The following is a 144,179-nucleotide window of genomic DNA, read 5'->3' as shown; positions in this document are numbered from 1 at the left end:
CTTCCTCCCGTCCATCCAAGAAACTGGACTCAGATTTTATTGATCCCTTCCCTGTGACTGCTCAGATTAATCTAGCAGCCTTTTGTTTATACTTGCCTGCTTCTATGAAAATGCACCTGGTGTTTTATTGCTCTTTCACCTCCCTCTCTCTTATATTCAGAGGCTCTCCTCCTCCTCTATTGTGGTGAATGGGAAAGAGGAATATAAAGTGGAGTGTATTCTGGATTCTAGAAGAGCAGATTGGATTACTAATTCACTGGAAGGGCTATTCTGAGACAGAAAGATCATGATAAGTAACAGCAAAGTACACATCCCCAACGTGTTCACCAGTTTCATCTGAAATTTTCACAGAAGCTTCATCCTTCTGAACTGGCTCCTGACTCAGACATTGAACAGGGGAGGGAAGGGAACATTCCAGTGTCTGTGTATTTTTCCCCCTTCCAGATTTGTCCATTGACCTTGAGGAGATGCACAACCCTTCTTCATGGGCTGGTGGGAGGGGGTTATCCCTTCTGCATTCCATGGAGGGAGAGCAAGTCTTATTTATTTGTTTTTAAACTTTATATAGCTGTCCATTTCATAGGTAGCTCACAACAAAAATATAAAAACTTTTTTTTTTTAAATTACAGTGTAACTATGAGTGTATGCTGGAATATTCACCAAACCCTGTGAACATGGAGGATGGAGCAAGACCATTACAGGAGGGAGTCAAACCATTACAAAAAAATCCTTAATCCAGGGTAGGGGGAAACATAAGGAATAGACTCAGAGTAACCTTGCTAGATATACAGTAAGTTGATCTGAAGAATTGCTTTGGGAGGCTTTCAGGATCCTGTACGTGACCTTGATAGCAATTAAACATCATTCCAGAAATCCAAGTGGTTGTTTTTTCCTGAGTCTGCCAGTCTCAAAGGATCCTTTCAAGAAATGAGGATGAAAGTAATAATGATGGGACATTTTAGAATTATATAAGCAGCTATCTAGGATTCAGGATTCCAAATTAAAGCCTTTGATACAAATGGTTATCTAGTTTCCACCTGAACACATCCAATAAAGGGAAGCCTACCATCTGTGTAATTGATTCTACTGTCCAACAGCTATTGTTAGCAAGCTTGTTCTAATGTTCATTCAAAATCTGCCTTCCTCCAATTTAAATCCATTATTCTGTCCTACCTTCTGGATCAAGAGATAAATGGACCTTTCAGGTATTTGCTCTTATCCTCCCAATTGTCTTTCCTCAAGGCTAAACATACAAAGTTCCTTCAAGTCTCTCTTCATAAGACTTAGTTTCTAGTTCTCAGATCATTCTTGTTGCCCTTCTCTGAGCCTGTTCAACTTCTTTGAAACTTTAAAATGTGGTACCCATGAAGTTAGATCATATGATTATTACAATATTAAATTTGTAACAGTATTTTATTACTGATATAATTTGGGGTTATTAGCATGAGATAAATCCAATAGAACATTTCTACTCATAGAATTGCTCCTATCAGTAGAAAGGTTGTTTTCTTCCTCTTACCGGTACCCTTCTGTCTTGAAATGTGCTTTGGCAGTTCCCCAATCCACCCACCCCAAATAGAATTTGGTAGTGCATGGAGGCTGAAGAAAGAGGTATGATACTTCCTGACTGTAAGCAAAAACAAACTCTTGTAATGGAATATACTAATTTATTTAAACTTATTTCCTGGATTACTTGTTAGATTACATGTTTAAATGCTGAATGTTTAAAAGTAGTTTTAAATAATTCAAGGCCTAACAAAATTGTTGATACAACAACTTTCAATACATTAATCCAACAAACATAAACTAAAAATGATGTACTCTTCATGAACTTTTGGGTAAACAAATAGCAAATCTAAGAAATAATTAGCAGCATTGTCTCTGCAATTATCATTTGTATCAGATCCATGTAGACTATTATTAATATTGCTGTCTAATACTGTTTAATTTTGAAAGCCAAACCCAACTAGGAACTGGAAATATAAACAAATCTTTAAGCAAAACTCAGTGCATTTTTCCACCCAGGTCTTCATAACACATGAGATTTAACTTGACCATTCCCCACTCCCCAGGTGCAGGAGGAAAGTCTTCCTTTTAAATTTTTTCCACCTTTTAATTGTTTAAGACATACAAGTTTGTGTTGTTTTGTTTAAAAAAATCATACACACACACACACACACACAAACATTAGACATTGTGAATCATCTGGAACTTTTATTACATTGATTTGGTTTACAATTCTTGTACTTTGATATTTCCAACAAAAAGGCAGCATTGTGATATACTATTTGTACATACAGAGAAACAGACAGGCTAGGTCATACCAACATACTGACAAGTAAAGGCTGTTCTCAGTGCTCACAGAAAAGTTGTCAGAATTGAATATATATCCACTGTTATTTCTTTCTCTGGGATGAATACCAGTCTCTAACCATTGTTCTTCTGTCCACATGTTCCTTGGTCAATGGGGATTTTAATGGCTTGATGTTGTAGCCATTAACAGATCAGAAAGGATACTTGTATGAGGTTATCTCAAGTGGCATCAGCAGTTGCATTAGAGGTGTTGGGAACAACATCCTTTAGTCCTCAAAACTCAGTGTGTTTGCACCTTTTCTGTCTCACATCTGGACATTCCAGTTGACCGAACTACAGGGGTTACATTAAAATAAGAAATATGCCCATAGCAGCAAGTACAAAATATCCCCCTGAGACACATCTACAACATTACGTATTCACTGTCAACAACCTATTTTTTAATGCTGAGGCAGGCTGGCTTATTGAAAATGTAAAATTATTTATTACTTAAATTACACACCTGACTAGGAGACCTTCTTAGTTGTTCAGAAAAAGGTCCAAACTATAAACCATTCAGACAGGATAAGTGCAGCTCCTCACAATGTGGATGAAATCTGTGACTTAAGGATTTGGAGTTAATCTGATAATTAATATCTGAAAAACCCAGAAAGCAATCTGCTTGCAAAGAGTGAAGAGTACAGACACATTTCGAGTAAATGCAGACCTTGTTTATATCGTATTAAGATTTGAGCTAGGTAAGATTTCAGGCCTGAAAGGGTTTGTGTGTCTATACCTTTACATGATATGGCTGGATGTTTCTTTAAAGGCAATAAACCAAAATGATCCTCTAAATGTTGAGATTACTTAGAGACAATATTACAGTTCTCTTCCATACAGAGTCATTGTGTCAAAATAGCAGATCAGTATTAGTAACAAGAGAAAATTTATTTGGACTTATTCCTGTAATAGGCATATGCACTAACATTCAAGTACTGATTTTTTTCTTATAAAATCTAGATCAATGTTTTACTTACAATCGAAGTATGGCTTTGCACTTCTGTTCAAATTCATACTTGGGTATAGCCTATGACTGAAATTATCTGTCTGAGATGCTCTATTTTTAATAGCAAGACCTACTTCCCAGGACACTTGTTTGCTTATACGTTGGTTTACCCTGAAGACACTAATTACCAACTTAAAAGTATAAAAATCCAATTAGAGAAAATTCAATGTGTCATTCAATAAACACCATTAATACCCATTCTTAATTTCCGCCAACATAGTCCTAACCCTTGAAAACTGGTTTAAGTATATAAAACTTAAACAAGATCCTCAATGTTACAGTATGGTCAATCTTCAGATCAATCTTAATGCAGACACTACAGATTAATATGGTGAAATTATCAACTGCCATATCAGCAATTATCAGCTTGTTATACTGTTACTGTATATGGATGTTCTATCACAACTACAGGAAAACTGTTTAAAGCTATCAAAACTAGCTGACAATTCATATTTTTTCTAGTCATTTTATGATGCCAAAAGACTTTTCAGAAGTCAATATATTCTGATAATGTAGACCAACTGGCCATGTACATTTACCAAGCTAAGAAGAAATACCTGTCAATTACCAATTGGAATAGTGTATGTCTTGTTTTTCCAGAATGTTTAGCTTCTTATTAGCCAAGGTTTGCTAGTAATGTAATTCCTTCTTTACAAGGGATACTTTAACAAAGTAGATAATAGATTTTTGAACTCTGAAAAACAAAGGATAGATAATGCAAGACTTAATGTCATTCTGATAAAAAGCAGATTCTGGGTAAACTGCAAATGGATTTTCTGCATTTATTGAAAAGGACAAAAGAGCCATTTTGTGTGTAACAGCTATTTCAGTCTTAGTTTTTCAAATTAACTGTCATTGATTTGGGAGGTACAAGGGTAAAAAAGTTTTTGCACACATTACATTTTTATGAGGTTTTTTTCCTCCAGTGTACACATGGGCTGATTGCTTCTCTCCCCATAAAATATTAGAGGTAGATTATAACTTTCTTCAGGTATATTCCACTTTCAGAGAGTTGCTCAAAAGTAAGATCCAGATTCAAATTAACAAAAAAAAGGGGCAGTTAGGAAGAAATTCTCAATGTCTCAAAGTGCTGAAAAAGAGGAAAAAATGCCTTGGAAAATTGAGCAGTTTACATAGAGGTAGCTGTGTTAGTTTTTTACAGCAAAAATCCTAAAACTCTTGTAGTATCTTAAAGACTCACTCATTTATCATTTCATAAGCTTGTATTTAATAAATCAGCCAGCCTATAAGGTACACAAGCCTCTTAGCTGCTTTTGAAAACTGGTAGACCAGATGGCTACCACAGGAGAGTACTACTTTGATGTAGTAATGGGGTTCAGTAGCTTCAGCAACCCTAAAACTATTGACTGACTGATTTTATCCCCACCATCTTCAGAGAAATTACTGATGGTTTACAATATCCATCAATACAAAAGTTGTACCAGCAGGACTGTTAACTCTGTTGCTAGTTCAAATGAGATGAAGTCAGTGTTAATCCACAAGGAGGGTGAGGACAGGTGGGGCTCTACAAATGTGAGAGAAGCCAATCTACTTGGAATAAAGAACCTGGAAGAAGATAATAGCAATTCCTTTGTTAGCAAGAAAACTATACAGATGTAGCCAAGTCTGGGGTGCCAGATTATGAACTCAGAAGGTACTGCATCTAGTTACTGGAAAAGGATGTTGAACTTTCATGAATACATCTGGCCAAGTTAAAACTGAAAGGAATTCTGGTGGCCAACTGTGGCAGTATTGAATAAAGGAGACATTAAATCGCAACGTGGAATGCGAGGAGACCAAACCAAAGAAATCTTGAGACTGTCAAAGTAGAAATGAAGCATACCAAATTGGACATTTTAAGAAATAAGTGAACAGAACTGGACCAGAATGCATACATTATGGTTACAAACGTAATATAAATCTGTATACACAATATACTTATTCAAAGCATGAGATCATATGAAGGAGTGCAGTGGCAATGATACTCAAAAATACATTGCTAAATAAGTGTTCAGGTATAATCCAATGAATGACAGGTTCATATCTATCAGAATTAATAAGCACCCCATGAACATCAATGTTATGCAAATGTATGCCCCTATTATAGGTACTATGGTAGAAGGCATTGAAAACTTCCATGATAAATTACAAGAAGCGCCAAATGCAACATCTAGAAAGGACACAGTCCTACTAATGGATGATCAGAATGCAAAAGTTGGAGAATCTGAGCTCCTGGAAGAAAGGCAGGATATAAATCTAACCAATAAATAAATGGAGGAATCTGGAATTACAAAAAGGTTTGGATTGGATAAATGCAATAATGCAGAAGATAATTTGAGGGTTTTTTAAACAGAATTTGTTTATTGCCAGCATGTGTCAAGGAACATAAATGCAGCCCCTACACCTGGACATCACCAAACACATCAGTATCAAACTGAGCAGATAACGTGAAATAGATTATGTGCAATCCAGTCAGCCAGGTTACTTTCAGCTGCAGACTTTGGAATAGACCACAAATTACTGGTGTCAGATATACAGGTTAAATTTAGAAAAATAAAAAGAGTAGGAGTGCCCACAAGTTTTGACCTGCAGGACATGTAACTAGAATTCAAGATCAATGTAAGGAAAAGATTCACTAGCTTTAAAATATATGAATTCCAATTGGAAATGACAGCTGGATAATAATAATCAAAATTGGAGGATGAAACACTATTTGACAACAGTGTTAGCTGAAAGAAAAGATTTTTGGTAAACCATTTTCTTTTCCTGAGCTCAACAACAGCACAAGAGACAATGTGTTGGAGAAGTGAAGATTAATCCTAGGGAGCAAGGCCATGACAAATTTAAGCAAGATCATGAAGGACAAGGATATTGCAATGACAACAGAGATCAGAAGCAATTGTTTTTTGAATTTAGGGTTGTCAAAGCTGGAAACTGAAAAAATTAAAAATAAAAAAAAAAGATATGTTCAATCATGGGTATGGGAAATAAAAAATACTAAGAGTACCCAGGAGTGTTAGAAGAATTAATCAGTTCTGAACCAAGTAAAATCTGAATGCTGTCTTGAGGCAATTATCAGCAAGCATAAACCTGCATACTTTGGGCCTATGATGCGAGTTGATGATGGATTAGAAGCAACTAAGTCTGGCAAGGTTATGGGAAGGGGAAGATATTGGGTAAGACAGATGAACAGGATCAAAATCTGAAGAACTACAGATTATAGATAAAGACAATATAAAGGGCAGCTGTCCAATTGCCAACTCAGTGGCACCGAAGTAGTAGATGTCCTGCAACATTCAGCAATTGGACTAAATGACCTTCAAGCTCATTCCAATTATATTATTTCAAGATGTGCCAACTAAGAGATTATATGTAATAGAGGAACAAGTCCAGACACATTAAGTTATTTTAATTGAATGCTGAATATCATTCAATTAAGTAAGGCTCTACTTAGGAAGCTCTGCACATACCTTATTGTGTCTGCCAGTAGCTTTATTCTGTATTGAATAAAGGCATCTGTTTCCTTTACTGTGCTTCTTTTACATCCAGAAGGCATATAAGAAAAACACAATTCTGCTGTTATGTATTGACCCACCTTTTTGTCTGCAAGAAGGTGACATATAATAACAATCACAGGAAAGTGAAGAAGACAAGTGCCTTGTTATGCTTGCCTGCACACCTACAGGTAGCAAAGCCCTGCCATTCATTTTCACACTAAGAAAATTAAGTAAAGCTGCTTCTGTATTTAAATGATTAGTGAACGCATTAAATGCTAATAAAATGAACCAACACAACTGTTCTTGAATAAGATTTTGCATCTATGTGACATTTTCCTTTCCCCTCAGATCAGATTCTCCTTTTTTTGATTGACTGCTTCTTCTACCAGTACTGCTTTTCTGTCCACAACTCTTCAGAGCCAATTTACCTTTGAATAGTTGTTATATGCATTAGCATGCCTCCTAACTAAGGAGTAAAAAGACCTATGAATCCACCATTGATGGGTTACTATACTATCACTTTGGAAGATGTCCTGCATATTATCAATAACCTCAACGGCAGTTGAATGATAATCATGAAATGATTATCATTCTCAGAAGATGTCCTCTTGCTCTTATTTACTGCTGTTTTTTCATATGAATGACCACTGATTATTTTACATGGCATATGTGTTGCTATGGTTACAATCCCCCAAATCCATCAAGCAGCGATACAGGGAAATGAGAAGCATTGTTTAGCCTTGCAAAGATTGAAGGATAAAGTGTTGTTCTTCAACTACCTGAAGAGGATTTAAGTTACAGGAAGATGTATTCCAACCCAATGTTAGAAAAAGATTCCTACAAGTAGAAACGGTTTGACAGTGGAAAAGATTACTCAGAGTGGTGGGCTCCCTTCCACCAGATATACTGAAGCAGAGGCAAGACAGCTGTCAGGGATGCTTTAACTGGAATTTCTGCACTAACCAAGGGGTTGGACTCAATGTCCCCTTTCAATGCTATGGTTTATGCACGTTCATTCAGTAGTTCTAGTAGGGCTTGCTTACTAATAGTGTACAATCTGCTTCCAGCAAAGGTGGAAGTGGTATATTTATTCCTTTTATATATCCAGGCTATGATATTTTATAATATAGGCCTTTTAAAAAGAATATTGAAGCTGGTTTGATACTACAGATATATTAAGGATCTTCTTGAAAATGTCATGGAACATGAGAGGTTATTATTTCACAAATCAGACAATAATTCAATTCAATGGTTAATGTAATATTATTCCACTATTATTTCCTTAAAGCTTGGCAACCAAAGAAAAATAAATACTTAAATGTTTTTCTGTTGCACATGCAACAAAACTAAAAAGTTTGTATGGGTGTATATCCATATTATTTTATTATATTGAAACAACTAATATATTAGAAGCTCTAACTCACTGGCTTTCCTTGTACAGCAGGTAAGGCAGGAAACAATGAGCATGAGATCAGACATGGCCATTTTGTAAATATAGGCCATGGGCAACCAGGCCAGTATATTACAAAAAGACAAGGGAGAGCAGCTCAGGATTTAAACCTTGTGGCACACACATACAGAGACAGATTCTTACTCTTTGTGGTCACTGTCATAACAGTAGTAAATGTTATCTACTCTAACCAAGTTCTTGCCTTCCCATGAGAGCCTGAGTGTCTGCAGAAAGGGGCAAGTGACCCCCATGTCATGTTATTGCACAAATGATGCAAATTATGTATTGCATGTCACTTGTGTCATGGGTGTGAAGATGGCCTCACACACAATGCCATTTTACATAAAAATGCTAATTCCAGACAAAATGTTACTAAAAGGTCCTGGAGACAGTTGCTAACTCTTGGTTCTTGGGTACCATATTGCCTCATGAATTCCTTTAAGCCATGCTGCAGTTCCACAGAAGCATGTCTGAATGGAAACTTCATTTAACAAAGATTCCCAGCTGGGGACCCCAGGATTCCATGAGGCTCTCAGATGCCTTGGGTAAGGCCCAAGAGACATTCAAAAGTTATGAAATTAGAAATTGAGCATAATAAAAGATGAAAAGTATTGAATACATACATTCCTGTAGAGTGTATAGATATTTAATTTTAATATGTATTTAATTTTAATCAAAATAACATGAAATGGAGTCTAATTTAGCTTTTGTCCTGGTCTCACCCACTCTTTATAATTCAGCACCTAGCATGCCACTCAAAAGCCAAATACATCTCTCATCCCTTAAAAAGGTGATGATCCCTGTCCTTTATGGATAGTAAAATGTGCCAAGTTATAAAACAGAAACAATGCCAAATTGAAATAAAATATGTTAAGCAACTTCTTTTGCATCTTTTCCAAGTGCAAGTGATTTCAAAATTCCTTTGTATGCTGTGTGGACTACCAGATAAACAACACAGGTTGTGAATCTAGTTTTAGCAATAGATCAATGCATCAGAATTGTGTAACATCTTTGTGCCAAGCCTCAAATGCTTAAACTGGCAACTCAATCTACATTTAGAATCTAAGATCCAGCTCTGTAGGCTCAACCTGGATAGCAGTGGTCAAAATAATTTGCTTTTAAGTTCAATGAATCAACTTTCTAAATCAATGGCAAATCTCTCAGCTCCACTGATCAGCTATTGCAGGAATGACTAATATGTGATTAACTGGTGGCCTGTAAGGTACATCTTTCTCTCTCGCAACTGCCATTTCAGAAATATTGTTAGTGGTGCTACTTGAGCCAGAAGCTGAGCATGTAAAGACATTTCTACTCAACTCCAGTATTAGTAGTAGTAGTGTAATCTGCAAGGAAAATACAAGAGTGCCACAAATCTACAGTTCTAAACCTTCTCACCCAGCTAGTTTGTGCTCTATTCAGTAGAAGGTCTCCTTCAACAGTGAAAAGATTTTTCAGGCTAAAATGTCAGGTATTCCCAGTGGAGATCGTTGTGTTGGGGAAGGAGTGATTGGAAGTGACATTATTGATATGGATCTATCTCCTAAGTGAAATCTGCACCAGGCCTGTGCAAATCATTGAATGAGATTCTTCACCTACAGTTCACTGAATCTGTTCCTCAAAGCTGCAAGGCAGCTGCAGTCTCAGATGAGACCTTCTATGCAGAGGACACTTCTGCCATAAAAGCAGAAGCACCTCAAAGAATTTGCAGAGGCCTAATTTGTACCCTCTTCTCTGGATGTTCATGAGTTAGTGTGAACTAGATCAAATGATCCTGACAATTTGATCAAACTCAGTCTCAGCCATGTAGTTCCTTTTCACAAATGCCATTTACAACTGTATACTGCAAGTTTTCAATACTATTGTTGGGAAAGATCTCTAATTTGCACTCCAAGAAAATGTTTGCCAGTCATTGCAGACAAAACTGCACTATATGGATGAATAAGCTGACTTGTTAAAGTCACCTTCTTATAAGGCCCAGTACAGAGATGTAAAAACAAATTTAAAGGGAAAAAATATGGTTTGTTTTTCAAACAAAATTAAATTTAGGGGAAAATAGAAACATTAAATATTTAAACAACTTTACATATACACTTACCTTGTTACTTACGTTATAAAATGCATTATGAAGTTTGCTTTGTTCATAAAAATACATTTGGTACATCATGTTTGAAAAGTATAGTTTATTGCTGGATACTTGCATAAAGGCTCCAATACTCTGTATCAGATCAGAATTTGTGACATATCAAACTCAGTTTTTGTGGGGATGCCCATGATTGCATTTTAATCTTGATCCATAAATTCAGTTGCAGCTCTTTTTTATTTCTTCTCCTGCTCAAGTTTTTAAACACAAATCAGTCCTAAATAGCAACATTCAAATATAATGTATTGGAGCAGAAATAATTCATGCTTTACTTTTTAACTTCTTCATCTATGTAGATACATAAATTGTCTCATTAAACATAATGATGCTAGAGTGTGGAAAGGTGGGATAAAGAATTAGGAACCTATCCCAAATCTAGGAATGGCTAGTTATAGCACCAGTCCTCAGTGTTAAAAGGACACTATGTATGAAGAGAGAAAATAACTTTCAAGCTTTTAAAAAGTATCTGCTCAAAATCCTTGGAAAGCAACAGAAAATTGAAGTGTTTTTTTTTAAAGGAATCTCTCATTAAATTATCTCAGAAAATATTAATATTTACCGCAGTCAAGATATTATACATATATATATATATATGAAGACTGACTTGACAATTATTTTTCTTCCCCAGTCTTTACCATATACAGTATATCACATATGAATCCTTGCCACTCTCCCATGAGTTCAAGGCTGCATGCATGGGGTTATTTTAGTCTAGGTTTTTTAGACTTTGTAGCTGAATAAGAATTCAAAGAATTCAAAAGAATGTATTTTTGTCCCAAGTCACTAATTCATGAACTGGTCTGCAATTGCAGCTTATCAAATTCTTTCTTACAGTGGGCAAAATCACAACATTTGGTTCACTAAGGTGGCTTCTAGTTACCCTCTTTTTCCTTCATCTGACTAATCACCCATCAATTGCATTCATACACACCAAGCCATGGCTTGCTTAACAAATCACAATTGGCTGGGATCACATAATACCCAGCTCAACTCAAACACCATATTCTAGTACAGCATAATATATGAACCAGATCACTGATTGGACCTGTTTGGATTTATAAAAAGCAGTTTTATTTCTAAGTCTTTTCCAATCTCATAGCATTGTGAAGATCAACTTCTCACTTTTCTATGTTTAAAACTGAATGCTAACATATCAAATTAAGAAAATTTGCCTGCTGTCATCCCTCCTGTGACACTCAGAGCTCCCACAGAGCAGATGAGAGATGGGGCAATATATGCTGGCTTGAAAGATAATCTGTAAATTAGAAATCCTAGCTTGTACAGAATAGTGTGTATGCTTGGAGACCCTCTCCAGTCTCAGTGTTGGTTCTCAACAGGGGCATACTCCTCTTGAAGGAGCAGGTCTGTGATTTAAGGCTGTCCTGGACTCATGATTTCTATTTCAGCATTAGGCAGAGGCTGCAGCTTTGGCTCCTGCACCAGTTTCGGCCCTTTCTGATCAGGAGGCAATGGTAACTCATACCCTCATCACCATGTGATTAGACTACTGTAACACACTCTACTTGGTACTGCCTTTGACAATAACTCTGACCACTTAGCAGCATAACATTAGAGCCATGCTTGCTGCATTGGCTGCTGATAGCTTTGGAATCCAGTTCAAAGTGCTTGTCTTAATTGTTCAAGCACTTCATGGCTCAGCTCAACCTTTAGGACCTTCTCTTCCAAACTGACCCAGGGGTGGTAAAAAGTCAGGAACTGGAATGCGAAACTTTCTATTGCTGTACTGATCCTATGGAACACTTTATCCCCCAAGATGAGATAGCCCCCAACTGTACCCCTTTCAGAGAGCCAAGAAAACCACTTTATTTAGGTGGGCATTTGATCACTAACACAAAGACAGTGTACCTATTTGTTGATTTTTATGATGTTTTAGATGTTTATGAATTAAGACTGCTATCTTGTTTAGGGTTGTTAGATGTTGTGATTTTATTTTTTTCTCATTTCATAATAATAAAAAAACTCTGCCTTAAGTCTTTTGAAGTAGGTGGTATGCAAGCAATTTTAATAATTAAATAAATAACAGCTTCAGTGGCATTTTTAACATACTGACTGAAAGTGCCCACACTGACCAGCATTGTCCTTAGCATGAAGAAGGACTACTGCATGTGGTTTAGGTATGACTAAGGCTTTTAACCTGGTTTTCATCATATCTATGTTGCTAAAAAGCATTATGTGAAAGCCATGAATCACCAAAGAAATGATAAGTGAAAGAGATTCATATATATGGGCCCATCTGGTGACAACAGCTTATGGAAGATTATAACTTGGAATTTAAAAGGAGTAAATGATAAAAGGAGTAAGACTCAACCAATGAAATGAAAACATTCCAGTGAATATGGAAAAAATGGAGGTAGGTTCTGAGGAAATTGTGTAATATTCTGAATAAACACAACTGGGGGGGAGGGGGGATTATTCTGCTAGGTGACATAAGGAAACAGGATGTGAAAGCTGCTTGGAACAGTGTGATGAGAATTATTTATTTCACATTTCTATCCTGCTGAAATCAAAAAATTCTTGGCAGCTTAATTACAGAGTGCCACAGAGATGTGTGGAGTTACACTAATGAGAAGTATGAAAAAAGATGCTTGGTGGAATGATGAACTGAAAAGAGGCTGTATATGAGGGAAAAAAATGCATGTAAGAGAATGACTATGAGAAAAATATATGGTGCAATGTATATATTTTAGTCAAAGCAAAGAACAGTTAAGAGGAAAGGAAAATGCAGAGCAATTTTGATGGACATAAAATTGTTCTGAAAGTGGGTAAAGAAGGCTAAACAAGGAGCTTCCAGAAGAGTAAACAGAATTAAAAATAAAAGTGGTAAAATGATTTTGGATGAAACTAAAGTGAGGAAATGCTGGAAGGAGTATTTTAGAGATTCATCTGGAATCAGTGATTTGTCAAAAGTAGAAATGAAATGAAAGCTATATATGTACATGACTAAGAAAAAATTGATGCTAAGGAACCACAAATGCTATAAGAATACTGAAAAATGTAGATGGTGTAAGTGGAGTAATGTTAAAATGTGGATGTGGTTTGCTTACAGAGGGGTTGTGCAACTTGTTTAATGTGCACCTCTATGTGAAGAACATATCAATGATTGTTGTAAGAATGCCAGTATTGTTTCCTTTTACAAAGGAAAAGTAACAAGAATGAATGCAAAAAATATAGAGATATTAGTTGTTAAATATATCTACAAAGATCTTTTATACAATTCTAATCAAAAGGATACAAGAGGTGACAATATCTGAAAATTAATAACTACAGTGCAGCCTTATGCCAGGCAGAGGATGTACAAACCACATTTTTACTTTTCAGCAGGTCACTGAGAAATGTTACATGACTATGAAAATGAATATTGGTTGCTGAATGCAATAAAAGCAACCTATAATGGAAATAAAACATGCACACAAAGAAATGGAATACATAGCAAATGGTTCAACATTGAGCGGGGAGTAAGATAAGAATGTGTGAGGTCTCCTTGGTTGTTAAACGAATTTATAAATAAATGTATACAGAAAGCTAGTTCTAAAGGTAGAGATATGTTTATTGGAGATGTGACTGTACATATACTTTTATATGCAGAAGATGCCTTATTGCTGCCTGAGAACCCAAATAATTTGCAGAGAACGTTAAACTGATTGTATGATGTAACAAGGTTTATGAATCTCATAATTAATGTATCAAAGACCAAGGTTGTTATGTTTGACAGGGAAAATGTATTGAATTATTGCAAGTTATATATAAATAGTGAAAAAAAAACAGTGCAAGTCCTCCAACCCTGATGATACATCTGCTTTCACAGTAGGACCGTGTATATTTCAGAAATAATTTGGAAGAGTGCCTTCAAACTTGAGTACAGTGCCTCTCTGCTTTCATTAATGCAGTCCAGCTTTTTTCAGACTTTTATATGAGCTTGAAAAAATGGTGGTGGTGCTTTAAGAGTTGCATTACCTTTTATTGAGTATATTCTTTAAAGCAGCAGCATCTTTGGGGGGAGACCATGCAGAAGCCTGAAAAGTTGGGATGCTTTAATGAATATTATAAAGTACTGCACTTTATTTCTCTCTCTCATTTAGGATCTCCTAGGACCCCAGGTCATCTCCATCACTCCATGACATGTTTAATATATACATGGTAGTTTCAGTGTCTTACTTTAAATATTGGGGCTTCTTTTGGGTTTGGATTCAACACTGTATTGTATCAAAGTCCAGGTTTTCCTTGGTAATCTTCTTTTCTTTCTCTTACCAGAAAAGTTGGGATGTGTTAATGAATATTATAAAGTACTGTACTTGCATGAGATCCAAAGCACTCTTTCCAAATAATTTTCAAAGTGTACCCTAATGGATATGCTGTTTTGTCTACAATTAGCTTCTAATAGTATAGCATAGCATACCAGTTGTCAAAGAATGACTGAAGTACTAAATTTTGGGGAAGGAGGAGAGAAAACATGGCTAGAAAATTAAGACAAGGTGGTGCACAGTCAAATACAGCCAAAGGAGGAGCAGAGTTAATTGCTCTTCACTTTAGTCAATGAAAGATAAATAATGAGATTAAGATGCAGCTGAAAGAACCCAGGTTAGAAACGAGGAAAACACACTGTCACTATAGGATCAAATCAGGCCAACAGATCTGTTGCCAAAGGAATAATCATTACAGACATAATTTGAAATATGAGCAGTGCTCTATAAAATGGGCTAGATGTGAAGCTGAGTTCTGTTCTTTAAGACACAAAAGCTATAACTTGTACAAACTGTGATATGTAATACTGGCTCTCATAATAAAGCCCTCAAACTCAACATAGTGTGTGTGTGTGTGTGTGTGTGTGTGTGTTTGTGTGTGTAGGTAGGTAGGTAGGTAGGTAGGTAGGTAGGTAGATAGATAGATAGATAGATAGATAGATAGATAGATAGATAGATAGATAGATAGATAGATATCCCTGCAAAATTAGCATAGGATCCTATTCATAATGTCTAGAGTTTTTTTCCTCCTGCCCTCAACTTTGTCACTTAATATCCAGACTGAAAAACAGTTGTAAAGAACCTGAATGTTTACTTATTACTTTGCAACATTTTAATTAGATCTGGGAAAAATTTGACTCCACTATGAATTATGCTCCCTGAAACTTTGATCCTTAGAGAAAATATACTAATGTTTGGATTTTAGACTAGTATCCCAAACTACAACAACAGTTCCAGAATTCCGGCCAACATGGCCATTGGAAGTTCTGGGATTTGTAGCCTGAATGGCACCAACTGGATAGGCTGATCTGTTCTGAGAAAGTGAGTTTTTGCAGAGAAATGTGTTTATTTATTTAGTAAAATACAGAGCAGGTAAGATTAAGACTACAGGTCATTCTGTCCATCTCTCTTCTGTAAGCTTTGTTCCCCAAAGGCAAATCACACACACTAACACTGAAGAAAGATGGCAATGGTGTGGATTTTGACTCCCCAAATTTCCTAGGTATCATGCCCATTATTGAGAACTCTGGTTCTTGGGGTCCTCATGTATGGAGAACATCAAAGTTGAGGGAAACTCAACTCTTAGGTGCCATACTTTGTGGTATCCAAACTGCAATTTGGTTGGTTGCAGTTTGCAGGATCAAAAACAAAAATGGGCATGCTTCTCAAAGAACCTTACTTATCATAATACACATTCATACCCCAAACTCCTGGCTCTGAAAAATCATCAGATTAGATGAAGGGAGAAATCCTGAATATGAAGCTCCATCCTAATATGGCCAAGCCAAACATATATATATCTCCAATAGCCTGGCGATATGTATGTTTGACACTCCATCATGGTACGTGCTTGGGAATGGGTGAAGTGAGGAGGTATAATAGGCTAATGACTGTGCACCCTCTTCACAAAGGAGCAAAAAGCTGTTGGGTCCAACTGTCCAAGTCTCACTCATGTATGGAATAATTACCTCCCTTCATATTCCAAAGAACACCAGGAAGCAGAAACTCAATTTGACTTGGAGTAAAATTTACATGAATATCCTTCAGCCTCACACCAATCAGTTTCTGTATCATTAAAAAACTGCAGCTGAATCTCTTAGATCCTTCCTCATCACCAAATTTCTTACCTGAGTAACTTCATTACCACTAATTTTCTCTCATTTAGGATCTCCTAGGACCCCAGGTCATCTCCATCACTCCATGTCATGTTTAATATATACATGGTAGTTTCAGTGCCTTACTTTAAGTATTGGGGCTTCTTTTGGGTTTGGATTCAACACTGCATTATATTAAAGTCCAGGTTTTCCTTGGTAATTTTCTTTTCTTTCTCTTACCAGAAAAGAGGAGTACTGTGAATATTTTAAACTTTACCTATAAGTTGCTGATTCTCACATGTGAAACATCAGAACTTCTTAAGAACTCATAACCCCCGGAGCTGAGGACAATGTAACAGTCGAGGCATGGTCTAGAAAAAAGGAAGGGCTGACTCGTAGCTTTTCTTTCAGGTTCCTTTGCCTGGAAAATCAGGGCAATTACTTGCCTTGCTTAAGAGGAAAAGCTACACTGCCACGGATTCTTCTGCTGAAATGCAACTCTAAAAAGTGGGCAACAGCTTTCCACCTATGGGTCAGGGACTGTTCCAGCTAGATACTGTCAAGGTGGTCTGGGCAGTTGAAAGTGGAACTGTAAAGAAAGAGCCCTGGTATCTCCTCCCCCCCCCCTTTTTTTTTGCTTGTGGTTGTCAGTCTGTAATTCTGTACCATGGATTTGATGATGGTGTTGCTTGCTCAGATCATATCCAATTCATTACTGGGGGTCAAAAGCTGTTGTATTCTCTACAGGATAATGCAAGAGAGGAATACTTTCTGACTCACAAAGATACATTGATAACAATATTTCTCTGCTAACCTATCTCCTGCCTAACCATCACATCTATGCATTAGGGCACTTTCCTTAAGTGGTTTTCACATCTTTAGAGTGAGGTCTCCACACAGGATCCATTCCGGTGAAGATGACGGTGATCATGGTTGAGACAGCCCTCATTTCGATGTACAATAAGGATGGGGAAATAGAGAGCATCTTGGTAAGGAGGAGGGTCTTCCTCCTCCATGGTGACTTGGCTGGACAGGCGAGTCTGCTCAGTTGGACAGCTCTGCTCATTTAAGCTCCCACTCCGACTTTGCCAAAGGCAGCTGCGCCGTGAGCCATAGAGGCGGCCCAGAGAGAAGCGGCTGCTGCTAAAAGGGATCCTGGGGCTGCCGTTGCAGATACTGAGAGCACTACGGGAAAAGATGGAAGAGCTACTTATAGTCCTGTGACATTGTTCACAGTTTTGCCTATAACTCCCATAATGGCAGGAGGAGTAAGTAGTGCAACCAGACAGGCCTACTAAATCCATAAGGACAGCCTCTGAGTAGCTAGGCACCAACTGCTGGTTGGAGCGGATGTGCCACTCTAACTCTGTGCTATCTACTGTGTTGACTCGAGGCATCCGTCGGCAGAAAGGACGCTCTTCAGCTGGTGTTACTGCCACATAATCAAATCCAAAGAGTTTTTCTACATGGTAGTGGACATAAGAAGTGCGGTACTCATTCAAGACTCGCAAGGGCCAGGACAAAGTCAAGAGAGCAGCCACCCAGAAAACATAGTGAGAGACATACCAAGGTAAATTGTCTGGGTCTGAGAAAGCCACCATGTATTCTTTGAAGTCCACGTTCTTAAGATGCATGCCTTCCCTTGCCTCCATATAGTCATCTAGTCCCTCATTCTCTGTGAAGAAACGAGCCCTCTGGGTCAGATAGGAGTTCTCAGATTCTACATTGGCAAAACTGAAGCACTTGGTGAAGCGAAGCCGAGTAGCTGGGAAATTCTCCAAGTCAGTTAGGTCCTTTGAAATGTCCTTCACCCCACAGTTAGAATAATCAAACTCTGCTTCTGCCACATGGGTGTTGACTCTCTCATGGTACACCTGGGTGGTAGTATAAGCATCCCCGTTGCGGTAGCGGGTGACCTGACGTGTCCTTCTTACATAATGATAGCTGATAGCTTTCCACCAGATGCATGGTGTGGCCTGCTGCATCCTTTGGACACGTTCATGCACACTCTCCACATCCACCTTGTATTGGAGCTCATTGCGAGTATAACAGTGCCAGCACTCCACCAGATAGACCACATAAAGCATCACCAAGAAGGCCAAGGGAATATAGACATAGCCATTGGAGCAAGGGCTATCATGGTACATCATGGACTTTCCCTTATATGCACTATCAAATGTCAACCGGGTCACCTTCGTCACGTGGCACCAAGTCATGGCTCCCATGCAGCCATACATTAAGAAGGAGAGCACCAGGCACTTCCAGTGTGATTCCCTACAGAGCGACTTGCTGAGTGACTGCTTCACTGGCCGCTGCTGCTTCGCATGGTGAGGAGAAATCATGGACATTGTGGAATGGAGGGGGGGAGAGCAGAGAGAAAACAGAAAAAATAATTACTATATGGTGAGAGAAAGGGAAAGCCAGAGATCTGCATTATTGCCTTAATTAGCATTAACTACAGAATGAGTCACAGATAGGCATTCTCAGGGTCATGAATAGTGGCTACTCAGGATAAATCCTCTTAGCTTGCAGGCAACAGGAGCAGGAGAACTGAAGTTATGTGTAATTGTTTCCCAGAACTCATGTTCAAATTACTATAGCATCCTCAAATTACTATAGTAGAAGACTGTGACATTCTTCTCACAAGCTCTCAAGAAATGTGGGCTTAGGGCATTTTGATCTGATCTGCCAGCTCTATCATCACCCTCTTTCAGCCTAAATGGAGAAGTTTTGTACCTGGTTTCATTAAATATCTTATATCTCACAGGAAGATGGAAAAGATTGCCCCATTCTCCCTCTTCCCAGTCCCACTTCTGCCTCTATGGACATTTTCCCTACCATTGGATGTCTAAATATGCTCTGACAACCTGCAATCATTTTTCGCTGTAATTCTGAAGCAATTGACTTTTCTCTTGCCCAGCTATGTTTTGCTCTCATGTTGAAAACTCCTATTCCAGAGTAATCTCAATTATTGATATTTATGAAATCAAATGTTTATGGACCAGACCTAATCAAAGTCTTCTGCCTATGTTTACGTACCCCAGGGGAACAAAGAAACAGTGAAACCCCAGTATGTCAACTACTAGAGGAAAGATAGCAGATTTCAAACCTTCTTAATTTTCTTTGGTAAACAGGCAAGAAATTATAGAGTCCTGTTCTACTAATTCTCTACAGGAGTAACCTGTCCAGAGCCACACTGTATGTCTATAGTGGGTAGGCTGATTTTTTTCTTTCTGACAGCGCCTTTTCTCTTCTGGCATCCCATTTTCTCTCTCTCAGTCTAATGCAGAGATGAATAATCCTAATTCATGGAGTTGCATGCAGCCTATAAACCACTTTTTGTAGTTCTGATGGTGCTACAAAAATCTGGCAGTGAAACACCAAGTACTGAAATTGGGTTTTGTGCAATATTACAGTTTATGTAATGCTCTAGTTTTAGAATTGTAGACAAAACTTGAAAAACTTAGAAAATCACAACCTTATCTCCTTATGTGGTACAGACAGTCACACGTGGCTAGAAAAGCTTGGCCACCCATGAACTGGTGTTTACTGTCCCATTTACAGAAAAAGAAAAAAGACAAAAAATGCTTTTCCTTTGTCTGGCCCAAGTGTCTGGGCCTCCTGATTATAAGCTGAATTTCCAATCCTCATTTGCACCTAAGCAGTAGGTTCAGAGATGAGTGAAAATGGCCATACAGTCAGAAACAAAAAAGCAAGACATGTTTAGAAAATATTTCTATTTCCATGTCTCATTTCCAGGAATGTAGACGGCAAATGCAATATACAAAAAAGGGTTTTGCAGTCTCTGTTTACCTTATAAATCAACAGACACATGTGTTTTAAACAAATGACCTTCATATTGTATAAATAACTCTTCTTTGTTTTATAGGTAAAAATCCTGCCCTACCTATCTAGGATTCAGTATGGGGTAGCAGTGTAAAACACTACGTGGCTTAAAATAACATGTTGTGAACACAGCCCCCTTCTCAGTCTGCCTGCCAGACATTCAAAATAATGCAGATTTCAGACGATCTATGAGATTCCCATTACCACAAGGGAGAGATGCTCTTTGTCATATATGTACAGAGCCAGATACCCCAACTCCTCCCTTTGCTGAAGACAAAAAGTTTTGTCCTTTTAAAACAAAGGGGAGGCTGGACACAAGTAGGGTTTAGATCTCCCCACAGTCTCTGATTAAGGTTTGGAATCCCAGGAAAAAATGAAGTCCAGATAAAAGAAAGCAAAGAAACTCTGCTTCATGAGGATTCAATTTCTGTAGAAACAGGTGAATATATCTAGGCAGGAAACCTGTACTAAGTTTAATTGTTTTCTGCATGGTGTTAAATCTACTTTTCTTTTTGTACAGGCTAGAAAAATATACCAGCCCTGAAACATACCTCAGGCAAGTGCAAGAAGATACAAATTTTCCTTACAACTTCCTTCTGATCAGTAAAATTAATTTGGAATACTCTATCTCATCTCTTTATAGATCAGACCAGCGCCATCTTTTGGTCTGCCCAGACCCTTGTCTCTTCTTTTGAAATGCTTCTTAAATTCCTTTTCAACTGCTATATCCCATGATCAGTTCTTTAAACTATCTCTTCCAATATAGAATGCTTACTTCTTACTATTTAAAGTTTTAAAAATGTTTACATGTCAGCTTTTTAAAAATAATTTTATTTTGTTTATTTCCACCTCAAGGAGGTAGAAAAGCTGAATCCTCTAGTCACATGCCTTTGTCATATTTATTTGTGTGTGTGTGTTTGTATGTATCTGTATGTGTGTATGTGTGTGTGTGTGTGTGTATGTATGTGTGTGTATGTATGTGTGTATGTATGTGTGTGTGTGTATGTGTGTGTGTATGTATGTGTGTGTGTGTATGTATGTATGTGTGTGTATGTGTGTGTGTGTGTGTGTATGTATGTATGTATGTATGTATGTGTGTATGTATGTATGTATGTATGTATGTATGTATGTATATATATATATATATATATATATATATATATATCACATTTATGTAGCCGCCCATCTCACACAAGCGACTCTGGGCGGCGTACAACAATTAATAAAATAACAAGTGAATAAAAACAGGCATATAAAAAGATAAAAAGTTAGTAATAAAATAAAACCATTATCACAATTTTTTTAAAAATTAGGTTTTAAAATATACAAACCCCACAGAGAGAACAGAATATCAATTACAGTGAAGCCATCTAAGAATGTCTCCAGTTCCCAAAGACCCCCAGGCCTGATGACACAACCAGGTCTTGAGGGACTTCCTAAACGATAGCAGGGAAGGGGTGAGCCTCACTTCAGGGGGGAGAACGTTCCACAAGGAGGGAGCCACGGCAGAGAAGGCCCGCCTTCTGAGATCCACCAAATGCAAGTCCCTGGCGAATGCAATGCCTGGCATACCTTCCCTGCCAGATCTAATGGGACAGGCTGATGTGACTGGGGAGAGGCGGTCTCTCAGATAACCCGGCCCTGTGCTATGAGTGGCTTTAAAGGGGTTACATATTATTATTATTTCATTTTTTTGCACTTTTTTTGCATTTTAACTTTTAATTGTAAATATGACAGCACAGGTTGTGAGAGTCCCATCTCTCACAGACACTAGGATTAGGGGTGGATGCTAGGTGAGATGCCCCCTCGAAGATAGGTGGTGGCAATAGGAATTACCAAGGCAGGAGGTGGGAGCAGGGTGTGAAAATCTAGAGGCTTTTGAGAGAGGATATCTGAAACCCCTAGTCTACAGGCTCAGCTGTCCACTATAAAGACATTTCTAGAAACATTTCTATCTATTCCCCTGTCTCATTTCTACTATGGGGTGGCAAATACTATATGAAAAACACAGATTTAGAGGCTTTCTCTATCATATGAACAGATCCATATCCCAACATCTGTCATTTACACTGATGATCTTCTTGATTTATAATGACTCCTCCATATTTAACTGGCCATATTTGTGTTGGATTAATATGCAATATGAATGTACGATAATTAGGAAGTTGCTTAAAAATAAGCAAAATAACAGTCATACTTAGCAGTATGTATGCATTGCTAATAGAATTACAGATGACGAAAGTGGAAATACATTACAAACCACAGTTTTTCTTTGGCTTGGATGGTGCTAGTTCTATTTTTGTATTTCTCACATTTTCTGAGTGTGATTATAGACACGGGAACATTGCTTTATAAATCTGCCACATTACCAGTCTGCAAGATGCAGCATCCTGGTTAAGATGTTATCCATAAAGTTATTAACAAGATTTCTCCACAAGCTATTTGCATTCAATTCTTAAGTGAAAATGTTCAAAGCATAATTTATATATTTGCTTTTATAGCCATCACTTCCCATTAAAAGTGGGAAGAGTCTCTAGACCTTTTAACTGTGATCTTACAAACCAAGCAATGCCACTAACTCTGCCTAAGGTGTTTATATGAAAAAGAATTAAAATAACTCTGAAAACATAAGGTCATATTTGACACTAGGAAGGGAGGAACTAAGGATGAAGACCTCTTTCAAGAGATTATAGCGCTGCAGTACTATAATCAGCTGAATGATAACAACCTGAACACATAAAGTAGAATGAGGAAAATGCACTGAACTTTGTGATGTGCATTTCTATTTCTTGGTTCAAACTGAGGGTTCAAGCATGACATGAACCTTGGAAGACAAGTTGGGGACAAGTGTTTTCAGACTGCATGTAGGACAGAAGATTGCTAATGTAGAGACTGTCCAATAGCTGGGGTCTTCTTCTGAACAGAATAACAGCAAATCTTGTCTTTCCCTAGCTAAAAATAATTTAGATATTTATGAAAGTGAACTAAAAGCAGGTTGCTGTTTTCCAGAGGTACCCAGAACACTAAGGTTTGAGGCTCTGCAGTTCAAAACATCTTAGAGAAGTGTTCTCCTTCTGTTGGTCAAGCAATACTCTATCTAGGTTCAAATTGTGAATCTGTAAGGACATTCAAGTGCTATGAACTTTGAGTAACCCAAGAACATCTCTCTGCTTAGAGAATTGGGGAGTATGCATTACTTTGTAAGAATGGCTTAATGTATTCTCATGTATCATGTACAAATTAGGCTATTATATTGCTAGATATGGATTAGGGAGGCTGGGGTCCCAATCACCACTCAGTGATGAAGCTCACAGGCTTACCTTGGGCCACTACTATTTCTTATCAATATTAGTAGATTATAATAAATGGAACTAAATTTGAAGAGTGATCAGCTATATATGTCACCTTGAAAGAAAGCCAGTAGTCTTGTACATAAAGATAAAAAGGACTTTAAGATGCCACATAGCTTTTGCTGTTTTGACCTGACCCCAGACAATAGTAGATTATTCATAGCTGAGCCATTGCATCACCTTGTTGCCACTAATGAATGGCCTAATATTTGTTATTTCTTTAGAGATCATATATACAAAATGTTTTTATATATATGAGCTGACACCAAATGCAGGACTGCCACCCAAAAACACACCAGACCATCCAACAGAAAGATGAAAACCATGGAAAGAGTCTTGGCTGGACAGAAATATTCCCAGCTCCCTGCTAGCTTCATTACTTCTAGTGTGGAAGGTATCTAGTGCATTTTAACAAGCCAGATTGTCAGGTATCAGAGATATCATTAACCCTTAAAATAATGGCATCTTGGGCTGAGTTAATTATGTCTCTAAGCAACATCATTCTCACAGGAAGCAAGTGGCTAGCTCCATGGCTGATGGAGACTTGCGTCACATCAGAAAGTACACTGAGAATGAAACAGATGGGGAAGGCAACAGAACACTTCACGTGAATGGCTGAACAGATCATTGCTCAGTACTGATGTCCAGCTCAGGCTACCCACAGCAGCACCTCTATCCTTTCTCAAATACACAGAGGCTTGACCCTCTGTCTCTTCTTTCCTTATTATGGGATTCTAAAACAGTGATGCAGACTTCTCTCAACATCATGGGATAGTATCACTTGGCTCTTCTGCTCTTAGTTTTCTTTTCTTGTACTTCTGAGACCATTGCCTACTCTGTAATTTTGGATTCCCAGCTGAATTCCAAGAAAAGCATGAGAGTGTGCAGGTGTGCATAAATTATCGCTAAGATAGGCAGCTGCATATTTCTTAGAACTTTGTTATCAATCCTCCCTGATCCCAGTAACAATCATTATTATCCTTGTTTACCAGCCAGCAATATTTAAGACATTCCCTATATTTTCTTGCATCTTATGCTCGTTTGTTATATAAAATATAATACTGTGCATTGATTATCACATCCTTGCATTTGTATTTCTATTTTTCTTTGATATCAACTTGGTTTAACAAGAAGAACCATCTGTGCAACAGAACCAACTCTAAGTCCAGGTCACTTGTGAACCTCGATATCTAGAAGGTAAAATTTGACAGGGATATTTTGTGCATACAAGTAAACTGCTAGGTTGCAGGGAGAGAAATGTCAATGCATGACTAGTATTTCCTGATGGGTTAGTCTTCAAAAAAATACTTTGATCAAGGTGTCTGGATTCAGAAGTCTGGATTTTTATGCCTTGCATATTTTTCTATCCTAAAATATGTTTTTCTTTATTGCCATCCTCCTCTTCCTGCTTCTTCCTTTCAGCATACATTCTGTGCCAAAGCATTCTATATTCTATAAAAAAAATATAATAAAGCTAATGATGACTATTTTGCTATTATAATATTCTCTGGTTCAATTTTCACTGTACACAAATATTTGTTAGTAGGAGTCACCTATCTCTGTAGAATTGTGCCCTCACTGCATTGGCTTATAATTATGCATCACTTGTATAATTTATTTTGAGTATTTAATATATTTGATCATGTATATACAGCTCTTGAAAGTAAAATTGGAAGCTACCTTTTCATGAACAACAATGACTTATGTTCTGAGAAACAAGTTTAATGCTGCTATGAATAATTAGGAAATATAACCTATCTGTGAAAAGTACTTTTCATATATCTGAACCAAGAGTATTTGTCTACTGTATGACTGGATGTCTATTTTGTCCTAGGGATATACAGGTAAGTATTAAGAATCACACTCATTATCCAATTATTTGATATCATTTAATATAGATTATCTGTTTCTTCTCAGCACCTATTTTAACTTTCTGCGGATTCCATCAAGAGCCCTGAGCAGTAATCTAACAATCTAACCTGGATATAATTAGCAAAATCATGCATTAAAGTCTCCAATGACTGTTTAAATTAAGCAGATCAGTCAAGACTTGGTCTCTTGCTTTCACACATAGCAATAATTTCAGATGGCAATATTACCTTTCTTGCAATTTGAATTTAAGTGTTTTCAGAAATTTCCAATTTTAGAATTCGTTATCTTAGTATCAGAAGTAACTAAAGACTGTGAAAAAAAAGAAAAATTCATTTCCGAACCCTGAAAATTTGAAAATGAAACTAATTAAACACTATTTCATGTAGCAACATGTATATTTTGAAGCTTGATTCCCCCTTCCATTTTTCTTGAAAATCTGTGTTTTCTGTCCAAAATGTATAATATTTTTAAATACAATGTTTAGTTTCTCCCACCCCGTTTTTCCTAAATAAGCAAAAATTAACATGCTCATATTCTTTGGAGTTCAGCAGCTTGTAGCTTCATTTTGCAACCAAAATTTAAATAATTTTAAAAACAGCTATAGTTTATTAAAGTAACTGAATAATAATAATATTGTCTGAATAAATCATAGTTTTAAATTTTATACACAAAATATATTTTCACAAACAAACCAAATTACATATATTTATCAAGTAACAAAGTGATTATCTATAAAAGAGCAATTAAAAATAAATATAGCATTTATTTCTATTTTCCTCCAATTTCCAGGTTTTTTCCTGAATTAAACCCACAGAAAATGTGCATCTCCAACTGGAACAAAATGTGACTGTACTTTAGGTAAGCTACAATTATTGTATGGCATCAAAAGACAAAAAATTATTACTAGGGACAGGAATAACTTGCCTTTCCCCTCCCAGAGAGGTAAAAAATTCCCTGGTAGAGAAATATTACAAATTAAGCTGAAGTATATTCAGAACCCTCTTTACTGATGCTTCAGAAACAACTTAAAGCAGTTCCATTCTAGGGAACCTATCTTGGATTTGTTTTTGCTTTCTGATGATGTTTTAATTATGATGTGGGTTTCTTGTGTGTGTTTTGTTTTTGGGTTTTTTGGGTTTTTTTGGTATTTGTTGTTGTACACCACCCAAAGACCTTCAGAACTGGGGCAGATAATAAATATGATTAAACAAACAAACAAATAAAATGATAAATCTATCTGTCTCATAAGATCTCTTAGCATAGAAACAACACAAAGGAATGAAGAACCCAAATTAAATTAAGATAATGAGATCTACCTAGAGAGAACTATGTCCCAAGAACAGCTTCACTAGGTAAATAGAAAGGAACAGAGCTTAGTGGCAGAACACATGCTTTGCATGCATAAATTCCCCAGGCCAGTGTTCCTCAACCTTGACCACTTGAAGATGTGTGGACTTCAACTCCCAGAATTCCCCAGCCAGCATCTTCAAGTGGTCAAGGTTGAGGACACACTGCCCCAGGGCATTCCCTGGCACTTTTAGATATGGCTAGGAAAGATCTAAAATCTCAGAGAGGCACTACCAGTAAGGGCAAATGAATGGTTCTTGATCTGCACACAGCACCAAAAGCCATGGCTGCAATTCCCAAAGTTTTTACCAAATTGTAATTTTTAACATGACAGCTGATGAAAATTATTAGATACATGACTGAAGACTAATTAACTATACCTAATTTAAATTACATTTAAATGTTAATTTTCAACATAAATCATATCACATTTAAATTCTTGTTCTGCCCCCTCCCCCCAGTTGCTTTTTAAAGTGTACTGTTTAGCATGTCACTGAAAGTTCAACCGTGGGCTTTGGTCCAGAAAAAGTTGGGTACCTTTGATGTAGACAATACTGGGTTAGATGGAGCAAAGTTAGATGGAGCAAATTTAATACATAAAAAATAATTTTTAAAGTGGTGGAGATGCATCCTGACTTATTTTTCAAAAAACTATTTTAATACAAATGTGGTTTCTAGCCTCCACTGCACGTACGGTATTTCTGCCTGTCCCCACTGCCCTGGCTCCCTTTTGAGGGCCCCCATCCAAGGACAATAAGCATGTAAAGAGGTCAAAGCCATTCCCACAACCTTGAGACCCACACCACAAACCCTGATCCAAATTCATCTATAAAACCACCAAGTCCACAGAACCAATGACACCACTGGGTTGAAAAATCAGAAGGCAGGAAGGCATAGAAGTGCCAGATTTCAAGGAATAAAAGGCACACCTGTGAACACACAAAAAATATAAGTATATATGTTAATAAATAATCAAATAATTAAATTTGTTTTCTGGATATATTATATATGTACATAATAAAAACTGCCAAACTTTCTCCAACCATCTTGTGCTAAGACTAGGAGTATTTCTGAACAAACAAATATGTGATAACTAGAAACAAAACACAGGAGTAACTCAGGGAATGTTCTCATTGGCTGCCTTCATGTAAAGAACTGAGTAAGTATCTAAGCTTGTTATCAATTTGCTAATGGAGAATATAACTTTTCGCACTGATAAAGACTATGTGTTGAAATGTTTAATGGAAGGGTGACAAAGAGAGTCTTAAGTCCCTTTACATCATTTATTTCCAACACTTCATTAGATTGGAAAGAGTGACAAGATAGGGAAAGTATGCAGAGCACAGCTTCTGGAATTATTACCACTCCTTGACCAGCAGTGGTCGTAGGAGGTAACTATATTTTCCTCTGTGTAACAAATTAACAAGTTGTTTCTGTGTATTCTTTTTTCCCAAGAACTAATCAGGGTGTGTGCATATGCGTTGCCTATGGGTACATATATCTGTGAATCAGGGTGGGTGCATATGTATTGACAGTTTGTGTGTGTGTCTGCTTTCTCCTGTATTTTTCTGTATTTGTGTGCACTGAGAAGAACAGGGAGGATTGCATTAACTCCAGCCTGAATCATGTGACCAAGAAGGAGGCAGGCTTAGAATGGAGCAGTCAGCAGCATTCTGAACTGCTGCCCAGCTACCTCTCCTTATGGATGCATGGAAATATTTTTTCTGGAATTTTCTTCTTTTCTTGCTGGAGCCAACCCGTTTCCAACCTCAACCTTTCCTTTGGCTGGCTTTTCCCACCAAACCTAATTAGGTCCCGTACTGTTTTGGAGAGTTATCCTGCTGACAGAGAAAGAGACTCCCAATCTCTTTTACATAGTTAATTTCTAATATTCTGTTGAGTTGGAAACACATTTCACTTGCAGTTATTTGTTGGCACTTCAGTATAATGTTCCTGCATTTTTTGAGATGTCAGGGAAGGGAACTTTCTTAGTAATAATTTACACCAGTGTTTCTCCACCTTGGCAACTTTAAGATGTGTGGACTTCAACTCCCAGAATTGTTGAGTTGAAGTCCAACTCCCAGAATTGGGAGTTGAAGTCCACACATCTTAAAGTTGCCAAGGTGGAGAAACACTGGTTTACACAGCAGTAAGCAATTTCTTTTGAATAGCCCTGTTTTGCTCCGTCTAGGCTCAAGTGGAGAAGTCAAACAGAAAAAGCTTCTGCCTGAGTATGATTAAGAACTAGAACAGTATCTATTAGAGTATCTGGGAGTTGGGCAATATAGAAGAAGAAGAAGAAGAAGAAGGAGAAGAAGAAGAAGAAGAAGAAGAAGAAGAAGAAGAAGAAGAAGAAGAAGAAGAAGAAGAAGAAGAAGAAGAAGAAGAAGAAGCAGCAGCAGCAGCAGCAGCAGCAGCAGCAGCAGCAGCAGCAGCAGCAGCAGCAGCAGCACATCTGCCTATCCCAGGTTTTGGGAAGGACTCAGTAGGTGGATAAAAATGCCAAATCCAATCAAAACATCTGGCTGACTGTGACCAACAATAATAATGCTATGCCTTTTTTGATGATTTAAATAAAATTGTATTGAAATACATTTGGCAGGGTAAAAAAGCAAGAATAAAGCTTAAACTACTACAAGACGCAAGAATAAGAGTGGGTTTGCCTTGCCTAACTGGGAATCATATTACCAGGTGACAAATTTGATGTGCGTAAAGGATTGGATAACTTTAAGAAATAATAGACTATTGACGTTAGAGGGACATGACCTGTTGTTGGGCTGGCATGCTTTCCTATGGTATAAGGGAACGAAAACACAGGGCTATTTTAGAAGGCATTATATTTGAGAGGCATTGTTTTTAAACTGGGAGAAGACAAGAAGACAATATTATTTAAAAGTTCCACGATGGATATCCACTATTGAAGCCTTCTCTTATCCAATAACATATAAAAAGGAACAAACAGTTAGATATACTGAGATATTGAATGAAAAGGGTGAACTTAAGCGTTGGAAGAACAAGGTATAAAAATGAATTGGTTTTCATATTTGCAAATACAATCTAGATTTGATAAAGATTTTAAAGCAGAAGGCATTTATGATAAGCTCACTGTTCTAGATAAAATTTTGATGGGTACTGATGAAAAGGTGATTAAAATACTTTATGGACATTTACTAGAATTTAAAATGGAGGAAGAACAGGTCAAAGAAACAATGATTGCATGGGGGAAAAATTTTGGACATGGAATTGATTTAGAGAAGTGGCAAAAACTATGGTCTCAAAACTATAAAATGACAATGTCAACTGCATATAAAGAAAACTTGTATAAGATGTTTTACAGGTGGCATTTACCCCCAGCGAGGATCACAAGAATATGTAAGAACAAGTCCGATAAATGTTGGAAGTGTCATCAGATACCCGGCTTATATTACCATATGTGGTGGACATGTTCAGAAGCCAAAAGATATTGGATTAAAATCCACACATGGTTGGAAAAAATGACAAAACAACACATACCAGAGACATTTTTACTGGGAATTATACCGGAAACATACAGTAAAGAATTGAAATATCTGATTGTAAATGTTTTGACAGCGGCTAGAATTGTATTTGCTAAGAATTGGAAGAATGAAAAAGTACCTATGCAGGAGGAAGTTATTAAGAAAATTATGGAATGTGCTGAGATGAGTAAATTGACATTTGAAATTAGAGAGCAAGAAGACAAACAATTTTATATGATATGGGATTTGTTTTATCAATGGTTGGACGAAAAGATACAGTAATGTAATAGATTAGGAAATTATATAATAGAAACTCGATAAACTGATATAAATTAATATATATATATATATATATATATATATATATATATATAATCAATGGACAAAAATGATACAAATCTTATAATGAAAGCTGGTGTTATAGATAGACTAGTCACAAATGATTAATAATTGATAACTGATAAATATATAAATATACATTGGATAGATAACATGAGAATTTATATAAATGGTGAGTGAAGACTATGAAAGGATGGCACAAATGATTGGTAACTGGCTGACACACGGTTTAAGATGGAAGATGGTTTTTATGTTTTTTATGTTCTTGTTTGTTTATGTATGTTTGTGTTTGCTGTAAAAAATAAAAACTTTAAAAAAAAATAATGCTATGCTTTTGATCCTTGGACTCTGATCCCATTGTTCCCCTCCTAGATAACCAGACCTTGCTGCTTAACCATGCATTATCACTGCTCTCTTTGCTGCTTAACCATGCATTATGTAGAGCTATAAGGTTTTCTGTATGAATTTACTGCCACCTATTGGTCATCCAGATTTCTGCAATCCAGATAAAGTAGCCCAAAATTCTAATGATCATAGTTTTCTCCGCTAGATTTTTATCTGCCTTCTGACTACTCTGTCTGCCTGTCTGTTGTAATATGACTGAAACCCCATTATATGATCCTAGATTGTATTTGACCTCATGTTGCCCAAGAAACGCTGCAAAACAGAACAAAATCATTCATTTTGTATGAAAATAAAGAAATCTGGAGAGAGAGAAATACACACACACACAGAGGACCTTCCCTCTTCCCTAATTACTGGCTAGCTGGCCAATCTTAAAGCCCACTTGTGAATTCCTAAAATAATATACACTTCCCAAATATAAGCATTTTCACAAAGCGAGTAAGAATCCCTCAGAAAGAACTTCTGAGTCAAAAGCACATTCGATTCATGTAAGAAGCATACATGTCAATCATAAGAAATGTCTACTGTTTCCTGAAATGCTAGCAGACTTCTCCAGGAATCTATGTCTATTACACAATATTTCAAAGTGTCACCTTACAAAGAACTGGTAAGATGTTTCCACAAATAAGGCCACAACAGAGCATCTTGGTGGGAAGAAGAAGCAATGAGTTATTCATGAATCAACTGGCAAACATATTCAAGCTGTCCTTCACAGAGTTTTGACCTTAACAGGAATATGCTACAGACCAGAGCAAATCATTTGTTCAGTTAGCACACATATTGTCTACAAAAACTGGTAGTAGCTGTGCAATGGTTCACACCAATGCCTTTCCCAGTCCTACCAGGATGCTCTGTCATTGGGTTATGGCCTTATAAATTTGCTTGCTGAAGCTACAAAAACATTTTGTTCCTCCCTTTCAGGGATAAAATTTCCAACAGAAAAAATAATTGCTTCACCTTTTCCTTCAATCAGTTCTAGGAAAATGTTACATTTTCAGAAAACTTGTAGAGTGGCCTGTCATGTCAGAGGCTAAGGAAATTGCATTACATAACTCGAAGTCCAAAATAGTGTCACTTCACTTACTGCAAAGTTACTAGTGTTTCTAACTGCAGAAGAGATGAGTTTCTAAGCATCTGCTGAGACAATAACATATGCTTCTGCCTCAAAGATTGTCAGTTCTATTTATGGCACAATTTGCAATGGAGAAATTAAAAGTACACCAGGAAAAAGACAATATTGGTAGATTCATTATAGACACAGCATGTGGAACTGTTTTTCTTAAGTGGCATTTGATATTATCCCCATTTTCTTATCTGTAAATGTTGCCAACAAAATATTTGTCCAGGCAGTCGCCAGGAGTCAAGTCTGACTCAAAGACACAAGAAAAGAGGTGTGAGGGAATAATGATAATCTGTTTATCAAAATCATGCAAAAAGTATTAGAATTAAAAATATTATTAAGGGAAACTAGGAAGCTCTATCACAGAATGCATGCAAAGGGTGTAAAAATGTCCAAGTTCAGTCTTTGGCAACTCCAGAATGGCACAGTATATAGATAATACAGAGCCAACTGGACTAATAGCCTGATTTGGTATAGGGTGGTTTCTTAAATTCCAATTTTTAAATCACAACTCATTCTAATTTCCAGGTCTTGGTTTTACCTTGATAAAATCTGAGTACTAGAAAGAATTTTGAAAAAAAAACATACAGCTTAATTTCTTCTTATTAGCCTAAGTGAAGAGTCACAAAAAGGCAAAATCAGTGTTCTCACTATATGAAGATAGTTAGCCACTAGTAAAGGACTAGCGGACTAAGCAATTTGAGATTATTTGTTTTGTTTTGATCTGGTGTGTGCCAATAAAATGATTTAGATTTGCTAGTAGTCCTCTGCAGTGTTTATGTGACACAAGCAGCAACATGGAGATCCCTGAAAAAATCAGTGTCTTTTATAATGATATCGACAATACAAAGCATCTCCCTAGGCAGGCAGAGTGACAGGAGCTTCCTGTCAGCTTCATTTTTCTATTTTCCAATTTCCTTAAGTTACTTTTCATTCTTTTTCTCCTTAGGTTTTGCTCACAAGAGACTCCAAGCCCTAGTTACTATCTACATTGAGTTAAGCAGCTTCTTCTGTAAAGTCTAATGGGAATGAGAACACTTATAAACAGAAGATCAAATTTCTCTTGTATAGTACAGGAACAGTACCAATGATTGTAACAGCAGTAGTAATTTCTCAACTTATTTATTATTCTTCATTTTCTGTGTGCAGTCATGCACTCAATTCAGCTTTCAGTCTGAATATTCTTAACATTCTGCTTATGTGCATGTTACTCTTACATTTATGGGTTTCACAAAAATCTGAGAGGCTTGAGGATTATTGAATTCCAACAATATGGTGGTTTCTACCCCCATGCTCCTCCAACTGGAAGGTAGGCCTAAAGAACACACAGATGTGTTAGCATGACACAGATGAGCTAGTATGCTGCTATGCCTGGATAAATGACTGACTTGGTAAAGCAAGGCAAACAAGCAGCTAAATGTAAAGTTGACCTGGTTACATTAAGAGCAACTATATTCTGATTATATTCCAGTCTCCTTTGCAGAGACTGGCTTTAAGAAATACTGAGGAAAAACACAAAGAGAGACACAAATAACAAAAAAGAGCATTGGCTTTATCTGGGTTAGAGTCACTATAGATGAGTTGGTGGGAAGTTTACCTGTGCATGGAGGGGACAGGGAGGTAGGGTGAGAAGAAGAAAAAAAAGAAAGATGGCCTGCCCACAGAAGCCCTGTTTTTGCAAAGATGGTCTAAATTCTCACCTCTGTGTTCAGCAACCAGAAGGTTAACATCTCATTTATCCATGATCACACAACATGGCTGACTAGAAGAGGACAGTTAGACCCAAAATAGCCCCAGGGCTGTTTGGGGTTAAAAAATGTCCATCTTCTACCCCAATGCTGAGTTGGTTTTTGTGTCTGCACATTAACTCCACCCTTGACCAGTTGTGTTATGTGTGGTAGTAAAGCTCTGACCTTATCCTAATTCCTCCAAGGTTGTAAACATGCATACGAAGATAGATGTCTTCTGTCCTGAAATCCATTCTCAGTATAATGGGACCAATCAGCACTTAAATCATCTTTCCTTGTGTTATCTTACATTTAAGTAAGCCCACATTCATTTTTTCCCCTTTACAGGAACTGACACTGGTGCCTTTGAGAAGCCTAGCTCATTCTCTTAAAATAATTCATTTCTTTTATATCAGCATGACCCAAATTTATATCCACGGTGTCAGCCTATATAGTGTTTTCCACAAGGAAAACATGACAAAACAAAACACTACACTATTTTTTCATTGTCTAACCATGATATCAGTCTGAAACACATTAACTAAGAGTTGTAAACATGCTGTATATTGTCCATAAGCTGCAAATCCAGAGAAGTTGAAATCCAAGACCTCACCAGCCACTGAATTCCTATAGAACTTAAAACTACATTCCACTAGGAATCCATCCATGCATGGTTGGATTTTTTGGTAGTAGAATAAGTCAAAAAGAAGAGAACCAGTTTGGTGTAGTAGTTAAGGCATCACGCTAGAAACCAGGAGATGATGAGTTCTAGTCCCGCATTAGGCTTGAAGCTAGCTGGGTGACCTTGGGCCAGTCACTCTCTCTCAGCCCTAGGAAGCAGGCAGTGGCAAACCACTTCTGAAAAACCTTGCCAAGAAACTTGCAGGGACTCATCCATGCAGTTGCCAGGAGTCAACACTCTCAAAGGCACAAAAACAAAAAAACAAAAAAACCTCAAAATGGGCAATTTTCTCCTTTGAAGACTTGGTAGAGTCACCCATTTTTGGTCAAGATCTTGCTTCAGCCCAGCGTAAGGATTAATCTACCATTACAAAATGATCCAACAATTTAAAATTGGTTTTGGTCTATTTACATTTGTTGGCCAGAATTGATGATCATATACACACAGACACACAGATATGTACCTACATACATACCTACACACACACATACCTACACACACACAAAATGTACTTATTTTTATATCTGTACTTAAATATCAATAATTTGATATAATTTGATGGTGGAGGGGAAGCACTGTTCTTATCTGCAGGGTCCATAACTTCTAACCCAATCCTATGCAAAACACATGGACACATACATTAGTTACAATGGGCTTAGGAATGCCTAAGTACGCATGAAATCATACTGTTAAAATGAAAATGGAAAGGGTAAAAATGAATAATATTCAAATTCTAGTGGCTGCTTCTCACTTTAACCACTGCAACCTTTTTCCTCTATTGTTCCTTTTATCTTGCCTCTATCCAAAATGCCAAACCCATTCATTTCTCTCTACTCAAACCACATAATATTTTTTCTAATTTTCTACACTGGTTTTCTATCTTTCCAAGTGTTTAGCACATTCATCCTTGTTTGGAAAGCCCTTCAGAACCTTATTCCACTTTTTCTCTCTGTTCTCATTTATGTCCTTATGCTCCTGCCATTGACTATTGCTCTCTAATTCTGTCACTGCAGGTAACTCAGTAATCCCTTGCTCTGTCCTTTATTCATCTTTCCTAACTTCCTCTTTGCCTTAAATGGCATTCTAGGACACCTACAAGGTATTCATATGCTTATCTTTTGGATTCTAATTCAAAACTTTTAATTCTTGTGAAGACTACCTGGCTTCACACAATACACTACTGTAAGCTAAAATAGGTATTGCTAATTTGTAGCTCAGAGGTTCTGTTTGTACAACATGCTAAAATGAGTTATGGAAGGTGCTAATCCATCCAAATGACCAGTTTAACTAACCTAGAGAGAAGTTAGCTTCATACTCAAACCCAGTCTTGCTTGGGATTAAACTGACTTCCTCAGTCAACTATCTCCCCAAAGGGAGGGAGTAAAAAATGGGTAGAAATGGATGTGTGTTGGTAAACTCTTCCACCCAAGTCTATCGATAGTAGCACCAATCCTAATCGTGCCATTGCAGTTTTCTCCCGCTCAGGGAGCCTAACAGCCTCCCAGCCTCTTTAGCAGTAGATGGATAGACTTTAAAATTGCCATTATATGACACACCCAGTCACAGTGTTCTGTGTGCCACCTACACACAAAAGGAAGTTTATTTACTGGGGAGTTTGGAAAACCCAGATAGTGGGATTAATGTATGGTTCAGTGTCTTTAGGCACCTAAGGAAACCTTGATTCATTTAGCTATAGGCTAGTTTATTCTGTGAATACAGCCTTAGGTTAAAATGTTTGTCCTTGTCCCTAACTATGATATGCCAATATATTCAACAGCATTAGCCCAAATTTGTATTTTTTCCATTTCTGCTTTTTATCTTTCTCAGTGTTGATATTTTATCTGTCAGCTCTTTGCAGAGCTTACCGCATAAGCCACACTGAAAAACTACACGCTGATGGTGCTGAATAAATAATAACGATTACTACAACAGACAGTCCTAATTAGGAGCAAAGTTTTGTAAGGGGAATTATCTGAATGGAAGATTCTGTTCAGTCCTAGAACTTTGCTCTAAGGGGTGAATTAGGCAGTAAGGAGGGTTAGACTGTTATGCATGAAACAGCAAGCACATACATGTATATTGAGAAATCATTCTAAATGAAAGAACCTTGTATGAGAATTCAAAGAACCAAGAGAAGAATGCGACACAGAAAAAAGCCATAGAGACTGGTGAAGGAGAGATGAGTATAAATCATTAATCTATAATCAGATTCTTTGGGGCTATGGTTCTTAGATCATCCAGCCAATATGGATGAAAAAAAAAGGGTCTATAAACCAATCTTCATCAACCAAATGATTACCCATGTAATCTGGACTTCTATTCCAATTTTTCCTAGGCACTACCCATGCTTGCTGAGAGCTCATGGGAGCTGTATTCCAAAACATCTGGATAGCACACGTTGGGATTAGATGAAAAAATCCTTTGATAATATAAGTTCAAAACTTTCAAAAAGTTGAATATATAAGTAATGACAACCCACTTGCATTCACAGAATTCCCTTGTGCTGTGCCAATGGAACAGAAAAATAGTGTCTGTATTATTTGAGAAGATGCTTCCCAGAGCAATCCCTCAAAATTCTATATTCCTTTTCATTTTTAAAGTGAAGTCTGGATTGGATTAAAATTATTTCCTATTTTACATATCCCTTTTTCCTTCCTTCTTTTGTGCTTTGTTTTTGTCACAAGAGTAGAAAACAATTTACTAATTATTCATAAATGTATAAAGGAAAAACTAGTTAGAGCACTGTAACTAAGACTGCAAGGGGAACATAAGAATGTTTCAGAATGTTGAAAGTCAATGAGAGAATATCACTTTTCTTTACCACCAAAAAATGAGGTGACAGATCATCAGCAAGCTACACAGCACTAACCAGCCACATGTACACATACAAGAGATGCTACAAGATGTGATACGGAAAAAGCCATACCACAAAAATAGCATCTGTATCTGCTTCTTTCCTGCACTTCACTAAAAGAAGGAATGTTGAAATATATGTCTTTTGGAGCTGATCCCTTGCATACGGATTCTGTGACAAGTTTGCCAAGAAGCATCCACTGCCTTCTGCTATTTTATCTGCAACCTATCTTGTTGCAAACCTTATCCTGATGTGTGCTCTGAAAGAAAGAAAAAGTTCACAGCAAAAAATCAGAGAGAAGCTCAGAGCCAGAGCACATGCCTTGCATGTAAAAGGTCCCAGATGCAACCCCAATTGCTCTCAGAAGATGTGATCAGGAAGTCCTTATTACCTTTATCCAAAATGAATGTATGGATCCGTTTAAGACAGCCATCTCCTTTTCTTCCCAGCTACCCATTCATCTTCCTGAGTTTACCTTATCCTCAAGGTTTACTTATACATCAATGTTGTGGTTTCCATTTAGCATTTATATTAACACTGAGGTTTAACTTAAAAAGTATCCCATCTTGCTGAAATATTGCTAAGAGTTGGGCACTGCAGTACTGTAGACATTAACTGAAGTGAGTCACCAATATTTGTGACAAATTAACAGAGCAGGAAAATGGCTTAATTCCACATGTAAATATGAAACTACACCCCTACCTGTGTAAACAACAGTGAAATATGCAAAGAAGCCATTTCCACTGTATGGCTCCCTCACTTTGTTTTGTTGCCATGAAACTCACTATCCTTGAGTGCTTCATTTGTCCTCGGGAAGAAACCGTTACCTCACAGCCCATTTTAGATGTTTATTCCTTCACATATTTCAGCCACCTTTTTTAGACAGAATATGTAACACTGCAACTGCACCGTTTTACTCCAAATTGCATATGCACTGTTTTACCTTAGATGAATTTATCTAGCCTCATTTATTTCCTATGACTTGGTTCAAGATCAATCCAATAAAAATACCCAGTTTCCTCATAGGGATGCATTGTACATATGGAAAGAAAGCTCCCGTTTAGCCCACAAATAGATAACTTAATCGGTGATGCCATTCTTAAAAGACACAAAGGGTCAGGATATTATGGTTAACATCATTAGGCTGGTCTATGGACAAAATGAATATTCTGATCCACAAGTACAGGAACCCAGGGCACAACATTCAAGGCTACTTACACAGAATTTGAGAGAAAGGCGAGAAGAACCACCTCGTTTCTCCCAGGCGCTTTCTGAGTCTACAAGGGAAAACCGGGACGTCCTGCCGCGGTGGCAGGAACGTCCGCTGCAGAGAGGGCGAACGGGGAGGGACGGGGGGCAACAGTGCAAGCGGAAGATTGCGTACCTGTGTATGCAAAACGCACCGGCCCGGATACCGCCAGGGTTGCAAAGCAACCCCCCTGGCGGAGCGGAGGGAACCACAACGCGATGCAGCGAGCGTGCCATGCAAAACCGTCACATGCAGGTGGTTAACAACGTGTTTTGCCACGGGCCGCCCGGCGAGAGCAGCACCTCAGCTCTGTTCTCACCTCCTCTCGGACTCCCTCCGCCTCCTCCTGAGGCACTGAGGTGTTGCTGCCTCTTTCGCTGCTGCTGGCCGCGGCCGCCGAGGCTGGGGGGGACATGGCGCCGACTCGGGGCCTCTTGGATGGGCGACCAGCAGGCACGGCGGCGGCGCATTATCCCGCCACGGCGAGCCGACAAGCGCCACCCGAACGGCTGCGTCGGGGCCGGGAGTCCGGCGGCGAAGACGCGGTAGCCTTCGGCGCCCCCATAAGTCCGGGGCTCTCCGACTGCGGAGAGGGCTGCCCGGTACCACGAGGGAAAGCTAAGCGGCGAGTCAACGCGACCCTCCACGGCGTTTGCTGCGGCTCCACTGCCAGCGACTGCCCCCGCGGACCTGGTGGCTTCGCGCCTGAGGGACTCTCGGCCGAGCCTAAGCAAAGCTCACGCAGCCCGCCGGCGCGCACGCACCGAACGGGGATGGGTCGGGTGGGAAAAGGGGCGGGAAAGGAAGGGGCTGGTGGAGACCGCTCGTATTGCGAGGCTCGGCAGCTGCTCAGGTGACACCGGGGGTCCCAAGATGGGGGAACGGCAGAGGGCGGAGGGAAGGGTGGAGAGGAAGGGGCGCCTGGATGTCCGCGCGCGTCTCTTCCTCTTCTAACCAGGCGTGAGTGACCTTGAGGCTGCGGAGCTCCAGTCAGCCTGCCCCTCTCGCCCCCTTTGTCTGCCCGGCTCTCCGGGTGGTAGGCGAGAAGCAGCAGCAACAGCCAGTCGTTCGCATTCGCTTCTTCAGCTTCCTCCTCCTCCTCGGCCCTCGTACCTCCCTCTCGCCTCAGTCACAGCCTCGGAAGAGTCGAGCCTCCTTCCCAACGCGCGCAAGCACAGAAATGCTCTTCACGCTGGCCGCGGCGCGGGCGGGGCGGGGAGTCCAGATTACCTTGCGAGACCACAAAGCCTCTACGGAAGGGAAACTGGGAGGACAGGCCTGAGTGGGCTCAGCAGATTTTGCGCATCCGTATTTCTTGCTATTCTCCGTCACTGCAACCAAGTTTTAAATCATGTGTATGTTTCCGATTTTAAAAGAGGGCAACCCGATTTCCTGCACCCCACAGATATTCCGGTAAGACTTTCTGAAGGAGTTTTATGGCTAGGTACAAAGCCCCATAACTAATGCATGGCCTGTCTCATAGAATTAGCTCACATGCTAAATCAGCGTATCCAACTCGCTGCAGACCATTACAGTTCTTGTCAAAAGAGATGAAAGGATGAGTCCCAAAGGCTCCATTAGTGGCCAAAATGAATAGCCACCTTGCCAGATGTATGCCTATCCACAGAAGAGAAATCCAGTTCTGAAAATGGTGAATCTCAGACAGCAGAGATTGTGTTTCAGAGATACATGTAGTTGAAGCATGTCATTCTAATGATGAGTCTCACATTTGAACTTTCCTAGAAATCAGAATTTCACAGCAAAGATTCTTATCAGTCCTTTTCCAGGTCAGTCTGTTCTGTTTTGGTTTCTGCAGCTTGACAGTTAAAATGGTCAAGCACTTCCCTTTAATCGAGTACTGCCAAAATGCCTGTAAAATGTTGAGAGTGGAAAATGTGTGGCCTCTTTATGCATATTCTTGAATTTGCTTAGAAAATTAGAGTTTTTATTTGAAAAGTAAGGTTTCTAGCTCTTACAAATCCAGAAATAAGTTTGAAAGTTGTGAGCGGGCAAACTTTTTTGTGCTGAGGTGAATTCAGTTGTATGCAGCATGGCAGGGAAAGCAGAAAGTGCATAGAACATTTTAAAAAAGATAGCAATGCGTATTTAATTAATTAACAACTCATCATATATTCTACCTTCAGTAATGATCAGCCAGTTGCTACTAAATGAGCCATAACAAAAACATAGAAATCTTAGTGGCAAGGACAGCACCCTCCTCCTCCTCCTCCTCCTCCAACAGCATTTATGAACCTTAATATATGATATGTAAGCTTATGATATGTACATCCATATACCTTTAAGTCTGTTCCGTCATATACACTTTCATTTGTTGATTTAACCCTTGAAGCTACCCACAGTTATATACAAGTGGGCAACTGTAGAAATAGAAATTATATTTATCAAATTGTTTTTCTAAATTTTCAGAAAGCATGCCTCCAGTATCAGTGGCAAGTAAAGAGCAACTTGCACAGGTTAGAACTGAAAGATACAGGAACGGTAGCACAATCCATTGAGAAGGATGTTGAAACAAAACATCCAAACAAAAGGGAATCGACTAGGTAGACGTGCAGCAGATCTTTCCAGGCTGAACAGTGGCAGAAGACCTCAGCCAGAAAAAAACACTGAGGGAGCACTAACATACCGAATGCAAAAACAGAACAGCATGTAACATGGTTCTGTTCTATTCAGAAAAAAACCATTGAGTGTAGACTGTGCTTATCCTCTGCTGACAAGAAGACGGAAAGCCAGCACTCTAGGGAACTCCCAGAAATGAGATGATGCAGTTCAGGGCCCATGGGGAAAGGTGCAGAAGAACAGATGGGTCACAGTTCACAGCATGATGTAGACAGAATTTCCCACTCAAATTCAAGATGAGCACCAAGTGGCAAACCCCAGAGCCTGCGTAGCTCCCAGGATATGATGCATTTGCTCCTGGACTCTCTTGCTGGAAGTCTCAGGAAAGGTATTAGCTGTTGTCTCCAAAACGCCTGGTTCTTTGCTAGGTAATTCCTTCAGGAATATCCTATGGGTAGAGCAGTCTTCATCCAGTGTGGCAAGCTCTGGTAGTTGCTGTGGGTAGAGAGCTGCTTGGGGATTTGCTTGTGGCTACTTCGAGGTTGGTCACCAGGCTCTGTGGTATCAGTGCCAGTGTCATTTCCATTTGGGGTGAGGAGGAGGCATAATTTTTCCCCTGAGGGCATTTCTGCACATTGATTTGAATGAAGTTAGAATTAGCTATCTCTGTTTCTTTGTGGGAAGGCTGTATCTAGGAGTTTTTGTGAATTTGAATGCCTCAGGCTCTCCATCCTCAAAATTCCCCATTCAGCCCTCCTGTATTCTAATTCTGAGCATTAGTAATTTCAAGAATGGGGCAATTTCTAAGGTCAGCAGCAGTTTCCTATCACTGTTTTCCCTGAAGCTGTGAAGCTTCATTTCCAGAACAACGCTTTGTGTCTGGAGAGGTCAGAAGTAGTTCAGTCATGTCCCCTGGAATGCAAGAGATGAGTAGACATAAAGTGGAGATACTCTGTTTCAGATCTCCACTCAGCCCTGGAAGTCATTTCAACTCTGGATGACAGTGTGTTTGCTGAGGGCTCTTATTCAATCCTAGGGCATATCTAGATAGCCAGTTTAATATGCTGTCCTCCATGAGGCAGCACAAAGATACCAGCATAAATATGCTGTGTCTACAGAGCCAATCTCAACTCTGCTTTGTTAAGGAGCTGGTGAGTAGTACTGTCTTAATAGCATACTGCAGGGCAAGATAGATTGGTAGATTTTCCTGCCAATAGGAAAAGCACCCACCAATTGCTCTCCCTAATGTGAAGTGGAGCTGGGGTGAGTTCTGACAGATGGCTAGAACTGTGAGTTTAGCCATCTGTCAGCACCTGTTTGGGGGGTGGGGGTGGAATTCAAGTAAAGCATTAGAGGTTCTCCCCTCCTGCTTTTAGAGGGAGGCCCTAACCACCCCCAGATCACCTGCAGCATCTGTCACCCCTGCCCCCCCTTGGAGATCAATCTACACCAGGGACTGGGAGAGCCCAGTCTGACTTCAGTCATACTCTTTCCTCCCAGATTCTCCAAGCAGTGTATTGACACATCATAGCAGCTAAGCCAGCTGAAGCAGAAGATTTTTTCTACAACCGGGGCCACTACCAATACATGTGCCATCAGCATGTGGTAGGGGGTCTGGTCTGGTCAAAATAGGAGGAACCTCAGGTTCACCCACTGCCACCATTGTGCAACATGCTGACACAGCTGCCAGCACACTATGCAGTGGAGAGCAGAAGAGATGGGGCATGCCCATACCATCTTAAAGCAACCAAGAGCAGAAGAGACCCCATAACCTATCATGTCATCAGCTTGTGAGTTGACACCAAAACACAGTGCATCATACAAAGAGCAAGACATTTGTTGAGAGAAAGTGGAAAATGCCATGTTAAGTTCAGTTTAGAAAAATCCAAAGCCAGTTTGGTGTAGTGGTTAAGGCATCGGGCTAGAACTCAGGAGACTGTGAGTTCTAGTCTCGCCTTAGGCACAAAGCCAGCTGGGTGACCTTGGGCCATTTACTCTCTCTCAGCCCTAAGAAGCAGACAGTGGCAAACCACTTCCGAAAAACTTTGCCAAGAAAACTGCAGGGTTGAGTCTAGCGGTCATGAGGAGTCAAAAACTGACTCAAAGGCACAAAAAAAATAAAATAAAATTGGTCTTGACTAGAGTCTGGGGATGCAAGGAAGGCTGCAATTCGTAGAGGTGACTTTAAGAACTGTTGGTCAAGCATCCTCAGGACTAAGTTAGGAGGATGTGTAGGTGTGTGAATAGAGTTGTTGTGTATATAAAATTGAGAGAGAAGGAGGCCACATATGCTATCTGATTTCTTCTTCATACTGACAGTATTTCTCTCTTTGGGACATTATTAAAGCAAAAAATCTTGGTAGTTTGTTCTCCAGACAGTTGCTTCTGTTTGGTTCTGTGGTTGCTCAGATTCTATCTCTATCTATTGGAATAACACCACGGGATTTAGGTGTAGAGATTACTTTGAAATGATCACCATTGTGAAATTCAATTTGATTAGAGTGACTTAGGATGTGAGCATACCTTCCAAGAAAAAAAATGCACTTTTTCTTGAATGTACTGTTCAGCTTGCCCATTTTTCATAAAGGGGGATGCAAAGACTCTAGAGAAACGGGATGAATGGGGATCCTGTATATCTACCTTTTCCCATATGCAATTGATTCTTAAGAGTGCTGAGTTGAAGTTGATGGCTTTGTGTTGCCTGAACATTTCTTCCTGCTAAGTTTTCACACCTCTATAATACAGTATTACTTTCAACAGATAGTGCATCTTTTGATAGTGCAAAGAGAATTGTGGATCACAAGAGTTCCCAGAAAAAGAGCTTTTAGTGCTACTGGTCAAAAAGTATTGTGAAGCTAGCCTAGCTTTCTATCCTCAATGGATTTTCCAAGGTGAATACATACAGAGGGGAGGGAATGAATGGAAAACAACAATGCTTAGCTGTCTTGTAAAATTAAGTGAATGAGATGGGGTGATTTCACAACAGCCTTTTTTAGTTGCCAGTTCCCTCTTCTTTTCATATCTCAAGTCCAACAGCATCAGTCACAAATTAATACATGTTGTTTGTAAGGAGCACTCTGAATTATCATTTCAAGGTTGTCATGAATAGCTGACATCTTCTCCTCCTCCCCCCACCCATCAGTATTTTTATGGAGGCCCAAGAAGGAATTCTGTAATTGTCAAAAGCCAGCTCATTTTATGAGATTTTTAGCAGATTCTAATAAACACATCCCTATTGTTTTTCCTCATTGGCCAACAGGACTGTCGGCATTTTCATTGGAGTCTGCTTTATAAGGAATCTCACCATTAAAAGGAAGGTGGAGCTGGATTTCATCTTTGCCTTCCTAGTGTTTCCATGGGAACGGTGGCAAGCTGGAGAAGCTTGTAGCAAATTTCTCAGTTTGCCACAGCGTCCCTTTCCTTCACCTAGAGAGACACAGCCTGTATCCTCTTAAGGTTGAGAAAGAGGGACAGGTTCTCTCCTTAAATGAAATGCATGCCACCTGAGCCTGAAAAACAAGAACGTGGAAGATTCTTTTGCTAAAAAGGTTCTATAATGCACTTGCCCAGAATAAGCATGTTTTAAATAATACAAATATATAATGAAATAATCTTTATGGAAGTATTTTATTTTGGACAGGACATGGTGCTGATGTCTGAAAGCAAAAGCAAAATACTTTTATAGCTTCCTAATGTGTGAATATTGTTGTAGTGGGAGGAAAGTGCTGTTTCCTTTTCTGCTTCCTGTTGCTGGGCATTCTCTACAATGCAGACATTACAACAGTAGCATTGAACTCATTCTCCCCATGGTGTAGCCCATGGTATTGCTTTGAGCATCAGAACCATAGAAAGAACCCATAGAAAAGCAGCTCCAGCACTGACACAACACCTAAAGGACAAAATAAAATCCCTTCCGGTATTCAAAGTGTCCTTGTTTCTCTTCTAGCACAGGCATGCACTCTGTGAGCCATATGCAGACCACCAGATTCATTTTTGCTGTCCCAGATCTTCCAATAAGACTATATTCCTGAAGTACAAAATGGTAATTTTAATAACTTTTTAAAATTACAATTTAAGCTGCAAAAGAAGTGTGTTCAGCCTCTGGGTAAGTGGGGGGGGGGGGTGGATAAATTCCCTGGTGGCCCCATTTCCATGTTGCCAACCCCTTTTGTAAAGAGTAAATTGCAGAGTTTCCCATACTGTGGCCTGTACTCTCCATATATTTACATTTGCTTTGATCCTTCAGACACAATGTCTTTCTTAGAGGTGGGGCAACAATGATTCTGGCTCCAGTATTATGTAAAAGTTTATTAAGAATGTAGTAAAATGTTGATATTCATGATAAGAAATAGAATCAGATGAAACAGCAATGCCAGTTAGCAAATAAATCTTACTATTGTTTTTATATCTTTGTATGTCTCAAGTTTTATACTAAGATTGTTTCATGGTTTCCTTAGTAACCACCTCATACATGTTATAGAGTTACATGACAGTATGCTTAAGTACCTACTTTAATTGATGCATCTCACCCATTGTTGCTGAACTGAATTTGTCTGTCTGAAGCCATTTGTTAGATCATTGTGCAAACAGGCACTCAAAATATAATTGCAACTTGAGCTTTGTAGATGTGGATCTTTGTTTATTGGCGACAATAATCTTATAATAGCTGGTCAACTCCCTGAGTTGCAGGTTAGGGCATACCCAGCATATAGGAATGTCTGCCTTTCCTAAGTGGTATATGTAATCGAATCTACACAATTAAAACTACAGGGAAATCACATCATTGCTGTTACTGGTGGTTCCAACTAATAATTAATGCTAGCAGGGGAATAACAAAAATGGGGAGCCAAATTACACTACACACCACAAGCACCAAATATTAGAAGGACTGCTCGGTTTCAAATTTGCCATCACTGGTTGTTCCTGACTTCTAATACTGGTACCATAGGCAATGTGCGTCTGTGTCTGTGAGTGAGAGAGACAGAGAGAAACGTGGACCTCCAATTCAGAGATCGAATGTCTGCTCCAGACTTTCCTCAACATTGTGGTAGAGGAGCTCCAAATGGGCTTTCAATTATATTCAGTCCAATTCAGCCCAAGATTTCCTCTATTTGCATCCAAGCTCTGATCCTTCCTGCTGCATTACCTTCATATCATACTTAAACCAGGGGATGACTTGACTCTACAAGGAAGATGAGGGAATTAGGAGTGATAGTTTCTACTTCTTGAGCCATTTTCATATTTGACATAGCTTTCACAATTTATCCAGGCTGCAATAATGTTACCAAGATGGGAGGAAGAAAAATCCCCAAACACTTTATTACAAGCTGGGGAAGGTGGATAATTTATAACTTTTCTGGCGGAATCCTTTTCTTATGGAGTCTCCTGTAAAACTTATGATAGGTTGCTACCTGTCAGTCCCCTAACACATCCTGGCTAGCCTATTACTTTTCTACCAAGGACTTCTTCCTTCAGCCCAGCTGTAAGAAAAATAGAAAAGAAGATCCTTTGGAACGTCTTGCCTCAACCCCAGAAATACAGAACTTAACAAACCTAGTGCCAGTCCTGAAGCAAGAGGAATCTGTGCAATTGTAAAGTTGGGTTAGGGTAAAATAATCTAGCCTCCTGCTTGGATATTGTTAAGCACCCTTTTTGCTCTCCTCTTCTGAACACTCTCCTCAGTTTTATAGAATACAAATAACAATAAAAGCCAGCTTCTTTAGGGAGATCATCTAATCCTTTGCTCAATCAAGCAAAATATTCTATTTATTTATTTTATCTATTATAACATTTATATTCCACCGTCATTCATGAGACTCTAGTTAGCAAATTGAAGAGTTATCTAGTGGCTGAATCCATTTTCCTAATGATCCTTGGATTGATGATAAAGGTATGACTAGCTTCATAAATTATGCCATTATATTAAAATGGATAATGGGAGAAGTTTATTTAGGAATCAGAAGATGAATTTCTTCTATAAGGCTAAGGTTGGCGAGGCTGGAACATGTTATTTAAACATATCTAGCCTCCCAAGTGACCCATTAAGTATCCATTAATTCAGAAAGGCAAGAGAAAGGATCCTAGAGTTTAAGCCCCAGAGCTCAGCTATATAAGTCTCTGGCATGTTGGCACTGTAGTGGGAAATCAACTGTTGTATTTCAGGCTTCATTCTTGTGTACAACAAAGTTTCTACTCTTGCCAAGTTGTATACCGAAGTCTTCAAGAGCACAATTAAGCATATGGAGACCTATAATTTACTGCTTAGCCTGGGTGTGATGTTTGACATTTCTATTCTGGACTTTTAGTATGGTGTTAACTTGGTTCTTTCTGATAACTTATTAAGTTATTGGGTGGATCAGAAATATAGTAAATAAACATAGTGTCATTTGGCATGGACAAACCAAAGTCTATCAATTAAAAGTAAATGCATTTCCAGATAGTATGTAGTCCCAAGGCTTTTGGAGGTCATCAGGTTGGAAAAGACTGTTCTAAAGTCTTGCTTTTTACTTAGAAAATCAACCCAATGCCAAATCCTTCAAGTTTGCTTAATCCAACTCTATGGAAAAGACAGCCTTTTGCAAAGACTCTAAGACTTTTCCAGTTTACAAAAATGTTTTCTGGTTGTTAAGACATACCTGCAGCCTTCCAGAGACAAATAGACAAAATTATTCCACGCAAAGAATGATGTTCCACAGGGCGGGGACCATGGCAGAAAAGGCTTTCCTCCTAGGTCCCACCTGAGACAAAATTCCCTGGCCAATGAGACCCACAACATGCCTCTCCTGCTGGACCTAGTGGGACAGGTTGGGGAGAGGTGGTCCCTCAAATAACCTGGTCCCATCCCATGTAGTAGTTTAAGGGTCATAACCGGCATCTTGAATTTGACCCAGAAGCAAACTGGCAACCAATGCAGCTTGCGAAGCAGAGGTAACAACGTGCAGTTCTTGGAGCACATATAACTGCCTGCGATGCTGCATTTTGCACTGCTGAAGCTTCCACATACTCTTCCAGGGCATCCCTATGTAGAGTACATTACAGTAGTCCATTCGGGAGATGACTAGGGCATGAGCGACTGAGAGTTTGCCATTGCTTTCTTTCTAAGGCTGAGGAGTGACTGACCCAAAGTCACCCAACTGGCTTCATATCTAAGGCAGGACTGGAACTCAGTCTCCTGGTTTCTAGGCCAGGGCCTTTAACCACTACACCAAGCTTACCTGGATGATACTGTGATTTACAGCACTATCTAGGAGGAACATTTGCAGCGGTTAAAGAATGTTATTTCCAGTCTTGAAAAAGCTGGTTTAACTACTAATCCAGCCAAGTATCATCTGGGTTATTCTGAACTGCATTATTTGGATTACATAGATGGTCAACCAGAAGTTAAGACAGAAGAGAAGAAGGTGCAATGATTCAGGAGAAGCAGCTATGAACTACTAAGAAGGAAGTAAGATTGTTCCTGGGAATTGTGGAGTACTATGGACTGTTTATATCTAACTTTTCCTCAAAAGCAAAAGCTTTGAAATAGACAATGGAAAATTTCAAGGTTTATCTTGGAAATCATGAATTTACAGTAATCACAGACCACCAAGCATTATAGTACAGTGGTACCTCGGGTCACGAACGCTTCTGTTCACGACCAATTTGGGTCACGAACAGCTCCATTCGCAAAATTTTGCCTCCGTTCGCGAACGCCGGATCGGGTGATGAACAGGATCCGCGGCCATTTTCCCTCCCGTGACACGTGGTCGTGGCTTCCTGTAGGGAGGGGGACTCTCCCTCCAAGCAATAACCGCCTCCCCACCCGCCTTCCTTCCTCCACACCAGAAGTCGCGTCGAGCAAGGTTAGCGTTCTCTCTCTTCGTACTGTACTTTGTGTCATATTTTTGTGGTTAAAAAAAAAAATACATATGGTTCAGAACGGATTAACCGTAATTACATTGAACCTTATGGAGAAATTTGATTCGGGTCGCGACCAATTCGGATCGCGACCAGAGTCACAGAACGAATTAAGTTCGTGAACTGAGGTACCACTGTAGTTTGGTTGGAAAATATGAAAGACACTAACAAGAGACCTACCCATTAAAAACGTACACTACAGCCATATAAGGTTTCAGTTTTCTGTCTTGACATGGAACAGACCTAAAGACAGTAATCTGAATTAGATATCAATAAGTCCAGTGGAAAGCTTGGGGAACACACTCCAACCTTCACTAAAAGAGAAGGTATGCAACAGGACAGAGAAGGTAAACACTGTCTGCTATCCCATTATGTAATCTAGCAGTCATACAAACTGGTGATAATCTGAATTTGGCAAATAACTTGGAGGAAATCCAGATTAAGTCCCTCATAGAGGAAGTTGAAATGGCATAAGAAATTGACAGGAAGCATTACTGTTGGAATGCAATTCAGAGTGGGAAGAAAATGTCTAGCAAGCAAAGATGGGTTTAGACAATCTCAGACTACTAAAGATATTCAGGTTCCAGGATGATTCATCAACCCATCTTGCTCACCTGCCTTGCCTATGAAGCTGTTCTTAATGTATAAGCTGTCAGGCCTTCCCCAAAGAACTCCTGGAGACCATGCAGGTTCAATCAGCAAGGTTTATTTGCCAGCACCTGTTTACAGAAATCTTCTCAGACTGACCAGCAGTTCCCAGGCACAAGTCTCTACTATCTTCTGGAATGTTTAGGGATGCGCCAGCTTTCTCCGCTTATCTCCAGAGCGTTACTCTGGAGACGAGCGCACCGTTTTCACCCCCCTTCCTCCATTCCAGTCCATCACATAAGCAGACATATGTGGAAGAAGGAAGAAAGTCCTTAAAGTAACTAGGTCTAGCTGTTAACATCACCTGTATGGTACCTGACTGTGCCCTCAAATGTCATTTTTAAAGATTACTTTAATAAAATAAATAAATAGGAAGCTGGCATACTGAAAGTAGGCTCTGACATATTTTCAGGAATGTCTTCGTAATGATTTAACTGGAAGTAGGAGCATCTTTGGAGGCTAGTTCACCTTCTGATAAATGGGTTATTTGTGAGTCATCCTGATCATAATAGCAACCATTTTATAAATAGGCACATTTCCCATACCAGCCATTTTGTGGGTGAGCTTACCACATGCTCTCAAAACACAAAATGTGTCATCAGTCCCATAACATTGCCTACCTCTGGATTAGGACAGCTAGAATAATATTTAGTTACCACAGTCTACTTGCAATCAAATAAAATCAAGTAAGAGTCCTAAAAGATTGCTTCAGTTTACAACAGTATAGAAATGGGAGGAGGGAGATCTGCGGACAGAATCCATTGAAGCATGTGGCCTCCTTCCACTTGCCAATGGGACCAGTCCATAAATATGCCATGATATTGTGGCCAGCAGAGAAGATACAATTTGGAGAATACAAACTGGTGGTTCAGATGGCATCAGCTCCAGGAACTGCTGGTTACCTGGGTAACATAGTCCAACTCATAACTTATGCATGGAGCTTGATGTGAGGTTCAGCTTTAGAGCTTCTGCCCAACCCAATCTCTTCTACACCTCTAGGGAGAGCAGCTTATCATCTTCACAGCTTCTAATTCCATGTCATCTATTATTGCAAGAAGCAGATGTTCTTCTCCCTTTTTTTCTCCGAAATTGTTTCTTGGTCCAGGTCTGAATTTTTTATATTTCCCACACCTTTACTAAAATTCAGAATCAGTACTGAAAACTCCCTATTGGATTCAGTAAAGAAGAAATTATATGAAGCATTTGGGAACAGCAGCTGAAGGTGACTCCTAAAAATGAACTTATCAAGTGGTTAGATCCACAGAGAAACTCATAATGATGTCTTTGCTTTCAGAGAAATGTTGCCAGTATGATGGTAAGCATGGTGCACAGAAAATAAGGTCGAGTGCAGGATCCTCTGTTTTGCGAGCTGCATCAACTGCCAATGTGCTTCTGGGTGTGATTCAAGGTACTAGTAGTGACCTATAAAACCCTTCATGGGATATTTAAGAGACTTCCTCTCCCCAGTTACGTCTACCCATCTCATTAGGTGCAGCAGGAAGGGCATACTCCAGGACTCAACTATTATAGAGTGCCATCTGGCAGGGCCCAAAAAGAGAGCCTTTCTGTCATGGCTCCTCCCCTTTGGAACCTCATTCCCCCAGAGATCAGATTGGCCCTGACCCTGCCAGCCTTCTGCAAGACCTTAAAGACATAGTTTTGCCACCTGTTCTGGGGATCTGGGTGTGTACCTGAACCTGTGCGATGGCTGTGCTGATTTGTGTTGGTGATTTTCTACCACAGCTGAAAATTATGTGTATGTTGTTTTTTTATTGTTTTGTGTTTTTTTATGTTGTTTTAATTATTGTTAGATGCCCAGAGTCATGAATTTGAGATGGGCAGCCATATAAATTGAAATAATAATTAAACAACTCTTCTTCAACTTCACACATCCAGAGCAGCCTTTTGGCTAAGGCAGAAAAAACATGCTTTTCAGATGGTGCACTGCTTTATTGGCAAACTTTGCATGCATGCTGAATGATGTACAGTACTGTGCAAAAGTTTTAGGCAGGTGTGAAAAAATGCTGTAAAGTAGGACCACTTTCAAAAATATATATTGTAATTGTTTATATTTATCAATCTACAAAATGCAAAGGGAGCGATCAGAAGAAAAACCCAAATCAAATCAATATTTGGTGTGACCACCTTTTGCCTTCAAAACAGCATCAATTCTTACACTTGCACACTTTGTACACTTGCACAAAGTCAGGGATCTTGTAGGATTAGAGTCAGGTGTATGATTAACTATTTATACCAAGCAGGTGCTAATGATCATCAGTTTCATATGTAGGTTGAAACACAGTCATTAACCAAAAGGAGTAGGAGGAACTGGGTGTTGTTGTTGTTGTTTTTTAGTCGTTAAGTCGTGTCCGACTCTTCGTGACCCCATGAACCATATTGCGCCAGGCCTTCCTGTCCTTCACTGCTTCCCTGAGTTTGCTCAGTTTCATGCTCATTGCTTCAGTGATGCTATCTAACCATCTCATCCTCTGCCGTCCCCTTCTCCTTTTGCCTTCAATCTTTCCCAGCATCAGGGTCTTCTCCAAAGAGATCTCTCTTCGCATTAGGTGGCCAAAATATCTGAGCTTGAGCTTCATTATCGATCCTTCCAATGAGCAATCAGGGTTGATTTCCTTTAAGATTGACTGGTTTGACCTCCTAGCAGTCCAGGGGACTCTCAAGAGTCTTCTCCAGCACCACAGTTCAAAGGCATCAATTCTTCGGCGCTCGGCCTTTTTTATGGTCCAGCTCTCACAGCCATATATTACTACTGGGAAAACCATAGCTTTGACTATGCGGATCTTTGTCGGCAAGGTGACGTCTCTGCTTTTTAATATGCTATCTAGGCTTGCCATAGCTTTCCTCCCAAGGAGCAAGCATCTTTTAATTTCATGGCTGCAGTCTCCGTCTGCGGTGATCTTGGAGCCCAAATAAATGAAGTCTGTTACTGCTTCCATTTCTACCCCTTCTATTTGCCAGGAATTGATGGGTCCAGATGCCATGATCTTAGTTTTTTTAATGTTGAGTTTCAAGCCAGCTTTTGCACTCTCCTCTTTCACCCTCATCAAGAGGCTCTTTAGTTCTTCTTCACTTTCTGCCATTAGGGTGGTATCGTCCGCATATCTGAGGTTGTTGATGATTCTCCCTGCAATCTTAATTCCAGCTTGTGATTCTTCCAGCCTGGCATTTCTCATGATGTACTCTGCATATAGGTTAAATAAGCAGGGTGACAGTATACAGCCTTGTCGTACACCTTTCCCTATTTTGAACCAATCAGTTGTTCCATGACCGGTTCTAACTGTTGCTTCTTGGCCCGCATACAGATTTCTCAGGAGACAGGTAAGGTGGTCTGGTACTCCCATCTCTTTAAGAACTTGCCACAGTTTGTTGTGATCCACACAATCAAAGGCTTTTGCATAGTCAATGAAGCAGAAGTAGATATTTTTCTGGAACTCTCGTGCTTTCTCCATGATCCAGCGAATGTTGGCGATTTGATCTCTAGTTCCTCTGCCTCTTTGAAACCCAGCTTGTACATCCGGTAGTTCTCGGTTCATGTATTGCTGAAGCCTAGCTTGTAGGATTTTGAGCATAACCTTGCTAGCATGTGAAATGAGTGCAATTGTGCGATAGTTTGAGCATTCTTTGGCGTTGCCCTTCTTTGGAATTGGAACATAAACTGACCTTTTCCAATCCCGTGGCCACTGTTGCGTTTTCCAAACTTGCTGGCATATTGAGTGCAGCACTTTAACACCATCATCTTTTAGTATTTTAAATAACTCAGCTGGAATACTGTCATCTCCACTAGCTTTGTTGTTAGCAATGCTTCCTAAGGCCCACTTGACTTCACTCTCTAGGATGTCCGGCTCAAGGTCAGTGATCACACCAGCATGGACATCAGGGACATTAAGATCTTTCTTGTATAGTTCTTCTGTGTATTCTTGCCACCTCTTCTTAATCTCTTCTGCTTCTGTTAGGTCCCTGCCTTTTTTGTCCTTTATCATGCCCATCTTTGCACTAAACGTTCCTTTCATATCTCCAATTTTCTTGTAGAGATCTCTAGTCTTCCCCATTCTATTGTTTTCCTCAATTTCTTTGCATTGTTCATTTAAGAAGGCCTTCTTATCTCTCCTTGCTATTCTCTGGAAATCTGCATTCAGTTGCTTATATCTTTCCCTTTCACCCTTGCTTTTCGCATTCCTTCTTTCCACAGCTATTTGTAAAGCCTCATCAGACAGCCATTTTGCTTTCTTGCATTTCTTTTTCCTTGGGATGGTTTTAGTTGCTGCCTCCTGTACAATGTTACGGACCTCCGTCCATAGTTCTTCAGGCACTCTGTCTACCAAATCTAATCCTCTAAATCTATTCATCACCTTCACTGTGTACTCACAAGGAATATGATCTAAGTCATACCTGAGTGGTCTAGTGGTTTTCCCTACATTCTTCAATTTAAGCCTAAATTTTGCAATAAGAAGCTCATGATCTGAGCCACAGTCAGCTCCTGGTCTTGTTTTTGCTGTCTGTATAGAGCTTCTCCATCTTTGGCTGCAAAGTATATAATCAATCTGGTTTCGGTATTGACCATCTGGTGATGTCCACGTGTAGAGTCGTCTCTTGTGTTGTTGGAAAAGAGTGTTTGCTATGACTAGCTTGTTCTCTTGACAGAACTCCAAATTAGCCTTTGCCCTGCTTCATTTTGTACTCCAAGGCCAAACTTGCCTGTTATTCCGATTACTCCTTGACTTCCTACTTTAGCATTCCAATCCCCTATGATGAAAAGGACATCTTTTTTTGGTGCTAGTTCTAGAAGGTGTTGTAAGTCTTCATAGAAGCGGTCAACTTCAGCTTCTTCAGCATCAGTGGTTGGGGCATAGACTTGGATGACTCTGATACTGAATGGTTTGCCTTGGATACGCACTGAGATCATTCTGTCGTTTTTGAGGTTGTACCCCATTACTGCCTTTCCCACTCTCTTATTGACTATGAGTGCAACTCCATTTCTTCTAAGGGTTTCTTGCCCACAGTAGTAGATATAATGGTCACCCGAATTAAATTCACCCATTCCCGTCCATTTCAGTTCGCTGATTCCCAAGATGTCGATGTTCAATCTTGTCATCTCATATTTGACCACATCCAGCTTGCCTTGGTTCATAGATCTTACATTCCAGGTACCTATACAATATTGTTCTTTACAGCATCGGACCTTCTTTTCGCTTCCAGATACATCCACAGCTGAACGTCCTTTCGGCTTTGGCCCAGCCGCTTCACTCTTTCTGGAGCTACTTGGAATTGCCCTCCGCTCTTCCCCAGTAGCATATTGGACACCTTCCGACCTGAGGGGCTCATCTTCCGGCGTCATATCTTTTAGCCTTTTAACATTGTCCATGGGGTTTTCTTGGCAAGGATACTGGAGTGGGTTGCCATTTCCTTCTCCAGTGGACCACATTTTGTCAGAACTCTCTGTCATGACCTGTCCGTCTTGGGTGGCCCTGCACGGTATATCTCATGGCTTCACTGAGTTACGCAAGCCCCTTCGCCACAACAAGGCAGTGATCCATGAAGGGGTACAGGTCATACACCATGGCAAGACTGAGCACAGTAACAAGACACAAGGTAGTTATACTGCATCAGCAAGGTCTCTCCCAAGCAAAAATGTCAAAGCAGACTAGGGTTTCAAGATGTGCTGTTCAAGCTCTTTTGAAGAAGCACAGAGAAATGGGCAATGTTGAGGACCGTAGATGCAGTGGTCAGCCAAGGAAACTTAGTGCAACAGATGGAAGACACATCATGCTCACTTCCCTTCGACATCGGAAGATGTCCAGCAGTGCTATCAGCACAGAACTGGCGGAAACCAGTGGGACCCTGGTACACCCATCTACTGTCTGGAGAAGTCTGGCCAGAAGTGGTCTTCATGGAAGAATTGTGGCCAAAAAGCCATACCTCCAATGTGGAAACAAAGCTAAGCAACTCAACTATGCACGAAAACATAGGAACTGGGGTGCAGAAAAATGGCAGCAGGTGCTCTGGACTGATGAGTCAACATTTGAAATATTTGGCTGTAGCAGGAGGCAGTTTGTTCTCCAAAGGGCTGGAGAACAAGAATGAGTGTCTGCAGGCAACAGTGAAGCATGGTAGAGATTCCTTGCAAGTTTGGGGCTGCATTTCTGCAACAGAGTTGGAGATTTGGTCAGGATCAGTGGTGTCCTCAATGCTGAGAAATACAGGCAGATACTTATCCATCATGCCATACCATCAGGGAGGCATGTCATTGGCCCCAAATTTATTCTGCAGCAGGACAACAACCCCAAACATATAGCCAATGTCATTAAGAACTATCTTCAGTGTAAAGAAGAACAAGGAGTCCTGGAAGTGATGGTTTGGCCCCCACAGAGCCCTGATCTCAACATCATCAAGTCTGTCAAGGATTACATGAAGAGACAGAAGGATCTGAGGCAGCCTACATCCACAGGAGATCTGTGGTTAGTTCTCCAAGATGTTTGGAACAACCTACCTGCCGAGTTCCTTCAAAAACTCTGTGCAAGGGTACCTAGAAGAATTGATGCTGTTTTGAAGGCAAAGGATGGTCACACCAAATATTGATTTGATTTGGATTTTTCTTCTGTTCGCTCACTTTGCATTTTGTAAATTGATAAACATAAACAATTACAATATATATTTTTGAAAGCATTCTCACTTTACAGCATTTTTTCACACCTGCCTAAAACTTTTGCACAGTACTGTATCTCTGCATACTCTGTGACATCACCAAGAAATTGGAACCACTTCTTTTGACTGACATATGTCATTTACTTCCTTCAACTCCTAAAGGAAATTCAAAATCCACAGCCAGCCAGGTAATACTTTTACAATGTTATCATCCTGGAAAGTGATTGCCCTGACAGTGTAATGTGAAGTAATTCAAAACTATCAGGTTCTAAGCTAAAAGTAAAATACTGGCAATCCCATTATGCTTAAGGCATATCTTGCTGCTAACCTTATTCACACAATGAGATCCAAGTCAGTTGAAGTTAATGAACTGCACCAAGCTGCAGGGCTATCATGCCAGTTCGTGTTACTTTAGCTGTACAGATATGTACTGAGACAGCTGTGGACTAAATGAAACATCATGGCCCAATTTTTTATGAGATTAGGAATGCAGAAGGAGCATGTCTGATTGGTGGAATCAGAATTCTTCATATGTTGTCCAGTAGTTACAAAGGGAAAGGTAAAAACACTTTGGCCAAAGAAACCAATACCAATACCAATACTTTAATGGCCAAGTATAAAACATACACAAGGAATTTATCTTCGGTGATAACAGCAAAATCAACGGTGCGTTTGGATAAGAGCAAAAAAAAGATCACATGGTATTCAGCAAAGCAATGGCACGAGGGAAAAAACTATTCTGATGTCTGGATGTTTTAACATAAGGAGCTCTATGGCGCCGTCCTGAAGGAAGAAGTTGGAACAGATTGTACCCAGGATGAGAAGAGTCTGCAGATATCCTCTCTGCCCTCCTTTTGACCCTCACAGTATATAGTTCTTCTACAGAAGGCAGATGGATTGCAATGATCCTTTCTGCAGACTTAACTATTCGTTGGAGTCTGAGTCTGTCCTGTTTGGTTGCAGAACCAAACCAGACAGTTATAGAGGAGCAGATAACAGACTCAATGATTCCCCTATAAAACTGCACCAAGAGCTCCTGGGATAATTTAAACTTCCTAAGTTGCCGCAGGAAAAACATCCTTTGCTGTGCCTTTTTAATAATGGCTGTAATGTTATACGTCCATTTCAGGTCTTGGGAAAGTATAGAGCCCAGGAACCTGAAGGACTCTACCACTGATACTAGACTGTTAAGTATAGTAAGGGGAGGAATAGGAGAAGGATTCTTCCTAAAGTCCACAATCATCTCCACGGTCTTAAGTGTATTCAGTTTTAGGTTATTACTACCACACCACAAGACCAGCTGTTGAACCTCCCGTCTATATGCTGACTCATTTCCATTTTGAATTAAACCAATGACAGTTGTATCATCTGCATATTTCAAAATTTTAACAGAAGAGTCCTTTGAAATGCAGTCATTGGTATAAAGGGAAAAAAGCAGTGGAGAAAGCACACATCCCTGAGGGGCACCAGTACTGATTAACCGAGTACTGGAAATAATTTTGCCTAACCTCACATGTTGTTTTCTGCCTGTTAGAAAACTAATAATCCACCTACAAGTATGCACAGGCACAGTAAGCTGGATCAGTTTGTTGTACAGAATTTCTGGTACAATAGTGTTAAATGCTGAACTGAAGTCCACAAAAAGAACTCGTGCATAAGACCCCGAAAGTTCAAGATGTTGCAGAATATAGTGAAGGGCCATATTAACAGCATCATCCACTGACCTGTTCCCCCGATAGGCAAACTGCAGTGGATCTAACAGGGGATCCGTGATGGCTTTCAAGTGAGCCAACATGAGCCTCTCAAAGGTCTTCATGACCACAGATGTCAATGCAACCGGTCTGTAGTCATTCAGCTCACTAATGGGGGATTTCTTAGGAGCTGGGATGATTGTAGAACTCTTAAAACAAGAAGGAACATAGCCCGTCTTCAGTGATTTGTTAAAAATATGCGTGAAAACGGGGGCCAGTTGTTCTGCACAGACTTTCAGACACGAGGTAGTCACACCGTCTGGACCTGGAGCTTTTCCAATCTTTTGCTTTTGAAGCAAACCTCGCACTTCTTTTTCCAGGATCACCAGAGGTAAGGGACCCGGGGGATTGGGGAGAGATAAAGAAAAATCGAGTACTGATGATGTATCCGAGATACAATTGGCAGCCGCAGATATCAATTGATCATTCTCAAACCTGCAATAAAACCTGTTGAGATCGTCTGCCAGTTGATGACTCTCTTCAATCAGGAGAGGTGGGTGGTTGTAGCCGATGATGTTCTTCAGGCTCTTCCACACAGTTGCAGGATCATTTGCTGAGAACTGACTTTTCAGCTTTGCTGAATAGTTCCTCTTTGCCGCCTTAATCTCCCTCGTGAGTACATTTCTAGTCCGATTATACCTAATCCTGTCCCCACTCCTATGGGCCTCCTCCTTGTCCCAACGCAGCTGTTTGAGCTTTGCTGTGAACCACGGTTTGTTGTTGTTATAAATAAGTATGTTTTTAGTGGGCACACACATGCCCTCACAAAAGCTAATGTATGAAGTCACAGCATCAGTATACTCATCCAGATCTGCAGAGGCAGCTTCAAAAACATTCCAATCTGTACACTCTACTGGGATATTTCATCCCATCCATTTCTCCCAGGAAGAACAACAGCAAGGAGAATATCTGGCAGATCCCAGGTATTGAATAGAGCAAGAATGATGAACTGTGAAAACTGAAGTTATCCTAGGACAGGTCATCGATCAGTTGGAAACAGCTTGATTCCCTCCTTGGTTTCCACAAAGAAAGATGATCACTACTAGAATATGCTACAATTGCTGCACAGAAGTTTAGTGGTAGACAAGTGGTAGAATGTTAGTAAGTAAGTAAGTGTGTGTGTGTGTGTGTAGAGAGAGAGAGAGAGAGGGAGATCTCCAAATCACCCCACTACAAGATAAAAGCTTCTTTTTTGAAAGTTATGGACTGTAATCTCCCATGCTGATCCAGTTTTTTGTCTTCCCATTTAAGGCTGACAGAGAGGGATTAGCCCAAAATCATCCAACTGCTTTCTGTGCCTAAGAGAGAATTAGAACCTGAGTCTTCCCACTCCTAATCCAGCACCTTAATCACTACACCACACTGTCTCTCATACCATATATATGTGTGTGTACATGTACACACACAGACACCATATATGGTATATTAATATATGTGTATGTGTGAAATATAAAGGCCAAAGTGGTCCCAGTGGTGGTAGGAGCACTTGGGGCTGTGACTCCTAAGCTGGGAGAGAGCCTCCAACAGATCCCAGGAGCAACATCAGAGCTCTGTGCAGAAGAGTGCAGTGCTAGGAACAGCTAAGATACTGTGCAGAACCCTCAAACTCCCAGGCCTCTGGTAGAGGACCCGAGATTGAGAAAGACACAAACCACCCAGAGGGATGAGAAGGGAATTTTATTCTTACTGTCAATGGCATATGAAGACCACATGATCTTTCAATGGCATTTCTATTTACCATATCTTTACTGAAGTCAAAGACCAGTATAAAATAAAACTCAATATTACAAAAACAGGGTACATATAAAAAAGAACAAGTTGTAAATTAACTGGACATATCAATTAGCCAGCTGCACATTTGGCATATGATGTAGCATAATTTAACTACACTTAGGTAACAGAGTCATGGATAACTGAGAGTAAAAACTGTAAATAAAATTGATTGGAATGACCAGGACATTTGCTGAAATACAGGAATATCAACTCTGACCATGTACCAGCATAAAACAGACAATATAATAAAATGATTTTAACAGTTTCAATAACCCCTTCACCACATGGGGTACTACATTTATATATAATATTCACTAAGCTAGTAATATAGACAGACACAAACTTGCATGCAACAGTAATGCCCACACAAACAATATTTCATGCAAATTGACTCATCTATACAGAACTAGATGGTTTCTTCACATAAAAGTTATTTATGACAGGTTTTTCCTGCGTTCCTGCCCTAGTGTGGGTTGCCATCTGCTGGTAGGCCATAGCATTTAATTGCTAGCACAAAATCTATTATAGTTTTTATTCAAAGAAACAATCGTAGTATCACAGAATTACGGAATTTGGATGGACCACAGGAATCCTATAATTCAACCTTCTGCAATGTGCAAGAAAGCTACTTTGAACCATCTTTGAGTTGTGGTTTGTCCAGCCTCTTCTGAAAAATCCTCTAGAGATAGAGAAACTACCACCCCTGTAGCTGGACTGTGCCACATATTACACCGTCGGGATGTTTTTTCCTTATATTTAAATGAAGTCTAGATAGTTGCAATTTATACCTGTTATTTCTGATCCTAGTTTCTGTGGCAACAGAAAAAAGTTCCTGACCATTTTCCCTATGGCACCTTTTTATGTTCCTGAATACTATATCACATCTCTCCTTTTCTCCAAACTAATGTCCCCAGTTCCTTCAGCCTGCCTTTATAGGGTGTGCTTTCAAGTTCCCATATCATCTTTATGGTCCTCTTCTGAACCTATACTAACTTGTCAATATCCTCCTGGAAATGTGCCCAGAATTGTATACCATACTCTAGGTATGGCCCACTAGTGCAATTAGAGTGGAAGGCTAACTCAAGTAGAAAACACAGTACACGTTTTACATTATCACTTGTTTTTGTTTGTATTTGGATATGTTTTATATCTGTTTTAAGTTCTTTTTCTGGTTTTATTACTAAAACGTGTTTTTCATCTTTAAGAATTTTTTTTCAAAAAAGGAACTTATGCTTACAGCAGTTTCTCAACCGTGGGAACTTTAAGACGTGTGGACTTCAACTCCCAGAATTCCCCAGCCAGCCATGCTGGCTGCGGAATTCTGGGAGTTCAAGTCCACACGTCTTAAAGTTCCCACGGTTGAGAAACCCTGGCTTACATCAGTGCAGACCTATTTCATAATGTTTCCACTGGTAAACCAGTGAGAAACTTAGTAGTTGGAAAAGTGGGTCAGAGCTCAGTCAGCAGGTATATCCTAGCCACAGGATATAAATAATAGAATCATAGAGCTGGGAGGGGCCATTTAGGCTCTCAAGTCCAACTCTGTACTGAGATGGACAGGACATTAGAGAAGTGAATATCCTGTCAACATAGAGAAGAAAGAGTCTTGGATGCTCCAAGCATTCAACGAGATGTGCTTGGTTCAACTGGAAAGCCATTTGCCTCAGCCTTACAAGCCCTGCCAGCTATAATGAAAGTGGAAGTCTTAGGGGATATTCTGAAGATCCAACGGAAAATATTTTCCTGCTGGGGATCATCTTTTCTTGAAAACGGATATAATTACAGAAGTTATATACATTCCATCACTTCCCCAGTAGGGATTCTGGGGCCCTTTGCCATGGGATGGGGGTGGGGGGCTGTGTGCACATGTCATAGGGAGGCTTCCATGGAGCTTGGGAAAAATGTGAAGATGATTTGAGGTATGCTCTGTGCAGCTGTGCGGTGGGTAGTTTCCCATTAGCAATAATTCCCACCTTGTCCTACCTCCTGGCTCTTGGGATTTCCTCCTTTGCACAGGGGGGCAAGGCACCATGGCACTTTATCATCACAGGGGTACCAAGGAGCTGTTTTGCTGCTTTCCTGGCATAGTGGCTGGTTGGGGGGGTTATTTCTTTTTTTTATAGCCACAAAAAATTCACAAAAGGAAGAATGGGGGCTGAGTGCTAGCTAGGTAAGGGGTTTTCCCCCCCTCCCCAATCCAAGGGGCAGCTAGAGGGAACATGGCTGGCAGAATTGGAAAGTATCCATAATGGGGTGCAGCTACTCAAAATAAGGAGTGGTCAAACTACGGAGGGGGCTCTACAAGTTATCTGGAAAGAGCAATCTGTGCTTTCTCTAGCAGCTTGCTGAGTGGGGGGTTGGGGGAGAGGGATAGGGATAGGAAGAGAAAAAAAGGATACCAGAAAGGAAGTGGAGATAGTGGCCCCAGGTCTCCTCAGCTCTGGCAGTGTGGCCTCTCAAAACCAGATTGTCTTTAGGGAATGTAGCTCCCTATAGAAAATACTACCCGAAAGAGAAGGGGAAGGAAGATAAAATACCTCAAGTCATCAGCAGGAAAATCTATGACTCAGAATCACCCGAGTTGTGTTCTTTGTGCCAATCAGCATTTCACACTCTCTCTTTCTGCATCTGGTGATGCCAGAGAGGCTCTTGAAAGGCTGGAATGGTTTGATGTTAACACTTCCCCACCCCTATGATGTAAGACTTCAAAATATGTAGGCGAATATCTGCAGCTTATCCCCTCAGTCTCACTCTGATATTGGCCGGTTTTAGTATATAATTCTCTACCTGTCATGTCACACTGATGCCTAGTATAATGACTATGTGAACCAACTGTACTCTCCCCCCCCCACACACACACACACATTGTCCACTGCAAAAGTTGCTGGTTTCAGTGCAAGCTACACCAGACAAGTCCTTAAAGCAACCTCCAGGAGCTGAACTGGAGAGACACCGGGATGCCTAGCAGAAGTCATCCTCTCCTTGGAGCAGCTTCACATCTCCTGTTTTTGGCATTTTATTTGCTTATTTCATATATCTAAATGTATATCATTCATTATATTTATAACCTCTTTCCTCTGGGAGATCAAGACAGCATACAAGAGAGCTGATCTGATTGTTTTCCCCACAGCAATAACCCTATAAAGTAGGCTGCACTGGGAGAGAATGACTCATCCAAACTCAGGGACCTGAGTCTATCAGGACTTGAACCTGGCTCTCCTAGACTTCAGTGTAACACAGTGTTTCTCAGCCTTGTGAACTGGTTGGCTGGTTGGGGAATTCTGGGAGTTGAAGTCCACACATCTTAAAGTTCCCAAGGTTGAGAAACACTGGTCTAATGTCTTACCACTACATCACATTTGCTCTGCAGTAGAGACAAGCCAAGAAGGAACATCAAGTTCTACAGTTTCCACTTTAAGATTTAAGTTAAGATTTCCACTGTGAAGGATGTGAAGGACTGTTGTCCTGAGTAGAACTGCTTGTTCAATATGTGCCATCTGGGAGGGCATGTTGCAGATTCCCCTCTTCTCCCCTGAAGAAGCAGTCTTTATCCCCATCCTGAGGTGAGGATGGTTCTCTTCCTGCTAACATTCAGGAAGGTTGTCAAGATAGTCCTTTTCCATCAAGCTTTTGAAGAAGAAAGTGCAATATAACTGGGATAGCTGTCTATGTGGTATCTGGTTTTAATGTGGTTAAAGACTGAGATGTAGTTTTAAATATTTTCCTGATGTTATTTATGAACACTGTTTCTTTCTCCCTTTTTTACTGTATTGTTTTATTGGTTATATAAATGTAAGCTGCTTTAAATCTTTGATGAAATGTAATAAATAAATGTAACCCAGAAACCTGCAATATAGTTGGGAAATGGATAATTTTGGTGCAAACTGGTAGAGGTTTTTTGAGAAGTTAGGAAATTAACATGGGCTTTAGGAATCTTTGTGCCTAGGGTGATAATTGGAAAGAGTCAGAAGTAGAAGAAACAGGATCTCCTTGGATATTAAAGGTAAATAGGAGGAAATAAAATTAAATAGATCACGGGAAAGAGATAAGAGGCTTTTTAGCAGACAATGTGGAGCCTGTAAAGATATCAGAATTGGGGGCTTCCCAAAGGGTGGGGAGATTGCCCCCAAAGAATTGAGAGAAACAACACTTAGAATTTGGGAAAGGGTATAAAACCTGTGAAGCTATGCATAGAAGGTACCTCCACCAGATACTGACAGACCTGCCTGAGGAGGAAGGAGAGGAGCAGAAGTTAGCCTGGAAACAATGGGTAGGAAAAGGAGAACGGGAGTGATTAGCCCAGAAGAAGCAGCAGCAATCTGAGAAGATAAAGTGGGGATACAGCTTTAAAAATAGGAGACAGGTTTACTCAAGAGTAAGGGAGATAAGTGGCAAAGCTGTCAAGTTATGAGAGAGACAGAAAGCTTACTTGTGAGTAAGAGTGTGAGTAAGAGGTAGACTAAGAAGATAAAGGAAGATAAAGGGCAAGAGAGAAAGATTACATGTAACTAAAAGGTAAAAGAGAGAAGGCACATAGCTTTGGTAGCTTGGCCAAAGTGAAACTTCAGGAGCAGAAGTTTTCATCTGTGAACTTTTCATCTGTTGGCTGATGGAAGATCAAGGAAGAGAAGTGCCCACAGTATGTCAGCTGGGGGTGGATCATGGCTGACAGAACTGAAGAAGAAGAAAGCCAACAGAATTGGATGAGCCATCGAGGAGGATGCTCAGGAGTGTGACTATGAGCATATTTGCCAAGGGAAGAGTTGAACTGTTTGAGTATATACAGTGTGTTTGAAATGTGCAGCCTCTTTAAGGAGCCCTTCCCAGCTGTTGGGAGCCTGCTGGATCGATTCAGCACAATGCCATTCTCACAGCTACCAACCAGATGGCAATAGGAGTTCATAAATACTGTATGTACAAGTGTGGCTGTCATAGCACAGATTAGAATAAAGATATTATAATATTTCCTAGAGGTTCCCAATGTGGAATTTGTTTTTTTTTTCACTCACACTTTTTAAATTGTTTTCATTGTGCTTCCTACCATCATGAAAAAATAATTAGGGGTTAGAAGAAACGACTTCTAAAGTCTCTTCCAACCTTATGATTCTATGATCCTTATTCTATTCAATCATTGCTAGCTCAGAATCCAATCATTCTCTGCTTTTCACTTGTGTACAGATAAATAAAAAATGCTTTAATGCAGTTCAGGATAACAAATTCCATCATTCCCTTCCAGAACCCATTTTAATTGACTAACATGATTAATGAGCCTGTGAGAACAACTCTAGTCCTGAACTCCTTCTGATTTGTGTGCTAATTAAAGAAATCTTAATTAATCAAGTTATCTGAAGCTATATTTCCTATTTGGGAAATTTCTACAGTACACACAGCATAATGGTTACTAACAGCCCTGAGAACGGTCAAGAAAGAACCAATGATCTATAAATATTATGTTAGCTATCTATTGTTGTCTGCTTGACTTTAGCTTGGCATGTTATATGAACAAAGCTAGTGCAGTTTAAAACTGTGATCTATGGCTTAACATACAGTGTGATTCCAGAAAATTCAAAAGCCATGCTTAAATAAACCATAATGTACTGCAATATGTGAACCCAAATCTTTTTGTGATTAAAAAAAAATCACATATTCTTCTCCTGCTTACCTATGCCTTATTTTTCCCCATTCTCCTGGAAACTACACGTAGACAGCACCATAAGTAGAGCATGTGCCAGTAATCTAAAAGACCAGACTGGCACACACAGACATAAATACAGGCCTACGGGGCTTCATTGTTCAATGTCATTTCCTTGAATTTGTATTAGAAACAAGCAGTCAGAATAAATTGTGTGTACTACAGCTTTGACTTTGCTTGTCACTCAGTAACTGACTAGCAGCATTCTGCAGCAATGGATGCTCGTAAACAATTTTAAGGCTTCAAGGGCATTATAGCAATAGAAGTGAATATGTGTACCTCAGGGTTGAACTGTGGAGTCCTTGGGGTTCTCTGAGCTTGGTTCTTTTCTTGCAAACGTTTCATTACCCGGCTAGGTAACATCTTCAGTGCTAAAATGGGATGGGGTTTGCTCTCTATTTATGTGCTGTGGCCTGTGAACAGGAAATTAGAAACTCAGGTTCATCGGAAGACAACCCACACCAATCAAGTACTCCATTACCAAAGTAACAACCCAACCTCCCACCAGAGGAGCAGTGTAAGAACATTATTCAAACAAGCATAAGTTCATTGCAGCAATCCAGAACAGCAGAAAAAGGAAACAGACCGCCTATACGACATCTTCCAACAAAATGGATAGCCGCACAACTTTATCAAAAACTGCCTGACCACTCACCCTATTACAACACAACCAACACAAGCTATGAAAAGGATAACACTGCCATACATCAGAAACGTCTCAGAAACCACCAACAGACTATTACAACCATATGGCATTTCTGTAGCACATAAACCAACAAAATAACTCCAAAATACCCTAAGCAAACCAAAAGACCCAGTAGCCCAAGAAGAAAAAGCAGGAGTCATCTACAACATACAGTGTAAGGACTGTAACAAACGCTACGTAGGACAGACAGGCAGAAGACTAGCATAGCGCATCTGCGAGCACCAACTAGCAGTCAGAAGACATGATGAAAATTCCTTAATCTCACAACACATGGACAGACTTAACCATAGTTTTAACTAGGAAACTGTCAGCATTTTAGACCAAGCTAAATCCAAATATATAAGAGAATTCTTGGAAGCCTGGTATTCAGACAAGGCAGCAATTAACAGACACATAGAGATTAACAGCATCTACATACTATTCAAAAGAGACAAAAGACCAGAAGATCTCCTCACCAGCAATCATCACCCAGATGAGCAAAGGTTACCACCAGGCACACAATCAAGCAGCTAATCAAGGAATTACCAGAGGAGCAAAACAAACCCCCCACCAGCACTGGCAAGGCAGGCCACAGCACGTAAATAGAGAGCAAACCCCATCCCATTCTAGCACTGAAGATGTTACCTAGCCGGGTAATGAAACGTTTGCAGGAAAAGAACCAAGCTCAGAGAACCCCGAGGACTCCACAGCATTATAGCAATTCAGACAGGAAATCACCAAGATAAGTTAGTCCAGGATAATCTAACAGAAGAGCCAGCTGGAGATACAAGTAGGCACTCTTGGTCACTGTGGCTACCTGTGCCTCCAGTGAAAAAGCTAAATATGCGAGTCCCCTTCCCTTGAGCTACATCTTTGCTTCTTCCAGATAATGAAACCCCATCCAAAACAAACCATCTTCCCACTTTCTGGATACAGAAACGACTCACGGTCAGTTTCTTTGTCTTTTCAAGATTCAGTCTCACTACGCTGGTCTTCGTCAGCTGTATCACTCACTCCAGCCAAGCCCAGTTACCTGCCTAATCTCATTTGGTTCAGCTGAGATGGATGGAGAGGTGATGCTGGGTCTCATCTGCATCAAGCTTTACAAGGAGGCATTGTAATCTAGAGCTGGGTCTTGGCGTGGATGTCAAAGTTCCCCATGGATTTCATGGGAACATGAATCTCTTGTCTTACTAAGTCAAACTAGTTAAACCCTAGATTCTATTGCCAATATCTGACTGAAATAATTTATTTAAGTAGTCAAATCGATGTACCTTCAAGATATAGGAATTAAACCCAAGACCTTCTGCACTCTGTGCCATTCAGATACAGTCTTCTTCCTACAGATAAATGTTATCATTTCAGGAGAGAGACCGTTACACGGTGGATACGCCAACAAAAAGTTTGTACTTACTGTGTGTGTGTGTGTTTGCAGCTCAGCACAACTGTAGCAACAAGGACAGAGGGTAAAAACTGGAGCCACTGTACCCTTTAAAAGCAGGTGTTAAGGCTCCAATCTGTTAAACAACAAGGTCAAGCAATTTGTACTAGTTTTATTATTCACATTATTGCTTTGGTAGCATGAACTTTTTCTTGCATTAGTTTGTAATATTATGATGGCTTTGATCACACAGACACTGATGTCACCCTTCCTCATGGTTAACTGAATCATGATTACTCAATTCACATAATTTCCTGGATTTATGTAACACAGTGAAAATGCCGTATGGATCAGGTTCATTCTACACATGAACTTAAAATATGGTTGTTTAGTTTAGTTTAGTTTAGTTTAGTATAGTTGGCTCCTGACAAGTCTTGGAGCAGTAGTGATTTCTCCTTTGGTTCCAGAGGCAATGCAAAGATTCTGGTTGCAAGTTATTTTTCTTAGCTGTAGGAGTCGCTGGGCTTTCTGTTAAAAATAATATGAAAAGAAAGGTGAAGAATTCATCTAGTTTTCATACAAGTTACATGACTCTGTACTGCCTTAAAATAATTATATGGAAGAGAGCATATCTGAGCAGAATTCATGGCACTGGTGTTAATCTTACTATGACTAAAATACAATAAAAATCTACAACTATTAATATATAATCCAATACCTCCTTCACACTAAACCTGTCCAAATGCATATACTGTATGTGCACAACATGTATACAATTAGCAGATTAAAAAAGAGTTTTGATAAACTCTTGTCTGCAAATTTGTCATAGTGACTTCAGTCCTATTCTGGTGTTTGGGAGTTCTGCATCTTGCACACGTGAAGGGGGTCGAAGGAGAAAGTGTGTTAGGCATGGTTCCTGAATGCACATGTATTTGCATGTGTACATTTGTAGAAAGACTGCAGGAACTGAGGTTCTTTTCAGCATGCTCTAGAACACACATGGCAGGGCCAGCACAAGCCTTCTTTTCCTAAATTGCAGCTGTTCACAACCCTAGTGTGAATACTGAAGATAGATGGATCAGCGGTGCAGAGGATCCTACAGATTTATTAAGTTCAGCATCTGGAAACTGCCAAGCTGGGTTGCTTTCTAATGTCTGCTGTTGCCCCACATTTATTTATTCATTCATTCATTCATTCCATTTAGTGAGAGCCATAATTCAGTCAAGACGTCCGGCTGTTAATAATGACATCAAAGTTTCCATAACATTCAAACATCCATGATAAACGAAAACAACAAAACACTCACAATACATTCTAATCGAAAGAAAAGATTAAAAAGAATTCATAGTAAAATGATGAACAAGAATAAGACACCCCCCAAATTGCTAACACTCTTCATAAAAAGGCTTACAGAAATAACACAGCAATGATTAGAGGTATAGCCGGAAGGAGCTGGTAGAACACTGCAAAACTTTTGGGCGTTGATAATCACCCGACCTCAGACTCAGCTCAGCACAATCAACCTCGATGGCGTCGTCTCGATGCACGAATGCTGTCGGGAACAGCTCCGTTTCGGCGTCTCCTGAAGAGTGGGCAAGTGTAACCTCGCCGCAGACATTGCGCGTTCCAGGGCGAGCGGAGGAGGAAGCTGTTTTCCCACGCACCGCTAGGTGGCGTCTGTGGATTCATAGTTTCCACTGGGGGGAGGAGGCGGACTTTATTGCGGTGCAGCTGGGAGGAACCCAGGCGGAGCGGGCAGTTCTTGCTTGCCATTTCTGTCCAGGCTCCGGTTTGCGCCGTGCTCGGCATGAGCCTTCCGGGGTTTTCACTTTCTCCGTTTTTTCGGACTTTGCGTGTGCCGGGCTTCTAAACGCCAGCGCCCCGTGTTTCTTTTGCCGGCGCTTGAGGGGAGAGCTTCGCCGCTTCCTGCGCTGGGGACCATGTCGGGGATTCGGAGCTCCGCGGAGAAGAAAGAAATGCAGGTGGAAGGCGGCGGCGGCGGCGCGTACCTGGAAGAAGGGCAGTGCGACTCGGGTATCGGTATCATCCGCTCCCTGCACGGCCAGCCGGGGGAAGGAGAGCCCCGGTCCCCGACTGCCGGAGGGATCCCGCTGGACAAAGTGCCCGCTCCTTCCGGTCAAGGCAAAGAGGAATCATCGGAGGAGAGACTCGATTCGAGTTACGGCTCTTCTTCTCTTGTGGAGTCCTTGGCGGGGCTGGAAGGGGCGCCTCACCCTGAAGAGGAGGAGGAGGAGGAAGAGGAAGAAAGGCTGAGGCAGCAGCTGCTGGACACCTTTGCTTTCCTATCTGAGGATGGAGACACGTGAGTGACCCCAGTGCGTTCTCAAGTGCAGTCGACAGCTGGACGATTTGTTACGTGTTGTTGTGTGATTCTTGCATCCGTGTGTGCTTATTTGGTGTACGGAGCCTCATTCCTGGAAACCGGGAATCTTAAGGGAGGGAAACTGTCTGCAGTTTTATGGGGAAAAGAAAAAAAAAAGTTGCTTTCCCCACCACATTTATGAGCTGGTCATACAAATAGGTATCCTGCCTGCAGTCACTCATGCACGTGCTATCTGCGAGATGGAGAATGCAGGAAAGACAGAGGCAGGCTCACAGTATTATATGATGAACTCATCTGCTCTTTAAAATAAAGGTGATCCAGTAGTTATATAGGACTATCATGTCTGCCTGGGGAAAAAAAGAACAAGTTACGTTATGCTTTTTCACCCAGTATCAAATTATGTATTTTGTCAGTTCTCATCATACTTATACACAGTAGGAAGCCTGGTCAATATGTGCTGTGCAGAACTGTGTTGAAATCACAAACACACACACACACGGGATGAAGCTGAGATTTGGAAAAGATGATAGGATGGGAGAAATTTATGGGACCTATTCCTCCTCTCACAACCTGCCATACATCTACTATGTTTCTTGGGTCAGTGCTGGTTTGTTCTTCTGATAGGAGTAGCCTATTCATATGTTGTTAACCTGCCTGTATGATGTCTTATAGCTTGAAGCAGCCCTTGTGGAGGCAACAGCTGTATGGAAGAGACAGGTAGAAGGAGGCAAGAGACTCAGGGGAGGTTGCTAAGGATGTCTACACAGGGTTGTCTGAAGCAAATCTGTCTCCTGGCAAGGCATCCTTTGGGCAATTCTAGAAACAATGAGCTGTGGCTGTGATTGCAAGTTCTTGCTGACATATTGCTCTGGTTCCATTCTCTTACCATAAAGAGGTGGACTTAGAGTATTCACTTTAACTATCATCACCATTAAACCATTCATATTTGTATAGCCTCTTTTGCAGGATAAGAACTGGGGTTTGATAATCAGATGCCCTTTCCTTCTCTGCTGCTACACTGAAGCTTTGGTTAACCTTTCTTTCCTGGATGGGCCTGTTACATATACTATTAGCCTTGCATACCTAGGGGATAGGGGTTCGTTCCTTAACGCATGGAGAATGCAATACGTGGGCTTCACTCTGGGTTCCCATAAACAGCACAAATAATGTGGAGAAAGTTGGTGCATTATTGAATAATGCTTTATATGGCTTCCCATGCAAAAGCATTTCTCAAGGAACCCGGTAACAATACTACATTAAACTAATATATAAACTGCATGCAGTTAAAGAGAAAAGAGGAAAAAAAATTCAGAAAAGGTCTGCATGAAGAAAGAGCATGATAGTTGGGGCTGATGTGAATTATACTCCCACGCATCTGGAAGGTACCACATGGGAAAGACGGTGATGCACCCATTATTTCCTCCTTATTCTGCTTCCGCACTGAGTCTCTTCTCCTTTTCCTTGCCTGCTTAGTTTCCTCTTCCTTCCTCAGCACTGCTGATATGATAAATGGGGGGCTGAGTGGAGAAAGGCTTTGTGGGAAGAAAAGGCTGCTGCTGCTGCTGCTGTCCATCCTTGCTTTTCTCTCTCTGCCAGGAGGTGACAAAAAAGCAAGCTAATCCCTTCCAGAAGTAAAGCGATGGGAACAGGGCAGCTGGAACCAGGCAAAAAGCATGTAGCAGAAGAGCTTTATCCTCCCTTCTCTTCTTTCTGAATGAAATTCTTCCTTTGCTCCCTCCCTCTGCTTTAGACTTTTTCAGTGACAATCTGTGTACTAAAATACAGGCTAGCTTTGTTTATTGCTTTGGACATCTCTAGTTTTCTTAGCTGTGCTAACCTTCTGCTGTGCTTTTCACTAGCTATGTAGTGTTTTCGATTGTGGTTGAGCTGGCTGGGGACAAGAGGTCTGTTAGCTGGCACCTCAGAAGGGTATCAGGTTGGGGAAGACTAATAGAAGAAAGGAAATGATGGGGATAAATGGTTCTAGCTTGATCAGATATTTGCTCATGATAGGGAAGCTGGGGAGATCTGCACTGCTCCTTCCTGGTCTTTCCTAGTTTAAAGAACTGGGTAGAGACACAGGAGACAGCTGGCCTCCAGGAACCTGGAGTAACAAATACAGTATGTATCCCATTATAAAAGGTATTCTGCTCTGCAAAATGTGAGTTACCTGAAGTTGTAGGTTAAAGCTTAAGGGGGATGGCCTTTCTCTCTTCCCAGCACAGTGCAGGAGATTCCACTACTCATCTCTTCCTCCTGTGAAATACTTAACCTAAAATTCTGTATGAATGTTAAAAAAGCATAAGGGAGGGATTCAAATTTATTTATTCCTCCCCACGCTTCCATTGAAAGGAGCAACTGTTAGCTTGGTGGTTTTGGTCTGTGGGCATCCAGTGTAAAAAAGCTGGAATTCTTTTTATTCACTATTTCACTGCAATCTGTAATGGACAATTATCACTTCCTCATGACAGTTCTAATGATGAAAGAACAGAAGTTAGTGGCTTCATATTTCTACTTCCTGTTTTTTATAGTTCCATAATGAAGCTGGTTCTTGAGGACCAGAGTTTGTAGCTGATCACTCTGGAAGAGGACAACCACATAGCTGTCTTTAGCTAAACTTGAAACAGTACTTTTTTGTTGTACACTTGTGTGAATCAGTCTGAATGACCTTTCACAGATAGAAACCTAGAAACAGTTTACTATATTTATCTGTGAGTTAGTAATCTATTTCAATCAGACAACTCTAAGCAGGATATAAGAGTGTATGAGATTTGCTGTTATGATTGGACTCAATTTTAAAACTCTGTTCAAGGCTGTACCATGCACATTGAATCAAAATACCAGCCATAAGGCATAATTTTAAAATAAGTCTTGAATGTCAGCTGGAAGGATTGTGATGGTTTTGTGGGAAATGGGCTCCCAAAACATGGAGGTAGTAGTAGTGACAATTGGCTTCTGGCATAAAAATCCTTTCTGCCTGGCAGCCAATAGCTGGTACGTGAACAGAGCCTCTGAAAAGGGACAGGCAGGTTCAACATGAATGTAGCTAAGTTAATTTGAGGATGGTGGGACAGCAGCAGAGGGATAAGTAGGTGTAGTGTCCAGAAGTCACATTTGGGCATTACTGATGATACCAAAATAGGACCCAGTTTTCTTTTGCAGAATGCATCAGAATATGTATGATCCTTAAGACCAAACTTAAGGTTCTCATGACTCTTCAGAGAAATCAAAGCTACACTTATCTTAGTTTAATTTAGCATGCATTCCATTTCCTTAAATGAAATGGGTGTTTGATTATTTCCTAGTGTTCTTTTACCCCCTCCCCTTTGCCCCAGAGGTCCAGGGTCTTTTTCTTGTAACTCTGCATTGTGTTGCTTTCCTGTTGTACCTCTGTTTGGGTTCTCTGCTTGATCCCTGCCTAGATGTCTCTGCAAATTTCTGTTTTGGCTGCAGAATAAACCAAGGGAATTAAATAGTTTCATATTAATTAGTGTAGCTTGTATAGTAGTTCTCTGAATTTAGAATATTTAGAGAGATATTCAAACAGAGATAATCCACATTTCTTGGAAATAAAATTCTAGGTCAACTTTAAAAAGCATAATTTGTGTATTCCAACTCTGTATAGGAAGATATTTGCCTGGTTCACACAACACATTAATCTACAATGTAGTCCCTTTGATTTTATGTTGTTATGTTGTGTAAACCAGCCAATTGTAGTTTTTTTTTAGTAAACCCTGGTTAAGCACAATGCTGAACCCAGCCAATGCCTAGTTAACATGTCTCTAAATAAAGTTTATCTCTTTACAGTCCATCTCTGGTCTGTCCTGAAGAAAATGAGTTGCTTCCAGCTGTACAGCATAGAATCTGCTTTGTTTGTTGGATAGGGCTCTGAAATATCAAATACCTGTTATCAATGGTATTTGCTATCCTCTTTATTATGAGGTACCCATAAGAGGGCAGTTGGTGGAGAAGGAAACTACTAGGAAAACAAAAGAAAATAGAAAATCAATGAATTCATTTAAATGAGAAATGCATTGCTTCTTTTTGGTTTAAAGGGTATTAAGTAGCTCCTGTGGAAAACTTAGGAATTGCACATGGCGAGTACAGTCAAAGTGGGTTGCTGTGTCAGGATCCATCTCTGCCATATTTGTAGTAAGTTGATTTCTCCCCTAGACTTGCCCTCTCCCACTTTATCCAGTCTTAAAACCACAGAGTTTAATTTTAACATACTTGGAAATCACCACCAGCAGATGCAGTTCTTGGCCCAAGTTAATCCCTAAAGCCTGGCTGATCATAAATTACTCTGAGCATAGAAGCTAGAGGCTACCTTGAGAGGTGTTTGGGCAACCCCGCTCCAAGGGCTGTAAGCCAGATCCCCCAGCAGCCATCCTCTACTTACAGCTGATAGTAGTGTTGGCTTTGTTCTTGCCTTACCACACTAAAACAAGGATGGGAGCAACAGTTGAAAAGACAGAGTGCACTGCGAATATTTGCAGGGATAGCACTTGTACAGACTATTGAAAATTGGTGACAATTACGGAAAAATAATGAAGGATACCAGGTGACCTTCAGCCACAAGATGTACAACTATGATTTAAATCTTGGCAGGGAGGCAACCAATTATTGTTTTAATTGTAATTGTAGTGCCAGGAATCAGTTTGTATGAGTTTGTCTGTAAACTGAATATTGGATATCCAGTGCATATTGACCAGAGATATGGAGAACCACTTGCTTTTCTTGCTCAGAAACTCAAAGTCTTGGATCAACTCTAGAAGAAGGTAATCATGGACTGTTGTCCCCATGGGTGGGACTGACAGCAGAATTGGATGGTCTCCTCTTCCCAGGAGGACCCAGAAGGCCATCTTAGTGTGACTCTTTGCTTTGCTTCACAGAGAAGATTAGTCCATGCAGCCCCTGCTTAATAAAGCATGGGATTCCCCCAACTAAATTGTAATCTGAGAACCTGTATGGAAACTGTTGTAGCTATTTTGAATATGCCTTGAACTCTAGTGGGAGGAGGAGGTGTCAGGGAAGCCTAACACTGTAGCGTGGGGTTTTTGTCCTATGCTCTACTGACTGGTAGGAAATCACATGACGGCAGCTCTAGACTGAAGGTTGGGTAGAAAATGGGAAGGTTAGAGAGTTTATTTAAATCTCACACTGGGGGCTTTTTCAGTTTTCATGTGGTACTTCCTATACATGAGCAGTATTTAAGACTGCTTTAGCTTTTGTGCACAGTTTGGAACATATGGCTGTGAGAGATGTGCACGCTTTTGCTTAGACTTATGGTAAGGCACACATTCCAGTTAAAGTCTTGTTTCCATGATACATTTATGACTGAAATCATCCTGACTACCTTCAGTGAATCCCTTAGTTTTTCTAATGTTACAAATTAAGCACATTACTTCCAGGAAAAATTAGTAATTTTCCAGTTGAGATAGGATTTTGTCATCTGGGCTTACTGAGAGCAAGCAATTATAAACCATGTTGTGTGAGCATCAGGTGATACCTGGAAGTTTTAAAAAAAATGACTGAGAGTTAAAGTGGGGGTGGTTGTACCATTCATTTTCATGCGCTGAACATGTATGCAAAGAGGGGATAACTTTGGCTAGCTCTCCCCTGTTCCTCCCCCCTCCCCCACTTGACTGTATGTTTGACTCAAGGATTCCTTCACATAATTGCCAATCAGAATGTGCTGTTATGTGGAAGAAGCTAATATATGCGTATTCTGGTATATGTGTAGCCTCTTCACGTGGCTAGTAAATGTGTGGGTGGTGAAAACAAGGCTAACCTCACAATATCTTTGGTGCATGAAGGATTCATATAAAATCCTTTAGAGGTTCTCAAACTAATGTATTTTCTTGCCTATGCAGAAAACTGAGCAAAATTTCAAAGTCAGCATTATTGGAGGAGATCTGTGTTAGTTGATGGAGGCAAAAAATCAGAAGTTTGGTAGCACCTTTTCTGACTAACGAATGTTATTAAAAGGAATAAACTTTTATGACCTACAGCTTACTTCATCAGATGCACACAGTGGCTATGCTAAAGTAAGATTTAAATTGGGTTGAGGTGTGGGGGAGAAAAGAGGGGAAGATAGGATGGGTATGCAAATGTAGGTTACATGTGGGACTGACTGCCAGTACTTTATCCATTAACAATTGTAGTCCATTAAAAACCCATTGTGTCTGTTGAGACCTTCTGAGATTGCCTAAAATCTTTTGATGTGTGCAAGTTCAGCAACCTGTTGCTCCAATGGTGGAGTTAACGCCCCGTTTTTCCAAAACAGTCACTATGAGGTCTGCTATAGACTGTCCTGGGAGGTTGAAATGCCCTGATACTTTGTCCTTAGTTTGAGTTTCAATATCAAATTTATGCCCATTAATTCTTTTGTGCAAAGTTTGTCCTGTTTGCCCTGCATAGAATCCAGAGGGGCATTACTGGCAGTTGATAGCATGTATCACTAGAGGAAGAACATGTGAAGGCGCCTCTAATCTTGTGTATGTACTTGTTGGAGCCAGCGGCTGGTGTAGATGTGGAGGCAAAGTAGAAATCTGGGTTTGCTGCAAAGTCTGGTTCCTATGTTAGCATCATTGTCCTGTTGTTTCTTGTTGCTAGTGAACATCTGCTTCAGGTTGGGTGATTGTCTGTATGCAAGTATGGGCCCAGTTCCTGAGGAAGTGCAGTATGAGCTGTAACTTATTAATAATGTGTTTGAGGGATTTGAGCTGTGAGTTGTGACAACCAGTTTCTAAGATCAAGCCACTTCTTTTATGCTGCTTTGTTATTTGTAGGGAGTTTTCCTCACACAGTGGCATATAACCCTCTTGTTATAGGGATCTTTCCCCTTATTATCGTAGTATTCATTGCAATTATTACACGGTAATGTAAGAGGGTGAAACATGGGGAAGGTTCAGGATAGCAGACGCTTGGTTAACTTTTTTTTTTTTTGGTGTTTCAAGTCAGTGTTGACTCTGGCGACTGCCTAGACAAGTCCCTGCAGCTTTCTTGGCAAGGTCTGTTTCAGAAGTGGTTTGCCATTGCCTGCTTCCTAGGGCTGAGAGAGAGTAACTGGCTCAAGGTCACCCAGCTGGCTTTGTGCCTAAGGCAGGACTAGAACTCATGGTCTCCCACTTTCTAGCCTGGTGCCTTAACCACTACACCCAACTGGCTCTCTTGGTTAACACAGGAACAAAGAAATAAATTAACTTTTATTAAATTTAAAAGAAATGGGTTTACACTTGTTTCTGCAAATGATCTGTGTCCTGACCATTTCTAGTCTATGTGCCTTCAGATCAGTTTTGACTCCTGGTGACTGCCTGGACTAGTCCCTGCAGTTTTCTTGGCAACATTTTTGGAAGTTGTTTGCTCTTGCCTGACTCCTAAGGCTAAGAGAAAGGGACTGGCCCAAGGCCCAGCTGGCTTTGTGCCCAATGTGGGACTAGGACTCTTGGTCTCCTGGTTTCTAACCTGATGCCTTCACCACTGCACCAAACTGGCTCTTTTAGTTTATATTAGGCCTGAAACTATTAATCCTGGCAGGTATCCCCAGGCTTAATGACCAACAGCCCTGTCCCATCACCTACACTTCCCAACAAATCCCTCTCTCTTATGGTTCCCTCCTCCTGCTGGGATGCATCCTGGGAGGGGGTGCCCAGTGTTGCCATCCTCTGATTGGACATTGTTCCACCCAATCATCACACAGACAGATTCAAATGCGGATTTCATTTATTTATTAAACACATTTATGTGGCTGCCCATCTCACTGAATGTGACTCTTGGCAGCGTACAACCAACGATTGAAATAATGTCACAACTATTAAAACACTTTAAACAAATAAATAAAAACAAGATTGCATCCATCTAAACACAATACAACCATTGCGCAACCTCCCCAAGGTTACTGGAAGAACTGTTTTCAGGACCTTTTGAAAGGCTAACAGGGATGATGTTCCAAAGGGCAGGAGCCACAGCAGAAAAGGCATGTCATCTGGGTCCCGTCAGCTGGAACTCTTTAACAGACAGGACCCTCAACATACCCCTCCTGCTGGATCTGATGGGATGGGTAGATGAGAACTGGAAGAGGTGGTCCCTCAAATAACCTTCACCTGTAAAGAGAAGTAAGATTAAGAAACCTTCAATCTTCACCTGTAAAGAGAAGTAGCAGAGTCCATTTTACCACCTTATTCTTCTGCAGGTGTACCCTAGACCAAATAATGTTTTGATATTTTGAAATGTGGCTTAATATCAAGAAAAGGCAGAGGTAAGTTTACACTGAGGGTTCTGCTGCACATCAAAGCAGGGATTACTTGCAGATTTAAGAATTATCTATAATTCTTCATTTATCTACAATGTGCTGATGTATAATTTCTTTTTCAGTTATTGGATCTGACATCATAAACCCAAGAGACAACAGTGATTCAAAGGGGCCAGTGGACTTGTAAATCAGTATTTTTAAAAATCAGTCTCAATCTGCATCTTTGGGAACAGGTTTCTTGGATGTTTCAAATGTGAAGTGACATATATTGGTACATACATACATACTTACATATATATATTTTTTAATGGGGTCTGAATTGGGAGTGACTGATCAAGAAAAGGTTCTTAGAATTGTAGTGGATAGCTCAGTGAAAGCATCACTCCACTGAGCAACTATTGTTAAATTAAAAAAAAGACAAACCAAATTATATATTAAGAGTCATTTGAAAGAAATTGAAAGTAAAGCTGCCAATATCTTAATATCCTTATATGGTGTGGCCCCATGTGGAATACAATGTATGATTTTGGTCACCTGAAAATACTATTGTGGAGCTGGAAGAGGTAAAATAAAGGGCAGCCAATATGATTAACTCCCCTACAAGGAGCACTATCATCTGGGGGACGGGCAGATAAGGGGAGACATAATAGAAGCATATAAAATAATCTATAGACTTGGAAAATATGGACATAGTAGTTTTCTTTTAGAATATCAGATTTTAATGTTATCTATTGAAACTAAATGCAAGAACATTTAGAACCAATACAAGGAAGCATGTATTTATATACACACAGTTTAATTATGGGGTTTTTTTCAACTAGGTGGCCACAAATGACATGGTCTTAAAAACTCTAGACAAAGTCATGGAGATCGGGCTGATGATGGCTAATAATGTCAAGGGTTATATATTAGGAGTGTGCAAACATTATCTAGAACTTTCTGGGAATGAAAAGTTCTGGAGAACCCTGGAACATTTCATTCTTCTCTCAGACAAGATTGATCCAGACTTTCAGGAGGTGGCTTAGTTTTTCAGAATTTTGGAAAATTGTTGAACTGCCAGTCCCTGGAATGACCAGATTGGTATGGTCCAGAGAAAAAAATGGGATGTTATGCAGAACAGTCCTGGAATGAAATGTTTTGTATGTCCATGTCGTATACTATGTCTCATGAGCATGATACTTTAAATAACAACTGCTAGGGAGCATTGTGGAAGAAGCTATCACCCTTCCGTTTGTGCTTGGGAGTTTCCTGAGTACATCTGATTGTCTACTACGGGATTTAGTTTGCTGGATAAGATTGGTCGTTGGCCTTATCTAGCTCTTATATTTTTATCTGCAGAAGCTTTTGCCTGATGCAGATTTTCTAGTTTCATTTCAGCCTGGCTTGGAATTTAAAAGTTATTGGTTGATGGATAATCCCTACCTGGTGGAAGACAGGAATGCAACTTTGCTCCGTGTTATATTGCTGGGTGATAAGTATGGGATGGGTGTAGAGGGCATGGTGACATAATGATTTTGTTCCTATTTGCAGAATTGGTTTCAGGAAAAAGAAAATATAATGTGGTTAGTGGCTTACAAGGCTTCATTAAGTTATAAGGCTTCATTTTATTCCCCATAACCCCATAGTATTATATGAAACCACTAGTTTCTAGCATATAATACTAACATAACATAATGGTTGGTATTATACGAAACTGAAATTTTGCAGTTAGGTGTCAGCAGATGATACTCAGCTCTGTTTCTATGTGTCATGATAGGTAAGGCTGTGCAAGTGCCTAGATTTGGGTTTGATGAGGATCAATAAACATTAATTGAATCCCAACAAGACAGGGATTATGGATAGCTTATCCTTGAAAAAGCAAGGGACTCCCTGATCAGCCTTGAGCTCCAAGTAATATTTGTGGCTTATCATGTCTTTTGTCAGATGGACTGATTATAACTATAGTTGCAAAAGGATAGTCTGACTGGATTATTCTGTGCTTTAGTGACCTCTTGGCTGGATTACTATAGTGAATGGTCTGCAGCCTGGAGGCTGCATGTAACTCTCAAGACTTCTTGTATTATACTGGGCCTCTTTACTGTCTACCCTTGCAGATCAGTCTGGAAGCTGCTGCTGGTACGGAGGGTGGCTGCCAGGATTTTAACTGGATAGCCAGTTGGAATCGTTGCATCCTAACTGGGAGCTGCAGTGGTTACATGTTCACTTCCCAGCCGAATTCATGGAACTGGAGCTGGTGCTAGTTTTTAAAGCCTAGGTTGTTTGTGGCATCATTATCTGTAAGCACTCAACTCCTAAGAACGTCTGGTGGTGATGATCTCCAAGTATTGCTTAAAGGAGCCTTTTCCGACTAACAAATCTTATTAAAAGGCATACGCTTTGTGAGCTGCAGCTTACTTCATCAGATGCCGCAAAGCTTATGTCTTTTAATAAAATGTGTTAGTTGGAAAAGGTGCTACTAGACTCCTCCTGATTTTTTGCCACTGTAGGCTAGCATGGCTTTCCATCTGCAAAGTACTGCTAGGAAATCCTTGGACCAACAGAGAGTCCTTTTTGTGACTCTCAGATGATAGAACCCCCTTCCCATAGAAATATGGCTTGTACTGACATGCACTCTTTTTGGCGCCAGTTTTTTATTTTTATTTTTTAAAAGTTCAATGGTTTAAGCTACATTAGTTTTATTTGCACAGTGTGCTAAATTGGGTTACATTGGTTAGACTGTGCTACAGACTTTTAACTGTCCAGTAATCCTTTCATGGGGATTTTGTTTAAATGCTTTTACTTCATATTCTGTTTTAGTATGCCTAATTACAGTCATGAGAGCCAGTTTGGTGTAGTGGTTAAGGCACTGGGCTAGTGGAATACTTAGACACAAAGTCAGCTTGGGCCAGTCTCTCTCTCTTAGCCCTAGGAAGAAGGCAATGGCAAACCACTTCTGAAACTTGCCAAGAAACTTCAGGGACTTGCCCAGGCAGTTATCAGGAGTCAACACTGACTAGAAGGCACCAAAAGAAATAAATAAACTTGTTTTACACTCTCCTGCTATCTACAAGGCTGGCATAACAAACCATCACCACCACCTGCTATCTTTATAGGTTTGCTGCATTTATCACTTCACTTCTTTACTTATTACACAACTGGCAGTGACTCAGTGGTAGAACTTATTAAATTCTCACTATCTCCCCATAAGGCTAGAGAGGTGTTCTTTGCTGACAATCATCAGTCTAACTCCATGTCTAGCACTTTCTCGGATTCCAATGTATAGTATAGTGATATATGAAAAAGTAGGACACTCCTGAAAAAAGCAACAATGAACCAGATATGATGCTGGTCATAAACCTTCTAAGGTTGTTGCATTTTCTCTCTGGTTCCTTCTTGTCACATTATCCAACAAAGTAAAATGATGCAGGCACTTTTCATAAATATTTATGTATTTATCCTCACTAGAACTTCCCACATCCAATGTGTTCTTTACTAAACTGAATGTAAATTTCCAGAATGTGAAAAGGGTATTGAATGTCATGAATAGAAACTGGTTGAAATAGGTTTGACATTTGGAAGAACGTAAACATGTTTGTGAGATGGGCTGTTGTCCCTGTGGGTAAAAGTAATTTTCTGATGTCTTGACCTTCAGATGTCTATATTCTAACTTGCTACACGTTGCTCTTGCTAATATGGCGCTCTCTGTTTGTGTACTTAGAGAGAAAGGTGTGCAAAGCTCTAGGAATGCTGCAAAACATAAACAGCAGGGAGGAGACTGTTGATTAGGATACAGGGATATATTAGTACTAGATGTTGGCAAATGTTACTGCTGGCGAATTTCATTCCTTTGCAGAAGAGGTCAGAATGATGACCTTAAAATATTAACACAAAGGAAGCATGGAATTCCCCTTCTCTTTTTTGGAGAGAAGATTGTTGAAACAACAAATTCAATATTTCCTTCCTTTTCTTTTTCTTACTCTTATTGTTAATGTTAGGTTAATGGCTCAAATATTAGCATTATCCAGTTTGGGGAAAAACAGATAATACAGTCTGATTTTAGTAGTGTGATTCCTTGTATTGTTTTAGCTTCTGATGATGCAAGAATACCATTTCCAACATGAATCCTTCCAGAATGTTTGTCCTACAGCTTCCATCGTCCTTGACAATTGGCCAAGCTGGCTGAGGCTGATGAGAATTGAAGGCTGAAACAACCGAAGGCATACATGTTGGGGAAGGCTTGGGTATTTATGTATTTCTAATCTCATATATACCCTTAAGCCAACAGATTTGAGCCAGTTCAGAAATGAGCCAGTAGAGCATTTGTCTTGCATCTAAAACATCCTGAATTCAATACCCAATGATTCTGGTTAGAGTGAAATAGTAGATTATAGAAAGGTCCTATAGACCACCTGCCAGTCAGAATGAATAATATCTGATTTGGTATAAAATTATTTTGTAAGCTTTTAACAGAATAAGAGACGGGTCCAGATGAATCTCTTCCAATTCCCCACACATTTCATTAGTCTTCTCTAACATGCCAATCTCCAGATGTCTTGAAATTATAGCTCTCAAAATTTTAAGCCATGTGCTATAGCCCAGACACATCTGGAAGGCAGTTCTGCACAGATGATTCCTTTTGCCTTAAGGCTGGCTTCCTGTAATCACTGAATAACACTGTGCTATTACAAAGAAGTTGACATCTCTGCCTTTCTTGCAGACGATTCAGTTGTGAAATGCTGCACACGATGCTACATGAAGAATTGCTGAGCTGCTGTCTGAACATCAGTGCTAAAGGCACTTCTGTTACTTTGTAATCTGAACAGTAGTGAGCTATGCGTTGGAAGATTGGTTGAAAAAGGAAGGGTATAGAGGAATGCATAGGACTTGGAATTCAGCCTCAACTGAATTCCAGTCTCCTTTCATAAATATGGAGGATTGTATCTTAGCCAGGTTTTTGGTCTCTGAGTGATGACGTTGTATCTGATTTACAGAAAGCCTCTAGCAATTTAGTGAAACTATGATGCCATCCTACCTTGCCTGTTTCGTTTAGATGTTGTTCTTGGATTCCATCAATATGGATTCCATACCACTAGGCTAAGGAGACTGAAAGGGATGAGAAAATTACATTAACAATTTTGCATAGCTAAGAGGAGCTAATTTTAGAACTGGGCTCCTCCTCTATCTCTCATCTCACTCTGCCAATTTGGGAGGGCGGAATTATAGCTTCAACCTTGGCCTGGCAACTGGGTTATTCCCTAGCAGGTGTGCAATCAGTAGTTCCGCTTTCTTCCCACTTCACAATGTAAAATCCAGGCCAAGGTCAAGTAAACAGCAGCTGAAGCTTCACTCCCACCCTTTCTTGCCTCATGACATGTTTGATCAGGGGCTTCCCACTTAGACACCAGAACATTCCCACTCACTCTCTTAGTCTAAGTGCACTTTAGTTTGTGGTGCTTCCACAGATGCAGTTTTCCCATGAATTTTACTCAGGCAATGAATGTCCTCTGTTTTGGATGGTAACTGGAGTTGTTCTCCTAGAAAAAAAAATCTGAAATCAGATAATTGTGCATGTGAAATATTTATGTGCTTTTAAAAACTGTGCACATTTTTGCTTCTGCAAATCACAGACAGAAGTAAGCAGCCATGTAGTGTAGCTGCCTTTCTAACACATTCTGCTTAGCTCTTTCTCTGTCCCCCATCTGATGTTTTACTAGTTGATGCCAGACCACTTTTCAGTCCTGCCTCCAATTAGAATCAGAAATGCATTTTTTTTCTTTCTTAATGAAAGTTTCCCACAATTTATTTATACCTCAAACAAAATTCTGGGCTTATAGAAGACATATTCCCCTTCTTTGTGAATGTGAATTGGCACTTAGAGGTGTTCTGTCAGCTAAAAATATTTGGAATTTAATTATGATGATGATTGGTTGGAAATATACTGTGGTTTGTGTTTATTCTGTTTTCAGAAGAAGAAGCCTGACACTTCAGTTGATAGTGACTATTTAATGTCTTGTAAATGTGGATTTCGTAGGCCTGAGACACACATTGCAGAATGACAAGGTGTCATCTTGAGATGGTAGAATTTCCTGCAAGGGGAAGGCCCTTCCCTGCAAGAAAAAGGTAGCATATTGGATGGATGGATGGATGGATGGATGGATGGATGGATGGATGGATGGATGGATGGATGATATTCTAGTTTTGTTGTCTTGCTTTTCTTGTTAAGGAAGGAAAACATTATTGATTGCTCATTATCAGGCTGTGGTGATATAGACTATTGTATCTTTCACTCTACTGCACTGTAAAATCTTCTTTCTTTGCAGAAGGCATACTGTGCTGATTAGAAATGGTAGAAATTGTAAGGCAACTTATTTTTTAGAGGGCATGTTAGGGAAACCACTTGATAGAGTTAGATGGGATGGCTCCTGTCCCAGAGAGGCTTATAATTTAACCAGGTGCTTGGATCTCATCTCTTCCATTCATCCTAAAGTTTGAGGAAAGAGGAAACATATGGAACCAATGCATTTGCATGGCTTTTGTATTCCTAAATTACTTGAGTGACTTTAGACCAGATCATGTAGCACTATCTCCCATTCCAAACAGGTGACTCAACTCTATCCACTAAATTTAAGATCTGAAGAAATTTTTCAGCTTAGATGATGAAGACAATCAAGATTTTATTAGATTTATATCCTACTTCACTCCAGCAGTTCAATATGGCTTGTATGGGGATCTCCCTTCATTTTATCCCTACAAGAAGAAGCATGTGAAATAAACTAGGCTGAGAGAGAGAGACTGAGTTAATGTCACCAGTGACTTTCATGGATAAAGGCGGACCAGTGTCTCCCAGGCCTTGTCTAGTACCTTAACCACTATAACACCACATTGGCTTGTTCCTAAGCTGCTTCCTATCTAAAGCTCCCCATGGCTTGTGATGTCCAAGCCTCCTTAGAATAGAGCTGGCTGGTCTTGCTAATTGGGTGGGTATTCTTGGAGAAGTCACAGAATCCTGTTTTTCTTGCACTGCTGAGCTTAACTCTGTCAGATAAAGGAGGCAGCGGTTAAAGTTCATTTCCAGTTGCTTTGGAAATTCCCTGCTCTAATCAACTGGATTCTTGCTTAGGGAAAAAGGATGAGATGCATCCATGGAGAAAGTGGTGATCTGGCACAAGGCATGGTTAAGAACATGTGAAGAGCTGTGCTGGATCAAACCAAGAGCGTGTGTAGTCCAGCATTCTGTTTTCCCACTTAATCTTCTCCTGCTAACCAATCAAACGCCAAAAGCAAATAGAACGTGAGTACATTTTATCTAGAACTTCCCAGGAACTGGTATGCAGAGATTTGTTCTATCTGTTGATAGCTTTTGATAGCGTTACCCTATAGAGTTAATCCAATCTCCCATTAAAGATTCTCAAGGTGCCAATTATTGCTCCATTATGTACTGTATGGGCTGCTTCCACAGCTGATGCTGACTATGAAGGAATATTCAGTTGATTTTGTCTTCAGGAGCATCCACATCTAGTCTAAAAAATTCTGGATTCAAATACATACACCGATTCAGAGGATTTTAAAGATTAATATACAATTGAGACTAGAGGTTTTTCTTTTGGGATCAATGGACAAACAGTTGGAAAAATGTTATGGAACTTTGTTTTTGTACATGATAGCTGCAGCGAGACTATTGTATGCATAAAGATGGAAAGATTAGGCACAACTCACAATGGAGGAATGGTTGGTGAAGATGATGGAACTTGCTGAGATGGCTAAATTGACTTCTTTGATCAGAGAAAAGACAATATCTACATTTATTGCTGACTGGAAACCCCTTATGGGCTTTTTGTATGAAACAGAAAAAAAAAAGAACTTATGATTTATAGTTTTGATGATTAGACAGGATAGATTACAGAAAGAAGAGAGTTATGCTGTAACCATAGAGTAAGAGGTAAATTTATAATTGTATTTATAACTGCTGTAAAAAAGATTGGAAGCTATTTATTTGTATCCTTTTTTTCTTTCTTTTCTATTTTTCTTTTATTATTTTCTTTCTTGCACTTTTAGCTTTCTCTTCGATTTCTTTTCTTTTTCTTACTTTATATTAGTTTGTATTAGTTTTTATCTTTTTTAAAAAAATCTTTAATAAAAATTATGTATGTATGTATGTATGTATATGTGTGTGTGTGTGTGTATGAAGGAACATCCACATCTAGTATAATTTTAGCTTTTAATTTGTTTGAGAATATTCTAATACAATCCACAGTGTCTTTTTTTATGGATCCTTGAGCTCCCTCCAACTGCACTATTGGTGATACAATTACTTTTTTTTACCATTGTGAGGTAGGACACACAAGTACACTTAAAATAAGGTTGGAACAATTAAACAAGCAAACCAATAAACTAAAGTTTTCCTTCCCCTAAACCCCAGAAAACCCCAGCTTCAAGCGTGTGCATCATTCAGCCCTGCTAACTTTGCATAACTGCTCTATCCATTTTAGCCCTTGCCCCCTCCTGAAATAAGAATGTGCCCTCCCCAGTCACCCTTGTTCTGACTAATATAATTTCCTTGGCTGTTTTTAGCTCTGATAAGTCTCTGATTGACACAATATGCTGCTCAAGCATTAAAACTTCTCATGTTCATTTTGCTATTGTTTTTTCTGGAAAAGCTGCTCAGACTTCGAAAATGTGTTATTGCTATTTCAGGAATTTCTGTTTCATATTAGATTCCCTTCCATCTATAGTTTTCCCTGGATCATGTGATGGTGAACCAGATGACTCCTATCATGATCATGCACCATTATGTTCAAGAGAACACTTAGGATGCTTCCTGAGACTTGAAGATGATCTAAAAGATGAGTCTCCTTTCATGGAATTAGACACTTATGTCACTCTTCCCTCCACTAACCTGGTATTGGAAGTTTTCTTTTCCAATATGCTGCCAAAGATGTTTGATCAGACCCAGTGGTGGGATTCACTCCTTCTGTCTCTCTGCATTATTTGGAAGAAAGACCCCTCTCAAATCATATTTACTACGTGGGCAAGTAATAAATAAGTACAGTACATGAATAAAAGACAGACAATGGCCATTCTTGCTCCCCTCCCCACTTGTTTTCCCTACTTCCCTTTTATCCGTAGAACTATTCTGTGAAGTCTGATAGGTTGAGAGAATGACTGACCCCAGATCACCACATGAACTTTATAACTAAGTAGTGATTTGACCCTGGGTCTTCCCAGCTCCAGCTAGTACAACTGACTGCTTTTCTGCAACCTCTGTTCATTTCTACCCCTTTGCTGCTTCTGTATTAAATAATAATGATAAAAGTACAGTGTGATATTCTAAGCTATTTTCCTAAGTCTGTTGGAAATGCTGCATGTCATCCTGCTTTTCAGATAAACAACAGATTTGAAAAACAACCTGTAAATTTAACCTGTGTGCCTCTTGCTATATTTATTAAAGTGTTGTATAGGAGTATGTAGCAAGTCTAAGAAGTTAGCTTACTCACATAAAGGCCTTGCTGATATGGAAAACAGTTTCAAAACTTGCAGATGGTATATGTGGGTGAAGCTGAGTTGTGGTTTTAAAAATGTTTTCCTTTTGGCAGTTTCTTTCAGCCAAGCTTGTAAATGGCTACTTGCTCCATTGCCTAGTCACAAAAAGCATATGAGTGGGCTCTTTTCTTTTTTTTTTTCTTCCAGGTTTTCAAATGATGACATAGGACTGTGTGGGCATGTTAAATAGTCCTATTATGTTTAATTTTAAAGCTAACATTAAAACCAATGACTTCTTAGGATGGGAGAGTTGGGCTCTGTGCCTGGTGAGGATGATTTATTGAAGAACAGAGGAATAATGGCCAGGAAGAGCCCAGATCAGATCCAGCCCAGATTCCTTCAACTACAGTGATCAGACAGCATAGGAGAGAGGGAATTCTGGGAATCAGTGTCCATCTTCTGGATAACTCTAGATTGGAGAGGGCTCACATAGCTATAATAAAGCAATTCACTTAAGTTTCTCTTTTATTACACTGTTTTCTGTTTTCTTATTTCTTAACTAGTTCTCCATCAGTCATCTGCAGGTACCAGAACATGCTTTACATGCACCTCAGAAGACCACTGAGGGGACTGGCAGACTAGTCCTGACACGTTGGCAGGGCAGTCGGAATTGCCAGCTACTTATTTTTTAAAAAACTATCCTTGTTTTTATGCCTTTAACCCCAGGGATGCTGCCCTAGAGAAACATGCAGCTTTGTGGCAAGCTTCAAAAACTTATTTGGCAAAAGGCAGTAGCTATGCAGTAAAAAAAAAAATTGTCTGTGAGGGGAGGGTTAATTTTTCATTGCAGCCTTGTAACCCCAGCACTGCCAAGGTGGATGCCAGTGCCCAAGCAAGGTAACCTCTGTCTTCCCCCAGCAATTTGTGTCTGCTGGAAAAAGCAGCCGAGCATTGGCTGCTTGGCCACACTCCCCTGTCCCGTTGCTGAGGCAACTGTGGTGGGCAAGGAAATTCCCCACACCATGTGACTTTGGGCTTCCCCGGGGCTGATTGCCTGAACTGCAGCCACTCTATTTATAGAGCAGAACATTCATGCTTTTGTGCACACCTCTAAAAAAAAAGTCTGTAATATGGGCACCCAGGGGGCCATTCCAGGTGTTTTGGTGCTTGTGAGGTTAACCACCTTTCCTTTCTCCCCTCCCTCTTCTTTCCTGATTGCTCCATCAACTGCGAGTACAGCCTCTCAGCTCCCTCCCCTTTCCTCTATGGAAATCCCCTTTAGTAGAGCCTGGGACACCAGAGTGCTTCATAATGTACAGTAAAAATGAACGTTTGTTTTTAAAGACCCATTTGCAAGTGCATCATGATCTTTATAAAGTTGGTTAGCTTCCTGGAAATATGTTATATCAACCAAATAAATGTGAATGTCATTTTTAAAAAAGTTGGCACATGCTAATAATGCATCTTGCATTGATTCTGAAATTATTTCTGGGGATAGGAAATGATTGTGATTTTTAAAAAACAGCTTGGTCTGGAAATAACAGTATTTAAAAAAAAACTCACTATATTTGCACTTATTTGCTCACTTTAGCAAATAGTTAGTATAACTTCTATACTAAAAAGATTACAAAGCTTTTTTTCCCCCTCTAGAATTATATCTGATTAGGCAGTAAACTGAGCTCTGCTTCAGTTGTAGTCATATATTATTTCTTCTGCTGGTAGCTAAATACTCACAGAAGAAACTTAGATATCACATAGATTTGTTAGCCATATTAGATACTTCTGAATCTTGTTTAACCCCCTCTCCAACAAAGTCTTGTACAATGCGCATCCCTATTTATTTTTTCATTTTCTTATTCAAATATCTACCTTCTAATCTGCAGGTGTTGTTGATGGTTGTTTTTATGCTTTTAATAGCAACTTTCTCAGAGCAATGTCATTGTGGCAGTTACATATTATATATACAAGATTCAGCTGAATTTTCATGAGTTCAGTTGCTTGCTAAATATTGGAAAAGTATATTTATAAAAGAATATCTACATTCAATATAAATAGTTATTATAACAACTGTTGGTACTATAGGCTAAGGAAGTTAGCAGAATTGGCCTTAAATGGTAGAGTATGAGTGTGGCTGAGCTAAGTAAAGCCCACCTCCAGCTGGTCATAACTTCACTCATAATGCATACAGCTAACATGTCTATTTTTCCTGCTTGCTCCCGGTAGTCTATGCTTTAAATCAGGGGTTGGCAAACTTTTTCTGCAGGTCTTGCCCCTCCTCTGCCTCTGTGGGCACAGCTGGTAGGTCTGCAGGCCAAGGAGCCCAGCAGCCATTGGACAGCACCGGCCTGCCAGCAAGGAGGCTGCTGATAGGCTGCCACCTAGGACACCCCATGCCCACTCCCCCACCCCGAGGGACCTTGGTTGAGGCTCACACCTGGTAATCTGCTGCCTGTCCATCCACTCCGTACAGAAGCAGGCAGCGGACTGGATTTTGCCAACGGGCCATAGTTTGCCAACCCCTGCTGTAAACTGATTTAACATTCCTGGTGTATTAGAGAAAGGAGGAAAAAAATCAACGCTGATTTTATTTTTATATACATACGTGTGTGTGTGTATGTTTATGTAATTTTATATTAATTAAATCATAGAATTATAACATGGGATTTACTTCAATTGTCCTAATAAATGCATATAGTTTGTTTTAAAAGGAAACATAACAAAAGGAAACATCTGTATCCAGGGACACACAGCTGGGCGTCCTCTGTATAAAATGTTGTTGTTTTTTTTAAACAAGATAGAATACTACAGCAACCATCATTTGTTCTTACACACTCATGATGTCTCTGGTGCAGATGTAATGTTTGCTACTGCCTTTGTCATCTTCCCCTCTCTGGGCAATTACTGGGTGGAGGGGGGGGGGAAGCTGGGAGTTCCTAGGCTGCAAAGCTTTAGAATCCAGCCTTGCTACAGCACTCTGACTCAGACCTGTTCCCTGGTCAGCTATTTTACAATAACTAAGTAGAAGTGTCTGTTCCACCACTTCTTCTCTTGCCCGTTCTCACTGGACTGGAGCTAGATGTCACTTTTAGGCAGTTGAAGAAACTCAGGGCCTTCCCATGTATGCCTTAAACCAGTGTCTCTCAACCTTGGCAACTTCAAGTGTGTGGGCTTCAACTCCCAGAATTTCCCAGCCAGAAGTCCACACAGCTTAAAGTTGCCAAGGTTGAGAAATACTGCCTTAAACCAATGCTGGGCTGATAACCATTTTGCAGTTTCTTTAAAAAAGGTTTCTGTTTTTCTACCTTATTCTTATAGAGGTTGAAATTTTCTTTTGCATTTTTCTTGGTAGCATTTTTTGAGCTTATTTAATTGTTGGAGGTGCTAAAGGGTGGTACAGGAACAGTTGCTTTTTGTTACACATCTTTCATCACTTTGAAGCCTCCTGGCTGCTCACATTTCACAATCTGAAGTAGAAGCAATCCATCATGATGGTTGTCTGTTAAAATTTAATTACAAGGCAATAGTCAGGAGAGCTACAGATTGCTGGAAAGATCACTTACTGTGAAGGGTGGGATACTCAAAAATACCTCTTAGCCATGTTGTTATTAAATAAGTGCAAGAATACCAATCTGCACTGACAGAAGTTTCAGTAAACTTTTTTTCTATTTTGAAATGAAATTCTCTTTTATATCAAATTGAATGAGATCTAGTTGAAAGAATGAAGGAGACCTTTTCTGCGTGGCATTACTTAAAATTTTGCTGCCTGTCTTTGAACCAGAAGGTTCTACCCCCACCCCCACCCCCTTCTCTCTCTATGTGTATTTTAAAAGCAGATGTTTGGCTTGCATTTTAAGTTTGAATATTGATAGCACTATATTTGTCTTCTGGCAATTTCAATTAAGTTGGTGGGACAGTTGCCGAGAATGTATGGCTCCCTTTCTGATGGATCACCATGCATTTAGAGACATGTGTCTTCTCTTCAAACTTTAGTGCTCACCAGGAAATGAATGGCTGACATGTTGCAAGCAGTAAATGTCTTTGCTGTATGAAGTATATTTTGGCCTGTGAAAAGGTGTAACATGGAAATTGTTACAGTATACATGCACAAGTCTGACTCAATTTTCCAATAAGCAAGTGTGCTAGTTTACTTCTGAGAGCTAAACATAAACCAGCAACTGTGGCTTTGCTGCATAAGAATGTTTTGTTGGCTTGAAGGGAAGTCCTTCTTTATTTCTACAGGTTGGAATGACTAATCTTTTTCCCCCCTCAGGTTACTGCACCTGGCAATCATCCACTGCATGCCATCTATTGCATTCTGCTGCATTGCCCAAATGCCCGTTGAGGTTTTGGAACTCCAGAACGATTTATTCCAAGTACGTGGTGAGAGATGTGAAGAAGGATGAGGGGTTCTTCTATTCTAGCTGGAAGAAAGCAAGCTGCAGTGGGGTAACAATCTAAGGCTGGAAGCTAAAGTGCTCTTGATGATAAATAAGCATTTTTGTCTGTGCTCTGGAAGTGGTTTAAACACAGAGACCTATTATGCTGCTTCTCTGCAACATTCTTGGAAATTTTTCTTGGAATTTTTGTGGTACTATTTCTTATGCCAAGATGTTTTTGGCGCTCTGTTATAAGTGGTTCCCTTCACATGCAACAACTTGTATATCTTCAAGCAAGGCTTAACTCTTGTCTAATTAACGAGGGAGAGTCCGGATAAGTACTGGGACACCCCTATGGGTTTGTAGGAGCGGAAAACAACTTGATGGCACGTGATCAATCAATTAACAAAATACATAGATGTGTGTCTGCATCAGCAAAATGCGTAGCAGACAAAAACCAAGCCAAGATAGAACTGAAAGCTAGCACTGGCCCTTCATTTTTCTCCAGAATTGTGTACTCTCTGAAATGTAAACAAATTAATGAAATGTTTTCACCAGGATACTCCAAATTCTTTAACCTATATTACTTAAGCTTGCATAGCTCCTTATTTTTTCCTTATTTTTCTTCTTAAAAAAAAAAAAGATACCTAGAATAGCAAAAACATGTGGCTATGTCTTAATCTGAATTTTATAATTTCTTAAATAGCTAATAGCCCTTTTTGTTTAAAATGATCATTATTATCTGAGTTATACTGACCACTTGACAAAATAATTTTACAAGCAGTGCTAAATCTCATAGTACCCTTTACTAATCCATCTATGTAAATGCTTATATTGATTTCTAATATTATACTGTATTCATTTTAGTTGTTATTAATAACTTGAGTATACAATGTAAATACAAAGATTCCACATTTCTTTAAATAGTACAAAAAAATAACTTTACCAGTTCAGGCATCTCATTTGTTGACAGTTACATAGCACATCAATCTAGAATAATTTAATATGTAAACAGGGCCAAAAGATTTTATAAAGAAAATCTGCTTTAGATATCTGACATTTCCAGAAATAATCTTGATCATCAATGTCTTTTTTGTCTTATATTACAGTAATCATTTTTATTATGATTTTGTTTTAAAAAGCAGCTCATACAACACTAAAGATCTACCAGCCTTATTAATTATTTGCATATTTAAAGGATACTTATTCTGAACAGATTTTTCTGGCTTCTGCTAATCATGGGAAGGAATAAAGTGCCAATTCTAAATATGGAGACCTTCTAATTGCTGGAAATTCTAAGTGTCAACCTCTGGATTTAGAGGGCTGTCTAAGTATTGCCCACTTGCTTTCCTTCCTCATTTTCAGGATGCTGAACTTTGCATCCACTACTGAATTCTGTATTTCTTGTGGTGCAGTTAAAATCCAAATGAGTCCAAGTTCCATACCTGCCTTACCTCCCCACTCCCCCCGCGCCTACATTCCTCTTTTTTTTTTTGCCATTTGCAGACTCCGCTTCACTTGTCTGTATATCTGGAGCAGTGCAAAGTGGTGGAAGCACTAATTCTGAAAGGGGTGAACACGGCATTGCAGGACCGCAATGGAAATACTGCTCTGCACTTGGCCTGTGAGCAGCAGAGTCTGGAATGTGTTGAGCTGTTGCTGCCTCTGAAGAAATCAGTCTCTGACATGAAGACTAGAAAAACTCTACAAGATCTGCAACTCCAGAACTGGCAAGGTGAAGAAGAGTTTGGAGTGATCCCATTGTGTCTGATGAGTGTTAAAGTCAGGGCTTAAATGCTTAACTTGTAACAAGTTTCTTGAGCTGTTTGGGTTGTTGTTTTTTTTCCCCTCCCTCCAGGCTTGACTTGTCTTCACATCAGCACCTTGAAAGGGAACCTTCAATTGATGGCATTGCTGGTGCAGAATGGAGCTGACATTAATGTGCAAGTAAGTTAGGGACATTTAGCAGACCTCCATCTCCCATATATGTCAAAGCCATACCTTTTCTGAAAATTTCTTACTGAATACAAAATTCTGCATGCTGCAGAATTTAAAAGTTGGCTTTAGAAGAGGTACTGGAATGGCTAAGTTTAATGCTGAAAATGTAGGGAGTGCCTAGTGAAATCTCCAAAAGGGGGGAGAGGGGATAGAGGAAGGCTGAGCTGTAGCTTTGCGTAGCTCCTCTTTCCTTCTTTGGTGCAGACAAACAGGATAACTCTTAACTTACAGGATAAAACTTTCTTTAGAATGATCTTTGGAATTAGTTAGTGATTACATGCCATCAACAGAAGATTGATTCTAGAAAGCTAAACAGGATCAGACCAGGATGGGAACCTGCCTGGAAATCTTAGGGCTGCGTAGATGACTGGGAAACAAGGAAGGAAGGAAGGATGGGCAGATCGATCCTGGAATAAGGCAATAGCAAACCAATTCTGCATTGCTGCCAACAAAATGACATCAACATCAATGTAGTCACCAGGAGTCAGTTTTGATTCTAAGGAGTCAGACCATTTCAGAAATTATGTACAACCTTGATTGCTTCCTCTTGGGCTGGCATACTAACATGACTGCAGTCGAGCCTCCTTGATCAGTTTTTGCATCTCCAGGAACAGAATGCTTAGGAACTGCTATGCCATTGTGATCCCTACCACAGGCTCTTCTAGGTTTGCTTGAATCCCTCAGTGCATCGTGGCTCAGAAGGAGCTTTCTCTTTCTCTTATTTTGTTTGCAGCTGGTTTTAATTGTTGCTCCTTTTCACTCAAAGGCCAAGAAGTGTGGCAGGCTTTTATAGTATGGAATCTAGGTTTCTTACTGTATCTACAGAGAAAGGTATGTTTTTTGGAATTTTGCTCATGAGGTCTCCTGAAACAACTCTTGTTATTTCTCTCAGGATGGCACAAGTGGAAAGACACCCCTACATTTGGCAGTGGAGAATCATGATGAGGTGGCTGTGAGGCACCTCCTGCGATTGGGAGCCCAAGTGGATTCACAGATGTACAACGGCTGTACCCCACTGCACCTGGCTGTAGGCAGGAATGACGCTGCCATTGCTGCAGTCCTCTGCCATTCAGGAGCAGATACCTTATTGCGGAATATGGAAAATGAGACAGCTCAAGATCTGGCAGATGGCAATGATGATGTGAGAATCTCTCTGGAATGAGTTGCAATAGTTTGGGCTCTGTAGGCAAGAGCTAAATAATCAGATTTGGATGTAGGATAAGGGTGGGGAATTTGGGGGCCACACTTCAGTCTGTCAGTTTTCTAGAGGGCAAGAGGCCATTCAGTGACAACGTGAAATGGAGTATTGAAAGGTTTGGCCTGTTTGAAGAGATGTTAGGAGGAACCTCTATAAATCCTGAAAAATGCCCCCAAATGTTCATTTTTCAGAATGCAATTTGGAGGCTGGTGGTTTAAAAGCAGGGATTGGCACCATTATCTCTGAGAAGCTTTCCATTCCCACACTGAACACCACCCCCAAGGCCAAAGCAATGGAAAGATGAAAAATTTCAATTTTGGGGTGTATTTGAATGGTTGTCAGAGAGGGAATAGAAGCAGTATTCTTCCTAGAAGATTTCCAGTCCCATTGTTAATTGAGAAACCTCGCACATCAGAATGCCTACATTTTGCCACTGAATTTCATCAGTATACTCTCAGGGCACTGGAGGAGCATGGGAAGCCAATTAGCTGTGGGTTGCCCACTCCTGATCTAAAAGTAAGGTAGAGATGCAGATTATGTTGTATAATTCTTAAGTTTTAGCATACGGTATTTAGCAAAAAAGCAGGAATAGGGAGTTCTGGTGACTGCAGTTGTCTGTTTCTATGATGCTATTTGTACCTTTGGTTTGCCAAATTCCAGTTCACATCTATCTGATCTTAATCTTTAAGGCTATGTGCAGGGAGAAGCTGCTAAACTGGATAGTCTGCCTTGGTGTTACTACTGCTTTGGCATTATTGCAGCTTCTTTCAGTTGCAAGCAACTACAGAAGGCAGGATAGGCAGATTTCAGCAATTATGCTGCAGTGAGGCAGGATGATAACTGATGTCCTTCCCACATCAGGAAGATAGGGATCCAAGCAAACCAGAGCTACATGTAGGTCAAAATGAATACCAGCTCTTATTCTGAAGCTGAATCGTGTTTGCCTTCATTATTGAGATATAGGCAACTGATTGAAATGGAAATCAAGGGCCACTGGGCCCCTTTGGCCTACATTTGCAAAATGTCCCTCCCATGTTGTGAATCCCACCCCAGCTCAGAGAACATGGCCATTCTGGTCTCCTCCCTGATAGAATAGATAGAGTTCTGCATTGTACTTAAGAGATCTGGATTCATATCACTTCAGATGGTGACCTTCAGCTATTTGTTGTCATACTGCCTAACTTACCTCACCTCCTAGGTAGTTAGGAAGATAAAACATTATAGCCTGAGCTTCTTAAGGAAAGGCAGGATATCAGTGCAATAGGAATGATGTTCCTGACACTTAAGAACAGTATTACTCTTTCTTTGTGTAATAAACTCATGTTCTTGATGTGGAGGAAGTTGCTAGATTATCACGTGCATAGAACTATTTCAGAAAACTATTTCTACGCATTTGCATTAGGATAGAGCGCAAATTAGTATTCTGTGTAGTACCTATAATGGTGAATCTAGCCTTGTTTGGGAAAGCTTGGGGTGTTCACATAGGTGATCTGTTGAAAGGTGTTTTCTTCCCTTATACATGTTAGTCCCCAAAGCACATATAAAGGGATCACACATAGTAAATTACTTGTGAATATCCTGCTGTTCAAAGGAAAAAATACCACAAATAATCTTCCTGCATAATGGGTAGAAGGGTTTAACAATAGAGATTATTGGTCTTTCTGGCCTCACTAGATAGTTGACAATCTTGTGTGAGCTGTTTGTGCTCGGTACTTTTGTCAGCCATTGAAGTGATGATTGATTAATTGATTATGTGCTGTCAAGTCATCAAATCGGTGTTGACTCTTAGAAACCACGTGGATAGATTTTCTCCATGATGAAGTGGTAATACTAGCTCTTTTGTATGCACCCTTCTTGACTGCTGACTGTATCATTATTTGGTTTTTGTCGGCAGATCCTTACACTTTTGCCTTTTGATGACCTGAAGATCTCCGGAAAGCCTGTGATGTGCTCCAGTCGGACATCCTAACATCTAAATGGGAAAGTTAATCTTGTGAGAGGGAGTATAACTTTGCTACTTGAGGCTGACAGGAACACAGCTAACCACCAATGAATCATTCCCCTTGTCATAATGTGACCCTTGGGACAACTTCAGCCATTTTTGAGACTATGGAGCCAGTGCAAGAAGGGGAAACGTCTTTGTGTTGACTTTAAATCCTGAAAATGTGGAAGTGCTACCTTTTTGAAGGGATGCAAGTTTGGATAGACTGGGCCCTTGTTTACACTCCCTGGTTTGTCTAAATTTGGAGAAACTCCTTAATTTCCAGACCGTATTGTGAATGGAATACGGAGGAGATGGGCGGCATACAAATTTAATAAATAAATATTTCGGATCTCACTCTTTTTCCTTTTCCCTGTTCCCTAGTCTATGATGGAATATGTCAGGGGCTGCCTGTCTTCAGTCTGCCAAAATAATTTCTTTTAAAGTTATTTTTTCTGCACAAAGTATTTCCTGATTTCCTCTACTCAGCCTGATCTGCTTCCTTCACTAGCTAATTCAGCCTCCACTCATGCTCACGCTTTTAGCTGCAGTGTCTAGACACCAAATTGCCCCATCTCTCATTTTAGCTCTGATTTTGCCTCCCATGGAGGCAGGACAGAGTTGTCAGGGCCAGAATGTTGTTTTGTTCCAGCTGGCAGCCTCTGGGACTGACCAAACATGAAGGCTGAGCTCATGGGGACAAGTATCGTCTTAGTCACTTTTGCCTTGGAATAATTGATGTTCTCGGGACCAGAGCAAAGGTCAGTTTCTGTTCTGTTCAATTTGCTAGTACTGCTGCAAAGGGAAGTGCCAGCCTATTAGATTATTAGGCAGCTTTATGCTGGCCACTTGACATTGCATTTGTGAACTGAGTTTCTAGTTAAACTTACTGAGTAAGGGAGGGTCTGCCACCCTTCCTCAGAAGCTGAAAGTTCCCATACTCTCCTTGTTCCTTTTGAACATAAGCTGCGAAGGAGATGTTAATGATGGGTATTGGGGCATTTTTTTCCAGCTTTAATTAATGGGAGAAGCATCATCATAAACCGAAATTGTTTCCCACATTCTAAAGCTTAGCATTTAGTTGTGTTCAGTCTATGACTGTATATGCTGACATCAATCAGTGGGTGCTCAAGATTCCCTCTGCATTTTAAATGGGCAGGTAAGTTATTACTATCATAAAAAGACTGCAGAACTACTGTAGATTGGAAAGCCATGACCTGTCAAATCTGAGCATTTGTTTTTCCCTTGCTAGTAGTGGTTTCCAATCTGAGATGATAACAAAGTTTCTAGTATGTAAACTTTACTCTGGAACAGGGAAATTCCCAGTTCCCTCCCTCCTACTGTTGGCTGCCTGGGAGTGGCTGTTTGTAACGTGGCAAGTCCTGGATGGCGCAATGAACTGGGATGTCCTAGGGAGAGGTTTTGGTCTTTCCTTTCTTCCCTGTTTTCCAGAGAACAAACCTCTTCCAAAAAGAAGAAGTGGCAGTTTTATAAAGCATTTTCTACCAAAGATCTCTTTGATTTTTATATCCTTTTGTAACTTGAGATCTTTGCTGCTTCCTTTCTTTTCCAGTTGTGTTTTTTTTTTCATTTTCACCTTTGTTTTCCAATGACAAAATAAAGTTCTTAAAGTGAATGAATCTCCTGCTTTCATCTGTTGATCTAGATGCATTCTCTTCAAGTAATATATTCTCCAGCTGGGAAAAGTCCTTCAGCTGGAATAGCAAGGAGAAGTACAAGTCAGATTTAAACCACAGTGCATGAAGAATCCCTCCCCAAGAATTTCAGGGTCAGTTGGACTGGTGAAGGGGAAATATGTGACAGGAATAAACTGTTTTTTAAATATGGCTCTGCGAATTGCTTAGATTTAAGATATGCTACCACCTTGTGGCTGATTATGATGCTAGCATCCTCTTGTACTTGTCTCAAGTTGCAAGATTATACTGTACAGTAAATGCACTTCATGCAAAATATTCTGCTGTCTTTATGGATCTCTGCAGCTTTGTATGAATAGAACAGACAAAATTAGAATGTTTGAGGAATTTAAAATCTAGGTGTCTCTGTAACTGCTAATGGTTTAGCTCTCTGGCTTTTGACCTTCATTTGAGCTTGCATGAAGAGGCAGTTCAGCCTACTTTTATGGTGGGTAAATTTATATTCACAGAAATGAACATCACTGTATATTTTTTGGGTCTGATTATTTAGGAGTAAATGATAGCTCATACACTGCATAAGTTCTTTGCCTCCTCAAGTGAAAAGAATCTTGTTCAGGAATGGCCAAAAGATAGATTGGAATCTATTGATAATCTCTGAGTAATTTGTGATAGATTAGCAAGGATTTTTAGATCCCAAATTGACTAACAATAAGAACTTTCAACTGAGTTAATTTTTTTTGTAAAACACATGAATGTTTGGTTCTTTATTAGTCAAAAATTCTCATCTACAAAATGTACTCAGGAGGGATTGCGTTCCTTAACTTCTAAATTAAGTGATAAATCATGGCACAGGAGTGGGTTATTTGCAGAACTACATCTCCCTGGTTGTTTCTACCCATCCTATAGGGTCTGAAAGTCAAAGCATGCTCTGGGTCCCCTCAATTAAAGAATGCCATCAAATGGGATGTAGGAAGCAGGCTGTTTTGGTGCAGCGCATGCCCTCTGGAACTCCATGCCCCCCATGCCAAGATCAGGTTGGCTCCAAATCTGCCAGCCTTTTGCAAAGCACTGAACACCTGGATGTGCTCCAGAGCATGCAGGTAGGGAAGTCAGATGGCCTGTGAAATCAGATATTATTGTGTTGTTAAGTGCTGATCAGGTTTGTTCTTGGCGACCACTGCAGAGGTTTTTTATGTTTTGTTGACACTGTTTTTTGCATTGTTTTAATATGTTATTAGTCATCCAGAGTCCCATCTGCGAGAAGGCAGCCATATAAATTGATTTAATAAATAAATTAAGGTATGTCTTCTTGCTTGTGCCTTTATTTTGCATGTCTGTTCTGGCTTGTAGATCCCCAAGGTCAAGTTAAAAACAAATTACATCTTGCAAACCTAGATTTTGCCACCTGTGGCCTGGAAATTTTTTACTCTGCTTTTTAAAAACAAACTTTTTTTCCACAATGTTTTTGGAGATGAAGAAGCATGTTCTATTCAACAATCCTAAGAGTAAATAATTCAGGAATATAAATATCTCTGCTGATTTTTACATTTTCCATACGACCTCCTTTACAACATTAGTTCATCTGACAAATAGCTACCTGGGTGGGGTGGGGGTTTAGTGTAGAGGAAATTAAAAATGACTTCTTATTAACAGCTTAGACTAGTCTTTCTCCAATCTGATGCCCTCCAGATAAATTGAGACTCCAGCTCCCATGTTGTCCAGCTAGAGCAACTGAACGGTATGCAGGTTAGAAACTATACAAAACCAGAGGACACTGAATTGAGAAGCACTTGAAATGGGGTATCCAGAAGCCCAGCATGGCTTTATCAAAAATAAATCACGTGAGACAAATCTTTTATCTTTTTTTAACAGGTAACTACTCTAGTGGACAAAATGAATGCTGTGGAAGTAATCTACCTTGATTTCAGCAAAGCTTTTGAGAAGTTTTATATGACATTCTCATTGGCAAGCTGTTAAAATTTGGTTTGGATAACACTACAATAAAATGGGTCCACAACTAGCTGGCTAACCACACTCAAAGAGTCAGCATTAATGCTCAGTGTTGAGTTGGAGAAAGGTAATTAGTAGAGTTCTTCAGCTACCTAAATTTCATTTAAATATAGGGAAGAACTTAATGAGAGTAAGATCTGTACAACAATGGAACACTGTGGAGACTCTATCTCTGGAAATTTTTAAGAAAGCTGGTGGTCATCTCTCCTGGATAATTTAATTGATTTTCCTGCATACTGTGGAAAGTTGGACTACATGATCCTTGTGAGGTGCTTCATTCACAGCAATGCATTTTGCAGAACATTCTTTTTCAATATTTTACACAGCCCTATTATGCTATGTTCTGAAATAAATCACTTATACTGCGTTTTCCATTTGTTCCAAAGATACATAGCATGATCCACAATATATGGTGGCAGTCTCCAATTAATGATAAAAAGAGATACCTAAGCAAATCAAGATATCAAAAATCTTACTAACTGCAGATTCTTGCTAAAGAGACAAATCCCCCTGCTAAATTTAAAAATCTTTGGTGTAAATCTGACTCTGGGTAAGTGTGGCCTTTCATCCTGTGCACCAAACTGGAGGTGGATATATATAATATCCTACTCACTTTGGGAATTTTTTCTTCTCCCACATAAGCATACTCGTAGAATGCCAGTGCAAACATTTAGATTCAGCTGTGACTCCCAAGAGCATGCCCACGTCTTTCAGACCTTATGTCAGAAACAGCCCACACATTTTCACATGCTTACACATCTTTTTCTGGAAGAGGAGGCACACATTTCTCTTTAGCAGTAAGAACAGAAACGTTTTCTGTTCTTTTGTCCACTAAAAGCAGAAACAGAAGATTGTTGATGTTCTTTCACCCATCCCAATAGCTCTCCTGCAGGTGACTCCTGGGGAAATCACCGGTCAGCTGCTGAAGTAAAGGCTGAGATCACATGCTTTCTGTCCTGACATTAGGCCAATGTAATGCAATGTAAATTTAATTATACATATAATCACAGCCAGAGGAGGCTGATAGATGTGTATAGGCCAGCTTTCTAACAATACTTCTAGTATAGTTTAATCCACATTATAAGGTAGTATGTGCCATTTATAAGATACAGAAAGCTTTGATCAATTTGAACAATTGATTGACTTAGGCATTGATTTGAACAATTGATTGACTTAGGTATTAAATTCCCTCATACCTAAATATTAAATGTATTAGTGAGTCCAAAAACATGATCTAATGTGTAAAGTTAAAACTCTCCATTTCATTTAATCATGATATATTGTCAGACTAGTTCTTTATCTGGGGAAAAAAATTACTGATGTTTTTATTCTCATGATTTTGATTTGACACTTTGTTTATACTGCCTTTCCTATGATATTTTGTTCATGGTGCACATTCAAGTCTCCTGGCATCTGTATCTCATACTGTTCAGTCAGCCAGTGAGGATAGCATAGAAGGAAGATCAGAATAAAAAGAAAAACCTATTGTGTGGCAAAGGTGAGAGATGGGGACACCCCGTGGGCCTTATATAACCCACCAGCTCCTCATTTGTAGTGGGCCAAGCAGCCAAGATTATACTGTCATAATGGATTAATGTTGGCCATATAATTTTGGACTGTTTTTAGGATTTCAGGGAAGGTAATGATGGGAATGGTAAGAGTTTCTCTTAGAGGCTTCCCACTCTAATTCCCACCCATAACTTTCATAAAAATACAGGATGAAACATTTCAGCTAATTTATTTGTAGTGCTCTTGCTGCGTCACCTAAAGTTTCCTGGAGTCCTCAGTAGACCAAGGGCTGAGTTGTGACTCCCAACTGTTCAAGTATTGCCCACTCCTGTTACAGCCTGAGATGTGACAGGACCACTATCTATCTGCTTCTGTATTCTCTTTCTTTTAACTCAGGCCAGCCAGATGCCACACAGAAGCTTGTAAGCAAGCTAGCGACTGCTGTCCCTGATCAAAGCAACATCACTTGGCCATCTGACTTACTTGACCAAAAGAGAATCCACACCCATGAATTTGTCTAAAAAGGCTTTTACACTCTTAAATAATATTTTTAGTTTGTGAATGAAAATTTTCAATTACTCTGTGTTCCAACAGCAGCCCTTGGTGTTGATATTAGATCCTAATACCAGATAACTGGAAATGAGGACGTCTTAAGGAATCTCTTGTTGAAGGTGAAAGAAGAGAGTTCAAAGGACTGTCTACTGCTCAATATTGAAAAAACTAACAATGTCTACAGGCAATGCCAAACCAGTACAGAAAGCTAAAGAACAAGTTGAAGAAGTAACACACTTTATCTTCCTAGACTTTACAGCCATGAAATAAAGAGACATTTGCTACTTGGGGAAAAACAAAACCACAAGAAGTCTAGACCAAATCTTAAAATGCAGAGATATCACACTGACAACAAAGGCACATATTGTCAAGGCCATAGTTTCTCAATTATAACATGGCTATGAAAGCTGGATCATCAGAAAGGCTGAAGAAAGGCAAAGAGATGCCCATGAATTGTGGTGCTGGAAAAAGAGAACAAATCATAAATCAAAAGCTTGGAACAAATCATTCAATACAATGTGAAGTAAAACCAGACTGCTCACTGGAAGCATTAAGAATGAAGCTTTATTTTAATGACACCTAATGAGAAGCAGGAGTAAGTGGAGAAGACCCTGACACCATAGGTATCTGCGGTGGGAAGAGAGAACAAACAATGAAACGGGCATTAAAATGCCAACTCTGCCCTTTACAATGGTTGCCTGTGACATTGCCATGCAAGTAGGAAAGGGTAGAGCTTTGGTGTGATGTCCTAACTTACGTTTTGTCATTTTGGCCTCACTGTAGTTAGGAAAGGATGCCTATGCCCGATGCTTGGAAAATCAAAGGCAATTTTTTAAAAAGACAGACAGAAGACCAAATACAGCAGTCAGATATTCTCGCTGATGACACAACCATGAGTTTACAGGAGCTCAGAGATGCAGTTACTGACCTACAATCTTGGCAAAAGGGATGTCCATTGGGTCACAGAGAGACAGGAGCTCCTGAACAAAAGCAGCAACCCTCAGACTAAGCAGAATCGGAGAGTATTGTGCAGTAGGAGCGCTTCAATTTCCTCTCGATGAAAATCCTCGGGAAAAAGAGCGAAGGCCATAGCTATAATGTGAAATACAAAACCTTCTTACCTTACCCTCACGGGTACCAGAAATACTAAATATAAAACAAAATGAGTTTAGGAGGCATGCCGGCAGATTGAAAGGCAGAACCTCCGACTACTAGCCGCAGAGTCAGTCGGCCTTTCAAACCTGGGCAGGCGACGTTATTTTCTAGTGAGGGGCAGGCTCTACTTGGCGCCTTGCCTCCGCTGACTTCCCCGCTCCTGGGCGTCTTTGAAATGAAACAGCGCTCGCTTCTCGCAGCGAGAGCAGTCAGGGGTCAACCTTTATTGCAAATCGCTTCCGAGCCGTGCCGGAGGCGGCTGTGAAGCGGAAGCGCTCTGCTCCTGCTCAGGGGCACTCTTTCACTTTCCGTCCCAGTCATGCCCGGTTTTCCGCCCGCCTGCGGGGCTCCTTCCCCTTCGGAACCACGACCCTTGCTGGCGGCCTCCGGACCGGCAGGTGACGCTGTGGGGCCTCTTGAGGCACGACTGGCCGGGCGAACCGCCGGTTCCTGGCCTGTGGCGTCGGGAGGGAGGCGCGGCGGTTTTCGAAGGACGCAAGTGCGGGGAGCGTCGCGCACCGGCCCCGCCGGCACCATGGGCCGCAGGTGGGCTGCTCTGGCGGCGCGGGAGGGAGAGGGCCTCGGCGGGGGAGGCAGCCCTCGTACCCGGCGGCGCGCGGGAGGCGCCAACCCACGCGGGCATCTGGGAGCCTCGGATCCGGCCGAGCATGGAAGCCGGTGCTGGGGGGCAAACGGGGCGGAGGGTCCCCTGCAGAGCTTGGTGCCTTGGGGAACAAGCAGGGGGCTTCTTAACCTATCGGGGCGTGGCTGCCCCTCTCGAGGCCTCGGGAAAGCGGCTGGGGCTGGGCTGCCTCTCTGAGCCCCGCGGGATGCCGAGGACTTCATCCCCAGTCCTGGGCAAATGTAGCGCGTCGCTGTCACTGGAAGGGGGGATGAAGCAAGGCTTAGAGCAGTTCTGGCTATGTGCAGTGTGGAGACATTTCCATTGAAACGAGCGGCACTTCGGGCTAACGTTTTTCTTTTCCTAATTTCGGGCGTCATCGTGAGGTGGACGATGGCCGTGGCTAACGATTAACTTTTTCAGACTGGACGCCTTGAAATTTCATGCAAGATGAAATGAACATTCAGCAGACCACAGTAGTGAAGGAGGCTACAGAATAGCATTTCGCACTCAAGGCTGGCCCTTCACTGTAGTTTAATGAATACCTGGGTAGATAATGACACTGTTAAACTGGACTGATTTGAAGGGACCTATGCTGCATTTTAATATTTCACGTAATTGCAAATTACATATTGATCCTAAACACTTTCCATCCTACTAAAAACAAGAATGGCTGGGCTGTAGCATTTGGATAGAATAATGGTTTGGATCCATGTTAGCAATTGCAAATACAGCCTGTGGAGCAAGAGTTTTAAATCCAGATAATTTATGAATTACCCATTTGTCATATAGCTGAAAATTTCAGCTCTGCTAGAAAAAGTGCACAAATATTTTTTTGCTAAATTTGGGTGTGCAAAGATGTGATTAAAGTATAATTCATTTATATTTATTTATTTATATATTAAATTTGTCACCGCCCAACTTGTTGAAATGACTCTGGGTGGTTTACAGCAGAGATAAAATGAATTAAAATACAATATAAAAACAATCTTAATAATAAATAAATTCCAAGAACGATGGAGAATTGGAGAATAACTCAGAGTCATCAGGGCACTAACCACCGGGACGATTAAAACTCCTATCACCCCATGCAAGTTGGCAGAGCCAAGTCTTTAATCCTTTCTGGAAAACTGGGAGGATAAGGGCCCGCCACACCTCTGGGGAGAGATTATTCCAAAGGGCAGGGGCAACAGCAGAGAAGGCTCTCCTCCTGGGCCACGCCAGCCGACATTCTCTTGCTGATGGGGTCTGCAACATGCCCTCTCTGCCTGACTGGGTAGGACGGGTTGATGTAATGGGCGTGAGATGGTCCCTCAGGTAACCTGAGATAACCATAATTCTATGCATGATTACTAACAAATTAAATTTATTCATTAAGACCTCATTGTTAGATTCGCATATTAAATCTTCCTTCAAAAAGGTTTCCCTGGCACTCAAAGTTGACAGTGTAATTTTTATATTGCAGATGTTCTCATGATAGCGTTCTAAGATTGGTCACTGATTTTCATTCTTTCCTCTGTTTATTAGAGGAAAAAGAGAGAGGATCACCTAGTCAGGACCACTTAGTTTAGTTTAGGGATTTGAATCCAGGTTTTTCAGACCACGGACTACAGTTTGGCTGGATCACACTGGCCTTGTTTACAAGTCATGGCTAACTTAGTGATCATGTCCTCCAGTGAATTCAGTCACTTTTGACTGATATCACACATCATATGGAACAATGGATTTGTTTGGCTGGCAGCCATGTTTTAGTCCTTTCAGCCAAAGACAAAGAGGGTTGGGAGGCAGTTACAACCCTCACCACTTCCTGCCTCTGGATGGGGGATGGGGAATTTCTGTTGGCAAGAGCAGGATCAATGCCACTATTTAACAGGTTTTGGAGGGGGCCATATACTGTCCCCACCCATTTCTGTTTCCTTTTCACCTTCCCCCTTCCAAGGAGCTGCTGGGATGAAATGGTTACAGAAATAGATTGTATTAAAAAATTCTGTTTTTTATACGATCTCTCTGGAACTTTGGTGTGATCACGGATGTTGGAAGGGACAGTGAACCCTCATGTTAAACCCTCAAGTTTACTTACTTGTCCAGACAGTTGCCAGCAATCAAGAATAACTTAAAGCACACACACACAAAGTAGCTTTCACATTGTGGAGAGTGTTGGTTGACTGATGGGAATTAGTTTAGCCCCAAACAAAAATGTCTCTGTTTAAGCTGTCTGGTTAATTGGCTGGGTCAATTAGCTGTGGTTTTGGAGTTTGCATAACATTTTCATACCACCCTCCCCCATTAGCAGTTAAGCATGTTGTGCAAATGGGGCTCTGTGCCTTAGCACAACGTTAGCTAATCTCAAATATGCATCTCTGCAGAAAAATAAAAACAGTCTCCTGTTAGATTTAACCATATTTGAATCTCACTTTTTTTGCACAAACACAGCTGCAAAGCTGTTGACAAAAAGAAAAAGAAACAAAAGCAAAAATAATGTGTCCTCTGAAATTATATAAGCCAAACAACCAGTAGTAGAATACAAAATAAATTTGGTACATTTCAAACATGCTTAGGAAGAACATTGTAATCACTTGGCTTCTCACAATTTAATAGAGAAGGGATAGAATGAACCTCTTTGTGGAGTATGTTACATAACTACAGTACAGTACCAGCACTGAGAAGATTTGCTACGTCTACCTTTTTATCTACTAACTTATACTGAATGAAAGTGAAAGACAAATCTCAGTGTCATGTATATAAAGAAGATTCCATATCACCAGATAATATATTGTAATATTCCATTTTATATTATTACAATCAGCCTGAATCAGTCCCTTGCAGGATGAACCCATCTTCACTGAAGCTTACGGACCATAATTTATCATGCTGGTCCAGTGAAGTGTAATAGATAGGTGGTTCTCAGCTTCCCAGTCTAGGACTGAGACAGAGTGACTGGCACAAAGTCATCCAGCCAGCCTTCATGCTTAAGATAGGACTAGAATCTGGGTTTGTTTATTTATTTATTTTTATTTATTATTAAATTTGTATGCCGCTCATCTCCCCCCAACGGGTGACTCTGGGCAGCTCACGGTTAAAATCAGAAACCCCATCAACAATTAAAAAGCCCCACATAAATAGTTAAAATAAATCCATTAAAAATCAAATATAGACAACATATTTAGTATTTATGTACATAAATACTAAAACATTCAAGATGACGGGGGGGCAAGGTCAATCACCCCACAAGCCACCTCCACTGGTGCGAGCCCCCATCTGGCCCCCAGGCCTCTGACACAGCCAGGATTTCACCCCTTTCCTGAAGGCCATGAGAGTGGGGGCACACTGGACCTCGGGAGGCAGATTGTTCCATAGGGCGGGGGCCACAGCAGAAAAGGCCCTCTGCCTAGACCCCACCAGTCGAAATTCCTTGACCAGTGGGGTCTGCAACATGCCCCTTCTGCTGGACCGAGTGGGGCGGGCTGAAGTAACCAGGGTGAGACGGCTCCTCAGATAACCTGGTCCTGCGCCATGAAGGGCTTTAAAGGTGATGACCAACACCTTGAATTGGACCTGGAAGCAGACTGGCAACCAATGCAGCTCACACAACAGCAGTGTTATAAGTGCCCTCCTAGGGGCATTCAGAACTATCCATGCCACTGCATTCTGCACCAGCTGTAGCTTCTGGATACTCTTCAAGGATAGCTCCATGTAGAGCGCATTACAGTAATCCAACCGGGAGGTGACCAGGGCATGAGTTACTGTGCAGAGGGCCTCTTGATCAAGGAAGGGGCGTAACTGCCGCACAACATGAAGTTGCACAAAGGCCCTCCTAGCCACAACTGCCACCTGCTCTTTGAACAGAAGTCGTGAGTCCAGGAAGACCCCCAGGTTACACAACGGGTTTCACTGTTCCTAGTCCAGTATCTTAACCACTATATCACACAGGGTCTCATTATATGTATATATACACACACACACATACATACAATTAGCACACAGTTAATAGGCCTGATCTGTTAATATCAAAGTTTAGTTCACAGGAATAATGTTTCTTTTAGTAGTTCGTTTTTAGAACAGTTGATACCCTGAATCAATCAATCAATCAAGTTAGAGTTAACCTTCCAAATGTCATCCTTCCCTCTAATCCAGTATTTCTTAACTGCAGCTACTCCAAGATGTGGGGACGTCAACTCCCAGAATTCCCCAGCCATACATGCTGACTGGGAAATTGTGGGAGTTGAAGTCCCCATATCTTAGAGCTGCTGAGATTGAGAAACACTGCTCTAATATCCTCAGCATAATTGCTCTCATCATACATTCTCACTCCACTCATAAATCTTTCATGATCTCCACACCACATATACCATACTAACACCCAAAGTACTCATTACACACTCAGAACAAACTTGTGTTAATGGGATTTGGTACAGAAATTATTTTTGTTGTGAAGCATTGAAGAAAGTAAACTTTCTGAAGAATGATTTTGCCTAATATTTGCTAGGCTTTGCCTTGGTGTTATAAATGTGTATGTAAATTTATAAATTATTCATTTTTGCTCTTGTTCACACTATCCCCCTTTTTATTTATCCCCCTCACTCCTGGCCTTCCAGAGGGCTTTGAAGACCTGGTTCTGCCACTTGGCCTGGGATGGGGAGAGAATACATAAAGTGTGGGGATGGCTAGCCCCATAGAGGCCTGCTGTCTTCAGCCCCAGATCCATCATCTTGGACTTTCTCCTTTTTTAGTAATGTTCTGTTTAAATTTTTATGTTTTATGTATTTATTTATATTTATGGTTTTAATGTTTTGTGTGAGCTGCCCAGAGTCCTCCATTGGGGGGAGATGGGCGGGGAGAAATTTCATGGAAGGAAGGAAGGAAGGAAGGAAGGAAGGAAGGAAGGAAGGAAGGAAGGAAGGAAGGAAGGAAGGAAGGAAGGAAGGAAGGAAGGAAGGAAGGAAGGAAGGTTGGTTGGTTGGTTGGTTCAGATACCACTTACTTTATTCCTAAAATAGTGCATTGTAAATCCTGGATTTCTCTAAAGCTATAAGAAATAAGCAAAGAAAAAGGAGTATTGCCTAATAAATTATTGATCTAATGTCACATTAAGTCCATTTGTATATATATTGACATGAAATAAAGGGGACTTAAATGTTTTTGAATTCTAGTTCATAATCTATTTGTCAACTTTGGTTTTTTATGTTATCAGTGTCTACGAGTTTTCTTTCTGCAAATTTGGTGATGTTTCTGGCAGGAAAGCTTGCATTGATTCTTGCATTCACGCTTCAGAATGCCCTTCTGCTGCAATTTCCAATCATAGGAAGGCTCAGTTTTTCATAGCACTTGAACTATGGGTTGTTAGTTTAGATTTTCTTTAGTTTTTAAATTGTCCTTTGTTGGTGATTTCAGCTGTCAATGGTTAACCTGTAATTTGTGGTGACAATTAGTGATTGCCTCCTGATAACCAGGACTGACTATACTATAAAAATAAACAATGCAAGATAGGGTACTATGTACACAGCTGCTAGCTTTTTATTGCAGTAATGAGAATTATATTTGGAACTTACAAAATTTTGCACTGTATTTTTAATACTTCACCAGTAGACACAGATTTAATAGAATTAGGAATCTCAAGTCAAATGTAAGCTGTACTTTGGAAATAGTCCTGGAAGTCACTTCTGATGAGAAAAAAAAAATTACACAACGGACTTCCTTTAACCAAAATCAGAGAAATTCTCTGGGTCCATGATGAAGTAAATAACTAATTATTTAAGCTTGATTGGAAACACTAAAGAAATATATACAAGATCCTACATTCATACTCTGCATTAATTAGTCTAGAGCAACAACTATACTCTATTTCACACAGAACGTAGTTAGACTTTAACAAGGGAGGCTAAGCAAGTTAATGGCTTTCAGTGCTACTAGTCAGGAAAGTTAGGTATTATCTCCTGGCTCTGGAATTCTGAATAGCTTTGCTGGAGACCATGAGTGGAGAAATACCGTGATGTTCCGGTCCTTTTTGTGAGTGTCCCAGAAGCATCTCTGTTTAAGGCAATAATGTCATGCTAAATAGCCTTCAGTTTGATCCAATTAGACTCTAATGTTTTTAAGTTCTAGTTTGATACTTGAACCCACTAACAGAAATTAAGCTTTACCTTTCATTCATACATGTGTATTAATACAGAATTTATAACCCCTTTGCTATTCCAAACTACTCTGACTCTTGTTCAAACTTGTTATGTAAGAGGCTAATGAAGCATCCACAGAACTCTAGTTACAGAATGGCTACTTAAGACGAAGAGACCTTTTTAGGATACTTTTCTCTTTCCCTCTTTGTTGTTTATTGCCATTGGCATCTAGAATTGGTGTCTATGAGGATTTGTCATCTCCTATTTCAGTAGCTGCCTGAGGAGTTGAAATGGAAAGGACTGCCATTTTGTCACAAATATCCCTTGCCCTGGCAGAGACCTGCTTAACTGCCAGGGTGTGAAAAGTATGCATATCCAAGTAGATGGGAACAGTAAATGTGTATATGAGCTGAAGTTTCCTGGCTAGTTTGCGGGTTAGAAATTTTGAAAGGTCCTTTCATATCTGATGCTGAAGCTGATGTTGCCAGCCAGGCAGAAGTAAGAGCTTACCTCTAACACTAGCTGCTCTGTCACAGAAAGCTGGAAGGGAGAAACAGTATTTAAAACATTCTTCACTGGCCAGGGAAATACTAGTCAAAGAACGAAAGAGAACCATTGTTGGGCTGCTTCCTTCTCTGTGCCGGAAACCAGTAATTCTAGAATTCTTCTTCCAGTTCATAGTAGATCGGATTCAGCCTGGTGGAAATTAGTGTGTACTGTATAGGCACTGGTGCATTTTAGGGCTAATCAAGAAAAGAGACACCTAGGGGGTTGCAGTAATCAGGAAGAACTATAGTTGAAACATAGTTCATTACTGACTTAGGAGTCCAGCCAGATTCGTATTTTTATGAGAAATCTTCCTCCTCTTTGATGAAAGTTCAAAGCTACACAAGGAAATGCATAGTGCAATAACACTAAAAATTTGTGTTATTAACACTCCAGTAACTGTGGCAAAATCTGTACCACAAGCACAGAATATCCTTGGCGCAGTTACATCAACTGGGGTTTCCAGAATAATAAATGAATGATATATGGAGGGCTGGTGGTGGCAATAGTTGATAATTATGTGTAGTATGGAAAAATGGATTGAGAAGTTTTTCTCCCTTGTAATAATAAAACTGAGGATAATCCAATTTATTTATTTACAAGATTTATAAGATTGCCCAACTTCATGATGGCTCTGGGAAACTTACAAGAGTAAAAGCAATACAAAAACCATAAACAAAGCAGAAAAGAGATAAAAGACATCCAGAAGAGGCAACTATCCAACTCAGCAGAGAAAATTCTATGAGAGGTCCCCCTGCCCATCATAATCCAATGCCTGGGAGCAAAATCACGTTTTAGTGACCTTTTGAATGAAGACAGTGTAGGAGCCATATGAATCTATGGGGAAATGCTGTTCCATAGGACAGGTGCAGTGACAGAGAAGTCCCACTTCCTGGGTCCCATCAGGTGACACTGTTGATTGATGGGACCTAGAGCGTGCCAAGGAGTTGGGGGGGGGTTATGTTGGGGTGTGTATGTGTGTGCATGTATAAATAAATAAATAAATGGTTTTATTCCTGCTGGTGTAACACAAGAAGGGTGACTATATAAGACTCATAAATAAATTAAATGAACTGTGTCTGATTGAACAGGATAGATAGAAATTACTGGTGATAGACAGTTCCTCAGATGGCCAGACTCTATGCCATGAGGGGCTTTATAGCTGGAAACCAGGACCTTGAATTGCACCTGGGAGCTAAGGAGCAACCACTGCAACTCACAGAGCAGAAGCACCACATTCTGGACCAGCTGAAGCTTCCAAATGGTCTTCAAGGGCAGCCTCATGTAGAGTATATTGCAGTAGTCCATACAAAAGGTGTCCACAGCATAAGTGAGTTCTGGAGAGTCTTGTGGTCCAGGAATGGACATAACTGGTATACAAGTTGGACCTGTACAAAGGCCTTCCTAGCCATATCTGCCACCTGCTTTCTGAGCAGGAGTTGCAAATCCAGGAAAAACCCCAGACTGTGTACCAGTCCTGAATGGGGAAATCCTGTTGCATTCAGGATTAAAAAAGAAGAACCCCTGGGGTCAGATGGTCTTGGGCACCAGTTGTGCCTATTACTGGACCTGCTCGTGGTTACTCATGCCTTGGTCACCTCCCAATCAGACTATTGCAATGCACTCTACTTGGGGCTGCCTCTGAAAACCATCTGAAAATTTCAATTAGTCCAGAATGCAGCAGCGTGAGTAGTTATCGGTGCATCTCATTATGCCTATATAATATTGCTACTTCCTGAACTGCAGTGACTCCTCATAGGCTTCCAGGTGTAAGTCAAGGTGCTGGTGGTTACCTTTAAACCCTGCATGGCATAGGACCAGGTTACCTGAGGGACTGCCTTCTCCCAGAACACCTGTCTACCCCTCATGCTCCTACAGGAAACCATGCTGCAGGTTCCTTCTTTTAAGTTTTGTCATCTTATGGGACCTGGGTAGCATGACTTTTCTGTGGTTGCCCTGCTCTCTGGAATGATCTCCTCCCCACCCGATATACAGCAGGCCTCAATTCTCCTTGCCTTTAGGAAAGCCCTTAAGGCTGGTTGAGTGGAAGTCCCGCCCTTCTGAGGTTTGCTTTGTTCTGTGCTTGGTTGCCATTTTATATTTTACTTTTTAGCTTTTGTATTTATACTGTTGTTTGTTGTTTGTTGTTATTCTTGTTGTTATTATTGTGTGTTTATGTTGTACACCACTCGGAGTCACACTGAGTTGGGTAGCCTTATAAATCTTTAACAAAATAAAATAAAATACAATACAATAACCCACAGCTACTCGGTCTTGGTAGGGTTGACTCCTCCCCATTCAGACTCTCTAGTTACTGAAACTGAATGGTATTCCAGATAAGTAAAAAGAAGCCTAACCCTAAAATTTGACTGCACATAGTTAGACTGTGAAGTTTGCTGCCATAAGACATAATAACAGCCAATAATTTTAATGGTGTTAAAAGACAAATGCATGGAAGGCAAAGCTATCAATTACTGCTAGTTATAACGTCACTATATGGCTTCCAATATGAGCTACTAATAACTGTTCAGTCTTGGTTTTTGGGTAGCCTGAGTGGAGGGGTGCAATCTTGTGATTGTGAGCTTCCCATAACTATCTGGTTGGCCAGTACTGGAGCAGATTGTTTTTGTCTGATGCAGTGCAGTTCTTAGATGCTTACATTACGTTCTTTCAGCATATACCGAATATCTTACAATTGTATCTTCAGTACAGTCTTACAAATCCAAGACTACCCGTTTAATGTCAGAGAGGAAATTTAAACTGGATTGTCCCATATCCAGGCCCGGTACTCTGGTCAAGTAGAGACTGATTCAGAGTAGAATAATTTTAATATACCTCTTAATGTTAGGCTCAGGCCTTATGCAATGTACCACAAAGGACAAGAAATACCATGATGAATTATTGAAGTTTCACAGAGTCCCAAACACAGATACCATTCAGTTAATTGCTCTGTGGCAAGGACAACAAATTTGTAAATCTGCCAAATATTATTTACTTATTAATAGTATTCTGTAGAGCAGACCTCTGAAAACCCTGGCCACTCTTATTTTCAACTATTCTTCTGCTTGGGAACACACTCTGACATGGCCACTTGCCTTGCCCCAACCATCTGAATCACTTCCCTCCTTTTCTATTCATTTCCCAACACAAAATTCACAGTGGTCCTTCCTCTCTCTGGTTTCCCCTCTCACTAGGGTCCAGAGACTCCCACTCTCACTGTTAGGAGGAGTCATCTCCAGTGCTTTCTATCTGTCACCCAAGACCCTGCTTACTCCCTTCAAGCCCCACAGAATGTTGGAGCACCAGGGTTTGCAAAAATATATTTTATACAAAAAAACACACAAAAAAACAGAAATGTGAGGATTTCAACATTTTTCTAACAGCCATTTTTGTATTCTTGGACACGTTTACTACAGAATGATTAAATAATGCAAGAGACATTGAAATTAACCTCACAGTGAAATGGGCTGTGAATTCCTGTTGAAACTTTCTCAAAACCACGTGTTTTTTTGTATCATATCTTGCAAAAAGTCTTGCAGTGAAACATTGTCTGCTCAAGGCAGTTAATGGGAAGGAAAGGGAAATGCTATTGGAACAGTTGAAGAGCTGGGTTTTCATTAAGGGGGATGTTCTGCTTTGAACACTCTTTCAGGCTTTGGTAGTGGAGTAACTATTAATTGGACAGAAATTCTGTGCATGCTCAGAAATAAGCTATTTTGTTGTGAGGGGTGGCTCCTGAGTATTCCTCTATTCAGAACATTTGTATTCATGAAAAGAGAAGGGAAGGCAGTCTGTAGCTCCAAGCAGCACCACGTCCTCTATTGCACGGGGGGGGGGGGGATGTAGGGATTGCAAGAGGAGACTCAATTAAGACTGCCACCTCCAGCATTTTGCCAGTCATTAACCTTAACCTTGCTGTAAAATTCTCACTGAGACCCTGTAGGCTGTCTTCAGTGAATAGGATGAACAAACAATAGAGCAGTGTTTCTCAACCTTGGCAACTTTCAGATGTGTGGACTTCAGCTCCCAGAATTCCCCAGGCAGCATGCTAGCTGGGGAATTCTGCGAGTTGAAGTCCACACATCTGAAAGTTGCCATGGTTGAGAAACACTGCAATAGAGGATATTGTAGGGCATTAATCTACTTAACCTTTTGAATGTTGTAATATCTCTTTTGCACAGTCATCATTCGGTTGCACAACAGAAAGATGTTAATTCCCTCCTGCACATATCTTAATTTCACTCTAACATCTGAAAATATGTCATTGTGATTTCCTCCAGATCTTAACGCACAAGTTGCTGAACCATAACTCCCAGAAGTCCAGACCAGTATGCCCAGTGGGTGAGAGATGCTGTGGGTTTAGCAGGATCTACATAGTTGTTTCAGAAAAACCTATTTTTCTACTTTCCATTGTCCTTGAGAGAGTAGCTCTTAATGTTTTTTTTTTCACTGACATGCCTGAAAGTGGTGAGCTTTATTGTGAGGACTGTACCTTTTTCTGATTGTAATTCCCAACTGCCACTGTTGTCTGCTTTGTAGGAAGTGTTTGCTTTGTAGGAAGGTCGTTTTTAGTTCCCAGATGGGACTTGTTCTGCTTGTTCCAGTATGCATTGTTTAATGTGCAAATATGGCTGAGATCCTCAAAAGGATTAGAGTTTGCTACTAAAATCCTAATTTTATTTTTAGATTACTTTTAAGAAAGAAAATATGACTGTTACATTGGGAACTTATCTAGGCCCTAACCTTTGGCATCATATCAGATAAATGGAAGAGGTAACCATTTCTCAAATAGATATAGAAACTACATGTTCAAGAATGGTCTAACTCAGCCTGGAAGCTGCAAGCAATTTTGAAACATTTATTTTGAAGCTCCTATTGAAAAAAATGCATAATTGTTGTTCCTAGTTTTGCCTAGGGGTGGGGGTGGGGCGGGGACGAGGAAGGTCTTACATGTTCTACCCTCATGTGTTTAGGGAGATATGTGGATTTCCTTTGCCTTATTGCTGAATTATTATTTTTAGTAGATTCTGCCTGGCTCTTGTGCTAACTGTTCTTCATGCGGTGGCTGCAAATGAAGATGCACCTGTTGTTCACCAGGACTCCTGGGGAGATTTTTGGCTGTTACGGTTTTTGGTCAATGCTGCAGGCTATGCAAGCATTGTTGTGCCAGGCTTCTTGCTTATACAGTATTTTAAGAGGAAAAATTATCTTGAAACAGGTAAGTAGCTACAGAACACAGCTCCTTTTATCTACTTGTCAACTAATTATATAAAGCTGTCCAGGTACCGAACTGGTGTTTGGAATTGGTAGTGGGCAAGATAAGGGCAATAAACTGAAACTGACTTGCAGGAAGACAGAAGTCCTTTGAATGGGCGACTTCCATGTCCGGGAGGTATAAATGTACTCAGTCCTCTAAAAGATTGAGTGTGTCTCTTGACAGTTTTCTTTGAGCCTGCATTGTCCTAGTTGGCCTTGGTAGATACGGTAAGTTCCCTTTACTGCCTCCAGCTGGTTCGTAAATTATAACTGCTTCTGGATAAAGATTGATGTGATGGCAGTATTCTGTGCTCTAGTAGCCTTCCCATTGGATTGGTAGTGCAAAGCGTGAATGCTAGATTGCCAAAATGTTCAGCCAGATGGGACCTCATTATACAGGTAGTAAAGGAGTGGCCTTGGTTGCCTGTGTTTTTCAGTTCTGTTCTAATCTTTAAAATCCTAGATTGTTTGACAATGAAGTACTTTGCAGATACTTCTCTCTATACTTGCCTGCCTGTGTCTGCAGAGATCTGCTTAAGATGCCCCCTACACATTTAAATTAGCAAGAGAGAGCCCTCTTATGTCCTGTGCATGGAAGTCCCAGCTAAATGTGTAGTTTTTAGTGCCCAGTAAAAACTTTGTCCAGTAATTTTAGTTTTATCTTTTATTTTTTTTCAATTGTTTTATTATACTGTACTCCGATTCTGTGACCAGCTTTGGATTTTTTGTGTATTTGTGTGGAAAATATATGTTCAGCAGCAGTATTAAGAATGCTTATTCTTATGAAGTACTTCACTCATAGCCCAAGGTCTTTTCTTTAGTCACTCAGCTGTGTTGTTCTCCACCAAAAACACTCATATGTTGCTCATTTATAACTGCAATAAAATATATGCTCAATTTCTGTCTTTTATTGGCTTAACAATCTGTGAGTGACATTCACTTTCTGTGGCATTGTGGGTAAGAGACACGGAATGTGAATCTGTATTTCTATGACTTTCTGTATCACCAGAAATTCAGAAAGTGTATCTTAGTGGGAACAAATACCATGAGAAAATGAAAATGGATTAGAGAAAAGTGTTTGAAAGTCCCATCAACAAACCAAATTAGGGATAGTGATGACAGGAGTAACCTTGTAATTAGCTTTAATAAATATAGCCATTCAGATAATTGATTGCTGTAGATAATGTCCTTTGTTGTTTTTCTTTCTTAGGCCGAGGAATTTGTTTTCCGGTAATCAAATCATGTGTTTTTGGCAATGAGGCCAAATCAGCGCATCAGGATGATGCCATTTTGGCAGCTCGAAATGAGACTGTAGAGTCATCCACAGCCCGTCAAGTTTTCAAGCTGCTATTCTGCGCAACTGGCCTACAGGTAAAGAACGAATAGGCTTTGCACCACCCACTTTTGAGACTGGCACCAAAGTATGAGAAAGCCAAATGCCGATTTTGTGATGACAAAAGTTGGGAACAAGTGTTATGTATTGATTTGGCTGGTCCAGTTCAAAGAAAATAATTTATATGATTGATACATGTTGCATGAAATACTTGTACTGTAATAAGACTGACTTCTTCAATTGGTAATGGAAACTATGTGCTTAACTCATAGTTGAATTTATACGTAACATGGAGTCCAAATTCTCTAATTTTCATTTGTAATAGATAACTGAGTTTATAGATTGTAGTTGGTTTAGTTTTGGCTTAACATAATATAGAATGCTAGCTATTGTGCTTTGTAAACATTATCATTTAGCATTATTTGTGAACTAGGGCATTATGGTTTATTCTATAACCAAATTTAAAATAATCAATGGCTTAACATGATGTGTGCTAACCAAATTCTTGAGTCAGCAGTATATGCTGAGTGCTAGGAAAACTTGTAGAAGCTCACAGTATCTATAACTTTAAACTTCTATGGTTTCACCTTTTACACAAACACATACACTAACTTTTCACCCAATCATTTTTGAACTTAAGCCAAAAGATTTGGCTCAAACAGATATTACTGATACTTTAAAATAGGGTTTCCCTAATTCTATATTAGCAGGAAGTTACTGGTTTTGTGTTTTTTTTACTGTACTTTCTTATGGCCTTTTTGGCATTTTACACATGTGCAAAATGACAAGCAGGCTTTTGGGCATGAATAATTTTTTAAAAGCTTGAGTTGCCCAATTGCCAGCTCTCCTCTTTCCCTTCCAGTCAGGACACGATAACATCACAGCTGAATGACCTGGTCAAAAGGGAAGAGGGTGTTTTTTTTTAAATGAAAATGTTTTAATAAAATTAACAAAGCATATTATAATTGGCCTATGGGGCCTGACTTTTGGTACATCCTTTATCTATTCTCTAAAAGACCAGTTTGTGTTATACAACGGCCAGTAACATCCTGTGGACCATATCTTGGGAAATACTGCTTTAAAATTATACTGTAAACCATTCTGCTCAGTCAGAATCAGCTCTTTAAGCACCTGAGTTATCCTGAACAATTACTGTGTGACCGAGTCCTTCCCATATTTAATAGTTCATCCCAGCTGAAAATGTTTGGATAATTTCTTCTGAAGTAGCAAGGCATGGGGAAAACTGTTAACTCTACTCCAGTCTTCTGTTTGCAAAAGCATGAGCTTTGGCAACATATGTATTCCTACTGTATTCTTTTCCAGTGACTTTTTTAAAATGAAAAAAAAAGTGAACTATGTTAACTATGTTGCATTATGGAGATTTCGTAAGGCACCTGTTGATGTTCTAATGCTTTTGACAGGATTATTGTTTTGGCATTTCCTAAATTAGCACTTGTTTGTTGCAACATTAAACTGTAGGTGGTGACATAATTTAACAATCTCTATTTGACCTCCTCAGATACTTTTTGTGGTAGATTGTCTTCTACTTCTAAGAGAATCTAATCAAATCTGGCTTTTAGCTTTCAGTTAGTGTTGATAAAGTATTTACAAGCGTTTAGGTCACTCTGGATAAAGGGAAGATTCCCACTGAACAGAAGTCAGGTGGTCATCATGTGTCACTTTCTTTGTGATAGTTGCCTTCCTAATCTCCTTTCTTCCCTCTCACTTTGTAGATCTCCTATTTAACATGGGGTGTCCTGCAGGAGCGTGTGATGACCAGGACATATGGAGCAAGTGGGTCGGAGCCTGGAGAGAAGTTCAAAGATTCTCAGTTCCTTGTCTTCATGAACCGGATCCTGGCCTGTACTGTGGCTGGTCTCTACTGTGCTCTAATCAAGCAGCCCCGTCATGGCGCTCCCATGTACAAGTATTCTTTTGCTTCCCTCTCCAACATTCTCAGCAGCTGGTGCCAGTATGAAGCTCTCAAGTATATTAGTTTCCCCACACAGGTGCTGGCCAAAGCCTCCAAGGTGATTCCAGTCATGCTGATGGGCAAACTGGTGTCACGCAAAAGCTATGAGTATTGGGAATACTTAACAGCCGCACTCATTTCAGTAGGGGTTAGCATGTTCTTGCTCTCTAGTACTCATGACAAGCATCTCTCCACTGTCACTACCTTCTCTGGCGTGATCCTCCTCGGTGGCTACATTGCTTTTGACAGTTTCACTTCCAACTGGCAGGATGCACTCTTCACCTATAAGATGTCCTCAGTGCAAATGATGTTTGGAGTGAATGTCTTTTCTTGCCTATTCACCGTGGGTTCGTTGCTGGAGCAGGGTGCCTTGATAGAATCAATAAACTTTATGGCACGGCATTCAGAATTTGCTGCCCATGCTGTGCTTTTGTCGGTGTGTTCCGCCTTTGGACAGCTGTTCATCTTCTACACCATCAACCAATTTGGAGCAGCTGTCTTCACCATTATCATGACTCTACGCCAAGCCTTTGCCATCCTGCTTTCTTGTCTCATCTATGGCCATGCAGTCACTGTGATAGGTGGGCTGGGAGTAGCTGTGGTTTTCATAGCACTTTTCCTCCGTGTCTATGCCCGCAGTCGCATGAAGAAGCGAGCAAAAAAAGTACCTGCTGGTGAGGGCACAATACAAAAGGTTTAGGAGCTACAAGAAAAACTCTTGTCCTCCCAGCCATTCTCCCAGAGATCCAAAGCATTTGCTTAATCCTGCTCATGAACTTCGTAGGGAGCTGGAAAGGGCGAAGCTTGATTATTTTTTTCCCAGATGATTTTTTGAAAAGTACTGGGTTGGCTTGAAGAAAATGAAGGAGTGCTGCTTCTTACTGTTAATGTCTGAACATTTTTCTCAAAACAAGTGGTACTGAGATCCTTTTCCCAGTGAACAGATGGAGGTAAGCCTAATATGCTTACCCTGACTTGTGGTTTTATAAGAAATGGCTTATTTATGATCAGGGCAAAGTGGAATTGTTTTTATACAGTTCCCATCCTACTGCTGTGTGAAAGGGAATAACAAGAGTAAAACTTCTAAAAGTTCTTATCAGAACAAAATATCCAAACTTAACTATTGAAAGACCAACCTAGCCCAGCTCCCGTAGGAAATCTGGGACTTACCTTACTGCAAGTAACTTTTTTTATAATCGGGGTTGCACTTAAAAAAAAAAAAAAAAAAAAGGATTTCAGCCTCCAAGAGCCATAGGGGCATGGCAATATTTTGGTAATACCAGATGTTCACCTCCCCCTTTTATTTTTCAACAAGATTTGAGAGAATCCTGAAGTACAAAATCAGCATTTAAAATTTTCAAATGCCTAACATACTTGCATTCCACCTTTTTTATATAATCACATCAATTTTGTGGGAATAGCATAATGGCAGCTGGGGCCATCTGCAGCCCACTTACTCCTGCCTACAGAATTTGTTTTGCTGGATGGTAGGCTCTTTCAAATGATTATTACTTTTCTGGTATGGCATACTTGTATTTTGCTGAAAAGTTTAGACAGCGCACCACTTCTGCTTTTGTTGGTTCTTGCTTTTTGCTAGCTGTCAGCTATCCACCCATTTTCTTGAATCTTGAGCCAATTCTTGGGACACGATCCTGGGATTTATAATTGCAGCAAGCGGTTCAGAAAAGCACATACATTATCTTTTTAAAGTACCTCTCTGGAAAAGGCTCAGTGCTTTAAAAAAAAAATCATTGCCCTTGACAAGGTGGCACAGCTGTACAGCCTGATTTCTTTTGCCTCATTCTTCCTGTAATGACTTTGTGGAGGTTGCTACAACTTCTCAATTTATACGAGGAACCAGCAATTCAAGATAAACAGCCTGGCCTTGTATTCTTCCAACAGGATGGCTTCCCTTGAAAACTTGAGTATTGCAGAGTTCTGGCATATACACTCCCATTTTATATAGCATGCCCAGCATGCTGGAACTGTTGGGAGTGAGGGGAACTTTGAATGTTGCTCAAAGCAGCTCCCTGGTCTTTTATCATTTTTGGGACTGAGACAGTAGCTCTGAGCTGTACAGGGCAGAAGCAATTGATATAGTTCATTTGTCCAAATGCAATTGCTCTGAAACCTCACTACAGCATCAAAGTTACTTTTGCCAGCTCTACTCAGAATGTCTGGATTTTACCAATTTAACAATTTTATTGCCAAGCTGATATTGTGCAGGGGAAATGTTTCTTGAAACACAACTATCTTATTTTATTAAATTTAAAATATGCAGCAAAGAAATGGCTCAGGTATGTTTTGTAATCTGTAAAATATGTTGAGCATAGAGTAAAGCAAACTAGTCTCTTGCCGCGCATTTGGGTCAGTTTGCGACTGCCTGGACAAGACCCTGCGGTTTCCTTCACAAGGTTTTTTGGAAGTGGTTTGCCACTGCCTCCTTCCTAGGGCTGAGAGATTGTGACTGGCCCAAGGTCACCCAGCTGGCTTTGTACCTAACGTGGGACTAGAACTCATGGCCTCCTGGCTTCTAGCCTGATGTCTTAACTACTACACGAATCTCTACATATCCAGAATTAACACCCATGAGTTCTGATTAGATGTATGTTCTACAACATCCAAACTATAGTTCAGGGGCCATAATCTGCCTACGTATATATCACAAGTTCAGCAGCAAAGTTACCTGTGCAAGACCAAATAGTAGTAGAAATAATAACAATGAAGAAATCCACAACCTCATTTCACTGTAAACCATATTCTTCCTTATTTTAATTCCAGTAAAACAAAACCGAATACAAACAGTGAACAAGATTGCAAGTCCCTGCTTTCTGTAGACAACAGCAGTAAGAGATGGAGGGGAGGAGTCTCACTGCTGTATTAGTGGGAAGGACATTCACTGGGTATTCACCTCAGCTATAATGGGATGGATGCTTGGTGGTCGATCAAAAACTAGAACAAAATCTTCATGGAGAGGGGAGGGAGAACCCTTCAAACCATTGGACTGACCCTTTTCCCCTAAAGCAGCATTTTTAAGCAAGCAGACAGACCAGACAGATGTGGAAGGCTGCCTGCCACATTAATTACCACTTATACAAGAAGCAGAGACCGTCTTGATGGGTGCAGTTAACACTGCCAGGCTTCCTGAGCAAGGCGACGGCACAGGGGAAGGGGGAGGCAGGACAGAGGAAAGATCAGCCTCTCCTCTTTAATCCACCTCCTCCATGCGTGATGCATCCTCATCTCCTTCCAGGGGAGGGATCTCTTCAGATACAGTAGCAGTGGATTCTTCAACAGCAACTTCTTCTTCATCAATCCCTAGGGGGAAAGTATTCAATAATGCCAAACTCTTTTTAGACCATACCTGGTTAGAAATAATGCTACACATACATGATCTTGGTATGACTAAAAGAAAACTCTACAGATATATGTAGTCTGACCAAAACTCTATAGTCCACTATGGATATACTATAAGGTTATAACTTTTGGAGGTGTGAGTAGACTGCATTTAATGCCAGAGTTTATTCAACAATTTAAACACGAAAGTGGACAAGTGTATTCCCCAAATTGTAGATGTGTTTTTGCATATAGAGCAAAATATGTGTAGTTACTTGCCAGGCGAAATCTGAGGCACAGCATTCTACTCTTACTGTGTATATAAACATCTGGCCTTTCAAACTACCAGTTCACATCATGGTTACAAATATTTTCTTGGTACTTCAGACTTTGGTATCTGATTCCAAGGCAGTGCTTCATGTCTTTACCCATAGCCAGCCAATGTGAAAGATTGCTGTGTTATGTGGAGCACCCCATGTAGTTTTCTTCACCCACTCAGGACAAATTTCTTGATGTTACAAGGTTTGGTGCAAATTGACGGGAAGATTTCTAGGAGTACTGTTACCCAAATCAAGGTATAACTTCATTAGGCCAAATATCCACTATTTAAACAAGCCCTGGGGATGAAAACATCAGGGCAAAATTCTGATTCTGTGAAGCAGTTACTTGCCAAGTTTTACCTCCTCAATAATAAAAAATACCAGATCCCTGAGATCTCAGCAACTCACCTAATCCTAGCTTGATCATTCTATAGATGCGGTTAGAATGAGTTTGTGGATCATCCAAGGAGAAACCAGAAGAAAGTAATGCTGTCTCAAAGAGAAGTACCACTAGATCCTTGACAGCCTTGTCATTCTTGTCTGCCTCAGCCTTTTGGCGCAAAGTCTCTACAATGGAGTGGTCAGGATTTATCTCCAGATGCTTCTTGGCCATCATGTAGCCCATGGTAGAGTTGTCTCGTAAAGCCTGGGCCTTCATGATACGTTCCATGTTGGCTGTCCAACCATAGGTGCTGGTGACAATACAACAGGGGGAAGAGACTAGCCGGTTTGAAACTGTCACCTAAAAAAATAAACCAAATGTAGTCATAGCACTTCATCAATGCATGATGGGGACAGAGGTATGCTGCCATCTGCAATGACATCAGCAGAGTTAAAAGGAGACGACAACATGACAATCTCACCTTTTCAACCTTCTTCTCCAGGATTTCCTTCATGAGTTTGCAAAGATTCTCAAACTTGGTTTTATTCTCTTCCATTTTTTTCTTTTCATCTTCATCTTCAGGCAGTTCCAGACCTTCCTTGGTGACTGACACTAATGTCTTTCCATCAAACTCCTTCAGTTGTTGAACACTATATTCATCAATGGGCTCTGTCATGTATATCACCTCAAAACCACGCTTCCTCACACGTTCCACAAAGGCAGAGTTGGCCACTTGTTCCTTGCTCTCACCTGCAGTACCACAGAAAAGGGAGTGGTAAATGTCCAGTTACACACCTGGACCTCCAATAATACCATAGCAGAGTTCCATTTTAGATATTAACTCCCATAGAAGGCATGCTGTAGGTGGCCTTGCCCTTAGTCTCACTGAAAGACCCTTTGTTGGTGCCTTAGTATTCCAAAATTTAAAATGTTCAGTTGTAATATTAAAGACACAGGTTAAAGATTCATCTGTATAGTTAGCAAAACTATTATCATGTCTCCAATAAGAGCCCTTAGATTTGGTAGAAACACAGTCCAAGGTACCACAATTACTGCAAAACTTTGAGAATGGGACAACAAGCCTTCCCCTCAAACAGGAATTCAAAGCATGTATTAATGGGTATCCCCATAAATCTCCAAATGTATTCCAAAATGTGGTTACTCTCAATATACTGATTAAAACCCTCAAAATAAAACTTTCAATGGATATAAATTGAATAGCATTTGATCTGTAAAGACAATCCTATTGCTCCCTGATACTAAAACATCAGTAGCTACTAATACAAATACATATTTAAAATTTAATTGAAGCAACAATATCTGTCCCATAATCTTTTCATTCCTTGATTCCCAATACATAGAAAAATATAATTAATACAAAAAATGGGAAGACAAAGGCCTGGTAAGAAGTGTTATTTGTTCTTTTGCCTTTGAGTCAATCTTGACGCCTGGTGACCACATAGACAAGTCCATGCAGTTTTCTAGGAAACATTTTCCAAAGTGGTGTCCCATTGTCTTCTTCCTATGGCTGAGAGAGAATGACTGACCCCAAATCACCCATTTGGCTTCCATGCCCAAGGCAGGATAGAACTCAGGTCTTCCTGCTCCTAGTTCAGTGCCTTAACTACTAGACCAAACTGGCTTTCATTTGATTATTAACAAGAAGCTAATCTGCAATGGACATATCACTGAGTTGATTACACATTTCAACATAGTTCCAAACAGTAATGTGGGTAGAAAATATTTTGGAAAGAGTTGTATCCCACTTCCCTATACATACTGTCCCAAAATATAGGAATATATCAATAGTTTTCATTACCCATTTTTTCAACTGAGTAACCCAAGGAAAGATGCTATTGTCTTTAAATGTTTACATTAACATTTTCTACAGAATGTGACATACTTTAAATCACACTGAATCTATCTTCCTTTTTTCCTTCAAATATTTCAGACCAAATACTTGTGTATTGGGACAAATAAAACATAAAACATAAAATTTAAGATTTTTAAAAAATACATTAAAATAAACATGCTATATTACAACACTGGTAATTTTCTAATGCAAATCATCCTAACTGGCACTGGAAATTTTGCAGAAAATCCACTGAACTGATTTCAAATGAAATAAATTCAGTATTTTTTCCTTAAACTTCCAAAATCTCATCAAATAAAATTACTGACAGTATTTGAAGAGTAGTATGTTTTGATAGAATGATACAACAGGTTATCCTGAAAGAATTCAGAAAGTATGGGGAAAGTATTGGCAATTTAACTCAATGAGTCAACTCTTAAACTTGTTATACCATAAATCCTTTTAAACACATCTGATCAAACAATCAAGAATTGACAATAAAAATAATATATAAGTGTTATTACATCTGTTTAAAATTACATTACAATCCAGGTAGTTTGTTCTACTGTGCTAGACAAGTTGTTATAAAATGGTGCATGTTACTACTTCTGAAACACCACTTATTTGTTCTTTCTAGCCAAACGTTTTTGAGGAAATTGAAAAAATTACTCAATGTTTGATCATTAATTCTACTGTAAGATTGCTGTCCATATTTCCCAAGATCCATAAACTGCTGAAACACAAAAATCCCATTCTATTTTCCAGTTAACTATGTTGCTGCAAAACACTGCAAAACAAAAGAAACAGCTAATACTGTTAAGACAATAGCAAAAAGCCTTGAAGAACCCCACAATTAAGAATGAAATAATTCAAATTTGTTCTTCATTTTGAGTTAGATCAATGAAGGAGGTTCTAATAAACTGCTTTCATCTACCCTGAGTGGAACTTCCATCAGCCAAGGGGGTATTCCAGCCTTCCTGTGATGTCCAGGGCTGCATTTCCAATGTTGGTGGTACAGTACCAGGAAGCAATGCCACTTTTCCTTGTTTCATTCACTTTTCTATTTACTATTTTATTATTTATATTTCTGTAATATTAATTTTTAAAAATACCATAAAATCAATAACCCATAATAAAACTGAGTGGTGAATGAGTTTAAAAGGTATTTATGATATAAAGCAATACATAAAAAAGGGCAGTTTTACACCCACTGTTAAAGTGTGAGGCCAGTATTCCAGCACAGAGTAAATCAACTGCAAAAGACCTAGGCCTCTGGAATGCAAATTTCATTTTCTGTGTATCAAGTATGCATAATTTCATCTGCATGTGTTACATAATGTAATTTAGGGAGATTTTGGTAGTGAAACATCTTTTTAACAAAGCCTAAGTAGGAGAGATTTTAAAATTTGGATATGGTATATAAAATTTGTAGGAGGATGAAAATATGAATATTCACAAGCCCTTCTCAGAGGCCTTCTATTTCCTTAAACACTTAAATTAAAACTGCTTAGAGATTTTCAGCTCAGGTCTCTGCAATCCTGAAGTTCAGAGAACAGGTTTCCAACTGAGCTGAGCCCTCCCACTCCACTTTACACCCATAAGACCTAGAGAAGGCAGTATTTTCAGTAGAGGTTCGTATTACTGGCTTCCAAAGAACCTAGAAAATTTGACTTCAGTCTTGAAACTAAAGCCAAGGCCAAGAAGATGGCTATTCAGGGCAATCAGCATTCCTGCCATGTGATATGTTTGGACAGGGCCAATCAATGAAATGTCACTTACCTGTGATGTAATAAATGCTCTTCTGGTTGTCCTTCATTCGGGACACATACTCTGTTAGGGAGTTCATCTCATCTCCAGAATGAGAAGTGTGATAGCGCAAGAGCTCTGATAGACGTTTCCTGTTGGCAGAGTCTTCATGGATCCCCAGCTGAAGGTGAATGAGTTTTTATTTATATATTTGGATTTATACAGACTCTCCATCCTTATGGCAACAGGGCAATCTAAACTAAAGACAGATCCTGATCCCCTACATATAATCAATATTTTCATTTAAATATGGAAATAAACTGAAAACTGTAGCTGGAAAAAACAAATCCTTTTCTCTTTATGTAAGAAACTGAAGGATTTCTTTTTAAGCAGACATGCCTACCAAAATAGCTTAGCTGCCCAATACTGGTTTCACAGTTTGCACTACTTCAATAACTCATTAAGTTGGAAACAGACTAAAAATATTCCATTGTTATGCTACCAAATGAGGTAGGCAGAACTCTCACCTTCAGATTTTTGGAAAAGGCCTCGTAGAATTTTTTATAGTTCTCTTTGTCTTCGGCCAACTCTGCAAAAAGTTCCAGACATTTCTTGACAATGTTCTTGCGAATCACTTTGAGAATCTTGCTTTGCTGTAGCATTTCACGAGAGATGTTCAGGGGCAGGTCTTCAGAATCCACTACACCTCGGATAAAATCTGTGTTTATGAGAGAGACAAAGGAAATCAGGTGGGGGAACCAGCTGTGGCAGTGATGTAATTTGGATAAGAATAGACTGGTGAACATTTTTTTAAACTCCTACAGTGATCTGAGGATGAAAGAAAAGGTGTATAAATACCAGGCATATTTATTCTCCTTTCTCCTAAAGTGCCTTTTGTTCATATTCAATATCTGATTGAGTTTCTGTATTAAAGTGGGGAAGAACTCTTTCCCATCCAACAAAGAAACTTGAGAAGGGTTTTCACTCTGGTTTTACTTGAATTTGTTGTGGTGTTTCATTCTCTTTCTTGGATCACCTGGAACTATTTTTTCCCAAGGCATTCTCTATATCCCTACAGAGCAGGCCATGCAATCATTCCAATTGTTATAACTCCCAGACCCTTCCTGTTGGCCAAGATGACTAGGACTGATAGAAGTCCAAAACACCTTAAATGCACCAAGATGTCTTCCTCTCTCCTACAGAGCAAACCTACTTATGCCATCTGTTGTACAGGGACTGACACTGGGAAAGAGTTAGGCCAGGTAATTCATCTACCCCATCACACTAATCATGTTTTTAAACAAAAGGAATTCAGTGATAATATGCTTCAAACTTTTGGAAGGAATAGTGGAAACAGGAATGTGCAAAGGAAGCTAATTTCCTTTTTGTCTCCCTTCAAGTAATCTCTCTTCTCCCTGCTCTTGTCAGTTCAATCAAAGAGGAGAACATGATATAAGATACAGGATACTGGGCTGGCAGAGGAAGGGACTATAACTCAGTAGTAGGACACTGGCATTGCTGAACCCAGCTTTTGGATGAACTATCACTATTAGCAAGAGTGCAGGTGGCCTCTCCTTCCGAGCAAAGATGATCCCACAGGTCAAACATGGCCTATTGTAACTCCACCAACCTTGTACAGTAGTTACTTGACAGATGCACTGTCTACTTCTGGGTATCTAATGTGGGATTACCGGGGGATAAACCTTATTCCCACAACATGATTTGAGTTGGGGGGGAGGATTAGTGTGTCATGGGAACTGCAAAAATGGATTAACTGACCCAGACAATTAACTCTTGGATAAACAGACCCAGACAATTAACTCTAAGCGTAGCCCCAAATAGCCTCAGTAGTGCAAAGCTGCATGTGCAAATATTTGAACCCAGTCTAATGACCCAGTTTTCAGGGAACAAGGCCATTGTAAATGCAGATTAGTCAGGCAAGGGGAAATTAAACAACTCGCCATTCTAGCTGAAAAATGCAGGAGTGACGCAGAACTTACTCAAGTATTCTGGGATGAGTTCATCACAGCTGTCCATGATGAAAACCCTCCTGACATAGAGTTTGATGTTGTTCTTCTTCTTCTTGTTCTCAAAAAGGTCAAATGGGGCCCGCCGGGGGATGAAGAGAAGTGCCCGGAACTCTAACTGCCCCTCCACAGAGAAATGCTGGGAAGATTGGGAAGAGCAGACAAGCCCATGAGGAATTGACTAACTTCCAACTGGCGAACACCCACTTAGAAACATGCCATCCTTTGCCACAAAGAACATTCCTTCCTTCCTGCAATGTATTTGCTGCTCCGTTCCAAAACAGGATTTAAGTGGCTTACTAATAACACAAAAATAAAATACACAGAACAAAGGGAACACAACAAAACTCAAAACCAGCAACAGCAGCAAACCTTCCTATCCATTAACAGACTTGAGACAATACAATTATGACAACCACCGTCATCCACTGCGGGTGTACCATCAATTCCCTAAGGCAGTGTTTCTCAACCATGGCAACTTTAAGATGTGTGGACTTCAATGCCCAGAATTCCCCAGCCAGCCTTGCTGGCTGGGGAATTCTGGGAGTTGGAAGTCCACACATCTTAAAGTTGCCAAGATTGAGAAACACTGTCCTAAGGTTTTCCAGAATAGCCAGGTCTTGGCAGCTTTTTCCTGAACACCAGCAGGGTTGCTGCTGACTTGACCTCAGGCTGAGCACTGTTCCAAAAGAGAGAGGCAGTGCTAGAAATGCCATACCCTTGTGGTCCCTGATTATGGCAATACCTTAACGATGGGACTTGAAAAGGGCTCTCCCTAGATCTTGCTGGATGGCAGAAACTGAGGGAGAAAACAATACCCAGAGATACCCAGGTCCTGAGCCATGTAGGGTTTTAAATAACCAGAACCTTGAAATGTACCCAGAAGCTAACTGGAAACTAGCGCAACTCTCACCATCAAGCTGTTATTTCAGCAAACTGAGAAATTACTTCAGCTGCTGCATTCTGGCCTTTGCCCTAAGGTGGAAAGGTATCTGTGATGAAATCTGCTGAAATAAGAAAAAACTCTGAGTTCTGATGCTAGCTTAGATTCCTTAAACGCTAGCAGGGAAGTCAGAACTTCCCATCCGTTTGAGACTACGGATGCAGAAGAGCAGCTCCTATCGTTAAGATCAGAAGCTGCACTTGCCCGCTTCCAACTCTGCCCAAAGCTGCAGAGGACAGAATCGTGTTCTAACATGGAAAGCAACTGCCACAGACAGACCTTGCTTCCAATATAATCTTCTCCCTTAGACTCTAATAGAGCAAGGCAAACAAGAGGAGAAGGGAGAGTCCTGTTCCCTCCCCTCCCCCACCTTGAAGCACCACATTAGGTATCACACTTTGGGAAAAATGCCACGAGGGACAATGATGTAACCGGTACTGTAGTTCCCATTATTTCCATTTTCCCAATCTCCAGGCAAAGTCTCATATTTACTGTTTATTCTGCATGCCAGGCATTAACAGAAGCACTGAAGGGAAAAAACAAAGTTTTTCCTTAGAAGGGTGAGCTGCCTTAAACACTCCCATCACAAAAAGCTTAGTCAACAGTAAGGAACACCTTAAAATATTCTCTGCCACAAGGGTAAGAGAAAACAGAAGAAACAAAAGAGAAGCCAACGGTTGTGTGTCTGTGAGAGCTGCGTTAATGGAAAAAATGTGAAAGGTATTCTGTAAGAAGCATAACCACAGGGCTCTACCAGGCAGCTGTAAACAGGTTACTGGGCCAATGCTAAAGGAACCCAGCATGACCTGCAGCCTGGCCTCCCCACAACCTTTCTTTGCAATTGTCCCACTTCTAATGAACCAACAGCTGCCATTTGGACACCTCTCTGCTGATTGCTACAGATCTTTTGCCCAAACGGACACCCAGACCAGTTCCACTCTCATCTCCTAAGCCACTCACCTTGACAGCCAAGTGGTCTTCCCAGTCGTTAGTGAGGCTCTTGTAGAATTCACCGTATTCCTCCTGGGTGATGTCATCAGGGTTGCGGGTCCAGATGGGCTTGGTCTTGTTTAGCTCCTCCTGATCAATGTACTTCTCTTTGATCTTCTTGGTCTTCTTTTTGCTCTTGCCACTTTCCTCCTCCTCCTCATCTGAACCCACATCCTCAATCTTGGGCTTCTCTTCATCTTTAGGGGCTGCCTCTTCCTCCTCATTCTCAGCTTTCTTCTCCTCCTCCTCCTCCGCTTCGTCGTCACTGATCTCCTTGTCGCGCTCCTTTTCCAGCTACAAAGAGAAGGAAAGGCTTTACTAGGACTGTTGGATGAATACAGGAGGGGCACATTAAGCAGGAGAGAGATACAGTGGTACCTCGGGTCACAAACGCTTCTGTTCACGACCAATTCAGCACGTTTCGGAACAGCACGTTCGCAAAATTTTGCTTCCGTCCGCGAACTCTGCATCGGGTGACGAACAGGATCCGCGGCCATTTTTCCTGCCATGACACGTGGTCGTGGCTTCCTGTAGGGAGGGGGACTCTCCCTCCAAGCAATATCCGCCTCCCCACCCGCTTTCCTGTCCTCCACGCCAGAAGTCGCCTCAAGCAAGATTAGCATTCTCTCTCTTCGTACTGCACTGTACTATATTTTGTTTCATATTTTTGTGGTTTTTTAAAAAAAATACATATGGTTCAGAACAGATTAACCGTATTTACATTGAATCTTATGAGAAAATTTGATTCGGGTCGCGACCAGAGTCGCGGAACGAATTAAGTTCGTGACCCGAGGTACCACTATACATCGTTCCTTGCATCAAGTCTTCTGCAAGCATTCAGAAGATGAGGCAAGTCCTCTCCTTATTACAGTTCAGGAGGAGCTTCAAGCTTACATTCTAACAGCTCTCTGAGCTTTTATGCTGCAAATTTTAAAGAATCTACATGCATGAGAGTGCAAGCTTCAAATTTAAAATGAAACGATGCTTCTGAGCCTGTGAGCATAATACCTGTCTATAATTCCATGAAGTAGCCACACCTTTTCCTTTTGCCCTTCTTTTTTGCCAATGAACCCAAAGCACTGCACAGCCATAGTACAGTGGTACCTCGGGATACGAACGCTTCTACTAACGAACTTTTCGGGTTACGACCAGCTCCGGCCACAAAAATTTACCTCGATGTGCGAACTCCGCCTCGGGGTACGGTTATTTTTCTGCCCTGACACGTGGTCCGCGGCCATTTTTCCGCCCGACACATGGTCCGCAGCCATTTTTGCGCCCCTGACATGTGGTCCGCGGCCATTTTTCCGCCCGACACATGGTCCGCAGCCATTTTTGCGCCCGACATGTGGTCCGCGGCCATTTTTCGCGCCGCGCAGCACAGCGCCCGGCCGTTTTCCCGCCACGCGGCGCCCAGCCATTTTCCCGCCATGCCGCGCCCGGCTGTTTTCCCGCCCGACGTGTGGTCCGCGGACGCCAGAACGGATTAACGGTAATTACATTGAACCTTATAGGAAAATTTGCTTCGGGGTGCGACCAAATTTGGGCAGAGGGCGGAACGGATTAACCGTATTTACATTGAACCTTATGGGGAAATCTGCCTCGGGGTGCGACCAAATTCGGAGGGCGGAATGGATTAACCGGATTTACATTGAACCCTATGGGGAAATTTCCTTCAGGTTACGACCAACTCGGGATACGCCCAGAGTCACGGAACGGATTCCTGACAAATGCCCATTTAGACTGCCTTAATATCTCCAGCACCAATTCCTAAGGCACATCTCTCCCAGCGTCACAGGTAGTCCTTGACTTACAACGGCAATCGGGACCGGAATTTCTGTTGCTAAGTAATGCGGTCCTAAAGCATGATTGCATTGCTTAGCCATGGCAATCCTTGCAGTCCCAGTTGTTGTTAACTGAATCCCATGACTGTCAGGCAAGGCGCCTTCCTACTTCCATCCTAACCAAAGTCAGTGGGGAAGCCAGCAGGAAGTTGCAAGTAAGTGGCTGCTGCAAGGTAGGGTAGGGAATGCGGGGGAGGGTTGGAGAGGGTGCATGAGAGGTGCAGGTTCAACCTGTGCATCTTGCGCACCCTCCTCCTCACCCGACATTACATCTCTCATACCCCCCCACCCACCCTCTCAACCTGGCTGGGGAATTCTGGGAGTTGAAATCCACACATCTTAAAGTTGCCAAGGTTGAGAAACACTGTCCTAGACACTACCAAACTTGTTGCTCTCCAATACATACATAGAGGGTAATGGGGTAGCCGATGAACTGTGAGTGCTTCTTCACAACTTCCTTGATACGGCGTTCCTCCAGATACTCTGTCTGATCTTCCTTTAGGTACAAGATCACTTTGGTGCCTCGGCCAATGGGTTCACCTAGAACAGCAAAGAGAGTCGTTTTACCAGGGTCAGATACCACAGTGAGCTTTGAGGCTTGTCTGAAGCTGAAGTGAGCTATCTAGGTCAGAACTTAAAAATGGGAGTGTTTCTAGCAAAAACAATCTCCAGCATACGCAGAAAAAAGTGCGGGTGTTACCAAAATTGGAAACTGTAGTTTGCACAGGACAGAATAAAACTTGAATTGTGTTGATCTTTTTTTTTTTTTTTAAAAGTAAGTTCCTAAGTTTTGTAACTGGAGATATTTTTCAAGTATTTTTCAAGATATTTCAAGTGTGTGTGCGTGCACGTACAAATTCCATACATATGAATTTTACAAAGCTGTTTCATTCCTCTAGCTAGGAACCTTTTTTTTCTTTTACAGACAACTCACACAGTAACTCTCACTATAATATTCTAAAGAGAGAACATCACAAATCAGGGTTTCAGAGTTAAGCATATAACATTCAAATCAGTACGATAAATAAAAATTGATTTGTATCCCTTTGAATGCAGAATTCAAATTGTTCTTATATGCCAAATAGCCAGCTTGGTTCTTTTAGGCTAATGTTTCTCAACCTTAGCAACTTTAAGCTGTGTGGACTTCAGCTCCCAGAATTCTGGGAGCTGAAGTCCACACAGTTTAAAGTTGCTAAGGTTGAAAAATACTGTTTTAGGCTATTCTGCTCAAACTGGAATATTAAGCTTGGATAAATATTATGGCAACTTTGTCTCACAGCTTTTGAAAAGAAAGCTAGGGATCTCAAGAAAGTTATTACCTCAAATGGTACTTGCTGCATATACAAAAGCTTTGTATGCTTGTTCTGAATATTTCTAGTTCCACCTCCATCTCACCAACCAGATCAAAACTGCATCTCTACTTGCCACCAGGGTTCCCCCCTTCAAATATACACACACTGCAAAGGAGTACAATTTTCTAGAAATACAGTCCTCATACTGAAAGAAACCCTCCTGAAAAGCACAATATTCCCTAAGAAAAAAATGTTGGTGCAAAAAAGTAATTAACAATGGAATTTTTTCTAAAAAGGGGGAGTAATGGTACACAATTAAACAATTTCTGGGGGCATATGAAGATTTCAGTTATCAGTATGACCCACAATGCTAATAGCAAGTTACTGTGTTTGTAACTGCATCATGACTACAATAAAAGCTGTGGCTTCAGTTCAGATACACCTATTTTAATCTAGTGACTTCCTGCGAGCACCATGGTGAGCTGACATCCTGCTGGTAGCGTGGCTACCTTTACAAGGAGAATCGCGGCTGGATGCTGGATCTGGACCAGTGAAATCTCTCTGGAGAGATTGCTGAGATTATCCACGTGACTCCAGACAGCCACTCCTCATGAGTAGACTTAAGGAACTGCCATTTTGCGGTCGGCTTATGATTATGCGGTGGCTGAGAGTTTGGATTCCATCAAGCTCACATTGGTAACGTAGCATTTTATGGACATTAAGCTCGACCAAGCCTCATTTTTTAATCACTTTTTGGATTTTTTTTTTAATGTACTGGAGAGATTAAGACCCTTTAGATCGGCAAGGTTGTATTCATTGGATGAGCCCCCTTCTCCATAGAGGAAGGTAGTGTTAATTTTAAAAGTTTTGGAAATATATGATTTTTTGGATTATGCAGTAAAAGGGTGCTTAGAATATAGATTTTGGAAAGTTAACAATGGATTAAGGGTCCAGATATATTTGGAATTATAGCTTTGAATTAATTAGAAGAAACTTTCCCATGGGAAATGCCGATTGTTTTGGATTTTTCTATGATAAGGGGACCCTGAAGGTTGGACCCTAGAGGGAGCTAGAGGATAAAGAAAAAAAATGGAGCAAAAATCCATAACAGAAGTTTTTGAATAATGGTCTGCCAAATTTCTCGATAAGATAGACAAATTTCTTGATAAGATAGGCAGAGCACATTGTAATAAAGTTACAGAACAAGAACAAGTTGTAACGGATGATTTTGAAATTATTTTGAAGGGGGACTTAAGTGCGATAAGCAATGAGAAAAACATGGAGAAAGCTATGGATACACAAACATAACTGATAGATGACTCATTCCCTAAATGAGACGTACAACCATTGAATCAGGAAACTGACTTGGATAACTTTTTCTCACTGGATATACAAAAGAGCTCTGTTAAGGTCTTGAAGAAATTTATTAGAAGTGACAAAGAAAAGGACAAACTTTACATATTGGATATACAAAAGAAATATGTTAAAAGTTCTGAAATTATGGCTTAAACAAATGAACAGAAAACTAGCTCTGGGACTCTTTTTGAAGGGGCTAAAAAACAAGATTCTTAAAAGCTCAGGGAAGGAATACAAGGTTGGCTTATTCAATCAGGGCTAAAAGAAAAAAAGAGTTATACCTGGTTGCCCTTACTGAACTTTTGCTGACAATGAACGACTGACAAAGCATTTGGATTTTGTTTTTTATCTGAGAAATGAGCTAGGGGGTGAAGAGATTATGTTATATTTAGAGATGGGGAAAAGCTATTGTTTTTACTTGCTGAGATAAAGGGGGAAGTTACTTTTTTACCTTTTCCTTTTTCACATTTCCTTTTTTTCCATTTTACTGTTTGTATTTTTTGTTGTTTGTATTTGTTTTTATTCTTTTCATTCATAATTCTTAATAAAATTATTTTTAAAAAACAATACACCTATTTTAATCTAGTAAGTGATATGGAAACAAGAATTTCACTTTATGCATTGAGCATGCACTAAGGACAATAAAAATGTAGACCAACCCATTTTTAAAATATTAAAAATATCCTGCCAGAATCACAAGCCGGAATTAAGATTGCAGGGAGAATCATCAACAACCTCAGATATGCGGACGATACCACCCTAATGGCAGAAAGTGAAGAAGAACTAAAGAGCCTCTTGATGAGGGTGAAAGAGGAGAGTGCGAAAGCTGGCTTGAAACTCAACATTAAAAAAACTAAGATCATGGCATCTGGACCCATCAATTCCTGGCAAATAGAAGGGGTAGAAATGGAAGCAGTAACAGACTTCATTTATTTGGGCTCCAAGATCACCGCAGACGGAGACTGCAGTCATGAAATTAAAAGATGCTTGCTCCTTGGGAGGAAAGCTATGGCAAGCCTAGATAGCATATTAAAAAGCAGAGATGTCACCTTGCCGACAAAGATCTGCATAGTCAAAGCTATGGTTTTCCCAGTAGTAATGTATGGCTGTGAGAGCTGGACCATAAAAAAGGCCGAGCGCCGAAGAATTGATGCCTTTGAACTGTGGTGAGAGTCCCCTGGACTGCTAGGAGGTCAAACCAGTCAATCTTAAAGGAAATCAACCCTGATTGCTCATTGGAAGGATCGATAATGAAGCTCAAGCTCAGATATTTTGGTCACCTAATGCGAAGAGAGATCTCTTTGGAGAAGACCCTGATGCTGGGAAAGATTGAAGGCAAAAGGAGAAGAGGACGGCAGAGGATGAGATGGTTAGATAGCATCACTGAAGCAATGAGCATGAAACTGAGCAAACTCAGGGAGGCAGTGAAGGACAGGAAGGCCTGGCGCAATATGGTTCATGGGGTCACGAAGAGTCGGACACGACTTAACGACTAAACAACAGCAACAAACATTGGCCATTCCATCACTGTTACTTAGGGGTCTGGCGACTAGAATGAATGGTGCAGCAGTGTTCACTTAGTAATAAAGAGAGCTGTCAAGTCTCCCTGCTATTTCAAAGCAAGAACTGAAAACCCTGGTTCAACCTCCTTCTCCCTCCCCCCCCCCCACTCCTTAGATGGTAAGATGGTATTTTCCAAAAGCACAAATCACTGTGTACCATGATCAGTCCGAACGGTGAAGGAACCTCCTGCAGATGACTCCCAAGCATACTGCTCATCATCATTGTGCTTGGTGATGACCACAACCTTCTCAGCCACAAGGTAAGCGGAGTAAAACCCCACACCAAACTGCCCAATCATGGAGATGTCTGCACCAGCCTGGAGAAAGAAAGGAAGGGATGTGACATTTACAAAAGGAAACAGTAACTTATATACCGCCCGAGATTATAAACACAGGTTTTGACATAGTCAGAAAAGCATGTTCTACCATAAAGAGTTCAGTTCAACTCAGCTACACCTTACTCTCAATTTAGCATCTCCAAGTAAGAATGGGGTGTATCTTTGACATACATCTTGAGAACAAGATTCAACATGCCATGACAGTCTTGTGAAAGCACATCTTGGGCACAGGATTCCATACCCTATAATATTTGGTTTCGGTTTTATTTATTTATCCAATATGTATAGCCACCCATCTCACATATGTGATTTTGGGTGGCTTACACAGTTGACCCCCATTTCATAGGCTCCATGCTGTCACCAGATCCTCAGGCATGATGACAAAGCCATGTCTTTCTTATTTTTAAAGCACGTTTCTAGCCCTGGAAATGCCTTGATGAGGTTTTAAAGTACACAGATGAGCTGGACAGTATCTCAAACAATTAAAGGGATCCAAGAACCCTTTTCCAGTAGAATAAATCATGTCCATATTACTAATTTGCTTAGGGTAAGTTAGCTTACTCACTAATCGATTCAAGTTAGTAAGCTAAACATGAAGTTTTAGCTTTTCTTTTGTTAGCTATTCAGACTCTTATTTTGATGCCCCTGCCAGTTTTACCTCTGCCCTCTAGACATGAAAGTCCAAGATATTCTTGACAATTTTGGCTCCTTTAGCAAAAGTGCTTCTACTCATACTCAGTTCCTGTACACAGAAAACACTGCCAAGGGAATTCAGATGATTACCAATTTTGAGGATATACATATTTATGACAAAATGACCAGGCTATGAGGGGACTTTAATAACATAGCCTGCTAGCCAAATGAAGGACCTAAGCATTACAGACACCTTTATCAAAAGCTTGGATTGAAGCCACTCACCTGCAATGCTTCCATGAAGGCTTTTGTGCCAGACTTGGCAATGGTACCCAGATTGTTGACAAGATCTGCCTTTGTCATCCCAATGCCAGTGTCCACCAGTGTAAGGGTACGGTCATGAGGATTGGGGATGATATCTATTTTCAGCTCCTTGCCATTTTCCAGCTTTGAAGGATCTGTTAGACTCTCATAGCGGATCTTGTCCAAAGCCTAAAATGTTAAAAATGGTATGTTTTGTGGATTCTGTCAAACTTCAACCATCATTCAAGGATCTGCGCTACCTCTAATTTTAAAGAAAGAAATTCCAGGAAACAAAAGATCTGTTTTAAATATTAAAAGGGAGGGAAAAAAACTATTCCAAAGCATATGTCTGTGAGAATAGTACAAGGATTGATGTACTTACTCTAGAATAACTTCCCTGTGAGAAAAAGACAATTCTTAGTACAATTTTACTACCTATTCAAAAGGGCATCCCATTGAATTCAATGGAGCTCATTCCTAGTCATAGAATGTATGATTGCAATCTAACTCTGCTTTATTAGGTCCTAGAAACAAAGGGGGGCATCATATTATTGCTTTCTTCAAAATAAGGATGATGTTCTCCTGCACTTCATAATTTAATCAAAGGATTTAAAGATATGTTTTGTTATGGAATAAAAAACAGACATGGTAAATATCTTACTTCCTCTCATATTATACAATGAACTGGATGATCTCAGTAAATTTCAAACAAATCAAAATAAATTAATAAATAAAAATGTAAGGACACATAATTATCAAATTCACAACCATAAAATGAAGTGATAATCTTGGCTTAAAGAAATTCAGTAGGGTTCATCAGTAATTATCATTCATTATAGCCATGTTCACATTTATAGAAGCAGGGCAGAAAGGGCAACTGTTTCACAGCTATCTGTAAACCAGAAATGGGAAAGGGAGGGGGGCCTTAGGTGACATTCCCTTAATGTCCTTGGCTTTAAGTTGCAAGCTGGAAATCTAATTTCAAAGAATAGGTAGGGCCAGGACAGACAAGTAGGTAGAGCCAAGATAAAACTACTTGATTTAATTAAATGTTATTTAAATTAAAGATGGCACCCAGGATTATTCTCCCTGCATTTAATATGCTAATAAAGTAAATACTGCAATTCAATGACAATTTTTTTTAAGAGTTCCAGGAACTGCATTCAAGACATTCAAGGGACATATGAGGCATTGATCCTGAAGTTATAGATCCTGAGATAAATCAAGGAGGACTATAATCTTAACAGCCTTCTTGTGGGATTCTCAAAGCATATAGCTGGCTACTAATAGGAACAGAACATTGAGACAGATGGACCTTGTGTGTGATCTAGCAAGCTATAATTTTATGCCCAGTGACAGACACTCAGCAACACAACTGGTCTCTCTCCAATATGCTTAAGGCCATCAGTCCATGTTTCTTTTTGCCTTCATATTATAAAGGATGGAACTTTAGGGTTCAATTCCCAGTTATTAACAGGGACACACTGAATCATTTTTGCAACCACTGTACCTACTGCCAACCTCTCTTTTGCAGTATTATCAAAGCAAAAACAATTTTATAAAACTTCCATCAATTAAAAAAAATGTAAGTGTGCTATCGTCTAGAAAAAAGTATATAAGCATATGAAATAGCCTACTGGCAAAAAAGCAACAGGGAATTCTACTTCCCTCCTAATACACACTTGGTTTCTACGCTGGGCCCAATGGAGGAACAGGACTCTGCTCCCTTTCCTACCAAACCCATCATTTGGTTATATGCAACTCTTTTTCACCACTGCCTATTGGGCCAGTGTTTAAATATAGCACTGCCTTAAAGAGCTAGACTTACATCTTAAAACAGATTTGTTTGAGGTCCAATAATCAGAACAACATAGTACCAAGCTATTATGGTTGGGTTTCAGACTGGGATGTCATCCAGATCACTTGTCAATTTTCTCCAACCTGGGGTCTTCCATATGGGTTGGATTTCACTCCTATCCCTTCAGCCCACAGGGTGAAGGACTACAAGGATATGTGATTTAAATATTAGACTTATTCAATCCACTCCAACTATTATCAATTTCCCTGCACTCATGTTCTACAGTACTCTTTCTCTGCCCCAGCTCCAAGTCTCCATACTCACATCAGAGGCATTGGAAATTATCTCCCGCAGAAAGATTTCCTTGTTGGAGTAGAAAGTATTGATGATCAGGGACATAAGCTGGGCAATCTCTGCCTGGAAGGCAAACGTTTCCACCTCCTCTTCACCATGCTGGATTTCTTCAGGCATCTGGAAAATAACTCAAGAGTTCACGCCCTTTGTAACAGGCATATACCTCTTTAGAGAATGCTCAAGGGGGCTTTGCATACTGTGGATTGTAAGAGCCAACTACCTTATAAGATAGATCTCTAGCACTGCCACCCACTAAAGATGGAGGGCTGAGACTATGATAGCCTTGGATTTCAGCCCTAGCTTAATAGCCACAGGTGACTGGAAACAAGGAAGTGAATGGCTCAACAGAGGGCAAATGGCATGCTCTCTTCCTCCTCTATACTTGTCAAAAAAATTTAAGCCTGCTACTAGATGGCCGCAGCCCTCTCCCATTCCTACACAAAACACAACTCCTTGTCACTCCCCCATCTCCTCCAGGTCCCTAGAAAACTACAGCAGTAATGAGCATGAGGCTACAGCAGAACATGGCATTTTTAGCTCTGTTACAAAACCTCTACCAGTAGATTAGAAACCCAAGCTTCAGCAGTTCCAGACAAGCCCAGCTCAAATCTAGATTTAGATTTACTGGCTTCCAACAAATTGTTATCTTTCACCCTAAATTCCCCCCAACAACAAGGATTCATAGCCAAGATTATTTCAAGGTTAAAGGAGATCAAGTTCCAAAAGGAAGCATCGCCACATGTTTCGCAACGCTACGTGGAGATCCACCTCCACTTTCTCTTTGTTCTTTTGACTCCTATTCCAATCTCGCTTAAATTTCCACGGATATTACCGAAAGCAGCAATAACACGAGCCGTAGATGGCAGACCAAAAAAATTTAATCAGAGTTTCGGCCATAAGGGCGGCATTTCTGAGCAAGGCTGGACGTCAGCGTCCAGGCAACTCGCGAGGAACAGAAATACAAGCAGCCCTTTGCAACACCGAGAAGCTGGCGACGGGTCACCGGCAAAGGTACATCCGAGGAAGGCGCAGCGCCAGATACAGATTTCCCTGCTCTCGAGAAGGCGGATAATCGTAAGCCAAGCCGGTAAGCGGACGAGCGCGAGTCCGGGGCTCCAGCCACCAGCCTGGCAGGCGGGGGACCGGCCTGGCGCAGGCACGCACTGGCCTCGCGCCCGCCCGGGCCTAGCCCCGCGGCCACGCATGGATTAACGTGGACCGGGCACGCCGGCAGCCTAGGCCCGTCCCCTGGAGGCACGAGCGAGCCCCGCGAGCTGAGGCCAGGCGCAGCTGAGGAGCCGGCGACCGAAGCGGCCTGCCCGCGATTCCGGTGCCCGGGAGCACGTGGCCGGGAACGGGCTGCCTCGTCCGACTTCTCCGCGCCGGAGGCTGAGGCAGAGAAGAGGGCAGCCCCGCGGGGCGGAGAGGCGAGGCTTTCGGGCGTATTTCCCGTTCTGGGTGGAGGAGGCCGCTTACTTTGACCGACGGCGGGAGACGGGCCTGGAGCACGGCGTGACCTTCCGACAGAGAGCAAGGCAGAGCCCGGAGAGGAACTGGCGTCGCCTCCTTCGGCCCTATATAGAGGCTGAGCCGAAATCCTTCGTGCCTTTTCTCCCTCCGCCTTAAAAGGGCCTGCTTCGCGATCGCTAGCACCCTCCGATGGTGCTATTGCGATGGGCTGTCTTTGTTCTGCCCGAGTTTGAAATGATTCCATCTCTATCATCTGTGGAACAAACCTTTTCAGCGGATTGGTTGTAAGAGTTCTGGTCTCTTAATATCCATGTGTTTGTCTCATAATTTTAAATATGTTTCTAAAGCCCACAAAACATGCATTCATTTGCATCCGAGTATGAAATCTCAATCCCCCTATTGTGGGGGAGATGGGCGGGGGAGAATCCAATAAATAAATAAATAAAAATAAATAAATAAATAAATAAATTCATATTTTTCCTCTGTTTGGATGAATGATACACGTATCCTCTCAAAAAACGTTATGCTGTGGTGTGAGTTAAAGGTGAATGCTGTTTTTATGATGGCACGCACTGTCTTCACTTTTTATAAGAGTGCATATTAATCGGGTTTTTTTAGCCTAGTTTTCATTCTCATTCAAGGTGCTTTGATTAATGAAGTTAACAGCATATGTTTTTATTTGAACACAATATTGAATTCATTGGGATGTGCTTCCAGAAAACAAGGCGCTTAAAGCTAGGTTTGTACAACATGTGTGCTTACCTGTGGTTAATTAATCCATTTTTTTCAGTTCACACAAAACACTGAACCATAAACGAATTTTATGGGCTGGATTTACCTAACATGCTCGGCTGAAATCCAAGCGACCAGCTTGCAGCTCAGTATGGCATGCAAACCTAATCTAAGTATTGCAGTTGTAATAAAATTTAAAATCGGCATCTCCCCCAAAATGGAATTGTGGTGTACTCTTCCTGTGTACTATCTTAAATTATTCGTGAAAGGCCTTACATACCACTGAATGTCTCGAGTCTGATTTCATGAACAATTCCACGATCTATAATATACAGAACCCACCAGAGTATTAAAACATTTGCATTAAAAGGGGGGGGGATTATAAATGGAAGCCTTATTCTAATGTAAGGCAAAACCTTTATGAAGCTAACGCTAAAGGAACATGAGAGGGTTTATTTGTTGCTTAGCAGACCCAGTTGGCAATTAAAAACCTTAGAAACGCAGCCATCAGAGACGAGCATTTTGTGATACTATCTGAAAGTCCCAGAGCCAACTTTTTTTTTTATTTCAGGAATTTTAAGGACAAAAGGGGTACCTTAAACCTTATAGATGCTTAAGGCAGCCATAACTTCCCTAAAAAAGAACCCACCATCTTTGGGTTGATTTTTTACATCAGAGCAGGAGTTATGGGCCACA

General features: G+C 40.3%; 4 protein-coding genes across 5 annotated transcripts; 2 read left to right on the top strand and 2 right to left on the bottom strand.

Annotated features, from left to right (window-relative positions):
* Positions 1-17,399: 17,399 nt before the first annotated feature.
* On the bottom strand, positions 17,400-39,224 carry TMEM151B (transmembrane protein 151B). Its single transcript, XM_007440700.2, has 2 exons — positions 39,129-39,224; positions 17,400-18,836 (listed from the first exon to the last, which is right to left on the bottom strand). Exons 1-2 carry the CDS (start codon positions 39,222-39,224, stop codon positions 17,400-17,402), a joined length of 1,533 nt encoding a protein of 510 aa, XP_007440762.2.
* Positions 39,225-69,587: 30,363 nt separating this feature from the next.
* NFKBIE (NFKB inhibitor epsilon) lies at positions 69,588-100,436 on the top strand. Its single transcript, XM_007429482.4, has 6 exons — positions 69,588-70,198; positions 92,203-92,305; positions 93,815-94,043; positions 94,167-94,255; positions 95,199-95,447; positions 97,399-100,436. Exons 1-6 carry the CDS (start codon positions 69,816-69,818, stop codon positions 97,471-97,473), a joined length of 1,128 nt encoding a protein of 375 aa, XP_007429544.1. The 5' UTR covers positions 69,588-69,815; the 3' UTR covers positions 97,474-100,436.
* A 4,180-nt stretch (positions 100,437-104,616) lies between these two features.
* Positions 104,617-121,515, top strand: SLC35B2 (solute carrier family 35 member B2). Of its 2 annotated transcripts, none has more exons than XM_007429480.4 (4): positions 104,617-104,912; positions 116,669-116,865; positions 118,114-118,274; positions 119,970-121,515. In XM_007429480.4, the coding sequence occupies exons 1-4, from the start codon at positions 104,686-104,688 to the stop codon at positions 120,906-120,908; spliced, it is 1,524 nt and encodes a 507-aa protein (XP_007429542.2). In that variant the 5' UTR covers positions 104,617-104,685; the 3' UTR covers positions 120,909-121,515. The 2 variants fall into 2 exon arrangements, with proteins under 2 accessions (XP_007429542.2, XP_007429543.2); XM_007429481.4 differs by having other exon boundaries at positions 104,618-104,912; positions 116,672-116,865.
* Positions 121,516-122,950: 1,435 nt separating this feature from the next.
* On the bottom strand, positions 122,951-142,912 carry HSP90AB1 (heat shock protein 90 alpha family class B member 1). Its single transcript, XM_007429479.4, has 12 exons — positions 142,758-142,912; positions 141,252-141,398; positions 139,112-139,318; positions 138,013-138,172; positions 134,052-134,185; positions 131,775-132,098; positions 129,845-130,010; positions 128,372-128,562; positions 127,878-128,025; positions 124,728-124,996; positions 124,273-124,606; positions 122,951-123,526 (listed from the first exon to the last, which is right to left on the bottom strand). The coding sequence occupies exons 2-12, from the start codon at positions 141,396-141,398 to the stop codon at positions 123,417-123,419; spliced, it is 2,190 nt and encodes a 729-aa protein (XP_007429541.1). The 5' UTR covers positions 142,758-142,912; the 3' UTR covers positions 122,951-123,416.
* Positions 142,913-144,179: the final 1,267 nt, after the last annotated feature.

Source organism: Python bivittatus, unplaced genomic scaffold, assembly GCF_059951505.1.
Source record: "Python bivittatus isolate LINGU-HERP-01145 unplaced genomic scaffold, Pbiv_v1 ctg000020_np1212, whole genome shotgun sequence".
Taxonomy (NCBI): domain Eukaryota; kingdom Metazoa; phylum Chordata; class Lepidosauria; order Squamata; family Pythonidae; genus Python; species Python bivittatus.
This window is presented reverse-complemented; position numbering and strand designations above follow the sequence as displayed.

Bases quoted from the DNA above. Each gene is read 5' to 3' on its own strand.
- TMEM151B (XM_007440700.2), bottom strand. From the start codon at position 39,224: ATGTCCCCCCCAGCCTCGGCGGCCGCGGCCAGCAGCAGCGAAAGAGGC. The intron at 18,837-39,128 runs GTGAGAACAGAG...CATGCGAAGCAG, and splicing joins CGGAGGGAGTCCGAGAGGAG to CAGCGGCCAGTGAAGCAGTC.
- NFKBIE (XM_007429482.4), top strand. From the start codon at position 69,816: ATGTCGGGGATTCGGAGCTCCGCGGAGAAGAAAGAAATGCAGGTGGAA. The intron at 94,044-94,166 runs GTGAAGAAGAGT...CCCTCCCTCCAG, and splicing joins GCAACTCCAGAACTGGCAAG to GCTTGACTTGTCTTCACATC. The intron at 95,448-97,398 runs GTGAGAATCTCT...TTTTGTCGGCAG, and splicing joins TGGCAGATGGCAATGATGAT to ATCCTTACACTTTTGCCTTT.
- SLC35B2 (XM_007429480.4), top strand. From the start codon at position 104,686: ATGCCCGGTTTTCCGCCCGCCTGCGGGGCTCCTTCCCCTTCGGAACCA. The intron at 104,913-116,668 runs GTGGGCTGCTCT...TATTATTTTTAG, and splicing joins GCCGGCACCATGGGCCGCAG to TAGATTCTGCCTGGCTCTTG. The intron at 116,866-118,113 runs GTAAGTAGCTAC...TTTCTTTCTTAG, and splicing joins GAAAAATTATCTTGAAACAG to GCCGAGGAATTTGTTTTCCG.
- HSP90AB1 (XM_007429479.4), bottom strand. From the start codon at position 141,398: ATGCCTGAAGAAATCCAGCATGGTGAAGAGGAGGTGGAAACGTTTGCC. The intron at 134,186-138,012 runs GTACACAGTGAT...TTGCTGTTCTAG, and splicing joins CACCGTTCGGACTGATCATG to GTGAACCCATTGGCCGAGGC. The intron at 123,527-124,272 runs GTGAGTTGCTGA...CTTTCCCCCTAG, and splicing joins AATGATCAAGCTAGGATTAG to GGATTGATGAAGAAGAAGTT.